General features: G+C 39.7%; 5 protein-coding genes and 1 pseudogene across 5 annotated transcripts; 2 read left to right on the top strand and 4 right to left on the bottom strand.

The window, feature by feature from the left end:
* Nucleotides 1-26,972: 26,972 nt before the first annotated feature.
* LOC117321887 (zinc finger protein Noc-like) lies at nt 26,973-29,659 on the bottom strand. Its single transcript, XM_033876507.1, has 2 exons — nt 29,297-29,659; nt 26,973-28,964 (listed from the first exon to the last, which is right to left on the bottom strand). Exons 1-2 carry the CDS (start codon nt 29,360-29,362, stop codon nt 27,495-27,497), a joined length of 1,536 nt encoding a protein of 511 aa, XP_033732398.1. The 5' UTR covers nt 29,363-29,659; the 3' UTR covers nt 26,973-27,494.
* A 17,710-nt stretch (nt 29,660-47,369) lies between these two features.
* Nucleotides 47,370-48,497, bottom strand: LOC117339877 (coagulation factor V-like). Its single transcript, XM_033901591.1, has one exon. The coding sequence runs from the start codon at nt 48,495-48,497 to the stop codon at nt 47,370-47,372; it is 1,128 nt and encodes a 375-aa protein (XP_033757482.1).
* Nucleotides 48,498-66,130: 17,633 nt separating this feature from the next.
* LOC117339867 (GATA zinc finger domain-containing protein 14-like) lies at nt 66,131-68,635 on the top strand. The gene is made up of 2 exons (XM_033901579.1): nt 66,131-66,183; nt 66,625-68,635. Exons 1-2 carry the CDS (start codon nt 66,131-66,133, stop codon nt 68,633-68,635), a joined length of 2,064 nt encoding a protein of 687 aa, XP_033757470.1.
* A 14,622-nt stretch (nt 68,636-83,257) lies between these two features.
* On the top strand, nt 83,258-95,498 carry LOC117339857 (annotated as a pseudogene).
* Nucleotides 95,499-99,809: 4,311 nt separating this feature from the next.
* On the bottom strand, nt 99,810-125,359 carry LOC117321818. The gene is made up of 39 exons (XM_033876401.1): nt 125,215-125,359; nt 122,535-122,615; nt 121,577-121,690; nt 121,278-121,407; nt 120,919-121,058; nt 120,389-120,598; nt 119,287-119,520; nt 118,880-119,013; nt 118,542-118,747; nt 118,292-118,422; nt 118,024-118,143; nt 117,589-117,729; nt 117,164-117,323; nt 116,087-116,329; nt 115,566-115,834; nt 114,890-115,018; nt 114,153-114,248; nt 111,865-112,077; nt 111,431-111,665; nt 111,198-111,288; nt 110,958-111,054; nt 110,266-110,430; nt 109,649-109,810; nt 109,158-109,319; nt 108,679-108,840; nt 108,292-108,456; nt 107,901-108,053; nt 107,603-107,767; nt 107,274-107,435; nt 106,982-107,140; nt 106,347-106,502; nt 105,340-105,513; nt 104,353-104,517; nt 103,914-104,063; nt 103,613-103,774; nt 103,199-103,315; nt 102,901-103,020; nt 102,030-102,144; nt 99,810-101,363 (listed from the first exon to the last, which is right to left on the bottom strand). Exons 1-39 carry the CDS (start codon nt 125,291-125,293, stop codon nt 101,117-101,119), a joined length of 6,114 nt encoding a protein of 2,037 aa, XP_033732292.1. The 5' UTR covers nt 125,294-125,359; the 3' UTR covers nt 99,810-101,116.
* Nucleotides 125,360-127,058: 1,699 nt separating this feature from the next.
* LOC117339847 (sushi, von Willebrand factor type A, EGF and pentraxin domain-containing protein 1-like) lies at nt 127,059-143,623 on the bottom strand. The gene is made up of 9 exons (XM_033901558.1): nt 143,442-143,623; nt 142,853-143,089; nt 137,144-137,386; nt 136,556-136,762; nt 128,697-128,917; nt 128,166-128,403; nt 127,845-128,003; nt 127,480-127,638; nt 127,059-127,357 (listed from the first exon to the last, which is right to left on the bottom strand). The coding sequence occupies exons 2-9, from the start codon at nt 143,019-143,021 to the stop codon at nt 127,059-127,061; spliced, it is 1,695 nt and encodes a 564-aa protein (XP_033757449.1). The 5' UTR covers nt 143,022-143,089; nt 143,442-143,623.
* Between the last annotated feature and the right edge of the window lie 556 nt (nt 143,624-144,179).

Raw genomic sequence — 144,179 nt, 5'->3', positions numbered from 1 at the left:
GGCTAGGTAGTGGGAACCAAGTATGTCATACAAACACGGGGGCTAGGTAATGGGAACCAGGTATGACATACAAACACTGGGGCTAGGTAATGGGAAACAGGTATAGCATACAAACACTGGGGCTAGGTAATGTTGAAGTTAGGAGTAGGGTTTGACGACATGTTAACGTTAGGGGTATGGTTTGACGACATGTTAACGATAGGAGTAGGGTTTGACTACATGTTGACGTTAGGAGTAGGGTTTGATAACATGTTGACGTTAGGAGTCGGGTTTGATGACATGTTGACGTTAGGAGTCGGGTTTGATGACATGTTGACGTTAGGAGTAGGGTTTGATGACATTCAGCGTTTTGAGTAGGGTTTGATGATTTGTTTGATGGAGGTGTGAGTGATAGAGGGAGATTTGCCACTATCAGGCTGCAATATTTTCCAATGTCAACCGTAACTAGGATGCTCATGATTTCCCCAGAAAATCAATCAATTCAAAAGTTTATTGTTCAATTTTGATTAAATAAGTAATATGAAGGCAATATATTAACAAACAGTGGTAACGGTTCAACATCACAAGTGAGAATTAGATTATACTTCAATAGTTATTCGTATAACTTCAAAGTTATTAGCAGGCAAAGTGGTTACAAGATTTTCGTCTTCCGTCATATTCAATTTCATTGATCGAGTTACATTTCTTTTGCTTCACATAAACGTTGATGTGACATTGGAACATTGACTGACGTGATGTTTGATCAAATGGTTTAGGCACAAACCTCTTCATACACAAGCATTATTTTGCACGTGGTGTACCCGTCAGAACATGACACGGGAACTTCGTCGTCAGACCACATACTGTGTCAGGACTATATTACCCCAGTAATGGCTATAACGAGGCCGCCCGCACACAACTCCAGCCTTAGTGAGTTGGTATAAATGTGAATGTTATCTGTTTTATATGTAGTTATGTTGTGTCGGTCCACTGCCGCTCGCCCCGCCTCGTTTGTAGTTATATCTTCTTATGTCCACGTTACATTAATTAATACAGGCTAGCAGGCCTGCTCTGGAATCGAGTGACAATATAAAACAGATGAATCTTCAGTTTTATGTCTCCAACTGGCAGCAGGGCATTTTAAGATCCCGGAATACTACGGCAAAGACGAAACTTTAGCAATTAATGAGGGAATTACATTGATTATAATGATGCGTCTTTGATAACATGATCAACTTTCATTTGGCTGTGTGACCTCTACATCAGGTAAGGTCAGATATACAGCTCTTAGAAGACAGAGCTGCATCCCGGGTTCACCAACACACGAGCGTAAACGTCACCACAATGGGGGAAAATACATCCTTGACCTTAAAACTAATACTGTACATTGAAGTACAAATGTATCCATGGTGATACAGATAGTACCATTGTATCCATGGTGATGGAACACAGATAGTACCAATGTATCCATGGTGATACAGATAGTACCAATGTATCCATGGTGATACAGATAGTACCATTGTATCCATGGTGATGGAACACAGATAGTACCAATGTATCCATGGTGATACAGATAGTACCAATGTATCCATGGTGATACAGATAGTACCATTGTATCCATGGTGATGGAACAAAGATAGTACCAATGTATCCATGATGATACAGATAGTACCAATGTATCCATGGTGATACAGATAGTACCAATGTATCCATGGTGATACAGATAGTACCAATGTATCCATGGTGATACAGACAGTACCAATGTATCCATGGTGATATCAGACAGATAGTACCAATGTATCCATGGTGATACAGATAGTACCAATGTATCCATGGTGATACAGAAAGTACCAATGTATCCATGGTGATGTCAGACAGATAGTACCATTGTATCCATGGTGATGGAACACAGATAGTACCAATGTATCCATGGTGATACAGATATTATCAATGTATCCATGGTGATACAGATAGTACCAATGTATCCATAGTCATGTCAGACAGATAGTACTATTGTATCCATGGTGATGGAACACAGATAGTACCAATGTACCCATGGTGATGGAACACAGATGGTACCATTGTATCCATGGTGATATCAGACAGATAGTACCAATGTATCCATGGTGATGGAACACAGATAGTACCAATGTATCCATGGTGATACAGATAGTACCAATGTATCCATGGTGATACAGATAGTACCAATGTATCCATGGTGATGGAACACAGATAGTACCAATGTATCCATGGTGATGGAACACAGATAGTACCAATGTATCCATGGTGATGGAACACAGATAGCACCATTGTATCCATGGTGATGGAACACAGATAGTACCAATGTATCCATGATGATACAGATAGTACCAATGTATCGATGGTGATGGAACACAGATAGTACCAATGTATCCATGGTGATGGAACACAGATAGTACCAATGTATCCATGGTGATGGAACACAGATAGTACCATTGTATCCATGGTGATAACACAGATAGTACCAATGTATCCATGGTGATGGAACACAGATAGTACCAATGTATCCATGGTGATGGAACACAGATAGTACCAATGTATCCATGGTGATGGAACACTGATAGTACCAATGTATCCATGGTGATGGAACACAGATAGTACCAATGTATCCATGGTGATGGAACACAGATAGTACCAATGTATCCATGGTGATGGAACACAGATAGTACCAATGTATCCATGGTGATGGAACACAGATAGTACCAATGTATCCATGGTGATGGAACACAGATAGTACCAATGTATCCATGGTGATCGAACACAGATAGTACCAATGTCTCCTTGAATGATGGCGACTATTCTAGCTTGTCATCCGTTTTTTGTTTGGATGTTGACGTGCTATTACCATATCATCTTAATGCATACTTCTAATATGATTTGATGAAATGTTTTACTGCTATTCAGTAATAAAACTGAATAGAGAGATTACATACTTAAAGATAATCATGGTACTGGTAAAAGGTATGATTCCACAGAAACCTTGTTATCATTGAAATATCGTCGTTATAGCGGCCAGTATAATCACCCTACGTTTCCCGGGTGTCAGTATTGAACTACATATTAACCTCGAGTGACGCGTCACCACCCTATAAACAAAGTCCGACTCTTTCAAACAAGAAATTACAGAAACTCGTAAAAATGCTATAATGTGTGACGGCGGGACTGGGTGCCGGACTTGAAAGTTGGCTTTGATGCCAACAGTGGACAATAGATTTATTTGTTTTGATTAAATACGGTTTGAGGTTGGCGGTTCCTGGGGTATCACCGGTACTCTTTGTACGGACAGACTGTGACACTGAGATATGTAATTGTGTATATAACTCCCTGTTGTCCATCCTCGACTTGTAATAAAGGGCGCCGTCAATAGTCCGTGTTACTACGATTACAGATGACCTACGTATTATTACTACCTGGCCGATTAGTTTGACCTTAACTGACTTTCAACAGCGACCTTTGATTAGTACCGAGGGAGTGCTGATGAGCCCTGTTTTGTTAGGGGAACTCCAGACAGGGAGGCGGAGGGGGAGGTCCTCACCCTTAAACTCGTAACTTGACCTCCGCCATCAACGTCAATCTCACTAGTGTCATACACATGCGTTGTCTACATTGAGTCACAAAAACCTCGTCCAATTTAAAATCATTTCACAATCTGGGAAAACACGCCATCATGACATATACAAAACCTCCGTTGTCCCTGTAATCAGTTTGGACAGTTTACAGATTAATTAGCGTCCATAGTCAGTGTCCTTCCTTATCACACAGTCAAAGGTACATATGGCCTTGTCGTCAATATTTCCTCCCTGGTTACGCAGCTTTCACCAATCGGCACTGCTTTTTCAAACAGAATTCAGTACTCTGTCCAAGCATTGCGTTAGCATGACATTGGCACCACATGACTGATACAATCACAAACTGTTTCTGTCAAACGAGATCTGAACGAAGAACATACAGCATAATGTAACCTTATATAACCATGGTTGTTTATGTTCCTCGATATTCTCTTTATTAAGGCCCTCTGACAGGAAAATCCATGCAAACTTACCGAGTTAGAATTACAACGGTACCTCGTTTAGACATATACCCAAAGGCTCACTGTTCTAAGAATACCTTCCCAAGCAATGATCCATGAGGATATGTAAGGATATCCCAAAGACTACTTTTATTGAAATTTCATCAGAAACAATTAACGACGAAGAATTTTAGGTCAGAAAAAAAGGTCATTTTCTTATAGAAACATCACATAGCAATGAACCCTGTTGTTCTATTCTACGAACAATATCAAGAACAATGTGAACCTATTTACGAAGAACGTAAACATGCAGTGTAATTTCCTGGTTATCTACCAGCATATGACAGTTGACAATGCATGTTATGGTTAAACCCTTGTAACATAATCATTGTGCCGTCCCGGATGTCTCCGTCTTCAAAAATAACGTGGAAACCTTGACCTGAATATCACCTGGTCGCACAGGAAACTGTCCGACTTTCGGAACGCCTGTTCCAATCGGAAACAATCCTACGTCCGAAGTAATTCCTTACACAAGGAGCGTATAAATGTTCTATAGATATATTTTACAGGCGTATTTACACAGGGACATACAACAATGTTTGTAGGGGAGGAGTATTGTATAGTGTACTGTGTAGTATATGTAAGCCCCCTCCCAGAAACATAGTTACATGCCCCCGTGGTTTATAGCACCTGGGCTGACGTTTGGAAACCATGGTACACAGATTGAGTCGAATGAAGTCACATGAGTGCGAGTGAGGAGTAGGCACAGCGATCTGTTTACCAACGACACTAAATTGAACTTCAAGCAACAGCAACTTATATTCGTCTCTCTTGTCGGCCCGGATATAAGGGCCCGATGAGTCTTACTGTGATAGTAAACCGCAGTACCCGTAAAACTGAATATATTATACCTTTTATATTCAAGTACCATGTCTGTGAGAAGATTGTCCAGTACCATGTTTGTGAGAAGACTGTCCAGTACCATGTCTGTGAGAAGACTGTCCAGTACCATGTTTGTGAGAAGACTGTCCAGTACCATGTCTGTGAGAAGACTGTCCAGTACCATGTTTGTGAGAAGACTGTCCAGTACCATGTTTGTGAGAATACTGTCCAGTACCATGTCTGTGAGAAGACTGTCCAGTACCATGTCTGTGAGAAGACTGTCCAGTACCTTGTTTGTGAGAAGACTGTACCTGACACATACTGTTTTCTTCTTCACTTCTATTTAATTCCTTGATAACATCATCGAATATTTTCCAATTTAGTATATTGATTAATTGTTTGTTTGGTAGACGCTTCACCACATCTAAGAGAAACTAAAGAAGTAAAATAATAATGATAACGTTATTCGGCTTTGAGTATTTTTTTAAGAAACCAACTTGATTTTGATTGGAGTCATTCAAATAGTATTCAATCAATAATTTCATCAGACCAATAGTCATCGTAGTCGGTTTTAAATTTAGTTTTTTACTCATTTAATGAACTATTGTGTCCCTAAATCAAATAAAAAAAACCACAACTGGCTTGAGGTAAACATCAAGACACTAACAGAATTAAAACCGCACACAGAAATGATTCATACTGAAGTTAAATGTCGGGATAATGCAATAATAATAACAAACATCTACACTTTCGGTAAGTGTCGGGATGATAAAATAATAAAAACAAACATCCATACTGTAGGTAAATGTCGGGATATTAAAATAATAAAAACAAACATCTACATTGTAGGTAAATGTTGGGATGATAAAATAATAAAAACAAACATTCATACTGTAGGTAAATGTCGGGATGATAAAATAATAAAAACAAACATCTACATTGTAGGTAAATGTCGGGATGATAAAATAATAAAAACAAACATCCATACTGTAGGTAAATGTCGGGATAACAAAATAATAAAAACAAACATTCATACTGTAGGTAAATGTCGGGATAACAAAATAATAAAAACAAACATCTACACTGTAGGTAATTGTCGGGATGATAAAATAATAAAAACAAACATCCATACTGTAGGTAAATGTCGGGATGATAAAATAATAAAAACAAACATCTACATTGTAGGTAAATGTCGGGATATTAAAATAATAAAAACAAACATTCACATTGAAGGTAAATGTCGGGATATTAAAATAATAAAAACAAACATCTACATTGTAGGTAAATGTCGGGATGATAAAATAACAAAAACAAACATTCATACTGTAGGTAAATGTCGGGATGATAAAATAATAAAAACAAACATCTACATTGTAGGTAAATGTCGGGATGATAAAATAACAAAAACAAACATTCATACTGTAGGTAAATGTCGGGATGATAAAATAATAAAAACAAACATCTACATTGTAGGTAAATGTCGGGATGATAAAATAATAAAAACAAACATCTACATTGAAGGTAAATGTCGGGATGATAAAATAATAAAAACAAACATCTACATTGTAGGTAAATGTCGGGATAATAAAATGATAAAAACAAGCATCCACATTGTAGGTAAATGTCGGGATGATAAAATAATAAAAACAAACATCTACATTGTAGGTAAATGTCGGGATAATAAAAAGATAAAAACAAACATCCACATTGTAGGTAAATGTCGGGATGATAGAGTGACGAACACAAACATCTACATTGTAGGTAAATGTCGGGATGATGAAATAATAAAAACAAACATCTACATTGTAGGTAAATGTCGGGATGATAAAATAATAAAAACAAACATTCATTCTGTAGGTAAATGTCGGGATGATAAAATAATAAAAACAAACATCCACACTGTAGGTAAATGTCGGGACAATAAAATAATAATATCAAACATCTACATTGCAGGTAAATGTCGGGATAATAAAATAATAAAAACAAACATTCACATTGTAGGTAAATGTCGGGATGATAAAATAATAAAAACAAACATCCACACTGTAGGTAAATGTCGGGACAATAAAATAATAAAAACAAACATCTACATTGTAGGTAAATGTCGGGATATTAAAATAATAAAAACAAACATCCATACTGTAGGTAAATGTCGGGATGATAAAATAATAAAAACAAACATCTAGACTGTAGGTAAATGTCGGGATGATGAAATGATAAAAACAAACATTCATACTGTAGGTAAATGTCGGGATAACAAAATAATAAAAACAAACATCTACACTGTAGGTAAATGTCGGGATAATAAAATAATAAATACAAACATCCACATTGTAGGTAAATGTCGGGATAATAAAATAATAAAAACAAACATCCATACTGTAGGTAAATGTCGGGATGATAAAATAATAAAAACAAACATCTATATTGTAGGTAAATGTTGGGATGATAAAATAATAAAAACAAACATCCACATTGTAGGTAAATGTCGGGATGATAAAATAATAAAAACAAACATTTACATTGTAGGTAAATGTCGGGATGATAAAATAATAAAAACAAACATCTACATTGTAGGTAAATGTCGGGATGATAAAATAATAAAAACAAACATCCATACTGTAGGTAAATGTCGGGATGATAAAATAATAAAAACAAACATCCATACTGTAGGTAAATGTCGGGATGATAAAATAATAAAAACAAACATTCATACTGTAGGTAAATGTCGGGATGATAAAATAATAAAAACAAACATCTACATTGTAGGTAAATGTCGGGATGATAAAATAATAAAAACAAACATCTACATTGAAGGTAAATGTCGGGATAATAAAATAATAAAAACAAACATCTACATTGTAGGTAAATGTCGGGATGATAAAATAATAAAAACAAACATTCATAATGTAGGTAAATGTCGGGATGATAAAATAATAAAAACAAACATCCACACTGTAGGTAAATGTCGGGATGATAAAATAATAAAAACAAACATCCATACTGTAGGTAAATGTCGGGATGATAAAATAATAAAAACAAACATCTACATTGTAAGTAAATGTCGGGATGATAAAATAATAAAAACAAACATTCATAATGTAGGTAAATGTCGGGATGATAAAATAATAAAAACAAACATCCACACTGTAGGTAAATGTCGGGATGATAAAATAATAAAAACAAACATCCATACTGTAGGTAAATGTCGGGATGATAAAATAATAAAAACAAACATTCATACTGTAGGTAAATGTCGGGATAATAAAATAATAAAAAAACAAACATCTACAGTGTAGGTAAATGTCGGGATGATAAAATAATAAAAATAAACATCTACATTGTAGGTAAATGTCGGGATGATAAAATAATAAAAACAAACATCTACATTGTAGGTAAATGTCGGGATGATAAAATAATAAAAACAAACATCCATACTGTAGGTAAATGTCCGGATGATAAAATAATAAAAACAAACATCCATACTGTAGGTAAATGTCGGGATGATAAAATAATAAAAACAAACATCCATACTGTAGGTAAATGTCGGGATGATAAAATAATAAAAACAAACATCCATACTGTAGGTAAATGTCGGGATAATAAAATAATAAAAACAAACATTTACATTGTAGGTAAATGTCGGGATGATAAAATATTAAAAACAAACATCCATACTGCAGGTAAATGTCGGGATAATAAAATAATAAAAACAAACATCTACATTGTAGGTAAATGTCGGGATGATAAAATAATAAAAACAAACATCTAGACTGTAGGTAAATGTCGGGATGATAAAATAATAAAAACAAACATCTACATTGTAAGTAAATGTCGGGATGATAAAATAATAAAAACAAACATCTACATTGTAAGTAAATGTCGGGATGATAAAATAATAATAAAAAACATCCACATTGTAGGTAAATGTCGGGATAATAAAATAATAAAAACAAACATCTAGACTATAAAATGACAAGTTATAGGGTAGGACAATGTCACAGTATACAATGACAAGTTATAGGGTAGGACAATGTCACAGTATACAATGACAAGTTATAGGGTAGGACAATGTCACAGTGTAAAAAGACAAATTATAGGGTAGGACAATGTCACAGTATAAAATGACAAGTTATAGGGTAGGACAATGTCACAGTGTAAAATGACAAGTTATAGGGTAGGACAATGTCACAGTATAAAATGACAAGTTATATGGTAGGACAATGTCACAGTATACAATGACAAGTTATAGAGTAGGACAATGTCGCCGTATAAAATGACAAGTTATAGGGTAGGACAATGTCACAATATAAAATGACAAGTTATAGGGTAGGACAATGTCACAGTATAAAATGACAAGTTATAGGGTAGGACAATGTCACAGTATAAAATGACAAGTTATAGGGTAGGACAATGTCACAATATACAATGACAAGTTATAGGGTAGGTTTGGTTTGGTTTGGTTTATTTTGTTTAACGTTCTATTAACATCTAAGGTCATTTAAGGACGGCCTCCCGTGTGTGCGACATGCATGCGTGTGGTGAGTGCGTATGTGTGTTTTGGGAGGCTGCGGTATGTTCGTGTTATGTCTGCTTGTGATAGGCCGGAACTTTTGCCGATTTATAGTGCTACCTCACTGAAGCATACTGCCGAAGACACCCAGCAACACACCCCACCCGGTCACATTATACTGACAACGGGCGAACGCTCAACTAAAGGCCAAAAGTGAGGCATTGTCAAGGGAGACATTAGGAAGAAGAAAGTTTTTAAGAAAGAAGAGAAAAGATAAGATCCCAAATTTAGTCGCCTCTTACGATCATGCAATGGGGGCAGGAGGTACAATTTTTACGCCCTACCTGCAGGGCAGTATAGGGTAGGACAATGTCACAGTATAAAATGACAAGTTATAGGGTAGGACAATGTCACAGTATACAATGACAAGTTATAGGGTAGGACAATGTCACAGTATAAAATGACAAGTTATAGGGTAGGACAATGTCACAGTATAAAATGACAAGTTATAGGGTAGGACAATGTCACAGTATAAAATGACAAGTTATAGGGTAGGACAATGTCACAGTATAAAACGACAAGTTATATGGTAGGACAATGTCACAGAATAAAACGACAAGTTATATGGTAGGACAATGTCACAGTATAAAACGACAAGTTATAGGGAAGGACAATGTCACAATGTTAACTGACAAGTCATAGAGTAGGACAATGTCACAGTATAAAACGACAAGTTATAGGGTAGGACAATGTCACAATGTAAACTGACAAGTCATAGAGTAGGACAACGTCGCCGTGTTGTATGCGAGTGTGAATGTAAGGTGGGTTGGATCTTACATAAGTATTAGTGTGATCAGTTAAACTGTTCAAATGAGAAAATGAAGAAAATCTGTGAGCGAGTAATTATATATTTGTACTTGTGAAATGTAACCTGTTTGTTGTTTATCATGCAAAATGTTTAAAAGATAAAAGAAACATAAAAAAAATGTCGCCGTATAAAATGACAAGTTATAAGGTAGGACAATGTCACAGAATAAAATGACAAGTTATAAGGTAGGACAATGTCATAGTATACAATGACAAGTTATAGGGTAGGACAATGTCATAGTATAAAACGACAAGTTACAGGTTAGGACAATGTCACAGTATAAAATGACAAGTTATATAAGGATAAGGTCGAGATAATGAAGTTATATAATGGTCAGGTCGAGATGATTAGGTAATATACGCTTCATGTCGAGATAATGAAGTTTTTTTAAGTGCCATGTCGAGATAATAAAGTTATATAAGGGTCAGGTTGGGATAATGAAGTTATATAAGGGTCAAGTCAAGATAATGAAGTTATATAAGGGTCAAGTCAAGATAATGAAGTTATATCAGGGTCAAGTCAAGATAATGAAGTTATATAAGGGTCAAGTCAAGATAATGAGGTTATATAAGGGTCAAGTCAAGATAATGAGGTTATATAAGGGTCAAGTCAAGATAATGAAGTTATATAAGGGTCAAGTCAAGATAATGAGGTTATATAAGGGTCAAGTCAAGATAATGAGGTTATATAAGTGTCATGTCAAGATAACGAAGTCATACAAGGGTCAAGTCGAGATAATGAAGTTATATGAGTGTCAGATATAGATAATGAAGTTATAGAAGGGTCAGGTCGAGATAGTTAAGTTATATAAGCTGCATGTCGAGATAATGGAGTTATATAATGGTCAGGTCGAGATAATTAGGTAATATACGCTTCATGTCGAGATGATAAAGTTATTTAAGTGCCATGTCGAGATAATAAAGTTATATAAGGGTCAGGTCGGGATAATGAAGTTATATAAGGGTCAAGTTAAGATAATGAGGTTATATAAGGGTCAAGTCAAGATAATGAAGTTATATGAGGGTCAAGTCAAGATAATGAGGTTATATAAGGGTCAAGTCAAGATAATGAGGTTATATAAGGGTCAAGTCAAAATAATGAAGTTATATAAGGGTCAAGTCAAGATAATGAAGTTATATAAGGGTCAAGTCAAGATAATGAGGTTATATAAGGGTCTAGTCAAGATAATGAGGTTATATAAGGGTCAAGTCAAGATAATGAGGTTATATAAGGGTCAAGATAATGAAGTTATATAAGGGTCAAGTCAAGATAATGAAGTTATATAAGGGTCAAGTCAAGAGAATGAGGTTATATAAGGGTCAAGTCAAGATAATGAGGTTATATAAGGGTCAAGTCAAGATAATGAAGTTATATAAGGGTCAAGTCAAGATAATGAGGTTATATAAGGGTCAAGTCAAGATAATGAAGTTATATCAGGGTCAAGTCAAGATAATGAGGTTATATAAGGGTCAAGTCAAGATAATGAAGTTATATAAGGGTCAAGTCAAGATAATGAGGTTATATAAGGGTCAAGTCAAGATAATGAAGTTATATAAGGGTCAAGTCAAGATAATGAAGTTATATAAGGGTCAAGTCAAGATAATGAGGTTATATAAGGGTCATGTCGAGATAACGAAGTCATACAAGGGTCAAGTCGAGATAATGGAGTTATATAAGGGTAAAGTCGAGATAATTAAGTTATATAAGGGTCAGGTCGAGATAATGAAGTTATATAAGGGTCAAGTCAAGATAATGAGGTTATATAAGGGTCAAGTCAAGATAATGAAGACATACAAGGTTAGGTCGAAATAATGAAGTTATATGAGTGTCAGATAGAGATAATGAGGTTATATAAGGGTCAAGTCGAGATAATGAAATTATATAAGGGTCAGGTCGAAATAATGAAGTTATATTATATAAGTGTCATGTCGAGATAACGAAGTCATACAAGGGTCAAGTCGAGATAATGAAGTTATATGAGTGTCAGATAGAGATAATGAAGTTATATAAGGGTCAGGTCGAAATAATTAAGTTATATAAGTGTCATGTCGAGTTAATCAAATTATATGCAGGGGATCAGGTCGAGATAAAGATGTAAAAATATAGAGTATAGATGTTGAGATAATGGAGTAACATAAACAGGTCATGTCGAGATATTGAAATAATATAAAGAGGTCAGGTCGAAATAATGAAATAATATAAAGGGGTCAGGTTTGGTTTGGTTTGGTTTATTTTGTTTAACGTCCTATTTACAAATAAGGTCATTTAAGGACGGCCTCCCATGCGTGCGACATGCATGCGTGTGGTGAGTGCGTGTGTGTGTTTCGGGAGGCTGCGGTATGTGTCGAAATAATGAAATAATATAAAGGGGTCAGGTCGAGATAATGAAATAATATAAAGGGGTCAGGTCCAGATAAAGAAATAATATAAAGGGGTCAGGTCGAGATAATGAAATAATATAAAGGAGTCAGGTCGAGATATTGAAATAATATAAAGCAGTCAGGTCGAGATAATGAAAAAATATAAAGGGGTCTGGTCGAGATAATGAAGTAATATAAAGGGGTCAGGTCGAGATAATGAAAAAATATAAAGGAGTCAGGTCGAGATAATGAAGTAATATAAAGGGGTCTGGTCGAGATAATGAAGTAATATAAAGGGGTCAGGTCGAGATAATGAAGTAATATATAGGGGTCAGGTCGAGATATTGAAATAATATAAAGGGGTCAGGTCAAGATAATGAAGTAATATATAGGGGTCAGGTCGAGATAATAAAGTAATATATAGGGGAATAAAACGATACAAAGTCAATTTTGTTGTTAACCATTGAGATAGTGCCTGGCTACTTTGATATTACGTGTATAAATATTATCGGTATAAAGTGATAGGTTTACATGTTTGTATAATTTTTAATATGTTCACTGAGCAATTACTAGTTTGTTTAATCACACGTAGCATGTTACATATGATACGTTTGTAAATATTTTCTTTCGTGCTCTTAGCTTGGGCCTTGTTGACAAAGCTTGTCAAAAACCTAAGATCGGGTTTCCATTACAAACTTTTACCGTGGACACCCTGTAAGTAATATGCATGCAATCAAACTTGACAGCACGAATGCTGACAAAACAAGTTAGGTATTGTCACGTGACAACACAAAAAAAGGTAGGTATTGTCACGTGACAACACAACACAAGGTAGGTATTGTCACGTGACAACACAGGGTACTAGACCCGGCGATGTTTGATGTAATATGTAGATACTTTCAGAGTGGTGTCCTACAGACCGGTCTTGGCTCCACACCTGTCACCTACAAACAGGCGCTATCTTATGTCAATCGGAGCAGGTTTTTGTAATGAATATTGGTGTCAGAATATTCTTTGTAACATTACAAGCTTTGTAATCGTATAGATTACCATACGAATACCGATAAAATGATTACAGGCGTGACATATGGTATGCTTGCAACGTTTGTACATATTGGAAATAAAACAACCTTTTTAATCAACGCTCCATAACGTGACAGGCTTTCTACTATCAACACCAACAATTTCATATATTTTTTAAGTGCTTATAAAACACAAATCATGAATAATAGAATGTGTGATCCTTGTTTTAAAGTGTTAAGTGTCAGTTTAATATCATAATTCATATTCATACATATTATACAAAGTGTTTTTGTTATGTTTCTTAAAATGTATTTTCTTATTCACATGTACAACAAACAGTAAGGTGACCTTAGAGTTCATGAATATGGAAATTGTTAAATGGTGAGTGACAATCACAATATAAGGCAATTTATCTGAGGGCCATTTCCCTTGCCAGGCACCAGGTGGGGATATTAATTCTACAGACGTGCCATATACGTGTAAATAACACTATAGCTCCATTATTCCGCCTCTAAATCGTCCCTGTACGATAAGTATGTAACATATTTTATAGTGACAAATTCTAGTAAAAGTGTTATTTTTCACTTGTAAAATAATTTATATCGAGTCTCGGACGACACACGCTTGACATAGGCTTTACTTTCACCAAAGAATGCAGGCACAGGTAAAATAGCTGGATTTACTCTCCGCGTCAAGTATTGTATAATACGGGGCCAAGATTAAATAGCTGTCGTAAATTTAAACTCATAAAATATTTGGTGTTCTAAATCATCAGTTTGAGAGCCATTGACAAAGGAGTGGGTTTGATCGTGTTATATATTTTACAGGGAGCGTTTAAACCTTTCCTATAGTTGATATTAGGCAATAAATTCCCAAGCTTAACACTCGTCCTGTTGTATTTTTATCTTAATGGCCAAACAAAGGTTAATATCTCAAAATTCCCATCAATTCTGTCGGGTACATAAAGGGTCTCAATCACGGGGAGACCCGGCTCGGGAAGCTAGGCTCAAGTATGTCGACTACTCAAGATCAGCTTTTGATGTCCGGCCACATCTCGTCCTCTCTCAATGCTTAATTTTGATCAAAAATTCTCTCCTTCAAATATGCACGTTTCAGATTATACAATAAACTGTTTCGTAAAGAAAGCACCAGTTGTGCGTGTTATTAATAGATTACAACATCAATGCGAGCTATGCAGACAAAGGAATGGATGATGGACTTATTTAAGTCCGAGTAGTTGTAGTCTATGTGTGTAACTGTCAATACATTGTTAGTTATACCAGAGACTTGTATACAAGTATACAACAAGTATACAAGTCTCTTGTTATACCAGGCTCACGTTTCTTCTCACACTATGTAAATTCCGTTAGAGTATGTAAGTAGCTTCTATCAAAAACAACTGGTACATGGGAATACTACGTAATAAATAATATTGATCAGTGTCATACATGGGAATACTAATAAATAATATTGATCATTGTCATACATGCATTGTTAATATAAAAAATACCATCTACCATTGATCAAAATAAAAAAAAATAACAACAAATGGTCCTTGGGTTAAATAACAAATACCATTGGTCCTTTTGTTAAATAACAAATATCATTGTTCCTTTGGTTGAATAACAAATATCATTGTTCCTTTGGTTGAATAACAAATATCACTGGTCCTTGGGTTAAATAACAAATATCATTGGTCCTTTTGTTAAATAACAAATATCATTGGTCCTTTTGTTAAATAACAAATACCATTGGTCCTTTTGTTAAATAACAAATATCATTGGTCCTTTGGTTAAATAACAAATATCATTGGTTCTTTGGTTAAAAAACAAATATCATTGGTTCTTTGGTTAAATAACAAATATCACTGATCCTTGGTTAAATAACAAATATCACTGATCCTTGGTTAAATAACAAATATCATTGGTCCTTTTGTTAAATAACAAATATCATTGGTCCTTTTGTTAAATAACAAATATCACTGATCCTTTGGTTAAATAACAAATATCATTGGTCCTTTTGTTAAATAACAAATATCATTGATCCTTTGGTTAAATAACAAATATCATTGGTCCTTTTGTTAAATAACAAATATCATTGGTCCTTTTGTTAAATAACACATATCATTGGTCCTTTGGTTAAATAACAAATATCATTGACCTTTTGTTAAATGACAAATATCACTGATCCTTTTGTTAAATGACAAATATCATTGGTCCTTTGGTTAAATGACATATATCATTGGTCCTTTGGTTAAATTACAAACATTGTTGGTCAGGTGATTTAATAACTAAAAATGTTGGTCAACGTTGTTTAAAACGGCTAAAACTGCAGCTTTCATACTCATTAAAAGGCGATTTCTTCTGATGAATAGTGAAATGGGTTTAAGATATCGCGATGCACGAGCCCATACTGTAAAAAATATCTATAAATATATGATGACGAGTTTTATAACATGGTTAACCTCGTAAAATAATAGTCACGCGGGTACGAGTGGCATGTCTGCTTACTGACGATCTATACCCAATTGCAATGTTATTATTTCAAACAGATTGAAATATTTACAATATGTATATATAATAAAAAAATATATAAAAAATAAATAAATGTGGAAACTTTAATTTTAAGCAACTTAGCGAAAGTCTCAATTTGGTTTTATATTCTTTTCCCATTTTTATAGTTTAATTGATGTTTGTTGATTTCTACGTTTATAGCCCCAATCAACTGAGATACCAGTTTGTCGGGTATTAAAGAAGACATTTCTTTGTTGATATATTTATAAATAAGCTTGACGGTATATATCTTAATAAATCTGCCGATATATTTATGAACAATATTGTCGATATATTTATAAATAAGTTTACCGATATTCTACATTGTTATCTATTTTATTTTCCGGTGTCTATAGACCGACGATTACAGACGAACCTGATCATGTACGTGTAACAAAAACATCAACAAACGTCTGTACGAGGTCTGTACGTCAGATTCACTGTGTAGACGACACATTCACCGGAAATATAGTTTAAAACCAATCAAATCGACGTGAAAAATCAAGTGTATCGAGACAATCTTCGGTTTGTTGGGAACTAAGAAAATGTAAATGTGTCCTACTGTAGAGGGAGGTGTGTTGATCATGTAAATGTGTCCTACTGTAGTGGGAGGTGTGTTGATCATGTAAATGTGCCCTACTGTAGTGGGAGGTGTGTTGATCATGTAAATGTGCCCTACTGTAGAGGGAGGTGTGTTGATCATGTAAATGTGTCCTACTGTAGAGGGAGGTGTGTTGATCATGTAAATGTGTCCTACTGTAGTGGGAGGTGTGTTGATCATGTAAATGTGCCCTACTGTAGAGGGAGGTGTGTTGATCATGTAAATACGTCCTACTGTAGTGGGAGGTGTGTTGATCATGTAAATGTGTCCTACTGTAGTGGGAGGTGTGTTGATACTGTAAATGTGTCCTACTGTAGAGGGAGGTGTGTTGATCATGTAAATGTGTCCTACTGTAGTGGGAGGTGTGTTGATCATGTAAATGTGTCCTACTGTAGAGGGAGGTGTGTTGATCATGTAAATGTGTCCTACTGTAGTGGGAGGTGTGTTGATCATGTAAATGTGTCCTACTGTAGAGGGAGGTGTGTTGATCATGTAAATGTGTCCCTACTGTAGAGGGAGGTGTGTTGATCATGTAAATGTGCCCTACTGTAGTGGGAGGTGTGTTGATCATGTAAATGTGTCCTACTGTAGAGGGAGGTGTGTTGATCATGTAAATGTGTCCTACTGTAGAGGGAGGTGTGTTGATCATGTAAATGTGCCCTACTGTAGAGGGAGGTGTGTTGATCATGTAAATGTGCCCTACTGTAGAGGGAGGTGTGTTGATCATGTAAATGTGCCCTACTGTAGAGGGAGGTGTGTTGATCATGTAAATGTGCCCTACTGTAGTGGGAGGTGTGTTGATCATGTAAATGTGTCCTACTGTAGTGGGAGGTGTGTTGATCATGTAAATGTGTCCTACTGTAGAGGGAGGTGTGTTGATCATGTAAATGTGCCCTACTGTAGTGGGAGGTGTGTTGATCATGTAAATGTGTCCTACTGTAGAGGGAGGTGTGTTGATCATGTAAATGTGTCCTACTGTAGTGGGAGGTGTGTTGATCATGTAAATGTGTCCTACTGTAGTGGGAGGTGTGTTGATCATGTAAATGTGTCCTACTGTAGTGGGAGGTGTGTTGATCATGTAAATGTGTCCTACTGTAGTGGAGGTGTGTTGATCATGTAAATGTGTCCCTACTGTAGTGGGAGGTGTGTTGATCATGTAAATGTGTCCTACTGTAGAGGGAGGTGTGTTGATCATGTAAATGTGTCCTACTGTAGAGGGAGGTGTGTTGATCATGTAAATGTGCCCTACTGTAGAGGGAGGTGTGTTGATCATGTAAATGTGTCCCTACTGTAGAGGGAGGTGTGTTGATCATGTAAATGTGTCCTACTATAGAGGGAGGTGTGTTGATCATGTAAATGTGCCCTACTGTAGAGGGAGGTGTGTTGATCATGTAAATGTGCCCTACTGTAGAGGGAGGTGTGTTGATCATGTAAATGTGTCCCTACTGTAGTGGGAGGTGTGTTGATCATGTAAATGTGTCCTAATGTAGTGGGAGGTGTGGTGATCATGTAAATGTGTCCTACTGTAGAGGGAGGTGTGTTGATCATGTAAATGTGTCCTACTGTAGTGGGAGGTGTGTTGATCATGTAAATGTGCCCTACTGTAGTGGGGTGTGTGTTGATCATGTAAATGTGCCCTACTATCATGGGAGGTGTGTTGATCATGTAAATGTGTCCTACTGTAGAGGGAGGTGTGTTGATCATGTAAATGTGTCCTACTGTAGTGGGAGGTGTGTTGATCATGTAAATGTGTCCTACTGTAGAGGGAGGTGTGTTGATCATGTAAATGTGTCCTACTGTAGAGGGAGGTGTGTTGATCATGTAAATGTGACCTACTGTAGAGGGAGGTGTGTTGATCATGTAAATGTGACCTACTGTAGTGGGAGGTGTGTTGATCATGTAAATGTGTCCTACTGTAGAGGGAGGTGTGTTGATCATGTAAATGTACCCTACTGTAGTGGGAGGTGTGTTGATACTGTAAATGTGTCCTACTGTAGTGGGAGGTGTGTTGATCATGTAAATGTACCCTACTGTAGTGGGAGGTGTGTTGATCATGTAAATGTGTCCTACTGTAGTGGGAGGTGTGTTGATCATGTAAATGTGTCCTACTGTAGTGGGAGATGTGTTGATCATGTAAATGTGTCCTACTGTAGAGGGAGGTGTGTTGATCATGTAAATGTGTCCTACTGTAGAGGGAGGTGTGTTGATCATGTAAATGTGACCTACTGTAGTGGGAGGTGTGTTGATCATGTAAATGTGTCCTACTGTAGTGGGAGGTGTGTTGATCATGTAAATGTCCCCTACTGTAGTGGGAGGTGTGTTGATCATGTAAATGTGTCCTACTGTAGAGGGATGTGTGTTGATCATGTAAATGTGCCCTACTGTAGTGGGAGGTGTGTTGATCATGTAAATGTGTCCTACTGTAGTGGGAGGTGTGTTGATCATGTAAATGTGTCCTACTGTAGTGGGAGGTGTGTTGATCATGTAAATGTGTCCTACTGTAGAGGGATGTGTGTTGATCATGTAAATGTGCCCTACTGTAGTGGGAGGTGTGTTGATCATGTAAATGTGTCCTACTGTAGTGGGAGGTGTGTTGATCATGTAAATGTGACCTACTGTAGAGGGAGTTGTGTTGATCATGTAAATGTGTCCTACTGTAGTGGGAGGTGTGTTGATCATGTAAATGTGACCTACTGTAGTGGGAGGTGTGTTGATCATGTAAATGTGTCCTACTGTAGAGGGAGGTGTGTTGATCATGTAAATGTACCCTACTGTAGTGGGAGGTGTGTTGATACTGTAAATGTGTCCTACTGTAGTGGGAGGTGTGTTGATCATGTAAATGTACCCTACTGTAGTGGGAGGTGTGTTGATCATGTAAATGTGTCCTACTGTAGAGGGAGGTGTGTTGATCATGTAAATGTGACCTACTGTAGTGGGAGGTGTGTTGATCATGTAAATGTGTCCTACTGTAGTGGGAGGTGTGTTGATCATGTAAATGTGTCCTACTGTAGTGGGAGGTGTGTTGATCATGTAAATGTGTCCTACTGTAGTGGGAGGTGTGTTGATCATGTAAATGTGTCCTACTGTAGTGGGAGATGTGTTGATCATGTAAATGTGTCCTACTGTAGAGGGAGGTGTGTTGATCATGTAAATGTGTCCTACTGTAGAGGGAGGTGTGTTGATCATGTAAATGTGACCTACTGTAGTGGGAGGTGTGTTGATCATGTAAATGTGTCCTACTGTAGTGGGAGGTGTGTTGATCATGTAAATGTCCCTACTGTAGTGGGAGGTGTGTTGATCATGTAAATGTGCCCTACTGTAGTGGGAGGTGTGTTGATCATGTAAATGTGTCCTACTGTAGTGGGAGGTGTGTTGATCATGTAAATGTGTCCTACTGTAGAGGGAGGTGTGTTGATCATGTAAATGTGACCTACTGTAGTGGGAGGTGTGTTGATCATGTAAATGTGTCCTACTGTAGTGGGAGGTGTGTTGATCATGTAAATGTGCCCTACTGTAGAGGGAGGTGTGTTGATCATGTAAATGTGTCCTACTGTAGTGGGAGGTGTGTTGATCATGTAAATGTGTCCTACTGTAGTGGGAGGTGTGTTGATCATGTAAATGTGTCCTACTGTAGAGGGAGGTGTGTTGATCATGTAAATGTGTCCTACTGTAGTGGGAGGTGTGTTGATCATGTAAATGTGCCCTACTGTAGAGGGAGGTGTGTTGATCATGTAAATGTGTCCTACTGTAGAGGGAGGTGTGTTGATCATGTAAATGTGTCCTACTGTAGTGGGAGGTGTGTTGATCATGTAAATGTGTCCTACTGTAGTGGGAGGTGTGTTGATCATGTAAATGTGCCCTACTGTAGAGGGAGGTGTGTTGATCATGTAAATGTGTCCTACTGTAGTGGGAGGTGTGTTGAGCATGTAAATGTGTCCTACTGTAGTGGGAGGTGTGTTGATCATGTAAATGTGCCCTACTGTAGAGGGGTGTGTTGATCATGTAAATGTGCCCTACTGTAGTGGGAGGTGTGTTGATCATGTAAATGTGTCCTACTGTAGAGGGAGGTGTGTTGATCATGTAAATGTGACCTACTGTAGTGGGAGGTGTGTTGATCATGTAAATGTGTCCTACTGTAGTGGGAGGTGTGTTGATCATGTAAATGTCCCTACTGTAGTGGGAGGTGTGTTGATCATGTAAATGTGCCCTACTGTAGTGGGAGGTGTGTTGATCATGTAAATGTGTCCTACTGTAGTGGGAGGTGTGTTGATCATGTAAATGTGACCTACTGTAGAGGGAGGTGTGTTGATCATGTAAATGTGACCTACTGTAGTGGGAGGTGTGTTGATCATGTAAATGTGTCCTACTGTAGTGGGAGGTGTGTTGATCATGTAAATGTCCCCTACTGTAGTGGGAGGTGTGTTGATCATGTAAATGTGCCCTACTGTAGTGGGAGGTGTGTTGATCATGTAAATGTGTCCTACTGTAGTGGGAGGTGTGTTGATCATGTAAATGTGACCTACTGTAGAGGGAGGTGTGTTGATCATGTAAATGTGACCTACTGTAGTGGGAGGTGTGTTGATCATGTAAATGTGTCCTACTGTAGTGGGAGGTGTGTTGATCATGTAAATGTGCCCTACTGTAGAGGGAGGTGTGTTGATCATGTAAATGTGTCCTACTGTAGTGGGAGGTGTGTTGATCATGTAAATGTGTCCTACTGTAGTGGGAGGTGTGTTGATCATGTAAATGTGCCCTACTGTAGAGGGAGGTGTGTTGATCATGTAAATGTGTCCTACTGTAGAGGGAGGTGTGTTGATCATGTAAATGTGTCCTACTGTAGTGGGAGGTGTGTTGATCATGTAAATGTGTCCTACTGTAGTGGAAGGTGTGTTGATCATGTAAATGTGCCCTACTGTAGAGGGGTGTGTTGATCATGTAAATGTGTCCTACTGTAGTGGGAGGTGTGTTGAGCATGTAAATGTGTCCTACTGTAGAGGGGTGTGTTGATCATGTAAATGTGCCCTACTGTAGTGGGAGGTGTGTTGATCATGTAAATGTGTCCTACTGTAGTGGGAGGTGTGTTGATCATGTAAATGTGCCCTACTGTAGAGGGGTGTGTTGATCATGTAAATGTGTCCTACTGTAGTGGGAGGTGTGTTGATCATGTAAATGTGTCCTACTGTAGTGGGAGGTGTGTTGATCATGTAAATGTGCCCTACTGTAGTGGGAGGTGTGTTGATCATGTAAATGTGTCCTACTGTAGTGGGAGGTGTGTTGATCATGTAAATGTGCCCTACTGTAGTGGGAGGTGTGTTGATCATGTAAATGTGTCCTACTGTAGTGGGAGGTGTGTTGATCATGTAAATGTGTCCTATTGTAGTGGGAGGTGTGTTGATCATGTAAATGTGTCCTACTGTAGAGGGAGGTGTGTTGATCATGTAAATGTGTCCTACTGTAGAGGGGTGTGTGTTGATCATGTAAATGTGTCCTACTGTAGTGGGAGGTGTGTTGATCATGTAAATGTGCCCTACTGTAGAGGGAGGTGTGTTGATCATGTAAATGTGCCCTACTGTAGAGGGGTGTGTTGATCATGTAAATGTGGCCTACTGTAGAGGGAGGTGTGTTGATCATGTAAATGTGTCCTACTGTAGTGGGAGGTGTGTTGATCATGTAAATGTGCCCTACTGTAGTGGGAGGTGTGTTGATCATGTAAATATGCCCTACTGTAGAGGGAGGTGTGTTGATCATGTAAATGTGCCCTGCTGTAGTGGGGTGTGTGTTGATCATGTAAATGTGCCCTACTATCATGGGAGGTGTGTTGATCATGTAAATGTGTCCTACTGTAGAGGGAGGAGTGTTGATCATGTAAATGTGCCCTACTGTAGAGGGAGGTGTGTTGATCATGTAAATGTGCCCTACTGTAGAGGGGTGTGTTGATCATGTAAATGTGCCCTACTGTAGAGGGGTGTGTTGATCATGTAAATGTGTCCTACTGTAGTGGGAGGTGTGTTGATCATGTAAATGTGTCCTACTGTAGAGGGATGTGTGTTGATCATGTAAATGTGCCTTACTGTAGTGGGAGGTGTGTTGATCATGTAAATGTGTCCTACTGTAGTGGGAGGTGTGTTGATCATGTAAATGTGTCCTACTGTAGTGGGAGGTGTGTTGATCATGTAAATGTGTCCTACTGTAGTGGGAGGTGTGTTGATCATGTAAATGTGTCCTACTGTAGTGGAGGTGTGTTGATCATGTAAATGTACCCTACTGTAGTGGGAGGTGTGTTGATCATGTAAATGTGCCCTACTGTAGTGGGAGGTGTGTTGATCATGTAAATGTGACCTACTGTAGTGGGAGGTGTGTTGATCATGTAAATGTGTCCTACTGTAGTGGGAGGTGTGTTGATCATGTAAATGTGTCCTACTGTAGTGGAGGTGTGTTGATCATGTAAATGTGCCCTACTGTAGTGGGAGGTGTGTTGATCATGTAAATGTGCCCTACTGTAGTGGGAGGTGTGTTGATACTGTAAATGTGTCCTACTGTAGAGGGAGGTGTGTTGATCGTGTAAATGTGCCCTACTGTAGTGGGAGGTGTGGTGATCATGTAAATGTGCCCTACTGTAGAGGGAGGTATGTTGATCATGTAAATGTGCCCTACTGTAGTGGGAGGTGTGTTGATCATGTAGATGTGTCCTACTGTAGTGGGAGGTGTGTTGATACTGTAAATGTGTCCTACTGTAGTGGGAGGTGTGTTGATCATGTAAATGTGTCCTACTGTAGTGGGAGGTGTGTTGATCATGTAAATGTGTCCTACTGTAGTGGGAGGTGTGTTGATCATGTAAATGTGTCCTACTGTAGAGGGAGGTGTGTTGATACGTCACTGATAACAGATAGGTAATTCATTAGTTAACAATTTAATATACATATTGGTGTCTTCCCAATAATTTATATTGTATTCTGTTGTTAAAGTTACCAGTAAATTAGTTAATTTTTTCATATTTTTTGGGGGATAAACGTGTTTTTTAACACACTTGTTTCCTAAGATTAAAGCTGTTTATTGTACATATTTATTTCTAGACTGCCATCTGTCTCTAAGATATTAAAATCATAAATTAAATAAAGGTTCATGATTTTGGTCTCGAGTATATGTCTGAATCTAGAAGTTTCAAACTAGGGGGAGATAATCTAGCATTAGAATTTAAAGCAATTCTAACAAAAAACGTAAGGACTGGTGGCCAGTCTAGCCTATTTCACAATACGAAATTAATTAGTTATTTGGTACGTACAGAACTATATTCTAATAATAAATAATTTGTTAATCCGTACGTACATAACTATTTTCTAATAATAAACTAATTTGTTTATCCATACGTACATAACTATTTTCTAATAATAAACTAATTTGTTTATCCATACGTACAGAACTATGTTTTAATAATAAAATAATTTGTTTATCCATACGTACAGAACTATGTTTTAATAATAAAATAATTTGTTTATCCATACGTACAGAACTATTTTCTAATAATAAACTAATTTGTTTATCCATACGTACATAACTATTTTCTAATAATAAACTAATTTGTTGATCCATACGTACATAACTATTTTCTAATAATAAATAAATTTGTCTATCCCTACGTACATAACTATTTCCCCATAATAAACTAATCTGTTAATCCGTACATAATTAATTCCTAATAATAAACTAATTTGTTAATCCGTACGTACATAATAATTTCCTTATAAATTAATTTCTTTCCTTGTACATAAAAACCTATATCCTAAATATAAACTACATGTAATTTGTTATCCGTACCACATACCTATTTCTTAATGATTAACTAATTTGTTAATCCGTAGTACATAATTATAACAATTTCCTTATAAATTAATTTCTTTCTTAGTACATAAAAACCTATATCCTAAATATAAACTACATGTAATTTGTTATCCGTACCACATACCTATTTCTTAATGATAAACTAATTTGTTAATCCGTAGTACATAATTATAACAATTTCCTTATAATAAATTAATTTCTTTCCTAGTACATAAAAACCTATATCCTAAATATAAACTACCTGTAATTTGTTATCGGTACCACATACCTATTTCTTAATATAAACTACATTATGTACCTGTAATTTGTTATCCGTACCACATACTTAGTTCTTAATGATTAACTAATGATGCCCTCTTAAAGTAGTTAAAACCAAAAATTATTTTGGAAAGAGTGTCAAATTTTGTTGTTAAATCTATCCAAGGCTTGGAAAAAAAGAACCTGAGCGGACAGGTTTGTAGCATTGCTTGGCCAGACAAGCATGGAATAAAATATCAAGAAATTATTATTTCTAGGGCGAATTTATGGTATGGATAATAGTATGCTAGTACACAGAGTATCTCTGTAGATTTCTGATATTATAGGTATCTTGAGGAAATATTCATTACGTGACATTTTTGTTGGTTTATAAAAATTTACAGGAAAGGTACAATGCAAAAAAACTTATTTATAAAAGAATTGAGTACCTTGTATTTTTGAACGTATGTCAAAAGATTACGATTTTTCAGATTTAAGTCAATTTATAGTAAGCTTGAATCATATTACTTATGGAAACTTTAGCTGTGAAATATCCCATTCATTGTAATCTTAGAGTATGTTATGTCATTACTGTGGTCTGTTATACAGTTATAACACATCATTATACACTGGGATCAGTTATACCACACCAATTGTAATGCTACTTAATCATTAATATTGGTATACTTTTTATATATATATATATCCACATGATTCATCAGACTTTGATTTATATGATATTTTGTTGTGAATTTCACTTAATTATGAATTATCAAATGAAGATATTGAATATTTCAGACTCACAAAAAGTAAATAATTATGTGTTCGAACATGTGCAGGCTTTCATCAAATCCAGCAAGATATTTTAAACATGCAAGTTGTCTATCTTTATATCACTATTTGCATAATTATGTAAAATTGACTTATTTAAACTTTGACTTTGTAAATGTATATGTCATCAATTGTGTAAAATGTTTTGTTGAGATGGCTTCATAAGTTGTCATAACTTGTGTCAAATCCTTTGTGCCTATTTTGGACAATAAATGTTTAAAGTCAAGTGACAAATCTAAGATTTGTGCATCAAATGTTTAAAATATATGAACCACTTAATTACAAATAATTATCCAATGCCTTTTTCACATGTAAAATAACCATATATATTTATATGATTCTCGTCTGAATGTTGTTTGTACTTTAAATATTCTGTTTATGAAATCCTCATCATATTGAGGAAATATAGAGAATGATAATAAAGTTGTTTTTGTTTTATGCTTCATCTTTAGTGTCTCTGGTACTATATATAGTTAAACAGTTCATATAATTTGGAAGTTTAATTTACACATATCTAAGTAATTAAATAGGCAATACCGTTTTCTCATTAAACAACAATCTATTTCATTATAATTAATGAAATATACATTTAAAGAAACAGATAGATATTTCCGGAATCGTTGGGAACAGCAGTACGGGTTTCTATTTATATATACACAGATCACTTTAATGTCGTTTGTGTACAAACATGATCTATGCTTATTGTTGATGACTTTTTTTATACATTGGTCGTTATTAATCAGTTGGCAGTTAATAACCTGTTTTAAATCCTAGTATTATTATTCTATAAATGTAGAAAACATTACTGGGAACTAAATAAACACTGCTACATGAAACTACACTCTAGTTATATTATTAACACTGCTACATAAAACTACACTCTAGTTATATTGTTAAAACTCCTTACGTACCCAGCCATGATTTAGTTATTTTTCAGCAAATTTAACGTGAATGCTGTTTCCTGGAGACCGATAACGCGGCCTTTTAAAATAGACTGAATTACAGGTAGATCATGTATATATTGTGGCAGCTGTGTTAGACTCAAATAAACACGAGATATAACCTCAGAGCTGGATAAAAACGATATTAAACTGTAAATAAAGACAGTGTTTATTAAGGACCCCGCGAGGATTGCTGGTTACCATACGTATTTTTATCCTGAAATATCGTGTTTTTAAATTTGTGTTCAAGCTTTTTTACTTGCCTGGTCCGTTCTAACAATAATGATATAAGATTAAATAATGTTATGTAATATTTTAATAAAATAATATTTCTGTATCAAACATACAAATATTTCAACACCTGTCGTTCATTCCACACAGCACTTTTTCCACTACCACACCGATATAGCACTCCTGTGATTTAGTGGCGGGCGTTACACCGTCCATCCAATTTTATTGGCACATCAATAGTGTAACATTATCCTGTTATCTGGACTTACAATCTAGACTTAGTTTTTAATAAATTATATATATCTATGTCTCACGTATCGGGGAATAAATAATCTGTGTATTATAACCGGGACAAAAAAGTACTTGTCGTAATGAAATACGCGAATTTGAATAATTATTACTTGATATTTTTGATTGATCCAGTCCTAGCAGACATATAGACACACCAATCCATTCACACTTGTCATCCTCACGTATGGAAACGGCGTAATGAGCATTGTCAAGTTAATGGACTTCGTGTATATATCCAGGATTTCCTTAGGAAAGATTCGTCACATTTGTAAAGTTCCGTGAAATATTGGAGACTTTATTATGGAACAGCCGCCGCCCCTAATCGTTGACCATATATGGAATATGGTGAATAGTAAGGTCCGAGGTTTGGGAGGGGTTGCCCAGGGGGCAGGGCCCCGGGAGCCACTGGTAGATGTGATTTATAAGGATGATATCTGCTGGCCCCTAAAAGTCCACTGACAGGACTGAGACTTGTAGGGTATGACCGTCGGAGGGAGTTTGGACTGATACTCCCAGGGGCGGTCAAGTGTCCGTGTAGGCCCGTCAATCCCCCGAGACCACCGAGACTACCATAGGCGGCGGCCAGGGAAGATGTGTCCGTGGCCGTCGTATGTGTCCGTAAGTGTTGTAATAGTTCCTCTGATGTGGTGTAACGTTTACCACAGTATTCATTGCCTGCTGATACCCAGTTACACACGAAGGGAAGTCCCTGGTGGCCACTGTGGGGGTACAGGGACGACATGGAGGGGAAAGTCGTAAGTCCGGCAGCACTGGACGACAGAGCACTGGCTGCTGAAAATCCGGGTAGCATGGACAGCGACGCGCTCGGAGGAATCCCTCCTAGAGCCCCCAGGCCACTGAGGCTCTGGAGGGACTTTTCGTGAGCACATTGGGAACATCCAGGAGCTGTACAATTAGATGATAGATGGGAAGTTTGCAATGTCAGTTGGCAGTTAGAGCAGTAAGGGTCCCGACACACGGGTACGAGAGTCGTCGCACCTGCTGGCGTCCTCACACGGGCATATGCAACACAAGGCGACATTGCTGACGCCGCCGACGCATGCTTTAGGGAGGCGGCACTTTGAGCTGCTGCAACAGCGGCAGCGTTGGCGGCTGCGGCGTACCCGTGAGCAGTTAGGGAAGATGGGTATCCCATAGCAGACGCCGCAGATTCCACGGGTAGTCCATGAGGAGACATAAGTTGATAGCCCGGGTAGGTAGGGCCGAATGGAGAGAACCCTGCATAGCTGGCGGCTGATGGGTGACTGGAGGGTTTGTAAGAGACGTGATCAGGGGATGGCCGACTGCCGGGTTTAGGGGCTGACGTGGGCACACTTTCACGACTGTCCGACTCCTTATGAGGACCTGTGTTTGTCCGTGTAGAACTAACACTCGTCGTTGTTGTTGACACTGATGAAGGGATCGATCCTGGACGAGAAGACACAACTGATGTAGCCACATTTTCGTTGGATTTTGATTCACGAGAAATTGATGGAGACCTGGCTTTGTCACTAGAAGTGGAAATGGGAACTAATGGGGGAATATCCTTTGAGGGAATAGTCCTAAATCCAGGTTTTTCTACAGAGTCCCGACCTTTACTGCTGCTAGAATCCGGTCGTTTGACGTCCGGAGACTCAGACTTGTCGCGGGATTTTTCATTGTCTTTTTTCCCCAAAGAAGGTATAATAGATTTGGATGGTGTCGGATCCTTTCCTATTGAACTGCATGTCTGTGCAAGTAATGCCAAAGGACTCTTCTTAGCATCCAACTGTAAAATAAAATAAATGATATTCTTTATAACTAATAACATGTACACATTCTGTAGTTTGTACTAGCGTATACAGGTACACACCCTATATTACTACACTATCTCACGGCGTGGCGTGCTGTTAAAGGAGTGGTGGTGCGATAAACAGGAAGCAATTCATGGTTTAAAGAGAAATGAAGTTAATTCCCCGTATTTATTTCTTATTCTTAACGAGTTAATCACCATTTCGTCTTTTCTTTGACTTAGTCGCGTTAAGATACATATTCTGAGATGTTGTGGTAGGTAAACTATACAGATTGAAGTGATCACACTATATAAGTATGTATACGTACCGTGGTAGGTAATGGTTGTAGGTAGTCTGGGTGCAGATACTCATACTGAGAATTTGAAGTTAACATTTTCACAAATATTTACGAATAAAATCCAAGAGAAATTTTCAAAACATATAATCCATTCGTGTAATGTTTCCAGTTGGTTTCACATGTATAGTTAGATGGTCTGTGTACTGTGGCGGTGAGCACGGCCTCTACTGTAGTACTACAACAGTCTCTCACGACGCTACGGGCTCAGCTGCCAATCACTTTATGAACCTGAGAAACCGTATCACACTGACTTAATGAAACATACCGCCCCACAAGACATAATACAAAACGTCCGACAACACTTGCTTGTAAATTAATCAGAGATGAAAGAGCCTTGCCGCCTTCCAATGAAATAATAAATTACTACTGATAACCTGCTGCGATTGGTCGAGAGACGCCACATGACGTCAGAGACGATAAAAAGCACGAGATGATGGATTGCACGCACTGCACTTAACCAATCAACGTCAAGTTTATTAATTCCTCCAGGAGAAGCCGAGGGGAACCATTATGGCTAGCCATCAATCATTTTGATGGGTTAACTGTCAATGTTGACTGATTTATATCATTCCTTGCTGTTAATACATACAACGTCCCAGGCAAACGAGAGGGCGACGAATAAAACCCGCTCGAGTACTGCTACTTATAACACAATCATATCTATTTGCTTTTACTCAGAGCTTCTTTACATTGGTTAAACATGATTTACCGCCCGTATTTCCTTGCCACTAAGTCCTAATTTTAAAAAGATCCTTTCCGAATGGTTTTGTTAAATTCTTTCAAAACCTAGGAAGCAAAGAATTCCCTGTGACATTAATGATTTTGAATGGCCCTGCGGCGGAGATCAAAGCGCGGAGCTATTATTACGTCGCTTATCAATCAATCTTTTACAAGTAGGGGTGTTTCAAAACAGATTGAAACTGGCGTGTTGAAAGACGTGGTATCTTCCGAAATGACAGTTTGGACATTTTATGACTGACTTCAAAGGCAAACGAAACAGATACCTATCAAGTACAATAAACACATCGCACAAAACAATGTGTAGAGAGACGAGGGGAATTATCGCTATACCTAGGAAACGCTCACGGGCGCCAGTGTTGGAGCATGACAAACCGTATTATTATCATAACTTGTAAAACCAGCAAGGGTTCACAAAAGTTACCTTGAATCAGCAGGTAAAATACCTCAAGAAATATTTTCTTGTCAAGTATGCAAACATGAACTTTAACCAGCATTTGCGAGTCGATGTTTACAATATGTAAGAACAAAAAGCCGAGGGATATAAGTCAGACAAGTGCAGGGCATAGATTGATCCCGTCCGTCGGTGGAACATACTGATGTCATAGTGTTTCTCTTGTCAACAGGATCAGCAGGGACAGTATTTCACTTAACATGTTTAGGGAACTATCGATCAAACTTAAAACAATTGATAGACAGTATAAATAAGTATGATAAATGGCCGTATGATAAATGTACAGGCCTGTTACGAATATCAATTCTTCCTAAAATAGTTATGGGATGATGCCATGCTCATTATGACGATTGAATTTTAAATGTTTTAGATGTGAAGTATATACGTACAAATTACAAAGGTAAGCTGTTTAGACGGATACATGTAATTACAAAGGTAAGCTGTTTAGACCGTGGGCCGGGGGTGTCGAGAACAAAGTGCCGATTTCAATGCATTGCCTCCTAATTCGTTCTAAATGCATTCAAAATACCTCATTACGGCATACAACTGGCATAAAATTAATACGCATAGACTGTAAATGATTTAACCCTGGACATAAACCAGGCTGTCCATGTGATATTAGCTTCAATCCAAGTTGACGTTTGTGCGCTGACGAGGTAAAAATATTATGCACCCAAAGTTGGTCTGAATATAACACGACACAATCCGTAAACTTGATAGCATTGAGAAATGAGTTAATTGATATTTAAGAGATGTTTTGTGTGGATCTTACAGGTGACAAGGGTCGGGTGGAACTATTCAGATAAATATTAAACTCCAGCTTAAAAATACGAGCTTCTTTCATGCCTTTGTAAACCCTGTCAAGAATTAAAGCTCCGAGAATAAGAGAACACCCCAAGTTGGCGACAAGCTCAGTGTCTCCCATTGTACGGGTGATTATTAGGTTTGGATGCGCTCAGGCAAGTCCACGCCCCCTATACAACACGGCTAATACCTGTGTGCAGTACGACCCGCCCACTGTATCTAATGGGCTGCCCCCAGTCTAACGAGATTGACACTCTAACAGGGACACGGCGAGATCAAACAGAATAATGGAATGTGTCAATCAAGCGAGGTCTCCGATAAGTCGTGACTGACAGCTACGTTGTTTACCTGCGGGCGGTGATGACGGTTGTCGGATAGCTTTAATACCCGAAACTGTTTGCTCTTGCACACCCTGTCAAAGGTGTAATTCTCCAGGTAATTCTACAAATAAATCACCCGAGGTGCTGGTTACCTGTGGCCATTAGGGAATCACAAAGGCTGTTTGACGACCGAACATGACAAATTGTACCTTGGTGTCACAGACAGGCGCTCACGGTGTGATGTTTGTTGTAAAGCCACCCGCGTTTTGTCACATGTTAGCAACTCCATATTGATTCTTTCGCTAAAGTGGCGAATTTCTTCTCGCTATGTTTGTTTCCTGTACGACGGGCCGACAATGGAACTGGCCCAGTCTCCATTTCATATCATATAATTGGCAAGTTTATGTCAATCTGATCACGTTTCTGATTAAACAAACGTTATGATTTACAAATTACAGGGATGTTAATGTGTTATAGTGTGAGTGGCATTGTCTGATTGATCAGCTCACCAACTCGTCCACACCGATACTCGTCCACACCGATACTCGTCCACACCGATACTCGTACAGTGTGTCGGTTATAATGTATACAGGTACCAAGTGTTTGGAGTGTATAGCTGCGGGTATTTCGGGTGAACTGGTACTGTAGAGGATTGCCAGTCGGGTTATGGATGACTGACATGCTTGTCCGTCACAGTGACAGTAGACTAACAGTTGACAGAATGGTCTTGTCATGTTGTAAACCGCCATGTTCTTCAATCAGCCTTGGGTAGAAAGGTGTGGGCAGGTGTACCCACACGACTTCCGGCTGTCTCAGCCAGACACCTCCGAGTCGTTTATGGACGGACAGTGTGATGATGGATAGACAGATCGAGTGAAGTATGGACAGACTGCGGTAATGGATGAATGGGTTACATGATGGATAGATAACCATACTGTATTACTTCCGGTTCCAAGAGAGATTACGTGTTTGGTAGTACCGTAGCCATGTACGAGTTACCCTAACAGTATAGCTACACCCCAAGGAACACACCCATCCCCGACGATATTGACAGCACCTCCGTTACACCCCTGTCGTGTACGGGTAATTACGGTATATTAATAGGACCACGGACTTAGCTATACCTCTGTCGTGTACGGGTAATTACGGTATATTAATAGGACCACGGACTTAGATATACCTCTGTCGTGTACGGGTAATTATGGTATGTTAATAAGACCAAGGACTTAGATATGCCTCTGTCGTGTACGGGTAATTATGGTATATTAATAGGACCACGGACTTAGATATGCCTCTGTCGTGTACGGGTAATTATGGTATATTAATAGGACCACGGACTTAGATATACCTCTGTCATGTACGGGTAATTACGGTATATTAATAGGACCACGGAGTTAGCTATACCTCTGTCGTGTACGGGTAATTATGGTATATTAATAGGACCACGGACTTAGATATGCCACTGTCGTGTACGGGTAATTACGGTATATTAATAGGACCACGGACTTAGATATACCTGTGTCGTGTAAGGGTTACGGTATATTAATAGGACCACGGACTTAGATATACCTGTGTCGTGTAAGGGTACTGCCCTGCAGGTAGGGCGTAAGAATTGTACCTGCTGCCCCCATTGCATGATCGTAAGAGGCAACTAAATTTGGGATCTTATCTTTTCTCTTCTTTCTTAACAACTTTCTTCTTCCTAACGTCTCCATTGACACTGCCTCACTTTTGGCCTTTAGTTGAGCGTTCGCCCCTGTGAGGAAGGCTTTGGGTTCTGTCCCCTAGCCGAGACATACCAGAGTCTTTAAAAATGGTAGTTGCTGCTCCTGCTTAGCGCTCAGTGTACACGGAGTGGGACGGCTGTTCGCCCGTTGTCAGTATAATGTGACCGGGTGGGGTGTGCTGCTGGGTGTCTTCGGCAGTATCCTTCAGTGAGGTAGCACTATAAATCGTCAAAAGTTCCCGCCTATCACAAGGAGACATTACACGAACATACCGCAGCCTCCCAAAACACACATACGCACTGAACACACGCATGCATGTCGCACGCACGGGAGGCCGTCCTTAAATGACCTTAGCTGTTAATAGGACGTTAAACAAATTAAACCAAACCAAGTCGTGTAAGGGTAATTACGGTCCCACTCGGAAACTACCAAGTCCCAGTGATAAACTACCAAGTCCCGGTGATAAACTACCAAGTCCCAGTGATAAACTACCAAGTCCCAGTGATAAACTAACAAGTCCCAGTGATAAACTACCAAGTCCCAGTGATAAACTACCAAGTCCCAGTGATAAACTACCAAGTCCCGGTGATAAACTAACAAGTCCCAGTGATAAACTACCAAGTCCCGGTGATAAACTACCAAGTCCCAGTGATAAACTACCAAGTCCAAGTGATAAACTACCAAGTCCCGGTGATAAACTACCAAGTCCCAGTGATAAACTACCAAGTCCCAGTGATAAACTACCAAGTCCCGGTGATAAACTACCAAGTCCCAGTGATAAACTACCAAGTCCCAGTGATAAACTACCAAGTCCCGGTGATAAACTACCAAGTCCCAGTGATAAACTAACAAGTCCCAGTGATAAACTAACAAGTCCCAGTGATAAACTACCAAGTCCCAGTGATAAACTACCAAGTCCCAGTGATAAACTACCAAGTACCGGTCATAAACAAGAGACGTGATATACACGTCTCTGCCGAAACGGAGAAATAATGCGGTCTAAATTTGCATTATTTTCGGGGAAATGGACCCAAACATAATTATTTCAGTATACAGTTGTTTCATACCTTATCAGTCAATAGTCCAAACTTTTCCCCGAGGTGTTGGAACCAACCCGATGAACCGTTTCCCGAGGCCGCCGGCCAACTGTTTTGTTACCTGAATCATTTTTCACATATAGGCTATTTTATTTGGCCGAGGAACGCGTAAAAATCTTCAATAAACTGTTAATTTTGCTATACTCGACTATAACAAAAGTTAGGGAATGAAAACAATTAATTTAATTCTCCATTGTTTACTCTGTATTGTAATACATGTATAAGCTTTACCTATGTTACATACGTGTGACTGAAATCAGTCTTGAAATCTGTAAACCACACCTCGGTACCATATTTGTCTCACCCTGGCCTTGTTGTGATGATGACCGCTGACAAATCGCGTGGCCATAAATCGAGCAGCTCCTCGGGCCAAACTTCAGTGATGTGCCGTGGGTGCTTCAAAATGATCAAGACCTACACATGTCCGATAAAAATCAAAATCGCATTACTGTATGGTCTGATTGTATCTACTGCCCGTCACAAATCAAACACGAAACAAATGTCATTTGGCTGCAAGCAAGACGCCATTACCACAACAAGTGATCGCACAGATCGCCGCCAACCCGATATTACCACAATGGCACCAATCAAACTGATGGGGAGATTGACAGATAGCTAGTGCTTTTACCGAGCTAGCCATTTGTCTGCCTACAAGACATAAGTGTGCCGACATACCCGCGTGTGATACAAGTATGTTTGTACACAATGGAATCACCGCACGTGAACTATGTTATCACAGTTTCCCTGAAGACGATAAAGATCTATTACAACATTGATTTAACTGAACCTCGCCGTACATATGATCACCAGGGCCTTTCTCCACTGATGTAAACTGGTAGATATTCACTGTGTGTGCAACGTAAAATAGCAGTAATGAGATATTGGCTGAAATTATTAAAAACTAATAATTGTGTTTTAAAATCATGTTATGATGGACTTGTCGAATTGAATAACAAAAAAAGTAATTGGGTTTATTATCTCTTTTATGGCCCACCCCTCGATCCCCGGGGGGTCACACCAGCCTCATTTATCAAAACAAATATGATTGCCCTCCCCAAAGGATGTTTCACACCAAATTTTTATGTAATTCACCAAAGGGTTAAGATGGAGTAGGGTTTTAAGAGCAAGAATTCACCAAAGTTCCCCTTTTTAGGGCCCCGCCCCTCCGGCCCCAGGGGTCAAACCAGCCTCATTTACATAGGATATGATTGCCCTCCCCCAATGATGCTTCAAACCATATTTGGAAGTAATCCACCCAAGGGTTAAGGGGGCAGGGGGTGTGTAGCGTTTTGAAATGAAAAGTCTTACGCATGGCGGACGACGACGAACGGATGGCTATAGGTCATCCTAACCCTTTGGGTCAGATGACCTTATAAAAGTTAACATACAAGCCCACCCACAATTGTTTTTAAAATCATTGAATATTTGCATTAATATCATTTACTACATAAAAAGTTTCATTAAAATCATTGATTGCATCACAGTTTTCATGACAATAATTGATGACATTAATTTTCATTACAATCATTTATTAAATAACAATTTTCATTACAATATTTTATTGCATAATAATTTCCATTGCAATCATTTATTTCATAACAATTTTCATTAAAAAATCCCACTTTATTATCTTATCGGTTACAAATCATGAAGCGTTAATCAAGTCTTGTTTGAAAACATTATCTTACAGTTCTTTTTTCTACACGAAATATGATGTATTCTCTTGTATTCTATACCCGTAATGTCAATTTAACCACGGTTATCACTAGAAATATTATATAGCGGCTTTCACTAAAAGTGATACATCATACAATAGTTGTCACAAAAAAAAGAAAGATATATCATACATAGTTATCACAAAAATATCATATCATGCAATAGTTGTCACAAAAATATCATATCATGCAATAGTTGTCACAAAAAAATATATAACATACAACAGTCGTCACAAAAAATGAAATATCATACAATAGTTGTCACAAAAAAGGAAATATCATACAATAGTTGTCACAAAAAGTATTATATCATACAATAGTTGTCACAAAAAGTATTATATCATACAATAGTTGTCACAAAAAGTATTATATCATACAATAGTTGTCACAAAAAATGATATATCATACAATAGTTGTAAGAAAAAAATATCATATCATACAATAGTTGTAACAAAAATGAAATATCATACAAAAAATGTAACAAAAAATGATATAACATACAACAGTCGTCACAAAAAATGATATATCATACACTAGATATCACAAAAAAATGATATAACATACAACAGTCGTCACAAAAAATGATATATCATACACTAGATATCACAAAAAAAATGATATAACATACAATAATTGTAACAAAAAAATACATCACATACAACAGTCGTCACAAAAAATGAAATATCATACAATAGTTGTAACAAAAATGAAATATCATACAATAGTTGTAACAAAAATGAAAGATCATACAATAGTTGTCACAAAAAAATGAAATATCATACAATAGTTGTCACAAAAAAGGAAATATCATACAATAGTTGTCACAAAAAGTATCATATCATACAATAGTTGTCACAAAAAGTATTATATCATACAATAGTTGTCACAAAAAGTATTATATCATACAATAGTTGTCACAAAAAATGATATATCATACAATAATTGTAAGAAAAAAATATCATATCATACAATAGTTGTAACAAAAATGAAATATCATACAATAAATGTAACAAAAAATGATATAACATACAACAGTCGTCACAAAAAATGATATATCATACACTAGATATCACAAAAAAATGATATAACATACAACAGTCGTCACAAAAAATGATATATCATACACTAGATATCACAAAAAAAATGATATAACATACAATAATTGTAACAAAAAAATACATCACATACAACAGTCGTCACAAAAAATGAAATATCATACAATAGTTGTAACAAAAATGAAATATCATACAATAGTTGTAACAAAAATGAAATATCATACAATAGTTGTCACAAAAAATGAAATATCATACAATAGTTGTCACAAAAAATGAAATAACATACAAGAGTTGTCACAAAAGATGAAACATTAATTTAATCAATTAATAGTGACTAAAAAATATACCATATATGTAGAGTCACTTACAATATCATAACTCGTAATCAAAATAAACTGTTATATTGTCATTATCATTAAAATGTTATTGAGCAGTTATCGTTATTAATAAGTTAATACATATTATAACAGTTGTTACAATTAATAAAATGTTATATAACAGTTGTTACAATTAATAAAATGTTATATAACAGCTGTCACAATTAATAAAATGTTATATAACAGCTGTCACAATTAATAAAATGTTATATAACAGTTGTCACAATTAATAAAATGTTATATAACAGTTGTCACAATTAATAAAATGTTATATAACAGTTGTCACAATTAATAAAATGTTATATAACAGTTGTCACAATTAATAAAATATTGTATAACAGTTGTCACAATTAATGAAATGTTATATAACAGTTGTAACGATTCATAAAATATTGTATAACAGTTGTCACAATTAAGAAAATGTTATATAACAGTTGCCACAATTAATAAAATGTTTTATTACAGTTGTCACAATTAATAAAATGTTATATAACAGTTGTAACGATTCATAAAATATTGTATAACAGTTGTCACAATTAATAAAATGTTATATAACAGTTGTCACAATTAATAAAATGTTATATAACAGTTGTCACAATTAATAAAATGTTATATAACAGTTGTCACGATTAATAAAATGCTATATAACAGTTGTCACGATTAATAAAATGCTATATAACAGTTGTCACAATTAATATTTATAATTATCATAACAGTTGTCACAATTAATAAAATGTTATATGACAGTTATCACAATGAACAAAATGTTATATAACAGTGGTCACAATTAATATTTATAATTATCATAACAGTTGTCACAATTAATAAAATGTTATATAACAGTTATCACAATGAACAAAATGTTATATAACAGTTGCCATATTTAATAAAATATTGTATAACAGTTGACACAATTAATGAAATGTTATATATTAGTTGTTACAATTAATAACATATTATGTAACCGTTTTCTCAATTTATAAAAGGTCATAAACCTTGGTAATAATTATCACAAATAAAACAGTTCTCACTATCAATTAATTGATATGTAACAGTTACCACCATTAATTGGTGTTATATAACAGTTGTCAATATCAATAAAATACTGTTTTTAGATAACGGACTTGATTTGAGAGTGCGGACGAACCAACTCACAACACACGATTGCGACATGTCGATGAAAGTCACGGGAAAGATTTATAGTTGACACCATGATCTGGTAAAGATTTATAGTTGACACCACGATCTGGTGAGGATTTATAGTTGACACCATGATCTGGTAAAGATTTATAGTTGACACCACGATCCGATCGTGAGTTGTGTCACGTGAAGTAAGACGTGTACGGATCCTGATGGTTCTTTTGAGAAATCACTGCACAAACCAAATAAATGAAATTGACAGGAATCGCCAATGAAGCCGATAACGCTTACTACTCTGGATCGCCTGGTCTTGATATCCGTGTTCACGGTCGTTAACATGTCCAGGGTAATAATGTTTGCATCATTTACATATTTTCATTTGTACTGTTCTTGTGAAACAAATTATGCAATAAAACATTCTGTATGAAACATTTAGCATGGATCGGTAACACATTGGCATGCATATTTACAATGATCGGTAACACATTGGCATGCATAATTACAAACGTTGAACTCATATATTGATGACGGCTCTTGTTAAACAATGTCTGTGTAATGTATAAATATTCCTTATTCAGATCAACAACTCAGTTTGAGACATTTACGAGCACATCAGCCTATCCATCAATTATTATTTAGTGACAGCAACGTATGGCCCTACATAACATAGCCACAACGCACCGGGTAACATGTCATAGAAATATATTTCTGGAACACAAAATACATTATATCTTAGGACTGACTGACTTTCATCGCCATAATAGTGGGAACTCAATTCAAAATTTGTCACAGCCTGTCATTGTGGTGACGCATTGATAAATATGCTGCATAAAGCTCCGACTACAATAAGTCATTTATACCATAGTGAATCATGTCTAATAGCTGATGGATGTTACTATTGTTGTATATTATATACCCGACATGTCACTCAATTCTCGACATTCATTGTATTAATCATACAGGCTACGTATGACAAAAGAAAATGATAGATGATAATTATTATTGCCAATCTTGTGACAAGTAAATCATAGGTACGACAAGGGGCACGGAGTATAAGTGACGAAAATGGATATGTTGTATCAGTGATGACAAGGGGTGTGTTGTATCAGTGATGACAAGGGATGTGTTGTATCAGTGATGACAAGGGGTGTGTTGTATCAATGATGACAAGGGATGTGTTGTATCAGTGATGACAAGAGGGTGTGTTGTATCAGTGATGACAAGGGGTGTGTTGTATCAGTGATGACAAGAGGGTGTGTTGTATCAGTGATGACAAGGGATGTGTTGTATCAGTGATGACAAGAGGTGTGTTGTATCAGTGATGACAAGGGATGTGTTGTATCAGTGATGACAAGAGGGTGTGTTGTATCAGTGATGACAAGGGGTGTGTTGTATCAGTGATGACAAGGGGTGTGTTGTATCAGTGATGACAAGAGGTGTGTTGTATCAGTGATGACAAGGGGTGTGTTGTATCAGTGATGACAAGGGGTGTGTTGTATCAGTGATGACAAGAGGTGTGTTGTATCAGTGATGACAAGGGGTGTGTTGTATCAGTGATGGACAAGGGAGTGTGTTGTATCAGTGATGACAAGAGGGTGTGTTGTATCAGTGATGACAAGGGATGTATTGTATCAGTGATGACAAGAGGTGTGTTGTATCAGTGATGACAAGGGGTGTGTTGTATCAGTGATGACAAGAGGTGTGTTGTATCAGTGATGACAAGAGGTGTGTTGTATCAGTGATGACAAGGGGTGTGTTGTATCAATGATGACAAGAGGTGTGTTGTATCAGTGATGACAAGGGGTGTGTTGTATCAGTGATGGCAAGGAGTGTGTTGTATCAGTGACAACAAGGGGTGTGTTGTATCAGTGATGACAAGGGGTGTGTTGTATCAGTGATGACAAGAGGTGTGTTGTATCAGTGATGACAAGAGGTGTGTTGTATCAGTGATGACAAGAGGTGTGTTGTATCAGTGATGACAAGAGGTGTGTTGTATCAGTGATGACAAGGGGTGTGTTGTATCAGTGATGACAAGAGGTGTGTTGTATCAGTGATGACAAGGGGTGTATTGTATCAGTGATGACAAGGGGTGTATTGTATCAATGATGACAAGGGATGTGTTGTATCAGTGATGACAAGAGGTGTGTTGTATCAGTGATGACAAGAGGTGTGTTGTATCAGTGATGACAAGGGATGTATTGTATCAGTGATGACAAGAGGTGTGTTGTGTCAGTGATGGCAGGGGTGTGTTGTATCAGTGATGACAAGAGGTGTGTTGTGTCAGTGATGACAAGAGGTGTGTTGTATCAGTGATGATAAGAGGTGTGTTGTATCAGTGATGACAAGAGGTGTGTTGTATCAGTGATGACAAGAGGTGTGTTGTATCAGAGATGACAAGGGATTTGTTGTATCAGTGATGACAAGAGGTGTGTTGTATCAGTGATGACAAGGGGTGTGTTGTATCAGTGATGACAAGAGGTGTGTTGTATCAGTGATGACAAGGGGTGTGTTGTATCAATGATGACAGGGGTGTGTTGTATCAGTGATGACAAGGGGTGTGTTGTATCAGTGATGACAAGGAGTGTGTTGTATCAGTGATGACAAGGAGTGTGTTGTATCAATGACGACAGGGTGTGTGTTGTATCAGTGATGACAAGGAGTGTGTTGTATCAGTGATGACAAGGGGTGTGTTGTATCAGTGATGATAAGAGGTGTGTTGTATCAGTGATGACAAGGGATGTATTGTATCAGTGATGACAAGAGGTGTGTTGTGTCAGTGATGACAAGGGATGTATTGTATCAGTGATGACAAGGGATGTATTGTATCAGTGATGACAAGAGGTGTGTTGTGTCAGTGATGACAAGGGATGTATTGTATCAGTGATGACAAGGGATGTATTGTGTCAGTGATGACAAGGGGTGTTTTGTATCAGTGATGACAAGGGATGTATTGTATCAGTGATGACAAGAGGTGTGTTGTGTCAGTGATGGCAGGGGGTGTGTTGTATCAGTGATGACAAGAGGTGTGTTGTGTCAGTGATGACAGAGGTGTGTTGTATCAGTGATGATAAGAGGTGTGTTGTATCAGTGATGACAAGAGGTGTGTTGTATCAGTGATGACAAGAGGTGTGTTGTATCAGAGATGACAAGGGATTTGTTGTATCAGTGATGACAAGAGGTGTGTTGTATCAGTGATGACAAGGGGTGTATTGTATCAGTGATGACAAGGGGTGTATTGTATCAATGATGACAAGGGATGTGTTGTATCAGTGATGACAAGAGGTGTGTTGTATCAGTGATGACAAGAGGTGTGTTGTATCAGTGATGACAAGAGGTGTGTTGTATCAGTGATGACAAGAGGTGTGTTGTATCAGTGATGACAAGAGGTGTGTTGTATCAGTGATGACAAGCGGTGTGTTGTATCAGTGATGACAAGAGGTGTGTTGTATCAGTGACGACAGGATCACTGGACTCTCCTCGGACAATCATTGGACCATCCTCGGACAATCACTGGATCATCCTCGGACAATTGGACCCACCTCGGACAATTATTGGACCATCCTCAGACAATCACTGGACCATCCCCGGACAATCACTGGACCATCCTCGGACAATCATTGGGCCATCGGATAATCCTCGGACAATCATTGGACCATCACTGGACAATCATTGGACCATCCTCGGACAATCCTCGGACAATCCTTGGACCATCCTCGGACAATCATTGGACCAACACTGGACAATCATTGGACCATCCTCGGACAATCCACGGACAACCCTTGGACCATCACTGGACAAGTGTCTGTAATCATTGGTTAATATTACGTCACAGAGCGACCGTTCTCGTTCTCAATTACTGATAATTCAAACGTCACGAGACAGAGCTGGGCTACATCACAAAAGCAGAAATATAAGGTCTGCTATCTATTTTTCATAAATTAAGATTCTGAACGCTAGTTGGTGCCTTTGTTACATCTGTCAGCGACATAACATTATGAGACATCCGTCAAGAAACCAACAGACCCATTACTCTGTACCACTAATGTCAGTCAGACAAGGTTTGGTGCAATATACATGATGATATATGTCAGCATAACAAGTGACGAGGTGTGATGGCTCTCCACACGACCTGTCGGCGGTCCTCATCACACGTCAAAGTAACAGACACTTATGTAGGGAGCATACTAAAACACGCACCTGTCAGACATACACATCCTCACACAGTGTGGGGCCAATCTACACCTAAAGCTACGTTCAGGTGATCACTAATTTAAAATATTGAAGGTAAGCAGTCCATCAAACGTCTCTTTTGTAAAATTTTGATTTGCTAAATGTTTCATGGCAGAGACTTGTATATCATGGTAACCCAACTATTTGTCTTCTAAATATCAAAGTAGAAATATCATCAATGTCCAGAATATTTGACACGAGGTACAGGTAATCGACCGAGTGTGCTCGGCCGTCAGCCTCGTGTAATAGAGCAACAGTCGATTACCGGTACCGAGGGTGAAATATTCTGGACTATTACACCAGAGACATATATATATCTGTATATATCAGTGGCGTAGGAAGTCGTCAAAAAGTGGGGGGGCAAAATTTTTTTTAACCTTAAATTTTACGCACTAAACAAATCGTATGCCATCTCCGCAAAATTAGGCAATAATTATCATTTCAACATCCCATGATAATTTTGATAATTAATGTAGTACAAAATAAGTTATTTACGCAAATCAGGATATATTATTTATGGCAAAACATGAATCACCAGGCCCGGCCAGGATTTTCGAAAGGGCGGGTGGTCCAGTAATTTAGTAATAATGCGAGCGCCTTAGGCGCGAGCCGATTTTTGTTTGTTTTTTTTTTTTGCTTTTTTTTTACGAGGGGTCTGAGGGGCCGCCCAGCGGGTCCAGGGCAGCGCCCTGATAGGGGGTTCAAGGGGGTCTAAGCCCTCCGCGGAAAATGAATATAGCACATTTCCAATAATTCGGGATCAGGCGCGGATCCAGGAGTTTTCGAAAGGGGAGTCCAGTAATTAAGTGATCATGCGAGCGCCGTAGGCGCGAGTCGATTTTTTTCCCTGTTTGCGAGAGGTCTGGGGGCCGCCCAGCGGGTCCCAGGGTGGCGAAGCCCCCCTGTGGATCTGCAATCGAAAGGGGGGGGGGGGGGGGGGGGCAATAATTTAGTGATAAAGCGAGCGCCGTAGGCGCGAGCCGAATTTTTTTTTGTATTTCCTCGTACCTGTCGGTAATTAGTATCACTCTATTCACGTTAAAACCGCGCATTCTTATTCATGTTGTGTTTCTGATTTATTCTCATTATGAACTCAATTAACTTCACAAATTATCATCAACTTATTGAATCTATGTGATGAAGTTAAGCAAAATTTCGTATTAAGATATAAATATTGACTTACCAGGCTATTGCAGACGACCGACACACAGGTCTGAGGATTGATATACTAGTATAAAAGTCGGAATGTTCCGGATGTACAAGATACAGTTTTTATCGTTGCCTTCAAGAAAACATTATCGGTTCGAAAATATACAGATATTTATCGAAATGAATATATAAATTCGTGTTTTTTCCCCTTTTTTAGATTTTGGATGTCAAAAAGTGGGGGGGCAAAAAGATATGTTTGCCCCCCCACTGAAAAAAGTGGGGGGGCAATTGCCCCCCCTGCCCCCCCGCTTCCTACGCCACTGTATATGTCTCTGATTACAGACACCCGTGATATACTTGTTGTATTACATAATCACTAAAACACATTTAGAATCACTGAAATCTCGACTTCCCTGTAGACATTGAAGTCGCCTGGCAGTAGTCACACCTGAGTGACGCAGACGCTTGGAAGGGTAGGACTAATTTCGAAACGTCCCAGGTGTTCAATAGTTCGCACTTGATCGTACAATAGTCACTTTAGCCGTGATATAGATCAAAATATAGGTAATGTATTTAGTTAAGGAAAATCAAACGCATTATGTAATAAATATATATAGCTATCAGTTTCACTTACTTCCTTAACGTTCCCGGACATAAACGCTGTAGATATAACCTTTAGCTATTCATTCGAAGTGACTTATAATATCATACGTGTTATTACTTATAACATCATACTTATAACATCATACGTGTTATTACTTATAACATCATACATGTTATTACTTATAACATCATACCTGTTATTACTAATAACATCATACATGTTATTACTTATAACATCATACCTGTTATTACTTATAACATCATACATGTTATAACTTATAACATCATACCTGTTATTACTTATAACATCATACCTGTTATTACTAATAACATCATACATGTTATTACTTATAACATCATACGTGTTATTACTTATAAACATCATACATGATATTACTTATAACATCATACTTATAACATCATACATGTTATTACTTATAACATCATACTTATAACATCATACATGTTATTACGTATAACAACATACATGTTATTACTTATAACATCATACGTGTTATTACTTATAACATCATACTTATAACATCATACATGTTATTACGTATAACAACATACATGTTATTACGTATAACAACATACATGTTATTACTTATAACATCATACGTGTTATTACTTATAACATCATACGTGTTATTACTTATAACATCATACGTGTTATTACTTATAACATCATACCTGTTATTACTTATAACATCATACATGCTATTACTTATAACATCATACGTGTTATAACTTATAACAGTATACTTATAACATCATAAGTGTTATTACTTATAACACCATACATGTTCCTTATTGAAGAAGCAATTATTATATCTAGATCATTAAAAAAAAGTATATGTTGCCAGGCCAGTGGATTTTAAGGATGGGCTGAAAAATAACAGACGGTTTTTAAAATCATGCTTCATCTATTTAAGACATAAAGACAGAATTTTAGAAAGATACAAGTTGTATTTGGTAAAAATAAGGAATATCTTTCATATTATTTTTTAAAGTTAGATAAAAAAAATATATAGATTTAATTGATTACAATTATTACACGGTTTCAATTAAAATTTAAAAAAAAGATGAAAAAATTACAACTGAATTTTCTAATTGTTATCATCAATTAATATTTATGGAAACATAGGAAGGTAAGTTCATTTGAATTAATGTTTTTGTAAAATGCCTATATTTTATTTGATACCAGTATACGTTTGAAAACGAGTAATCGGTGACCGTCAAGTTTTTGTGCATTTTATATTTTGACTCTCAGGTTTTTTATTTGACTTTCAGGATTTCACAGCTGATCACGAGAGCCACTGACTCTTGAGATTTAAATCCTACTGGATGACCTGTTAAATTATCAAACCATGCAAGACTGTGCGCACGTACATTGTTTACATACAATCCGAAAACCACTCTGGCCTTTCTGGTGATGAAACAAAAACAAAGTAACATGTACTTTGTTGGTTACATCAGCTGTTGATGTAACAATGACATCTGTATTATAATGGCCAGTTGTATTAGTTGTTGATGAAACAAAGTAACATGCATGTGCGTGTACTTTGTCGGTTACATTATCTCTTGACGTGAAGATAAAAGCTGTACTAAAGTCCCAGTTTAATTAGTTGTGGATGTACCGAAGTAATGTGTACCAAAGTAACGTGTACTATGTCAGTTACGATGATGACCAATAAATCTTAAACTTATTCTTTGTCATTACTTTTTTCGTATTCCTGTTCATGTGATTGTCAGTTTTCTCGAAATCGACTATTCCCAGAGATTTCCATCAAACTTGGTAACAGGTTGACATGCCTTAACAGTTCGGCCTTGTTCGATTTCCACTTTTGCAATAGGTGGATGTATGGCCCGTTTACAGGAGATACCTTCTACGCTTTCCATTCAATAGCTGAATCAGAATACGGCGGGTTTCCTTTAAACTTAGTAGAGTTTGGCCAAATCCATCATTCTTTCAGATTCAACTAATCTTACAGAGTTGAGAGTAGGAAGAGTCTTATCACTAAACCTTCTCAATACAATGACCCTGGTAAAACGCTTCAAAATGTTGCAGTGTTCGTCTGACATTCATTTCTTACCTTGTAACTTCTTCACAAAATCAAAAGGACTGGTGCGTTCCTGTAATCGGAAATCAACAAAGTTTGCTGGAACAAGTTAACATCACCCACATTCAAACGGCTTTTGACTAAATAAAACGAATACAATGGATATGTGGGGTTGGTTAGGTCCAAACAAGTGATGTAAAAGTAGGACAATGAACCAATTTAAGAACTGAATATTGACTTGCTCAAAAATAACGGAAATCCTGTTTTTGATACAATTCTACGGAAAAAAACAAATGTGTAAAACATTGTCAACTGATAAAATTGCGCAAGAGTTTTAGTGTTACAGTACTTCCAGTACTTTGATTGTTTATGGCTGTAAAAACAACAACAACATAAAACTTACTTTATGTTCATGTTATCCTTACCATGTGACTACCTAGGGTTGTAACTGACAAAATAATTCAAACAATTCAAAAATGAAAAATTAACAGTTATGACATGTTTAAATGATACGATAAATTTGCCGTTTGGCAGTCAGGTGATGCCATTTAAATTAACTATAACACAAGCTTTAAAACTGAACATCACGTCCGAGGAGACCGCGTGACGGGACATCAGGTCCGGGGAGACCGCGTGATAGGACATCACGCCCGGAGACATCGTCTGATTGGGGCATCATGTCGGGAGACATCGCCTGACGGGACATCAGGTCCGGAGACATCGCCTGACGGGACATCAGGTCCGGAGACATCGCCTGACGGGACATCAGGTCCGGAGACATCGCCTGACGGGACATCAGGTCCGGAGAGATCGCCTGAGGGAGCATCAGGTCCGGAGAGATCGCCTGACGGGACATCACGTCCGGAGACATCGCCTGACGGGACATCAGGTCCGGAGAGATCGCCTGACGGGACATCAGGTCCGGAGACATCGCCTGACGGGACATCAGGACCGGAGACATCGCCTGACGGGACATCATGTCGGGAAACATCGCCTGACGGAACATCAGGTCCGGAGACATCGCCTGAGGGAGCATCAGGTCCGGAGACATCGCCTGAGGGAGCATCATGTCGGCAGACATCGCCTGACGGGACACCAGGTCCGGAGACATCGCCTGAGGGAGCATCAGGTCCGGAGACATCGCCTGACGGGACATCAGGTCCGGAGACATCGCCTGACGGGACATCAGGTCCGGAGACATCGCCTGACGGGACATCATGTCGGGAGACATCGCCTGAGGGAGCATCATGTCGGCAGACATCGCCTGACGGGACATCAGGTCCGGAGAGATCGCCTGAGGGAGCATTAGGTCCGGAGACATCGCCTGACGGGACACCAGGCCCGGAGACATCGCCTGACGGGACATCAGGTCCGGAGACATCGCCTGACGGGACATGTCTGGAGAGATCGCCTGACGGGACATCATGTCCGGAGACATCGCCTGACGGGACACCAGGTCCGGAGACATCGCCTGAGGGAGTATCAGGTCCGGAGACATCGCCTGAGGGGACATGTCGGGAGAGATCGCCTGACGGGACATCATGTCCGGAGACATCGCCTGACGGGACATGTCGGGAGACATCGCCTGAGGGAGTATCAGGTCCGGAGACATCGCCTGAGGGAGCATCAGGTCCGGAGACATCGCCTGACGGGACATCAGGTCCAGAGACATCGCCTGACGGGACATGTCGGGAGACATCGCCTAACGGGACATCAGGTCCGGAGAGATCGCCTGACGGGACATCATGTCGGGAGACATCGCCTGACGGGACATCAGGTCCGGAGACATCGCCTGACGGGACATCAGGTCCGGAGACATCGCCTGACGGGACATCAGGTCCGGAGACATCGCCTGACGGGACATCAGGTCCGGAGAGATCGCCTGAGGGAGCATCAGGTCCGGAGACATCGCCTGACGGATAACAGGCCCGAAGATATCACTAGACTGGGCATCAGGTTCGGAGGTATCGCTTTACGGACAACATTTCCAGAGACATAGCCTGGCGAAAATTTCGTATGACGGGGCGTTAGGTACGAAGTTATCACCTTACGAGACATAAGGTTGGCAGACATCGCATGGCAGGACAGTAAGTCTAGAAATATCGCCTGACTGGGCATCATGTCCAGAGAGACCGACCGACGGGACATTAGGTCCAGAGAGACCGAATGACGGGGTATCAGATCAGGAGAGACCGAATGTCGAGGTATCATGTCCAGAGAGACCAACTGACGGGGTACCATGTATGACCGAGTCAGAGTTGAGAAGTCCTAATGAGTCAGGGTTGAGAAGTCCCTGTCACACACAGGATAACAGAGTCAGGGTTGAGAAGTCCCTGTCACACACAGGATGGCCGAGTCAGGGCTGGGAAGTCCCTGTCACACACAGGATGGCCGAGTCGGGGTTGAGAAGTCCCTGTCACACACAGGATAACAGAGTCAGGGTTGAGAAGTCCCTGTCACACACAGGATAACAGAGTCAGGGTTGAGAAGTTTCTGTCACACACAGGATGGCCGAGTCAGGGCTGAGAAGTTTCTGTCACACACAGGATGGCAGAGTCAGGGTTGAGAAGTCCCTGTCACACACAGGATAACAGAGTCAGGATTGAGAATTCTCTGTCACACACAGGCTGGCCGAGTCAGGGTTGAGAAGTCCCTGTCACACACAGGCTGGCAGAGTCAGGATTGAGAATTCTCTGTCACACACAGGATAACAGAGTCAGGGCTGAGAAGTCCCTGTCACACACAGGCTGGCAGAGTCAGTGTTGAGAAGTCCCTGTCACACACAGGATAACAGAGTCAGGGTTGAGAAGTCCCTGTCACACACAGGATGGCCGAGTCAGGGCTGGGAAGTCCCTGTCACACACAGGATGGCCGAGTCGGGGTTGAGAAGTCCCTGTCACACACAGGATAACAGAGTCAGGGTTGAGAAGTCCCTGTCACACACAGGATAACAGAGTCAGGGTTGAGAAGTTTCTGTCACACACAGGATGGCCGAATCAGGGCTGAGAAGTTTCTGTCACACACAGGATGGCAGAGTCAGGGTTGAGAAGTCCCTGTCACACACAGGATAACAGAGTCAGGATTGAGAAGTCCCTGTCACACACAGGCTGGCAGAGTCAGGGTTGAGAAGTCCCTGTCACACACAGGATAACAGAGTCAGGATTGAGAATTCTCTGTCACACACAGGCTGGCAGAGTCAGGGTTGAGAAGTCCCTGTCACACACAGGATAACAGAGTCAGGATTGAGAATTCTCTGTCACACACAGGCTGGCCGAGTCAGGGTTGAGAAGTCCCTGTCACACACAGGCTGGCAGAGTCAGGATTGAGAATTCTCTGTCACACACAGGATAACAGAGTCAGGGTTGAGAAGTTTCTGTCACACACAGGATGGCCGAGTCAGGGCTGAGAAGTTTCTGTCACACACAGGATGGCAGAGTCAGGGTTGAGAAGTCCCTGTCACACACAGGATAACAGAGTCAGGGCTGGGAAGTCCCTGTCACACACAGGATGGCCGAGTCAGGGTTGAGAAGTCCCTGTCACACACAGGATGGCCGAGTCAGGGTTGAGAAGTCCCTGTCACACACAGGATAACAGAGTCAGGGTTGAGAAGTCCCTGTCACACACAGGATAACAGAGTCAGGGCTGGGAAGTCCCTGTCACACACAGGATGGCAGAGTCAGGGTTGAGAAGTTCCTGTCACACACAGGATGGCCGAGTCAGGACTGAGAAGTCCCTGTCACACACAGGATGGCCGAGTCAGGGTTGGGAAGTCTCTGTCACACACAGGATAACAGAGTCAGGGCTGGGAAGTCCCTGTCACACACAGGATGGCCGAGTCAGGGCTGGGAAGTCCCTGTCACACACAGGATGGCCGAGTCAGGGCTGGGAAGTCCCTGTCACACACAGGATAACAGAGTCAGGGCTGATAAGTCCCTGTCACACACAGGATGGCAGAGTCAGGGTTGAGAAGTTCCTGTCACACACAGGATAACAGAGTCAGGGTTGAGAAGTTCCTGTCACACACAGGATAACAGAGTCAGGGTTGAGAAGTCCCTGTCACACACAGGATGGCAGAGTCAGGGTTGAGAAGTTCCTGTCACACACAGGATGGCCGAGTCAGGGTTGAGAAGTCCCTGTCACACACAGGATGGCCGAGTCAGGGCTGAGAAGTCCCTGTCACACACAGGGTGGCCGAGTCAGGGTTGAGAAGTCCCTGTCACACACAGGATGGCAGAGTCAGGGCTGAGATGTCCCTGTCACACACAGGATGGCAGAGTCAGGGCTGAGATGTCCCTGTCACACACAGGATGGCCGAGTCAGGATCGAGAAGTCCTTGTCACACACAGGCTGGCATTCATTATTCCTTACCACTTTCGTGTAATGCGTATGTTAGCTCTGTTTCGACACCGGTTGCTATTTCATACGAAAAAAACAAAAACAAAAAGAACAATAAAAACGGGAGAATAATACACGAATAGGAACGCACACAATGGCATTATATTTCAGAACATGTTATTGTTTAGATCTTAGATACAATATGATTTAGGCAACAAAGCCCATAAAAACACCTTAAACAAAATCATATAGCATATGTTACACCCACTCTAACACCATTAGTGTTATATTAAATAGAACTTTCTGATATAGAGCCTTTGATGTTTGTGTTGTCATTGTTGATATGACCTTGAAGACTGCCACATGATCTGGAATGCTGTTTTGAACAGTTTGCCAAATCGCATATCTACATGTGAAGAAGCCTACGAAATGGTGTTGTATCACCTAAGGGTCGTGTGCAGCTAAAACAGAAAACATGTACGTTATGGCGATAATGGCCGCGTGAATTTGACGGGACATGGTGACCGTGTAGGCATGACGATACCTCCAAGGTGCAAACAAGTCTGCAGTTGTTAGTCTTTACGGCTGCTGTGGTACATGAGATGGATTTGTTAACATCGCTATTTCCTTTTCTGTAAGTGTTCTCGGTTATCGAAGTCACCAAACAGTAACCACTTACTGCTACTCAACGTCTATCACGGAAAGACTTACAACTCAGAACCGAGGACAAGTGGACGTGAGTTTGAAGGCAGGCAGAGAAGGCACAAACAGAGAGAGAAGCACAAACTGAGAGAGAAGGCACAAACAGAGAGAGAAGGCACAAACTGAGAGAGAAGGTACAAACAGAGAGAGAAGGCACAAACAGAGAGAAAAGGCACCAACCCAGAGAGAAGGCACAAACCGAGAGAAAAGGCACAAACCCAGAGAGAAGGCACAAACCGAGAGAGAAGGCATAAAACAAGAGAGAAGGCATAAAACGAGAGAGAAGGTACAAACAGAGAGAGAAGGCACAAATAGAGAGAGAAGACACAAACCGAGAGAGAAGGCATAAAACAAGAGAGAAGGCATAAAACGAGAGAGAAGGCACAAACAGAGAGAGAAGGCACAAACAGAGAGAGAAGGCACAAACCAAGAGAGAAGGCATACAACGAGAGAGAAGGCACAAACCGAGAGAGAAGGCAAAAACCGAGAGATAAGGTATAAACCGAGAGAGAAGGCATAAAACGAGAGAGAAGGCACAAACCGAGAGAGAAGGCAAAAACCGAGAGATAAGGTATAAACCGAGAGAGAAGGCATAAAACGAGAGAGAAGGCACAAACAGAAAGAGAAGGCACAAATCGAGAGAGAAGGCACAGGCTGAGAGAGAAGCACAAACAGAGACAGAAGACACAAACAGAGAGAGAAGGCACAAACCGTGAGAGAAGGTACAGGCTGAGAGAGAAGCACAAACAGAGAGAGAAGATACACACTGAGTGAGAAGGCAGGAACTGAGAGAGAAGGCACAAACTGAGAGAGAAGGCACAAACTGAGAGGGAAGGCACAAACTGAGAGAGAAGGCACAAACTGAGAGGGAAGGCACACAAACAGAGGGAAGGCACAAACAGAGAGAAGGCATCAAACAGAGAGAGAAGGCATAAACAGAGAAAGAAGGCACAAACAGAGAAAGAAGACACAAACCGAGAGAGAAGGCATAAAACGAGAGAGAAGGCATAAAACGAGAGAGAAGGCACAGACAGAGAGAGAAGGTACAAACCGAGAGAGAAGGTACAAACCGAAAGAGAAGGCACAGACAGAGAGAAGGCATCACATGAGAGAGAGAAGGCACAAACTGAGAGAGAAGGTACAAACCGAGAGAGAAGGCATAAAACGAGAGAGAAGGCACAGACAGAGAGAGAAGGCACGAACAGAGAGAGAAGGTACAAACCGAAAGAGAAGGCACAGACAGAGAGAGAAGGCACAAACAGAGAGAGAAGGCACAAACAGAGAGAGAAGGCCCAAACAGAGAGGGAAGGCACACACACAGAGGGAAGGCACAAACAGAGAGAGAAGGCACCAACCCAGAGAGAAGGCACCAACCCAGAGAGAAGGCACAAACCGAGAGAGAAGGCATACACTGAGAGAGAAGGCACAAACAGAGAGAGAAGGCACCAACCCAGAGAGAAGGCATACACTGAGAGAGAAGGCACAAACAGAGAGGGAAGGCACAGGCTGAGAGAGAAGGCATCAAACAGAGAGGGAAGGCACAAACAGAGAGAGAAGGCACAAACAGAGAGAGAAGGCATACACTGAGAGAGAAGGCACAAACAGAGAGGGAAGGCACAAACAGAGAGAGAAGCCACAAACAGAGAGAGAAGCACAAACAGAGAGAAGGCATAAAACGAGAGAGAAGGCAATTATTGTCTCTGACCTTTAGTCCCTGTTATCTAACTTGACCACTATTATAGAATTGTCTCTGACCTTTAGTCCCTGTTATCTAACTTGACCACTATTATAGAATTGTCTCTGACCTTTAGTCCCTGTTATCTAACTTGACCACTATTATAGAATTGTCTCTGACCTTTAGTCTGTTATCTGACTTGACCACTATTATAGAATTGTCTCTGACCTTTAGTCCTTGTTATCTTACTTGACCACTATTATAGAATTGTCTCTGACCTTTAGTCCCTGTTATCTGACTTGACCACTATTATAGAATTGTCTCTGACCTTTAGTGCCTGTTATCTAACTTGACCACTATTATAGAATTGTCTCTGACCTTTAGTCCGTTATCTAACTTGACCACTATTATAGAATTGTCTCTGACCTTTAGTCCCTGTTATCTAACTTGACCACTATTATAGAATTGTCTCTGACCTTTAGTCACTGTTATCTGACTTGACCACTATTATAGAATTGTCTCTGACCTTTAGTCCCTGTTATCTGACTTGACCACTGTTATAGAATTGTCTCTGACCTTTAGTCCCTGTTATCTAACTTGACCACTGTTATAGAATTGTCTCTGACCTTTAGTCCCTGTTATCTAACTTGACCACTATTATAGAATTGTCTCTGACCTTGAGTCACTGTTATCTGACTTAACCACTACTTTGAAACGGCAGCTGAGAAAATTTCTCTCTGAATGGATTATAAGTTGATCTGCTGATTTTCTTCAATTTGGATTTATTCATCGAATTGATATCAAAATATTGATTAATCTAAAATATTTCACCGTGATACTTTCTCTTTTACATTCACATTTTTACAGGTGGCAGTTCTCTTCCTTTCTTTCTAGATTAGTTCAGAAGAGTCTGACTTGGCCACTATATGTAATACCATCTGTTCCTGGTATGGAATTAGGCTGTCCTTAGACCGACTGAAACAAACCAGGGTTTGGTTCGGACTGAATGGAGTGCCGCTATATCTAATACAAAGGGACGCAAGTCCTGCGCCCTCCAAGTCCCATAACCTTCTCCATATTATGAATTTGGACGACATCAAGTTGGCACATTCACGTTGGCAACTCAATTTGATCTTGATATGGAATGAAATTATCCTACCCTGGTTAAAGACTGAATCAGGATGAGCGCGGTGTCGACTGAAATAATTAAGACTGAATTGAAAATTTCTGGGCTTTTTGCGGATTGAAACGATTCGGCCTTGTGATGGACAGTAACTCATTGGCCTTGGCGTAGCCATGAGATAGTTGTCCGTGGGCCGAGTCTAATCGATAGGGAGCAGACGTGCACATGGACGTCAATCAACATGTGCTGACGACACTGTCACATCAAACTGTCTCTTGTTGAAATTTATTGCTCAACAACCGACATAAACTATCCAATAATCACGGACTAAAGGCTTTTTACTTCTTAACACTAATTTACAGCCCCGCTTCAATGTGTATTAATATCGATTTTGGGTTCGCAACACAGAAAAGATTACCCAGAGTGCATCAATATTGCATGTCTGGGTTACTTATCAGTCAACATGTACAAACACGTTCTTATCCCTCCGTAAGGAACCATTAGGGACACTGGGCACCAGGCCTAACACTCTCCAAATTATACAGCACATCGTCATTGGAGGAATAAACATCGAACGTATTAGTGAAGCCTATGTATTTCATGTGTATAGCCTACCCAACGGAATTGAAATATATAATAAAATGTATGGGATGCGTGGTAAGTAGAAAATAGCATGTAGACCAACCTAGAAATTCCTGGAAATGAAACATATCAATCAGCATATATATTACAACCACTGACGTACACAATACCAACGCGATGTTTTACTGGGAAGGGGGGCAGCTGTTAACTACAGGTAATGTTATACTGGGGAGGGGGGGGGGGGGGACATCTGTTAACTACAGGTAATGTTATACTGGGGAGGGGGGGACAGCTGTTAACTACAGGTAATGTTATACTGGGGAGGGGGGGGGGGGGACATCTGTTAACTACATGTAATGTTATACTGGGGAGGGGGACATCTGTTAACTACAGGTAATGTTATACTGGGGAGGGGGGCATCTGTTAACTACAGGTAATGTTATACTGGGGAGGGGACATCTGTTAACTACGAGTAATGTTATACTGGGGAGGAGGACATCTGTTAACTACAGGTAATGTTATACTGGGGAGAGGGACATCTGTTAACAACAGGTAATGTTATACTGGGGAGGGGGACATCTGATAACAACAGGTAATGTTATACTGGGGAGGGGGACATCTGTTAACTACAGGTAATGTTATACGGGGAGGGGGACATCTGTTAACTACAGGTAAGTTATACTGGGGAGGGGGACATCTGTTAACTACAGGTAATGTTATACTGGGAGGGGGACATCTGTTAACTACAGGTAATGTTATACTGGGGAGAGGACATCTGTTAACACGGGTAATGTTTACTGGGGAGGGGACATCTGTTAACTACAGGTAATGATATTACTGGGGAGGGGGACATCTGTTAACTACAGGTAATGGTTATCCTGGGGAGGGGGACATCTGTTAACTACAGGTAATGTTATACTGGGGAGGGGACATCTGTTAACTACAGGTAATGTTATACTGGGGAGGGTGACATCTGTTAACTACAGGTAATGTTATATTGGGGAGGGGGGCATCTGTTAACTACAGGTAATGTTATACTGGGGAGGGGGACATCTGTTAACTACAGGTAATGTTATACTGGGAGGGGGACATCTGTTAACTACAGGTAATGTTAAACTGGGGAGGGGGACATCTGTTAACTACAGGTAATGTTATACTGGGGAGGGGGACATCTGTTAACTACAGGTAATGTTTACTGGGGAGGGGGGCAGCTGTTAACTACAGGTAATGTTATACTGGGGAGGGGGGACATCTGTTAACTACAGGTAATGTTATACTGGGGAGGGGGACATCTGTTAACTACAGGTAATGTTATACTGGGGAGGGGGACATCTGTTAACTACAGGTAATGTTATACTGGGGAGGGGGACATCTGTTAACTACAGGTAATGTTATACTGGGGAGGGGGACATCTGATAACAACAGGTAATGTTATACTGGGGAGGTGGTATCTGTTAACTACAGGTAATGTTATACTGGGGAGGGAGACATCTGTTAACTACAGGTAATGTTATACTGGGGAGGGGGACATCTGTTAACTACAGGTAATGTTATACTGGGGAGGGGGACATCTGTTAACAACAGGTAATGTTATACTGGGGAGGGGGACATCTGTTAACTACAGGTAATGTTATACTGGGGAGGGGGACATCTGTTAACTACAGGTAATGTTATACTGGGGAGGGGGACATCTGTTAACTTCAGGTAATGTTATACTGGGGAGGGGGACATCTGTTAACTTCAGGTAATGTTATACTGGGGAGGGGGACATCTGTTAACTACAGGTAATGTTATACTGGGGAGGGGACATCTGTTAACTACAGGTAATGTTATACTGGGAGGGGGACATCTGTTAACTACAGGTAATGTTATACTGGGGAGGGGGACATCTGTTAACAACAGGTAATGTTATACTGGGGAGGGGGACATCTGTTAACTACAGGTAATGTTATACTGGGGAGGGGGACATCTGTTAACTACAGGTAATGTTATACTGGGGAGGGGGACATCTGTTAACTACAGGTAATGTTATACTGGGGAGGGGGACATCTGTTAACTTCAGGTAATGTCATACTGGGGAGGGGGACATCTGTTAACTACAGGTAATGTTATACTGGGGAGGGGACATCTGTTAACTACAGGTAATGTTATACTGGGGAGGGGGACATCTGTTAACTACAGGTAATGTTATACTGGGGAGGGGGACATCTGTTAACTACAGGTAATGTTATACTGGGGAGGGGGACATCTGTTAACTACAGGTAATGTTATACTGGGGAGGGGGACATCTGTTAACTACAGGTAATGTTATACTGGGGAGGGGGACATCTGTTAACTACGGGTAATGTTATACTGGGAGGGGGACATCTGTTAACTACAGGGTAATGTTATACTGGGGAGGGGGACATCTGTTAACTACAGGTAATGTTATACTGGGGAGGGGGACATCTGTTAACTACAGGTAATGTTATACTGGGGAGGGGGACATCTGTTAACTACAGGTAATGTTATACTGGGGAGGGGGACATCTGTTAACTACAGGTAATGTTATACTGGGGAGAGGGACATCTGTTAACTACGGGTAATGTTATACTGGGGAGGGGGACATCTGTTAACTACAGGTAATGTTATACTGGGGAGGGGACATCTGTTACAATCAGGTAATGTTATACTGGGGAGGGGGCATCTGTTAACTACAGGTAATGTTATACTGGGGAGGGGACATCTGTTAACTACAGGTAATGTTATACTGGGGAGGGGACATCTGTTAACTACAGGTAATGTTATACTGGGGAGGGGGACATCTGTTAACTACAGGTAATGTTATACTGGGGAGGGGGACATCTGTTAACTACAGGTAATGTTATACTGGGGAGGGGACATCTGTTAACTACAGGTAATGTTATACTGGGGAGGGGGACATCTGTTAACTACAGGTAATGTTATACTGGGGAGGGGGACATCTGTTAACTACAGGTAATGTTATACTGGGGAGGGGGACATCTGTTAACTACAGGTAATGTTATACTGGGGAGGGGGACATCTGTTAACTACAGGTAATGTTATACTGGGGAGGGGGACATCTGTTAACTACAGGTAATGTTATACTGGGGAGGGGGACATCTGTTAACTACAGGTAATGTTATACTGGGGAGGGGGACATCTGTTAACTACAGGTAATGTTATACTGGGGAGGGGACATCTGATAACAACAGGTAATGTTATACTGGGGAGGTGGTATCTGTTAACTACAGGTAATGTTATACTGGGGAGGGAGACATCTGTTAACTACAGGTAATGTTATACTGGGGAGGGGGACATCTGTTAACTACAGGTAATGTTATACTGGGGAGGGGGACATCTGTTAACAACAGGTAATGTTATACTGGGGAGGGGGACATCTGTTAACTACAGGTAATGTTATACTGGGGAGGGGGACATCTGTTAACTACAGGTAATGTTATACTGGGGAGGGGGACATCTGTTAACTTCAGGTAATGTTATACTGGGGAGGGGGACATCTGTTAACTTCAGGTAATGTTATACTGGGGAGGGGGACATCTGTTAACTACAGGTAATGTTATACTGGGGAGGGGACATCTGTTAACTACAGGTAATGTTATACTGGGAGGGGGACATCTGTTAACTACAGGTAATGTTATACTGGGGAGGGGGACATCTGTTAACAACAGGTAATGTTATACTGGGGAGGGGGACATCTGTTAACTACAGGTAATGTTATACTGGGGAGGGGGGACATCTGTTAACTACAGGTAATGTTATACTGGGGAGGGGGACATCTGTTAACTACAGGTAATGTTATACTGGGAGGGGGACATCTGTTAACTTCAGGTAATGTCATACTGGGGAGGGGGACATCTGTTAACTACAGGTAATGTTATACTGGGGAGGGGACATCTGTTAACTACAGGTAATGTTATACTGGGAGGGGGACATCTGTTAACTACAGCTAATGTTATACTGGGGAGGGGGACATCTGTTAACTACAGGTAATGTTATACTGGGGAGGGGGACATCTGTTAACTACAGGTAATGTTATACTGGGGAGGGGGACATCTGTTAACTACAGGTAATGTTATACTGGGGAGGGGGACATCTGTTAACTACAGGTAAGGTTATACTGGGGAGGTGGTATCTGTTAACAACAGGTAATGTTATACTGGGAGGGGGACATCTGTTAACTACAGGTAATGTTATACTGGGGAGGGGGACATCTGTTAACTACAGGTAATGTTATACTGGGAGGGGGACATCTGTTAACTACGGGTAATGTTATACTGGGGAGGGGGACATCTGTTAACAACAGTTAATGTTATACTGGGGAGGAGTGACATCTGTTAACTACAGGTAATGTTATACTGGGGAGGGGGACATCTGTTAACTACAGGTAATGTTATACTGGGGAGGGGGACATCTGTTAACTACAGGTAATGTTATACTGGGGAGGTGGGACATCTGTTAACTACAGGTAATGTTATACTGGGGAGGGGGGCAGCTGTTAACTACAGGTAATGTTATACTGGGGAGGGGGACATCTGTTAACAACAGGTAATGTTATACTGGGGAGGAGTGACATCTGTTAACTACAGGTAATGTTATAATGGGGAGGGGGACATCTGTTAACTACAGGTAATGTTATACTGGGGAGGGGGACATCTGTTAACAACAGGTAATGTTATAATGGGGAGGGGGACATCTGTTAACAACAGGTAATGTTATACTGGGGAGGGGGACATCTGTTAACTACAGGTAATGTTATACTGGGGAGGGGGACATCTGTTAACAACAGGTAATGTTATAATGGGGAGGGGGACATCTGTTAACTACAGGTAATGTTATACTGGGGAGGGGGACATCTGTTAACTACAGGTAATGTCATACTGGGGAAGGGGACATCTGTTAACTACAGGTAATGTTATACTGGGGAGGGGGACATCTGTTAACAACAGGTAATGTTATACTGGGGAGGGGGACATCTGTTAACTACAGGTAATGTTATACTGGGGAGGGGGACATCTGTTAACTACAGGTAATGTTATACTGGGGAGGGGGACATCTGTTAACAACAGGTAATGTTATACTGGGGAGGGGGACATCTGTTAACTACAGGTAATGTTATACTGGGGAGGGGGGCCATCTGTTAACTACAGGTAATGTTATACTGGGAGGGGCATCTGTAAGGTAATGTATGCTGGGGAGGGGGACATCTGTTAACTACAGGTAATGTTATACTGGGGAGGGGGACATCTGTTAACTACAGGTAATGTTATACTGGGGAGGGGGGACATCTGTTAACTACAGGTAATGTTATACTGGGGAGGGGGACATCTGTTAACTACAGGTAATGTTTATACTGGGGAGGGGGACATCTGTTAACTACAGGTAATGTTATACTGGGGAGGGGGACATCTGTTAACTACAGGTAATGTTATACTGGGGAGGGGACATCTGTTAACTACAGGTAATGTTATAACTGGGGGGGGGGGACATCTGTTAACTACAGGTAATGTTATACTGGGGAGGGGGACATCTGTTAACAACAGGTAATGTTATAACTGGGGAGGGGGACATCTGTTAACTACAGGTAATGTTATACTGGGGAGGGGGCCTCTGTTAACACAGGTAATGTTATACTGGGGAGGGGGACATCTGTTAACTACAGGTAATGTTATACTGGGGAGGGGGACATCTGTTAACTACAGGTAATGTTATACTGGGGAGGGGGACATCTGTTAACTACAGGTAATGTTATACTGGGGAGGGGGCATCTGTTAACAACAGGTAATGTTATACTGGGAGGGGGACATCTGTTAACTACAGGTAATGTTATACTGGGGAGGGGGACATCTGTTAACTACAGATAATGTTATACTGGGGAGGGGGACATCTGTTAACAACAGGTAATGTTATACTGGGGAGGGGGACATCTGTTAACTACAGGTAATGTTATACTGGGGAGGGGACATCTGTTAACTACAGGTAATGTGATACTGGGGAGGGGGACATCTGTTTACTACAGGTAATGTTATACTGGGAGGGGGACATCTGTTAACTACAGGTAATGTTATACTGGGAGGGGGACATCTGTTAACTACAGGTAATGTTAACTGGGGAGGGGGACATCTGTTAACTACAGGTAATGTTATACTGGGGAGGGGGACATCCGTTAACAACAGGTATTATTATACCTCAGACTTGTATCACAGCTTCTGATTAGTGAAAACCATGTCACGTGATTAAAAACATTCGTTATGTCACCCTCTCGTGAGCCCTCCAAAATCGTTATGTCACCCTCTCGTGAGCCCCAACTCGGAACTCTCTTCCGTAACGTCTTCAAAAGTAGTCGAATCAGAGAAGTTCCGAGTATTCTGCTTGACAACAACAATGGCTGCCGGCGGACGCTATCGTCTGCCAACAGAGGAGGAATTGGCGAAATTATTGCAAGAAAAGGATTCTAAAAACACCAAAAGGGTCATCAATGTGGCCGTGGATTCCTTTAGACATTTCCTATCTGCAACAGGTAGGCCTAGACCAAAGGATTGTGAAAACTTCGACGTCCATACATTGAAAGTTCAACTGGGAGAATTTTATGCCGGGTCCAGAAAGACGATGGGGTACCTCTTAAAAACTTTTCTTAAAAACTGTTGATAGTAATAAATAAACTTATTGATACCAAAATTAATTCACTTATGTTTTTTTCGGTATAATAAAACAATTACTGCCCTTGTTCCGAGTTGACATGAATATTTGCCCACCCTTGAGGTGTCATGTCACCCTCGGGCTACGCCCTCGGGTGACATGACACCTCTCGGGTGGTCAAATATTCATGTCAACCCGGAACAAGGGCAATAATTGTATAATGTTATAATGGGGAGGGGGACATCTGTTAACTACAGGTAATGTTATACTGGGGAGGGGGACATCTGTTAACAACAGGTAATGTTATACTGGGGAGGGGGACATCTGTTAACTACAGGTAATGTTATACTGGGGAGGGGGGCATCTGTTAACTACAGGTAATGTTATACTGGGGAGGGGGACATCTGTTAACTCAGGTAATGTTATACTGGGGAGGGGACATCTGTTAACTACAGGTAATGTTATACTGGGGAGGGGGACATCTGTTAACTACAGGTAATGTTATACTGGGGAGGGGACATCTGTTAACAACATGTAATGTTATACTGGGGAGGGGGACATCTGTTAACTACAGGTGTTAACTACAGGTTATGTTATACTGGGGAGGGGGGGGGGGCATCTGTTAACTACAGTTACTATGTTAGTCGATATACAAAGGTTAATAGTTATAATACACCACCAACCACGGTAATAAATATAATACCGTCTATATAAAAACCTACACACCACCAACCACGATGATAGTTATAATACCGTCTATATACAAAGGTCCACACCACCAACCAAGATAATAGTTATAATACCGTCTATATACAAAGGTCCACACCACCAACCACGATAATAGTTACAATACCGTCTATATACAAACCTACACACCACCAACCACGATAATAGTTATAATACCGTCTATATACAAACCTACACACCACCAACCACTATAATAGTTATAATACCGTCTATATACAAACCTACACACCACCACCCACGATAATAGTTATAATACCGTCTATATACAAACCTACACACCACCAACCACGATGATAGTTATAATACCGTCTATATACAAACCTACACACCACCACCAACGATAATAGTTATAATACCGTCTATATACAAACCTACACACCACCAACCACTATAATAGTTATAATACCGTCTATATACAAACCTACACACCACCAACAACGATAATAGTTATAATACCGTCTATATACAAACCTACACACCACCAACAACGATAATAGTTATAATACCGTCTATATACAAAGGTCCACACCACCAACCACGATAATAATTATAATACCGTCTATATACAAAGGTTCTAACCACCAACCACGATAATAGTTATAATACCGTCTATATACAAAAGTACACACCACCAACCACGATAATAGTTACAATACCGTCTATATACAAAAGTACACACCACCAACCACGATAATAGTTATAATACCGTCTATATACAAAGATACACACCACCAACCACGATTATAGTTATAATACCGTCTATATACAAACCTACACACCACCAACCACGATAATAGTTATAATACCGTCTATATACAAACCTACACACCACCAACCACGATAATAGTTATAATACCGTATATATACAAACCTACACACCACCAACCACGATAATAGTTATAATACCGTCTATATACAAACCTACACACCACCAACCACGATAATAGTTATAATACCGTATATATACAAACCTACACACCACCAACCACGATAATAGTTATAATACCGTCTATATACAAACCTACACACCACCAACCACGATAATAGTTATAATACCGTCTAGATACAAACCTACACACCACCACCCACGATAATAGTTATAATACCGTCTATATACAAAGGTCCACACCACCAACCACTATAATAGTTATAATACCGTCTATATACAAAGGTCCACACCACCAACCACGATAATAGTCATAATACCGTCTATATACAAACCTAAACACAACCAACCACGATAATAGTTATAATACCGTCTATATACAAAGGTCCACACCACCAACCACGATAATAGTTACAATACCGTCTTTATAGAAAGATACACACCACTAACCACGATGATAGTTATAATACCGTCTATATACAAAGGTTATCACCACCAACCACGATAATAGTTATATTACCGTCTATATACAAACCTACACACCACCAACCACGATAATAGTTATAATACCGTCTATATACAAAGGTAGACACCACCAACCACGATAATAGTCATAATACCGTCTATATACAAACCTAAACACAACCAACCACGATAATAGTTATAATACCGTCTATATACAAAGGTAGACACCACCAACCACGATAATAGTTATAATACCGTCTATATACAAAGGTCCACACCACCAACCACGATAATAGTCATAATACCGTCTATATACAAACCTAAACACAACCAACCACGATAATAGTTATAATACCGTCTATATACAAAGGTTCTCACCACCAACCACGATAATAGTTATAATACCGTCTATATACAAACCTACACACCACCAACCACTATAATAGTTATAATACCGTCTATATACAAAGGTAGACACCACCAACCACGATAATAGTTATAATACCGTCTATATACATAGGTAACATCGCCAACAACAATTATTATTAGAAAACTAGAATTACCATGTTTCCTCGGTCGTAAATGATTCATAAACTTCCATCTGCTTTTGAGTATGTCAACTTCCAAATAAAACATTTAATTAACTTCCATAGCTTTATTAACGAAGTGTTTAATCTGATAAGTTCCTTCGGGTATAATAGCAGTACACAGCTTGTGTGTGTATACCCCCCACCCGATCTCAGTTTTAGATGGCGATGCATGAATTATTCAGACAGACACATACGTACCATAAAGCAGAGTTCCAATATTCACTGTCGTGTCGTTTACATAAATATTACATTTCAGAGATTTACGATACACTTATTGGGTGGACGGTGTTACAGCTGCCAGATCACACCCTGGTAGGTATGGGTAGGTATGGGTAGGGGCTGTGTAGGGAGAGTAAAGACAGACTGCCAGATCACACCCTGGTAGGTATGGGTTGGGGCTGTGTAGGGAGAGTAGGGACAGACTGCCAGATCACACCCTGGTAGGTATGGGTAGGGGCTGTGTAGGGAGAGTAGGGACAGACCGCCAGATCACACCCTGGTAGGTATGGGTAGGCGCTGTGTAGGGAGAGTAGGGACAGACCGCCAGATCACACCCTGGTAGGTATGGGTAGGGGCTGTGTAGGGAGAGTAGGGACAGACCGCCAGATCACACCCTGGTAGGTATGGGTAGGGGCTGTGTAGGGAGAGTAGGGACAGACTGCCAGATCACACCCTGGTAGGTATGGGTAGGGGCTGTGTAGGGAGAGTAGGGACAGACTGCCAGATCACACCCTGGTAGGTATGGGTAGGGGCTGTGTAGGGAGAGTAGGGACAGACTGCCAGATCACACCCTGGTAGGTATGGGTAGGGGCTGTGTAGGGAGAGTAGGGACAGACTGCCAGATCACACCCTGGTAGGTATGGGTAGGCGCTGTGTAGGGAGAGTAAGGACAGACTGCCAGATCACACCCTGGTAGGTATGGGTAGGGGCTGTGTAGGGAGAGTAGGGACAGACCGCCAGATCACACCCTGGTAGGTATGGGTAGGCGCTGTGTAGGGAGAGTAGGGACAGACTGTCAGATCACACCCTGGTAGGTATGGGTAGGGGCTGTGTAGGGAGAGTAGGGACAGACTGCCAGATCACACCCTGGTAGGTATGGGTAGGGGCTGTGTAGGGAGAGTAGGGACAGACCGCCAGATCACACCCTGGTAGGTATGGGTAGGGGCTGTGTAGGGAGAGTAGGGACAGACCGCCAGATCACACCCTGGTAGGTATGGGTAGGGGCTGTGTAGGGAGAGTAGGGACAGACTGCCAGATCACACCCTGGTAGGTATGGGTAGGGGCTGTGTAGGGAGAGTAGGGACAGACCGCCAGATCACACCCTGGTAGGTATGGGTAGGGGCTGTGTAGGGAGAGTAGGGACAGACTGTCAGATCACACCCTGGTAGGTATGGGTAGGGGCTGTGTAGGGAGAGTAGGGACAGACTGCCAGATCACACCCTGGTAGGTATGGGTAGGGGCTGTGTAGGGAGAGTAGGGACAGACTGCCAGATCACACCCTGGTAGGTATGGGTAGGGGCTGTGTAGGGAGAGTAGGGACAGACTGCCAGATCACACCCTGGTAGGTATGGGTAGGCGCTGTGTAGGGAGAGTAGGGACAGACCGCCAGATCACACCCTGGTAGGTATGGGTAGGCGCTGTGTAGGCAGAGTAGGGACAGACCTCTCCTACAGGTGTTTGGTAATTACTATGTGATAGTGTTAACATCCGACATGTAATATCACATCTTACAGATGGACTATTTCCAACTAATTGGCGGATATGATGCTCTATCGTTGCATGTACTGGCCATATTTTATTCTGAATTATTCCCCAAGGCGAGATAATATATTAAACACTTTCTTTAGCATACACTCCCCTGCCCAGAGGTTGCTCTAGGCTTGAGATGACGAAGGACCACCAATGCTGTTTTTGTTAAACATTCTACAATTTTCTAACACCAGTAAAGGAGCTCTCACAATAATGTAATACTACTTCAAATATTTAAGCTGGCTTAGACCAAGCAGTCATCGCCGAACACACAACTAATTAGAGACCAATAGCAACGTGCTGACAGAACAGGTTGTATAACCAAATCATCATCACTACCAACACCATTGGCGGTTACAACAACGCAATCGCCATTACCAACAACACCATCACATCTTATAACAATACCATCGCAATTAACAACATCACCATCACATCTCATAACAACACCATCGCCATAAACAACATCACCATCACATCTCATAACAATACCATCACATCTCATAACAATACCATCGCCATTAACAACAATACCATCACATCTTATAACAATACCATCGCCATTAACAACATCACCATCACATGTCATAACAATACCATCGCCATTAACAACATCACATCTTATAACAATGCCATCGCCATTAACAACATCACCATCACATCTCATAACAACACCATCGCCATAAACAACATCACCATCACATCTCATAACAACACCATCGCATCTCATAACAATACCATCGCCATTAACAACATCACCATCACATCTCATAACAATACCATCGCCATTAACAACATCACCATCACATCTTATAACAATGCCATCGCCATTAACAACATCACCATCACATCTTATAACAATACCATCGCCATTAACAACACCATCACATCTCATAACAATACCATCGCCATTAACAACATCACCATCACATCTTACAACATCACCATCACATCTCATAACAACACCATCGCCATTACCAACATCACCATCACATCTTACAACATCACCATCACATCTGATAACAATACCATCGCCATAAACAACATCACCATCACATCTTATAACAATACCATCGCCATTAACAACATCACCATCACATCTCATAACAATACCATCGCCATAAACAACATCACCATCACATCTCATAACAATACCATCGCCATTAACAACATCACCATCACATCTCATAACAATACCATCGCCATAAACAACATCACCATCACATCTCATAACAATACCATCGCCATTAACAACATCACCATCACATCTTACAACATCACCATCGCCATAAACAACAACACCATTACATCTCATAACAATGGCATCGCCATTAACAACATCACCATCACATCTGATAACAATACCATCACATCTCATAACAATGGCATCGCCATTACCAACAACACCATCACATCTTATAACAATACCATCGCCATTAACAACATCACCATCACATCTCATAACAACACCATCTCCATAAACAACATCACCATCACATCTCATAACAACGCCATCGCCATTAACAACATCACATCTCATAACAATACCATCGCCATTAACAACATCACCATCACATCTCATAACAACGCCATCGCCATTAACAACATCACATCTCATAACAATACCATCGCCATAAACAACAACACCATCACATCTCATAACAATACCATCGCCATTACCAACAACACCATCACATCTTACAACAATACCATCGCCATTACCAACAACACCATCACATCTCATAACAATACCATCGCCATTACCAACAACACCATCACATCTCATAACAACACCATCGCCATTAACAACATCACCATCACATCTCATAACAACGTCATCGCCATAAACAACATCACCATCACATCTCATAACAACACCATCACATCTTATAACAATACCATCGCCATAAACAACAACACCATCACATCTCATAACAATACCATCGCCATTAACAACAACACCATCACATCTCATAACAATACCATCGCCATAAACACCATCACATCTTATAACAACACCATCACATCTCACAACAATGCCATCGCCATTAACAACATCACTATCACATCTCATAACAATACCATCGCCATAAACAACATCACCATCACATCTCATAACAATACCATCGCCATTAACAACATCACCATCACATCTCATAACAATACCATCGCCATTAACAACATCACCATCACATCTCATAACAATGCCATCGCCATTAACAACATCACCATCACATCTCATAACAATACCATCACATCTCATAACAATACCATCGCCATAACAACATCACCACCACATCTCATAACAATACCATCGCCATAAACAACATCACCATCACAACTTATAACAATACCATCGCCATTAACAACATCACCATCACATCTCATAACAATACCATCGCCATTAACAACATCACCATCACATCTCATAACAATACCATCACATCTCATAACAATGCCATCGCCATTAACAACATCACCATCACATTTTATAACAATATCATCGCTATTAACAACATCACCATCACATCTCATAACAATACCATCACATCTCATAACAATGCCATCGCCATTAACAACATCACCATCACATCTCATAACAATGCCATCGCCATTAACAACACCATCACATCTTATAACAATACCATCGCCATTAACAACAACAACAACAACAACAACATCGCATTAACAAAAACACCGTCGTTACAAACATCCAAACCATCTTCTTTAGTAGCTATACCGTCGCTAACACACACACACACACACACACACACACACACACACACAAAAAGGGGGGGGGGGGGGGGGGGGGGGGGTAGTCATTCACAACAAAACACGGCCAACAACAACAAAACTGCTGTCATTAACGATTTTTGAAATGTCGTCATAGTGACGATATATTATGTACTATGCTATACATGTGTGTAGTTATCGATCTTTGTGTTGAAAAATACAGCCATCCACATGACCAGCTTAAGTACTTATGGTAAATTCTGATAGGCTAATGTTAGTCAATCAGGCATTGGACCTGTAGAAAGAAGAATCGTCCTGTGGAAGCCATCTTCAATTGACAAATGTCCATTGGGTATGACGGCGCCATCACGCCCATCAAAATATCATTATCACACCAAACTGCCATAGATCTCACTTATACAGAAAACGTTTTGTTTCAAAGATAATATATAACAAGTGACCTGAATCACTATAATGAACGACTGTTGATGTACGGCCTCATTAGTGCCGTCAACACAGGTGGAATTATTCAGGCCAAGATCGGATGCAGTCATTGTCTGTGTTTGAATTATTAATTTATAACATATACTGCGTTTTATGTTTATCTAATTAGTAATATTCCTACTATATCAGTAGAAGGTGATAAGTTATTGACAAGCAAATATCAAACTGATTCCTTATCTTATTGCCTGAATACGTTTACAATATAATAGACACAAAGCGTCTGGTTCTGTAGTGACCTACGTCATCATTATAGGGGACACATAGTGTCTGTTTCCGTAGTGACCTACGCCATCAGTATAGGGGACACATGACGTCTGTTTACGTAGTGACCTACGTCATCAGTATAGGGGACACATAGCGTCTGTTTCCGTAGTGACCTACGTCATCATTATAGGGGACACATCGCGCCTGGTTCTGAAGTGACCTACGTCATCATTATAGGGGACACATGGCGCATGTTTCTGTAGTGACCTACGTCACCATTATAGGGGACACATGGCGTCTGTTTCCGTAGTGACCTACGTCATCATTATAGGGGACACACAGCGTATGTTTCCGTAGTGACCTACGTCATCATTATAGGGGACACATGGCGCCTGGTTCTGAAGTGACCTACGTCATCATTATAGGGGACACATGGCGCATGTTTCTGTAGTGACCTACGTCACCATTATAGGGGACACATGGCGTCTGTTTCCGTAGTGACCTACGTCATCATTATATGGGACATATGGCGTCTGTTTCCGTAGTGACCTACGTCACCATTATAGGGGACACATGGCGCCTGGTTCTGAAGTGACCTACGTCATCATTATAGGGGACACATAGCGTCTGTTTCCGTAGTGACCTACGTCATCATTATAGGGGACATATGGCGTCTGTTTGCGTAGTTACCTACGTCATCATTATAAGAGACACATGGCGTCTGTTTCCGTAGTGACTTAAGTTTAAATCATAGGGGCCAGATATATCAGGTAGATAAAATAAATAATTAATCATATGTAAGGCAGGTAAGACAACTATTTAATGTTATGAAAGGTATGTAGGACAACTATTTTAATGATATGTAAGGTAGGTAAGATAACTATTTAATGGTATGTAAGGTAGGAAAGACAACTATTTTAATGATATGTAAGGTAGGTAAGACAACTATTTAATGATATGTTAGGTAGGTAACACAACTATTTAATGGTATGTAAGGTAGGTAACACAACTATTTAATGATATGTAAGGTAGGTAAGACAACTATTTAATGATATGTAAGGTAGGTAAGACAACTATTTAATGGTATGTTAGGTAGGTAAGACAACTATTTAATAGTATGTAAGGTAGGCAAGACAACTAGTTAATGATATGTAAGGTAGGTAAGACAACTATTTAATAGTATGTAAGGTAGGTAACACAACTATTTAATGATATGTAAGGTAGGTAAGACAACTATTTAATGATATGTAAGGTAGGTAAGATAACTATTTAATAGTATGTAAGGTAGGTAAGACAACTATTTAATAGTATGTAAGGTAGATAAGACAACGATGTAATAGTATGTAAGGTAGGTAAGACAACTATTCAATGGTATGTAAGGTAGATAAGACAACGATGTAATAGTATGTAAGGTAGGTAAGACAACTATTTAATGGTATGTAAGGTAGGTAAGACAATTATTTAATAGTATGTAAGGTAGGTAAGATAACTATATAATGGTATGTAAGGTAGGTAAGACAACTATTTAATAGTATGTAAGGTAGGTAAGACAACGATGTAATAGTATGTAAGGTAGGTAAGACAACTATTCAATGGTATGTAAGGTAGGTAAGACAACGATGTAATAGTATGTAAGGTAGGTAAGACAACTATTTAATGATATGTAAGGTAGGTAAGACAACTATTTAATAGTATGTAAGGTAGGTAAGACAACTATTTAATGGTATGTAAGGTAGGCAAGACAACTAGTTAATGATATGTGAGGTAGGTAAGACAACTATTTAATGATATGTAAGGTAGGTAAGATAACTATTTAATGATATGTAAGGTAGGTAAGACAACTATTTAATAGTATGTAAGGTAGGTAAGACAACTATTTAATAGTATGTAAGGTAGGTAAGACAACTATTTAATGATATGTGAGGTAGGTAAGACAACTATTTAATAGTATGTAAGGTAGGTAAGACAACTATTTAATGGTATGTAAGGTAGGCAAGACAACTAGTTAATGATATGTGAGGTAGGTAAGACAACTATTTAATGATATGTAAGATAGGTAAGATAACTATTTAATGATATGTAAGGTAGGTAAGACAACTATTTAATAGTATGTAAGGTAGGTAAGACAACTATTTAATAGTATGTAAGGTAGGTAAGACAACTATTTAATGATATGTGAGGTAGGTAAGACAACTATTTAATGATATGTAAGGTAGGTAAGATAACTATTTAATGATATGTAAGGTAGGTAAGACAACTATTTAATGATATGTAAGGTAGGTAAGATAACTATTTAATGATATGTAAGGTAGGTAAGACAACTATTTAATGATATGTAAGGTAGGTAAGATAACTATTTAATGATATGTAAGGTAAGTAAGACAACTATTTAATAGTATGTAAGGTAGGTAGGACAACTATTTTAATGATATGTAAGGTAGGTAAGACAACTATTTTAATGGTATGTAAGGTAGGTAAGACAACTAGTTAATGATATGTGAGGTAGGCAAGACAACTAGTTAATGATATGTGAGGTAGGTAAGACAACTATTTAATGATATGTAAGGTAGGTAAGATAACTATATATTGATATGTGAGGTAGGTAAGACAACTATTTAATGATATGTAAGTTAGGTAAGACAACTATTTAATAGTATGTAAGACAACTATTCAATGACATGTAAGTTAGGTAAGACAACTATTTAATAGTATGTAAGACAACTATTCAATGACATGTAAGGTAGGTAAGACAACTATTTTAATGGTATTTAAGGTAGGTAAGACAACTATTTCATAGTATGTAAGGTAGGTAAGACAACTATCCATGGTATGTAAGGTAGTAGAAATATTAATGTATGTAATTAGTAAGAAATATTCAATGTATGTAGGTATTAAGAATAATTTTGATGATAGTAAGGAGAAGTAATGATGGTATATAACAGATGATACAAGGAGAAGTAATGATGGTATATAACAGATGATACAAGGAGAAGTAATGATGGTATATAACAGATGATATAAGGAGAAGTAATGATGGTATATAACAGATGATACAAGGAGAAGTAATGATGGTATATAACAGATGATATAAGGAGAAGTGATGATGGTATATAACAGATGATACAAGGAGAAGTGATGATGGTATATAACAGATGATACAAGGAGAAGTGATGATGGTATATAACAGATGATACAAGGAGAAGTGATGATGGTATATAACAGATGATACAAGGAGAAGTAATGATGGTATATAACAGATGATATAAGGAGAAGTAATGATGGTATATAACAGATGATACAAGGAGAAGTAATGATGGTATATAACAGATGATACAAGGAGAAGTAATGATGGTATATAACAGATGATACAAGAAGAAGTGATGATGGTATATAACAGATGATATAAGGAGAAGTGATGATGGTATATAACAGATGATATAAGGAGAAGTAATGATGGTATATAAGGAGAAGTATGATATATACAATGATACAGGAGTAGTGATGATGGTATATAACAGATGATATAAGGAGAAGTGATGATGGTATATAACAGATGATACAAGGAGAAGTGATGATGGTATATAACAGATGATACAAGGAGAAGTAATGATGGTATATAACAGATGATACAAGGAGAAGTGATGATGGTATATAACAGATGATACAAGGAGAAGTTATGATGGTATATAACAGATGATACAAGGAGAAGTGATGATGTTATATATAGGTATAATAAGATCTACCAGTATAATGTCGGCATTGTTTTAGGTATAAGTCTTTGGTATTTACTTGTGGAATACATTACTATTAAGAATTTAGTCTTCGGTTTGTCCAACTATGATGATCTTCTGCACAATTAATTTTGCGTTCTAATTATCAACTTTGTCTTTTAATAATTAATTTCGTTTTACTGCCGATATTCAAGATTTTCATAAGAAATGTTTGAAATATGACCTTTTACTGAAGAACAATGCTTATTTGTATTACCCTGACTAAAACCAGAGAGCTGCTCATACCTCTGTTATCCATTTTCTATATGCAAATTTGCCAGTAGTAAACCGACCAACCGTCAAAAATGATTTGATAATGGTGGAAAAATAATTTAAATTCGAAATGTGTCGGAAATGTCACCAAAATCAATTAATATAGCTCCTCAAAAATAAATTGTTTTTAAAGTGGTAGTTACTGAATAGGTAATGAGTATATAATACTAGGATATAGTGTACTTTGCGAATTCGTGTATGACCCCTGACCTCTGACGAACGCACAACCGGAAGAACTGCCACATCTTTCTCACCAAGACAACACGCAGATGTGCAGTAATTACGAATGTAAACGATGTTCACATATTGAAAATATGATGATAATTAGACAGTTATTGTACATTTTCATATAAAGTACATATTTACTGCCTGTATAATTAACCTATATATAGACCGCACCACGTATAACTGTCCGGCACTTCCTGAAACTAACAAAAAGAATAATTATCGCTTCTTGACGAAAAGTGATATATGACGTTAAACATTTAAAACGAATGCGTTAAAAATGCTAATAAGGTGTGAAGGTGGTTGCTGGTCCGTACAGCGATGCGTGGGAGAGGCGCCTTAATGTACCCCGTGCTCTCCCCGTGCCCTCCCCGTGCTCCACGTGTCTCTGTTAATTCAAGGCTGGGATTTACTTATGAACACAATATTAACACAGGTCAACAACTATTAACATTTATTATGATCAACCTACTCGTTCTCCATCATTTTGTGCGACTAATTGAAATGAAAAACACTTCAATAAATAACAAGTCCACCAGCGTTGACTGCTTCATGTAAATGGTTTTGTGTTTTGTGATATATTGGACAGCACTGACCTGGGTCAGGTCTAGTGTTATCACACTCACCAGGTTTCACCGTGATGTATGTGCTTTCATCTGTCTCTGGTGTGTTGGCCGTTGACGGATCTAAAATGGGTAAATATGTGTCAAATACAAGTCGTTACGGTGTAAAATAAAGATATATTATCATAACAGCATACTGCACCTCCATATATCATAGGAAGATCCAATTATCTAGAGACAAGATTTCGGTGTTATTTCCGTGTTATATAGCAATAACTAAAATAAGGTAAACAAAAGGAAAAACTGAATATATACCATCGCAAATAAAATGTGACGAACATCATCAAAAATAAAAAAGATATACCGCGGCGTCAGCACGAACAAAAATTCAAATAAAACACCGTGGCGTCAACTCGTACTGCAGCGTAAACACAAGTACACACACACACACACACACCCACCCTCACCCTTACCCACACCCATACCCACCCACACATACACAAAAAAAATTAAATAGATATACAGAAAAAAAAAAAAACAATTACCACAGTGTCAACACGAACCGAAAAATGAAATAAAATATACCATAGCGTCAACACGAACCACAAAATAAAAATAAAAAATATATCGCAGTGTCGCCACGAACAAAAACATTAATTAGAATATACCACAGTATCACCACGAACAAAAATAAAACCAAATCAAATAAACCACTTTATCAATACAAAATAATGAATATAAAAAAATAAATAAAAATAAATATGCTACAGTATCAACACGAGCTATATGATAAAATAGAGTAAACCATAGCATCGATACGATCTAACAAATTATTAAAATATATAAATAAAATATACCACGGTGTCAAAAAGAACCAAAAAATAAATAAAATATACAGCAATTTCAACACAACCAAAAATTAAAATAAAATATACCACAGCAACAACAACAATAACAACAACAAAAATACAAATACGTTAGCGTCAACACGAACTGAAAATAAAAATAAATATAACACGAACAAAAAAATCAAATAAAAAATAACAAAGTGTAAAAAATACCAACAACAAAACAAAACAATCCAAAATCAAATATACTACAGCGTCAACACGAGAAAACAAATTCCACACCGTTAACACTAACTAAAAAGTTCATTCAAATATACCAAAACGTCAACAATAAAAAAAAAGGGGGGGGGGGGGGGGGGGGGGGGGGGGGGGGGGGGGGGGGGGGGGTGGGAATGAAATATACCAGCGTCAACACAAACAAGAACATAAACTAAAATATACCACAGTGTCACCACGAACAAAAATATAATCAAAATATACCACTGTCAACACAAACAAAAACATCAATTAAAATATACCACAGTATACCCAAGTACAAAAATATAATTAAAATATACCACTGTCAACACAAACAAAAACATAAACTTAAATATACCACAGTGTCACCACGAACAAAAACATAAACTAAAATATACCACAGTGTCACCATGAACAAAAACATTAATTAGAATATACCACTGTCAACACAAACAAAAACATCAATTAAAATATACCACAGTATCACCACGAACAAACACATCAATTAAAATATACCACAGTATCAACACGTACAAAAATATAATCAAAATATACCACTGTCAACATAAACAAAAACATCAATTAAAATATACAACAGTATCACCAAGTACAAAATATAATTAAAATATACTAGTCAACACGAACAAAAACATCAATTAAAATATACCACAGTATCACCACGTACAAAAATATAATTAAAATATACCACTGTCAACACAAACAAAAACATCAATTAAAGTATACCACAGTATCACCAAGTACAAAAATATAATTAAAATATACCACTGTCAACACAAAGAAAAACATCAATTAAAATATACAACAGTATCACCAAGTACAAAAATATAATCAAAATATACCAGTCAACACGAACAAAAACATCAATTAAATTATACCACAGTATCACCACGTACAAAAATATAATCAAAATATACCACTGTCAACACAAACAAAAACATTAATTAAATTATACCGCAGTATCACCAAGTACAAAAATATAATTAAAATATACCAGTCAACACGAACAAAAACATCAATTAAAATATACCACAGTATCACCACGTACAAAAATATAATCAAAATATACCACTGTCAACACAAACAAAAACATCAATTAAAATATACCACAGTATCACCAAGTACAAAAATATAATTAAAATATACCAGTGTCAACACGAACAAAAACATCAATTAAAATATACCACAGTATCACCACGTACAAAAATATAATCAAAATATACCACTGTCAACACGGAAAAAAAAATAGATAATATAAAATATACGACAGCGTCAAAAAGAACAAAAACATACATTAAAATATACCAGTGTCAACACGAAAAACACACACACACAAAAACAACACAAAACAAATAAAATATACCACAGTGTCAACAGCAACCTAAATAAGATAATATAAAATATACCATAGTGTCAACAGGAACCTAAAAAGATAATAGAAAATATACCATAGTGTCAACAGGAACCTAAAAAGATAATATAAAATATACCACAGTGTCAACAGGAACCTAAAAAGATAATATAAAATATACCACAGTGTCAACAGGAACATAAATAAGATAATATAAAATATACCACAGTGTCAACAGGAACCTAAATAAGATAATATAAAATATACCACAGTGTCAACAGGAACCTAAATAAGATAATATAAAATATACCACAGTGTCAACAGGAACCTAAATAAGATAATATAAAATATACCACAGTGTCAACAGGAACATAAATAAGATAATATAAAATATACCACAGTGTCAACAGGAACCTAAATAAGATAATATAAAATATACCGCAGTGTCAACAGGAACCTAAATAAGATAATATAAAATATACCACAGTGTCAACAGGAACCTAAATAAGATAATATAAAATATACCACAGTGTCAACAGGAACCTAAATAAGATAATATAAAATATACCATAGTGTCAACAGGAACCTAAATAAGATAAAATATACCACAGTGTCAACAGGAACCTAAATAAGATAAAATATACCACAGTGTCAACAGGAACCTAAATAAGATAAAATATACCACAGTGTCAACAGGAACCTAAATAAGATAAAATATACCACAGTATCAACAGGAACCTAAATAAGATAATATAAAATATACCACAGTGTCAACACTAACGAAAAAAAAAAGGATATCGCAGAGTGAACACCACGCGTGAAGATTCCGAATTGTCAACAGACGTTTCGTAAAAAAATATAATTGTATTTGGAAACACCGTAAACTAGGGGGATAAATATATCACATTCTCCATAGGAATCAAGATTTAATATAGAAAATACCACAGCGCCAACACGAATAAAAAATAAAATAAGCTATTCCACAATGTCGACACGAACACAAATAACCAAATAGAAAATACCACAGCGTCAACAAGAACGAAAAAAATATACCAAAGCGACAAAAAAATAAAATAAAATAAAATGCAATATATATCACAGCACCAATGACACGAACAAAAAAAGCAAAAGAAAATATACCGCAGCGTCAACACGAAACAGAAGTAAATATACCACAGTGTCAACACGAAACAGAAGTAAATATACCACAGTGTCACCACGAAACAGGAGTAAATATACCACAGTGTCAACACGAAACAGAAGAAAATATACCACAGTGTCAACACGAAACAGAAGTAAATATACCACAGTGTCAACACGAAACAGAAGTAAATATACCACAGTGTCAACACGAAACAGAAGTAAATATACCACAGTGTCAACACGAAACAGAAGTAAATATACCACAGTGTCAACACGAAACAGAAGTAAATACACCACAGTGTCAACACGAAACAGAAGTAAATATACCACAGTGTCAACACGAAACAAAAGTAAATACACCACAGTGTCAACACGAAACAGAAGTAAATATACCACAGTGTCAACACGAAACAGAAGTAAATACACCACAGTGTCAACACGAAACAGAAGTAAATATACCACAGTGTCAACACGAAACAGAAGTAAATATACCACAACGTCAACACGAAACAGAAGTAAATATACCACAGTGTCAGCACGAAACAGAAGTAAATATACCACAGTGTCAACACGAAACAGAAGTGAATATACCACAGTGTCAACACGAAACAGAAGTGAATATACCACAGTGTCAACACGAAACAGAAGTAAACACACCACAGTGTCAACACGAAACAGAAGTGAATATACCACAGTGTCAACACGAAACAGGAGTAAATATACCACAGTGTCAACACGAAACAGAAGTAAATATACCACAGTGTCAACACGAAACAGAAGTAAATATACCACAGTGTCAACACGAAACAGAAGTAAATATACCACAGTGTCAACACGAAACAGAAGTAAATATACCACAGTGTCAACACGAAACAGAAGTAAATATACCACAGTGTCAACACGAAACAGAAGTAAATATACCACAGTGTCAACACGAAACAGAAGTAAATATACCACAGTGTCAACACGAAACAGAAATAAAGTATACCAAGGTATCAACCCGAAACAGAAATATTCCACACGAAACACACGATGCAAAATGAAAAAGCTAAGATTTCTAAAATGGGGGTACGTAATTTCGTACACTTTCGGTATTTGTTTAAACACATTTCCATCAAAATAATTTTAAATAGAGAAAGGAAACCTCTGTACAAATACTTCGTAGCATAGTAGTGTGTTATCTGATATTGGCACACGTGTCACTGGGCTTGGGAGCTGTTGTTAACTTAGTTCTGGGTTTGAAGACGATCGGGAACGCAATTTCGCACACCCATCTAACTTCTTTAATTTTGGTGGTAAAAATAGTTTTCAGCCAACTAAGATTAAGCCCAACGCCATAATTGAATTAATCTTTAAAGAAAAATGTAAAATTGGAAGGTGTCAATTTACCTCCTGTTTTCCCCCTTTAAATAATGACCGCTCCCTACAGAGGTAATGTAAACAAGGCGGCGAAAGTTTGGCATTAGTCACCATGTAAACAAAAAAGCACAGTGCTCGACCACTTGGAGAAAAAAAACGCAAAAAATCGCCAGGTACCCTCGCTCTGTATACGCCCGAAATGGTTCGCGGAACCGACACATTCTGGTGACGATGACCATATAGAATGTCATACCACGTGTCGGACGAGTACAAGTTAACACGTGGGATATCTGCCCGAAAAAGTTGCTCCCTTTTTTCGAATCTTTCTCACACCAGAATGTACGGGGACACAAAGGATAATAATCGCGTAAGCTAAATGTCAATTAGTAACATTGGTGCACAATGTGGGCAATAACTAGAAGAGGTTGCAAGGGGGTGGACGTGTTATTTTGCCTCTTATTTTCGTCTTTTGATAACAAGAACCCTTGTGAAAACGTGCATGCAGCATTTCTATACCACCACAAACTATACATGTAAAGGGAGGATGTGATTCAAAGGCAAATAACAATAGCCAAACACAATTCACAAAGCCATTACCTAAGCGGAACGCCTATCGGTACGACTGACATCCGAAAGGGTTAATGCTATTCATCCTTCAGCAATCCACTCTTTCTTTCAACATCTGGTAGTTAAAAAGGTTTAATCAAACACGAAAATTGCCTGTAAATGTGTTTTTATAATCAACAATTCTTGCTGTTAACTATCGCCATTACTTGCTAACAGCACTTTAGAAATCTGCCTCTGACGTTCAGATCGCCCATTCGACTTCCGACCAAATAGAAGCGTTGTGTGAATTTGTAAATTATTTATGCAACATATGTTTTTCGTTTGTCAGTTCAAAGCAATGTAAAACGCTTTAAAAGAAAATAATGCCGTTTATTCATTTCATCGCCGAGAAATGAGGCGGTACATTAGGGACAATGTCGAACGCAATTTTCCGCTGTTCTGAGAGAGGTACGCAATAGAAATACCAACATATTGTGGACTCGAGCTCTGGATCACAGACAGGAAGGTGGCCGGGTTAGCCAACAGACATTACCACACAGACATTTCCACAATTAAAAACCGTTTTACTTACAAATTACGACATGTCTTGTATGTAATATAGCTAGGTTTAGTGTGGGTGTATCGGTGATTATACTAACATACACCTGTCACGTTTACTTAAGATCATAGTTGTAATATTTACAGACATTAAATTATATCAACTGATGTGGCGTGTTCGACGTACACAGATGTACATTTGGTGTATAGTTATTGAAACCACACCAGCCAATGGTATACATGTGATAGAGTACGGCTTGTCTGTAAAGTGAAATGTTATTAACACGTAGAAAATCTTAATCATGGTATTACAAAAACACTTCATGTCGCTAGAAAGATATATCAACTTATTTCACATAAGTCTGGGATAATTGCCCAATTTGTGGGCTATCATCTTATATTACATTAATACATGTTAAAACTGCTATCGCTAAACCTCAGTTGGAGACACAAATAACATTTGATTAAATTAACTGCAAAAACGATCGGTATGCAATCACCGCCTGTCGTTTAAAATTTAACTTAGCGAACTTTGTAATAATCGATACAGCGTCAGTCAATTTATGTCTTAACACTCTTCAATATGTTTCTCTGTCAGATCAGATCAAATTTAATCAAAACTTTTCTACACATGAATTAATTTGTTATGATTATTGAACGTAAAAGTGTGTACATCACCCGTTTGTGGTGTTTTAACCATCCATGACTCGTACTGCTAAACATTGAACATCACTAATCACACGTACTGCTAAACATTGAACATCACTAATCACACGTACTGCTAAACATTGAACATCATTAACACACGTACCGCTAAACATTGAACATCACTAGTCACATGTACTGCTAAACATTGAACATCATTAGTCACATCTACTGCTAAACATTGAACATCACTAGTCACATATACCGCTAAACATTGAACATCATTTGTCAAATATACCGCTAAACATTGAACATCACAAGTCACATGTACTGCTAAAAATTGAACATCACTAGTCATATGTACTGCTAAACATTGAACATCACTAGTCACATGTACTGCTAAACATTGAACATCATTAGTCACATGTACTGCTAAACATTGAACATCATTAGTCACATATACTGCTAAACATTGAACATCACTAGTCACATATACCGCTAAACATTGAACATCATTAGTCACATATACCGCTTAACATTGAACATCACTTGTCCCATGCACTGTTAAACATTGAACATCACTAGTCACATGTACTGCTAAACATTGAACATCACTAGTCACATGTACTGCTAAACATTGAACATCATTAGTCACATGTACTGCTAAACATTGAACATCATTAGTCACACGTACTGCTAAACATTGAACATCACTAGTCGCATGCACTGTTAAACATTGAACATCACTTGTCACATGAACCGCTAAACATTGAACATCATTAGTCACATATACCGCTAAACATTGAACATCACTAGTCACATGTACTGCTAAACATTGAACATCACTAGTCACATATACCGCTAAACATTGAACATCACTAGTCACATGTACTGCTAAACATTGAACATCACTAGTCACATGTACTGCTAAACATTGAACATCATTAGTCACATGTACTGCTAAACATTGAACATCACTAGTCACATATACCGCTAAACATTGAACATCACTAGTCACATGTACTGCTAAACATTGAACATCACTAGTCACATGTACTGCTAAACATTGAACATCATTAGTCACATGTACTGCTAAACATTGAACATCACTAGTCACATATACCGCTAAACATTGAACATCACTAGTCACATGTACTGCTAAACATTGAACATCACTAGTCACATGTACTGCTAAACATTGAACATCACTAGTCACATGTACTGCTAAACATTGAACATCATTAGTCACACATACTGCTAAACATTGAACATCACAAGTCACATATACTGCTAAACATTGAACATCACAAGTCACATGTACCGCTAAACATTGAACATCACAAGTCGCATGTACTGCTAAACATTGGACATCATTAGTCGCATGTACCGCTAAACATTGAGCATCACAAGTCACATGTACCGCTAAACATTGAACATCACAAGTCGCATGTACTGCTAAACATTGAACATCATTAGTCGCATGTACCGCTAAACATTGAGCATCACTAGTCACATGTACTGCTAAACATTGAACATCACAAGTCACATGTACCGCTAAACATTTAACATCACAAGTCACATGTACAGTTTGATACTTAGTATATTATTGGGTAAATCTACTAATTTCGTCAACATATGTGTTACTTACTACAAAAAAGTTATTAAAGCACGCCCCAAGCAAGGAATTGGACACTTATTATCATATTGGTTTTGACGACCAAGATCATTAATCATGTTTTAATACATTAGTGAACACTGAATTGGACACTTATTATCACATTGGTTTTGACGACCAAGATTATTAATCATGTTTTATAAAGTAGTGAACACTAAATGGACGCTCTTTTTGTTACCCTGGTTTGTGATGCAGTACAAAGTGGTGAACCTTGTTCTGACTTAACAGGATGTACACCACCCGGCCTCTAACTATCGTGGTCGTCATTCCACGGGGATTACATAACATAAACAATGACCGAGAATAACCCGTCCCACATAAACAACGAGCAAATCATTACCACAAACAAAGGTAAGCTACGTGTGATGTTTCAAAGTGTATTTACATAAATATTTCTGTTGATATCACTACTAAAGAATAATGTCCAAACCATGACAATGTTGATTCTGTAGTTATTAGTACCTTAATCACCGCAGGTTTCTGTCAAATATGGAATCCAACAGGTCACACTGGCTGACAAATGGAATGATGGGGCAGCAAAGGCGAACATAATAATGTCTTTATAATCTGTCTGGGCTAACAGTGGGAACAGGAGTCATGATGAAGAAACCATAACAGCTGAAGGTGTTTTTAACACAAAATAACGGGACTGTGTTCCGAATCTAGACATTTTAAAACAAGTATGCCTCGTTCATTAGCCCAGTAATCAAAAGCATAATTTCGACTACACATTATATCGTACATACACTTTATATTCCATCTCCATGTACATTGTACATAAACGTTTTATTCGTCGAATATTTCACATACACGTTATATTATTCCTACATTGTACATACACGTTATATCATTCCTACATTGTACATACACGTTATATTATTCCTACATTGTACATACACGTTATATTATTCCTACATTATACATAATTATACAATATACATTCCTACATTGTAACCTAGACATAAGAAAAAACTTTTTCAGCTTCAGGGTAGTAGATGTTTGGAACAATTTGCCACAACATGTTATAGATGCCGAGGAGGTTAAACAGTTTGAAATTGCACTGGACAATCACTGGGATAATACCAACAAATAACTTGTGTATATATATGAAAAAGGACAAATTAACTCATTGCACACCAGATGTATATCACATTGTAAACATGTAATATCAATTGATATGGACATAGAGGCTTACAGCCTGCGTCCATTATTTATCGTATTATCGTATTATCATACACGTTATATTATTCCTACATTGTACATACACGTTATATTCGTCCTACATTGTATATACACGTTATATTATTCCTACTTTGTATATACACGTTATATTCGTTCTACATTGTACATACACGTTATATTATTCCTACATTGTACATACACGTTATATTATTCCTACATTATACATACACGTTATATTATTCCTACATTGTACATACACGTTATATTATTCCTACATTGTACATACACGTTATATCATTCCTACATTGTACATACACTTTATATTATTTCTACATTGTAATTACACGTTATATTATTCCTACACTGTACATACACGTTATATTCGTCCTACATTGTAAAAACACTTAAATTTCCAGGTTACATTGTGCATATACTTTATGTTCCATCCTGTATTGAACAAAACTGATAACAAGAATTAATTTGATATAATTGGCATGTGAAGGTACGTTATAGTCCATTGTGATACAGTGGCTGATGTATCTGATTCGAATCTGGCTCATGAAGCACGTAACTCGGAAACTGCGCTTTAATCGATAGTGTCTGTAGATAAACAGAACACACAATCGACCAAATTAAATTCACATATAAGTGTATATTTTAATTAATTACTTATAAATGGGAGACTGACAGAACAAATATATTCTATGTCAGGTTTCAGTATAAAGATATCGCTTCCCTGTATTTTAATGGCTATTTTCCCAATAGACTGTTGAGTATAATGGTTTCAATATCCCCGATACAATCTTAATCGAACAGGAATTTAATTCCCAAAGTCACCACAGTTTTAAGCGTGAATACGTACAGATTTATACATACTTTGTAAAAACAGCGTTAAAGTCAAGACAAGATTTCAGAGCATCGTGCTCCAGTTTCATCTACATTCATTTACGTAACAACTTAAAACTTTTCATACGTTAGTATTATTAGGTTTACAAAAATCATAGTTAAAGAGTTTTTCTGAACTTTTGTATTGTTTCCGATAGGACATTATATATACGGATTTCCTACAGGAATATTGATGGATAGCCTCTCCGGGTACCGACCTGCTGCAGTCTCTGTCTAGATTTCAGTGACAACTAAACATTTATCTGAAGATTTCATTATTGAACTGACACTGTACTTGTTTACTAGTAAAAGGATTGTGATATCAGGATGTCATTGATAATTAAAACTATATACTCATCAAACTGTATGTTCAGTCGACACAACTGTACGGTATCAGTCATGGCGAAATTAAAAACAAATTTCGGGACTCTCCATTTTAGTTGAACATGAGGATAACAGATACTTTAATGGTTTATGTCAGATATTAACACTTTATAGTCACAGAAAGGTGTGATAGGAGCTCGAATGTTTTATATTACTGCTTCAGTACTAAGGGTAGCAAACATGCGCACACAAAGAAACAGCGCACGCGATGAAAACAGCGCACACAAGCAAACAGCGCACACAAGCAACAGCGCACACAAGCAAACAGCGCAGACAAGCAAACAGCGCAGACGAGCAAACAGCGCACACAAAACAGCGCAGACAAGCAAAGAGCGCACACAAGCAAACAGCGCAAACAAGCAAACAGCGCACACAAACAAACAGCGCACGCAAGAAAACATGCGCACACAAGCAAACAGCGCACACAAACAAACAGCGCAAACAAGCAAACAGCGCACACAAGCAAACAGCGCAGACAAGCAAACAGCGCACACAAGCAAACAGCGCAGACAAACAAACACCGCACACAAGCAAACAGCTCACACAAGCAAACAGCTCGAACAAACAAACAGCTCACTCTATCAAACATGCGCATACAAACAAACACCGCACACAAGCAAACAGCGCACAAGCAACAGCGCACACAAGCAAACAGCGCACACAAGCAAACAGCGCACACAACCAAACAGCGCACACAAGCAACAGCGCACACAACCAACAGCGCACACAAGCAAACAGCGCACACAAGCAAACAGCGCAGACAAGCAAACATATCATACAATCAAACATCTCACACAAACAAAACATCTCATACTAGCAAACAGCGCACACAAACAGCGCAGACGAGCAAACAGCGCACACAAGCAAACAGCGCAGACGAGCAACAGCGCACACAAGCAAACAGCGCAAGCAAGCAAACAGCGCACACAAGCAAAACAGCGCACACAAGCAAACAGCGCAGACGAGCAAACAGGCGCACACAAACAAACAGCGCAGACGAGCAAACAGCGCACACAAGCAAACAGCGCACACGAGCAAACAGCGCACACAAGCAAACAGCGCACACAAGCAAACAGCGCACACAAGCAAAGAGCGCACACCAGGAAACAGCGCACACAAGCAAACAGCGCAGACAAGCAAACAGCCAACACAAACAAACAGCGCACACAAGCAAACAGCGCACACAACCAAACAGCGCACACAAGCAAACAGCGCAGACAAGCAAACAGCGCAGACAAACAAACAGCGCAGACAAGCAAACAGCGCACACAAACAAACAGCGCACACAAGCAACAGCGCAAGCAAGCAACAGCGCACACAAGCAAACAGCGCACACAAGCAAACAGCGCATGACGAGCAACACAGCGCACACAACCAAACAGCGAACACAACCAAACAGCGCACACAAGCAAACAGCGCACACAAGCAAACAGCGCACACAAGCAAACACCGCACACAAGCAAACAGCGCACACGAGCAAACAGCGCACACAACCAAACAGCGCAAGCAAACAGCGCACACAAGCAAACAGCGCACACAAACAAACAGCGCACACAACCAAACAGCGAACACAACCAAACAGCGCACACAAGCAAACAGCGCACACAAGCAAACAGCGCAGACAAGCAAACAGCGCAGACAAACAAACAGCGCACACAAACAAACAGCGCACACAAGCAAACAGCGCACACAAGCAAACAGCTGCACACAAGCAAACAGCGCACACAAGCAAACACCGCACACAAGCAAACAGCGCACACGAGCAAACAGCGCACACGAGCAAACAGCGCACACAACCAAACAGCGCACACAAGCAAACAGCGCACACAGGCAAACAGCGCACACAAGCAAAGAGCGCAGACGAGCAAACAGCGCAGACAAACAAACAGCGCACACAAACAACAGCGCACACAAGCAAACAGCGCACACAAGCAAACAGCGCAGACAAACAAACAGCGCACACAACCAAACAGCGCACACAAACAAACAGCGCAGACGAGCAAACAGCGCAGACAAGCAAACAGCGCACACAAGCAAACAGCGCACACACCCAAACAGCGCACACAACCAAACAGCGCACACAAGCAAACAGCGCACACAAGCAAACAGCGCACACAAGCAAACAGCGCACACAAACAAACAGCGCACACAAAAAGCGCACACAAGCAAACAGCGCACACAAGCAAACAGCGCACACAAACAAACAGCGCACACAAGCAAACAGCGCACACAAGCAAACAGCGCAGACAAGCAAAAGCGCACACAAGCAAACAGCGCACACAAGCAAACAGCGCAGACAAGCAAACAGCGCACACAAGCAAACAGCGCAGACGAGCAAACAGCGCACACAAGCAAACAGCGCAGACGAGCAAACAGCGCAAACAATGCAAACAGCGCAGACGAGCAAACAGCGCACACAAACAAACAGCGCACACAAGCAAACAGCGCACACAAACAAACAGCGCACACGAGCAAACAGCGCAGACAAGCAACAGCGCACACAAGCAAACAAGCGCAAGCAAACAGCGCACAAGCAAACAGCGCAGACAAGCAAACAGCGCACACAAGCAAACAGCGCACACAAGCAAAGAGCGCAGACGAGCAAACAGGGCACACAAGGCAAACAGCGCAGACAAACAAACAGCGCAGACGAGCAAACAGCGCAGACAAGCAAACAGCGCAGACAAGCAAACAGCGCACACAAGCAAACAGCGCAGACAAGCCAAAAGCCAGACAAAAAAACACCACAAAAAAACAAAAAAGCGCAAGGGAAAAAACGAAAACAACAAAACAGCCAAAACAAGCCCAAAAAACCCACAAACAAACAGCCAGACAAGCAAAACCCCGCACACAACAAACGGGGGGAAAAAAACACCAAAGCACCCCAAAAACCCAAAACAAACACCACACAAAACAAAAAAACCCACACAAGAAAAACCCCCAACAAAAACCATCCAACAAACACCACAACAACAAAGAAACGCAACAAGCAAAACAGCGCACAAAAAGCAAAAGCGCCACAAGAAAAAACGCACACAAAAAAAGCGCACACAGCAAACAGCGCACACAAAAAACCAGGGGCCCAAACAAGCAAAAAAGGTCAACAACAAAAACCCCCGCAAACCCAAACCCAAAAAACACGCAAACCCCAAAAACCCAAACAATCAAACAGCGAAAACAAGCAAACAGCGCACCAAGAAACAGCGCACACAAGGGGAAACCCCCCGCAAAACAAGCAAACAGCGAACAAGCAAACCCGCGGCCCCACGAGCCCAAAAAGGGACACAACCAAAAGGGGCCACAAGCAAAAAGCGCCCCACAGGAAAAAAAGGCGCACACCCGGGAAAAGCGCAGACGAGGGAAACAGCGCAGAAAACAAAAAAGGGACCCCAAACAAACAGCGCACACAAGAAAAAAACGCACACAAGCAAAAAGGCAGGCAAAAAAAAACGCACAAACCCAAACAGGCCACACAAACAAAAAGCGCAGGGAGCAAAACAGCGGAGACAAGGGGAAAAGCGGGGACACAACCAAAAGCGCACACAAAACCCAAACAGGCAACAACAACAGGACACAACCCAAAAAACCACACCAAACAAAAAGGCGCACACAAACAAACAGCCAAAACAAAAAAAGGGAAAAAAACAAACGCCACAAAACAAAAAGGCACCAAACAAAAAGCCCACACCAAAAACAGCCCCACAACAAAAAGCCGACAAGCAAACAGCGCCACACAGCAAACAGCGCACACAAGCAAACAGCGCACACAAGCAAACATCGCCACACGAGCAAACAGGCTCAACAAGCAAACAGCTCAAGCAAGCAAACAGCTCACACAAGCAAACAGCGCACGCAAACCCAACAGCGCACGCAACCAAACAGCGCACACAAGCAAAACAGCGCACACAAGCAAACAGCGCACACAAGCAAACAGCGCACACAAGCAAACACCGCACACAAGCAAACAGCGCACACGAGCAAACAGCGCCACGAGCCAAACAGCGCACACAACCCAAAGCGCACACAAGCAAACAGCGCACCACAGGCAACAGCGCACACAAGCAAAGAGCGCAGACGAGCAAACAGCGCAGACAAACAAACAGCGCACACAAACAAACAGCGCACACAAGCAAACAGCGCACACAAGCACAACAGCGCAGACAAACAAAACTAGTCGCCACAACCCAAACAGCGCACACAAACAAACAGCGCAGACGAGCAAACAGCGCAGACAAGCAAACAGCGCACACAACCAAACAGCGCACACAACCAAACAGCGCACACAAGCAAACAGCGCACACAAGCAAACAGCGCACACAAGCAAACAGCGCACACAAGCAAACAGCGCACACAAACAAACAGCGCACACAAAAAGCGCACTACAAGCAAACAGCGCACACAAGCAAACAGCGCACACAAACAAACAGCGCACACAAGCAAACAGCGCACACAAGCAAACAGCGAAGACAAGCAAACAGCGCACACAAGCAAACAGCGCACCACAAGCAAAAGCGCAGACAAGCAAACAGCGCACACAAGCAAACAGCGCAGAGAGCAAACAGCGCACACAAGCAAACAGCGCAGACGAGCAAACAGCGCAAACAAGCAAACAGCGCAGGACGAGCAACACAGCGCACACAAACCAAACAGCGCACACAAGCAAACAGCGCACACAAACCAAACAGCGCACACGAGCAAACAGCGCAGACAAGCAAACAGCGCACACAAGGCAAACAGCTGCAAGCAAACAGCTGCACACAAGTCAAACAGCGCAGACAAGCAAACAGCGCACACAAGCAAACAGCGCACACAAGCAAGATGCGCAGGACGAGCAAACAGGTGCACACAAGCAAACAGCGCAGACAAACAAACAGCGCAGACGAGCAAACAGCGCAATGACAAGTCAAACAGCGCCAGACAAGCAAAACAGCGCACCACAAGCAAACAGCGCAGACAAGCAAACAGTCGCAGACCAAGCAAACAGCGCAGACAAACAAACAGCGCAAAGCAAACTAGCGCACACAAGCAAACAGCGCACACAAGCAAACAGCGCACACAAGCAAACCGCGCAGACAAGCAAAACCGCGCACACAAGCAAACAGGGCAGACGAGCAAAAAGCGCACGCAACTCAACAGCGCAGACAAGCAAACAGGCACACAACCAAACAGCGCACACAAGCAAAAGAGCGCACACAAGCAAACAGCGCATCCAAAAAAAACAGGCCACACAAGAAAAAAGGCCACAAAGCAAACAGCGCAAACAAGAAAAAGCGCACACCAACAAACCCCACAACCCAAAAAACCAAAAACAGCAAACGCGCACACCCAACAAAAAGCCAAGAAAAGCAAAAAGGCACCAAGCCCAAAAAGCGCACGCAAACCCCCAAAAGCGCCCGGGAACCCAAAAAAAACAGACAAACAAAGGGGGGAGACGAGCAAACAGGGGCAGAAAAGCCCAAAAAAAGGGGGGGCACAAGCAAAACCAGGGGCAAACAAAGGGGAAAAAAGCGCACACAAGGGAAACAGCGCAGACAAGCAAAAAACGCACACAAGCAAACAAGGGGGAGGGGAGCAAACAGGGAACAAGCAAACAAACGAAGGAAAGCAAACAGCGCAAACCCAAGGGAAAAGCCAGACGAGCAAACCCGGGGGCACACAAAAAAAAAGCGGAAAACAAGGGAAAAAGGCCCCAAAACAAACAAAAAAGGGCCACACGAGCAAACAGCGCAGACAAGCAACAGCGCACACAAGCAAACAGCGCAAGCAAACAGCGCACACAAGCAAACTAGCGCAGACAAGCAAACAGCGCACACAAGCAAACAGCGCACACAAGCAAAGAGCGCAGACGAGCAAACAGGGCACACAAGCAAACAGCGCAGACAAACAAACAGGCAGAACAAGCAAACAGCGCACCACAAGCAAACAGCGCAGACAAGCAAACAGCGCAGACAAGCAAACAGCGCACACAAACAAACAGCGCAAGCAACAGCGGACACAAGCAAACAGCGCACACAAGCAAACAGCGCACACAAGGCAAACAGCGCAGACAAGCAAACCGCGCACACAAGCAAATCAGGGCAGACGAGTCAAACAGCGCACGCAAGCAAACAGCGCAGACAAGCAAAGCGCAACAACAAACAGCGCACACAAGCAAACAGCGCACACAAGCAAACAAGCGCAGCCAAGCAAACAGCGCACACAAGGCACAGAGCGCACACAAGCAAACAGCGCACACAAGCAAACAGCTGCACACAAGCAAACAGCGCACACAAGCAAACAGCGCACACGATCAAACATCGCACACAAGTCAAACATCTCAAGCAATCAAAACATCTCACACAAGCAAACATCTCACGCAACCAAACATCGCACGCAACCAAACATGCGCACACAAGCAAACAGCGCACACAAGCAAACAGCTCACACAAGCAAACAGCGCACACAAGCAAACACCGCACACAAGCAAACAGCGCACACGAGCAAACAGCGCACACGAGCAAACAGCGCACACAACCCAAACAGCGCACACAAGCAAACAGCGCACACAGGCAAACAGCGCACACAAGCAAAGAGCGCAGACGAGCAAACAGCGCAGACAAACAAACAGCGCACACAAACAAACAGCGCACACAAGCAAACAGCGCACACAAGCAAACAGCGCAGACAAACAAACAGCGCAAACAACCAAACAGCGCCACACAAACAAACAGCGCAGACGAGCAAACAGCGCAGACAAGCAAACAGCGCACACAAGCAAACAGCGCACACAACCCAAACAGCGCACACAACCAAACATGGCACACAAGCAAACAGCGCACACAAGCAAACAGCGCACACAAGCAAACAGCGCACACCAAACAAACAGCGCACACAAAAAGCGCACACAAGCAAACAGCGCACACAAGCAAACAGCGCACACAAACAACAGCGCACACAAGCAAACAGCGACACAAGCAAACAGCGCAGACAAGCAAACAGCGCACACAAGCAAACAGCGCACACAAGCAAACAGCGCAGACAAGCAAACAGCGCACACAAGGCAAACAGCGCAGACGAGCAACAGCGCACACAAGCAAACAGCGCAGGACGAGCAAACAGCGCTAAACAAGCAAACAGCGCAGACGAGCAAACAGCGCACACAAACAAACAGCGCACACAAGCAAACAGCGCACACAAACCAAACAGCGCACACGATGCAAACAGCGCAGACAAGCAAACAGCGCACACAAGCAAACAGCGCAAGCAAACAGCGCACACAAGCAAACAGCGCAGACAAGCAAACAGCGCACACAAGCAAACAGCGCACACAAGCAAAGAGCGCAGACGAGCAACAGGCACACAAGCAAACAGCGCAGACAAACAAACAGCGCAGACGAGCAAACAGCGCAGACAAGCAAACAGCGCAGACAATGCAAACAGCGCACACAAGCAAACAGAGCAGACAAGCAAACAGCGCAGACAAGCAAACAGCGCACACAAACAAACAGCGCAATGCAAACAGCGCACACAAGCAAACAGCGCACACAAGCAAACAGTCGCACACAAGCAAAACAGCGCAGACAATCAAACCGCGCACACAAGCAAACAGGTCAGACTAGCAAACATGCTCACGCAAGCAAACATCTCATACAAGCAAACATCTGCACACAAACAAACATCGCACACAAGCAAACAGCGCACACAAGCAAACAGCGCAGCCAAGCAAACAGCGCACACCAACAAAAACGCACAAAAAAACAGCCACACAAGCAAAACGCCCCCCAAGAAAAACTCACACAACAAAACGCACACTATTTTAAAAAAATTCACACAACAAAAAATCTAACAAACAAAAAATCTCACACAAAACAAAAAATCTCACCCCCAACCAAAAATTTTCCCCGCAAAACCCAAAAATTTAAAACAAACCCCAAAATTTCCCATAAAAATTCATACTACAAACATTCCCCACAATCAAAAATCTCGGGGCAAAACAAACCTCCCCACAACAAACATCCCCACGCAACCAAAAAATCTACACAAACAAAACCCACACAAAAAAACAGCCACCCAACAAAAAACCCCACAAGCAAACACTCACACAAAACAAAAAAGCGCAACAATCAAACATCTCCCACAATTTAACATCCAAAAATCCCAAAAATGATTTAAGGGATTTAAAAAAAAAAAAAGGGAAGGGCAAAAAAAAAACACAACCCAATATATGTCAATAAAACACACCAAATATATGTCAATAAACACACCAAATCAATGTCAATAAACACCCCAAATATATGTCAATAAACACACCAAATATATGTCAATAAACACACCAAATCAATGTCAATAAACACACCAAATGTGTGTCAATAAACACACCAAATATATGTCAATAAACACACCAAATCAATGTCAATAAACATACCAAATCAATGTCAATAAACATACCAAATATATGTCAATAAACACACCAAGTCAATGTTAATAAACATACCAAATATATGTCAATAAATATACCAAATATATGTCAATAAACATACCAAATCAATATCAATAAACATACCAAATATATGTCAATAAACACACCAAATAAATGTCAATAAACATACCAAATATATGTCAATAAACATACCAAATATATGTCAATAAACATACCAAATAAATGTCAATAAATATACCAAATATATGTCAATAAACATACCAAATAAATGTCAATAAATATACCAAATATATGTCAATAAACATACCAAATCAATGTCAATAAAAATACCAAATGAATGTCAATACAAGCTACGTATATCAGTATTAGATTGATATCTTCACCACAATAATGGTATATATTTTTTTTGCTTGATGCAATTTTTTTAAAAAAAACCCAAAAATTTGAACTTTTTTTAAAAACCGGAAAAAAAGGTTTTTTTTTGGGGGGGGGGGGGGGGCGCGAGAGGGGGGGAGGACGACGGGGAGATGGCAGGGGAAGAAGGAGAAAGGGGAGGGGGGGGGGGGGGGGGGGGGGGGGGGGGGGGGAAAAGGGGGGGGGGGGGCGGGGGGGGTGGGGGGGGGGGGGAAAAAAAAGGGAAAAACAAAACGAAAGAAAAAAAAAAAAAAAAAAAAATTGGGGGGGGGGGGGGGGGGGGGGGTGGGGGGGGGGGGGGGGGAAAATAAAAAAAAAAAAAAGGGAGGGGGGGCCCTTTTTTTTCCCCCCCTTTTCCCCCCCCCTTTTCCTTTACCTTTTTGGGGGTTTGGGGGCCCCAAAAAAAAAACCCCCCAAAACCCCCCCGAAAAAAAAAAGAACCCAAAAAAAACCCAAAAAAAGATCAAAAAAAAAAAAAACTTTCCCAAATAACCCCGAACTTCAGAAAAAAAAAAAAAAAACAAAAAAAAAAAGGGGAAACTAAAAAAAAAAAAAAAAAAAAAAAAACAAAAAAAACACCCCCCAAATTTAAAAAAAAGAAAAAACAAAAAGCAAAAACCCAAAAAAAGAAAAAGGGGGGAAAATTTAAAAAAAAAAAAAACCAAAAAACAAAAAAAAAAAATAAACCCCGGAAAAAAAACAACAAAAACATAAAGAAAAACTAAAGACCCCAAAACACCCCAAATCTTTTTTTTGGGGGGAAACCACCCAAAAACAAGGGGGGGGGGGGGTAACAAAAGAAAAAAAAAAATCAAAACCCCCCAAAAAAACAAAAAACAAAAAAAAAAAAAAAAAAAAAAAAAAAAAAACCAAAAAAAAAAAAACAAAAAAACAACCCAAAAAAACAAAAAAAACCCAAAAAAAAACAAAAAAAAAAAAAGCAAATTTTTTTAAAAAAAAAAAAGAAAAAAAAAAAAAAAAAACCAAAAAAAAAAAAAAAAAAAACAAAATCACCAAAAAAAAAAAAAAAATTTTAAACCCCCCTATTAAAAAAATTTTTTTTAAACTTAAAAAGTGCTCGGGTAGAAAATGTGACGATTTCTAAGACTGACTCATAAACACAACAATAACGGTTCATAACCTCTAGTTTAAATCATACATATGATGTCTACATCACCAAAGTTGGTATCATGAACATAACCAACACAGTCGAACAGCATAGAATAGAGCATGTTAGAAAAGTGGTCTAAGGGGAGGTAATGCTGGCGCAAAATACATACTTTTGTGGTCAAAGGGGACGTAACTGCTGATAAAAATAATATAAGGTGTTGTAGCCGCAGTTTCGCACCCGTGATTTTATCCAAAGTTGAGGGCATTTTTGTTATCTAACCATCGTCTGATGACATATACGAATATCTAATTAGCATCCATTTATTACTACCATCGAAATCATGATATATTCTTCTTAAGATGAACTCATTTCAATCTTGACATTAGACTTACTCAAGTTCGTATGCGATGTATATTATGTATTTTGTTACGTGTAGCATCAGTATACAAAATGTACACGCATCAATGCAACACTATTCTTATAATGCTACAAATGTGCCAAATGCATTATGGTAATGTTTATGCAAGATAATGTGTGCACAGCTGGCTTTCGTTATAAAACATAATTAAAGAGTAATATTTTATTTGTAATATTGTATACGTTCAAAATTAAAATTATGTATGTAACATTGAATGTGTGAATATCTTACTACCAGTACTAGTCACAATTGTAATATCTTACTGCCAGTAATAGATACATTTGTATTTGACATATTTTATTTTATCACTTTAAAAAGTCATTTGTTATATTTTATTTGTGAACAAATCTTTATTAGGTTTATTTGTTATATTTTATTTGTGCATTTATAACGATATCATTTTTTTTTTTTTTTTTATATATTTTATATTACTTGTATTCAACCAGTCACCTGTTTTATTATTTTGCTTACAATCAGAGTTTTTAATTCTCCAACTATTCAACTTCATTTTTTCTCAAAATCTCAAAACCTGAGTTACGGCTTTGTACTTCTAAGCCGTCCATGACAAAGATACGTCCATGTCAAAGACACGTCCATATTCCTCTAAACAATGTGTACATCTCATTAAAATAAATATTTGTAATATTTGTATGTACGCATCTCGTTAAAATAATAATTTGTAACACTTAATATATGAACACTACAATATGATAATTTTCTTTGATATTTCATGCGTACAGTAACTATTAAGCTGATAGTTGTCAGAGTGATAGATTATAAAATCATATATCGAACAAAATGAAACACATGTGAAACAAAATCAAAACGATTTACATGTGAAAAAAAAAATACATTCGAAGCAAAAACAAAATGGTTCACATGTGGAAAAAAAATTACATGCGAAGCAAAAACAAAATGATTCAGATATGAGAAGAAAGAAAAAACAAATAAAAACAAACAAAAAACAAAAAACAAAAACAAAAACAAGCAAGCAAACAAACATGTGAAACAAAAACAAAATGATTCACATGGTGAAACAAAATCAAGTGATGCACACATTGCAATTACATATAAAAGAAAATGGTGCGAAAATCGCGATGAAAGATTTGTACCATCTGTCCCATTGTATGATTAGTGATAGGCCACTAAATCCCCCCGTATTACTGCTGTTTTCATGTTTGAACTGTTACAATCTATTGTACTGCTTCCCAAGTTTAATTCTAGGATTGTGTTTGACCCATTTTCCTATTATTCTCTTCATTGCGGAAGCTGTTATAGTTTTCAACCGCAGTCGATTCACATTGGAAGCCATTTTTGTTTCCGTATATGTCACAACATTTGCATATTCAGAGTGATAACCTTTCAATAATTGATGTTTTTATGTATATACATCATCAAATTCGAATGGTCATTGTTCAGAAGGTTATTTTCTTTAAAGATATACCCAATAATATGATAAAAAATACAAAATAGATATTGATTTACCGTGAGGTCCCGTTAACTTTGTTTCGTTTTTAACTGTATATCTGCATTTTGCATTGACCGCTACATTGACCAGTCACATACTTCATCTTGACCAGAACGCCACCTGTCGCGTCACATCCGGGGCCAAAAGAAAATTAGACGGCTATGCCGAAAAAAATAAATGAAATAAATAAAATAAAGAATAAAAAACGCCTCGTCTTATTCGTTGAGTTGAGTTGGACCATCTGAGAAAATTAATGACTGCCTCGTTAGGTTGAACGTTCGCCCCTGTGATACAAACTTTGGTTCCTAACTCCTGGTTATAACATCCATTATTGTTAAAGGTATTAACGTTCAAAATGTAAGGAGAGGGACGACTGGTTCCCCCATTGTCAGTATAACTTGTGGGACGTCTCGTTCGCCCGTTGTCAGTATAACTTGTGGGACGACTGGTTCCACCATTGTCAGTATAACTTGTGGGACGACTGGTTCCCCCATTGTCAGTATAACTTGTGGGACGACTGGTTCCCCCATTGTCAGTATAACTTGTGGGACGACTGGTTCGCCCATTGTCAGTATAACTTGTGGGACGACTGGTTCGCCCATTGTCAGTATAACTTGTGGGACGACTGGTTCCCCCATTGTCAGTATAACTTGTGGGACTACTGGTTCCCCCATTGTCAGTATAACTTGTGGGACGACTGGTTCCCCCATTGTCAGTATAAAGTGTGTGGGACGAATGGGTTGCCCATTGTCAGTATAACTTGTTGGACGACTGGTTCCCCCATTGTCAGTATAACTTGTGGGACGTCTGGTTCGCCCATTGTCAGTATAACTTGGTGGACGACTGGTTCCCCCATTGTCAGTATAACTTGTGGGACGACTGGTTCCCCCATTGTCAGTATAACTTGTTGGACGACTGGTTCCCTCATTGTCAGTATAACTTGTGGGACGACTGGTTCCCCCATTGTCAGTATAACTTGTGGGACGACTGGTTCGCCCATTGTCAGTATAACTTGTGGGACGACTGGTTCGCCCATTGTCAGTATAACTTGTGGGACGACTGGTTCCCTCATTGTCAGTATAACTTGTGGGACGACTGGTTCCCCCATTGTCAGTATAACTTGTGGGACGACTGGTTCCCCCATTGTCAGTATAACTTGTGGGACGACTCGTTCGCCCGTTGTCAGTATAAAGTGTGTGGGACGAATGGGTTGCCCATTGTCAGTATCACTTGAGTTAGACAACTGGTGCGCCCACTGTCGGTATGCTTGGTACGTCTTGTTTGCCCGTTTTCAGTATAACGTATGGGGGCCGACTGGTTTGCTCATTTGTCAGTATAACGTGAGAGAAGACTAGTTCGTCAATTGTCAGTATAATATTTCGGATACATGGCTCGCCCGTTGTCAGTGTTATATTTTGGACGTCTGGCTCGCTAATTGTCAGTATGTGAGGGACGTTTTGTTGCCATTGTCAATATAACGGCTGGTTCGGCGGTTATCATTATAACGTTTTAGACGTCTCGTTCGCCCGTAGTCAGAACATTGTCATTATAACTTGTGTCAGGCGACTGGTTCGTCCGTTTTCAGTGTAATTTGTAGGGCGACTGGTTTGCCTGTTTTCAGTATAATATATGGGACCTCCGTTTTGCCACCTGTCAGTATAACATGTAGGACGACTGGTTCGCCCATTGTCAATATAATGTGTTGGACGACCTCTTCGCCCGTTGTCGGTATATTGTGTGGGACGACTGTTAAGCCCGTTGTCAGAAACATATTTGAGACGACTCGTCCACCCGTTGTCAGTATAAGGTGTGGGACGTATGGTTCGCCCTTTGTCAGTGTAACGTGTGGGACGTATATAACTTCACTGAAGTAACATTATAAAGGCGACATTTTACTTCAGTCAGATAGCCTTTTAAATTTGGCAAATCACTTCAGCGAGATAGCACAATAAATTCGGAGTATTACTTCAGCGATGTAGCACTATAAGTCAGCATATAACGTCTGCAAGGTAACGCTATAAAGTCGGCATACTATTTCCATGAGTTAGCACTATGAAGTCTTTTCCTCATAACTGGAGTCAAACACTTAGATATCACTGCTCTCGAAAATATGCGCTGTCATTAAATGATCAATTGTGTTGATAGGGCGTTTAAAATAAAGCCGAGGGAAGGGAATGCTATTATTTAGGTGACACCAAGGATTCTGATATTTTGAGCATAGACGAAAGCGGTGCACGACTTTGTGAGATACGTTATACACAAGCCACGTGTACCCAGTATGACGAAATTAGAGCTGTATCGATCTTGGCTGATGGTCAACAACCAGGGATTTAAAAAGCTTTGCGTATTAAACATAAACAAGAATAACGCCTTATGCCAAAGAATGTAACCACTTTAATTAGAGTTACCTCCCCTGTCTCATACCAAGTGGATTGCTCCTAATATAATCTATATTTCAGGGAAACTACTGTCTACCATAAATGTAATAAAGGAAATATTGACTATCCTACATTTTCATTACACATAAAACATTTCGATGTACACAAACAACCAAGGAAACAAAAGAAATGTAAGATTTTATTCTATAAATTATGAAAAACAATATAACTTATCAGTAAGTAAATATCCAAAGATCGTCATGCTCATCATGTTATGTAAATTCCAGTACGTTAATATGATTACGGATCGAAAATTACAAAAAAACAAACAAACAAACACTTATTGTCCGAGGAACATAGAAAAATATGTACCAATACAAATGATACTTACAAAAATTACAATTAATTGATAATTACAAGAACAACAAAGAATACCAACATGAGCAGGGAGCAATAAATCAAACTCAAATCAATTAAACGAGGGCAGGGTATAAATTTAAAAAAAAAAAGAAGATTTACACGGAGACTCATGTACAGGAATAAGACCAGGTGATCCTGAATAGTAAGCGTCTTCAACTTCACAAACAATACTCGTCATACAAATCTAGGTCACTACGACACCCACCATACAAATCTAGGTCACTACGACACCCTCCATATAAATTTAGGTCACTACGACACTCGCCAGGCTTAACTTGTTGTAAAAGTTAAATTGGTGATCTAGAATCAGTACAGACAATCTATATATCATTAACCGGGAATATATTACACTAAGTTACATAGAACGATAATGATTCAACGCTGTTTATTAAAGTGTCACGTATTGATACATACATTATACATAAAATACATAGGTTCATTAAAACATTAAAATACATCAATACCCAGCCATATTTGGCTTATGAGACACTATTACTGTACATGTAATATTTTCTTATGATAATCATTTTAATAAACATTTGATAAAATGTTCTGTCTTCGCTGATGCATATAAAACAATGATTTTGCGACATCTTTTTGTAAATGATCTTCTTTCATAAGAACTATCAGCTTATCTTTACTATTCAAAAAGTTTAAAAAAAATTGTGATATCACTTCTGCCTTATCGAAAACCATAAGTCTAATATCAGAATGAAAATCGCAGTCAATAAAAAAGTGAGTTTCATCCTCAACACAATTTGATTTACAATATTTACATTTCCTTTCTTGTAAAGGATGTATGAACCTGTTTTAATAGCAAATGACAGAGAACCACTTAGTTAGACAAAACTTTCTCCGGGAGTTCGCAATTTGTTAATAAGCAATATATGTATGTTTAGTTAAGCGGGATCCTAGACGAAGACCATTACTTTAATACATTGTTTGTGTTGTGTCGACACGAATCCCATATCGCCACGACGCGCTGTATTTGAGTTCGATGATCCTAGAAATAATCAACATGCTTTAATTGTATACTTTTTACATGTGTCCATTATAAATACATTCCTCATGGCTCATGGCTGATCTCCTGGCGGCTCGTACACGGCATCGTCATAATCTGTATCGATATATTTGGCGTCAGCTCTGTTCCCTTCTATTGGACTCCATGTGAATTTGTTTGTCTTCTCTACAGATAAGCTGAATGGCGAACCTGTGGAATTGCTGTAGTTTCCTAGAGTTGCTCTTGTGGCGAACGGTCTGGACTTGTGTCTGCTTTCCATAGATTTACGAGGAAGCTTTGCCTTGTTTGATAGATAGCGCCTAAAATTGGACATTTTTTAATGAGCATACTAAATGAAAGAAACCTTAATAAAATTGTGTTTGAGGTAACATATCAATGATCACCTATAGTGGGTTTAACTTTCATATAGACATTTTATTTTTCAGTATAATATAGAAACAACAGAGCGACCATTGGGGAAATTAGAACACTTACAAGTCAGAAAGGGACCGCTAAGGGACCCTTAATGGGAAATGTAACAATTATGGTGTAACGAAGACATTGACATGTAGATTTACGTTCCTGAAAGATTTTCGTTTATGTATCATTAATGTCAACATTAATTAGGGCACGGATGATACTACTTTATCACCATTCTTTGAAAAAGCGAGCTAAAAATATATCAGCATTTGACATTGATCTTTGACCAAACAATCTTTAGCATGGTTATTTGGGTCGTTGTTTTATTCTGGCCAACTTTGTTGTATTGTGTTGTTTGCTTCATAATTTCATAGCAAAATATTTACTGGTTAAAAAGCAAAAGTCTTTGATACGGGGCCCTAACAAGTTTGTCAACATCATCTTAAAACACTACTATCGACTGATTATGAATTCTGCGTATTTTTTGGCAGTGCAATGTCTAGTTTCTGTTATACTTCACAAGCTTTGAATACTTTTGTGAAAGAGTTTCAAATTCTAAGATTCACCTGTAAGTGACGCCGACTAACACGCTCACTATGATGAAAGTAGTGAGGAAAGCCACGCCTCCGACCACGGATCCTACAATGATGGTCCATGTCTGTGGGGCAATAGAATCTACGTCTGAAACAGAAAACATCACAAATCAATCACTATTCATCTAATTTTCCTATTGTTATGTTAATTACCTTACCATCAATACAACGACTTATATGAATTTGTCTTGACCAAATTGAAAAAAAAGGAATTTGTACTAGATTTGCGACCAACTTAGAAACAAGGGAAATTTGTATCAAATTTGCTTGCTGATATGTATGCAATTTATTTCCAACTGTAGCCGGCTGGCAGCTCCCAGTCGACATGTAATGTATTGGCAATACCGGTATTGGCGCAGTTTCCAATCTTCTAAACGATCATACCCCGATGTTTGGTGAATTTTATATCGATTGTTAACTACATTTTTTCTGTATCACTTAAATGAATTTATTTAAAAACTGGTTTATTTTCCCCATCAATCAGGGCTTTTTAAGTTTGTAACATATATAATTTTATTAGTTAGTTAAACTACAGAGGAGCCGTGTGAATAGAACGATGAACTACCAATGTGTTTGGGTTCTCATATTTACAGGATGTAGTTTACCTTAGCGGGATGATATTAACTCTAGCGGTAGGATATTTACTCTAGCGGGAGGATATTTACTCTAGCGGGAGGATATTTACTCTAGCGGGAGGATATTTACTCGAGCGGTAGGATATTTACTCGAGCGGTAGGATATTTACTCGAGCGGTAGGATATTTACTCTAGCGGGAGAATGTTTATTATGGCGTTGGTTTATTACATTTACGGGACGTCATCTACCTTTGTCGAAGGGTATTTACCTTGGCGGAACTGACATCTGTCCCCTGTATACTTGAAGTTACATTGACACCCAATACTCTGAGAGACGTCGAGCAAACACGTTCCACCGTTCAAACAATAGTCCATAGTGTCACAGCGATCTGCAATGATTTTAAATAAATGGGGGATTCAGAGCTGAATAACGTGAAACACCTTTTTGTAAATAATTTTGCTGTCAAATGTTGTTTTACGAGGTATGATGCATGATACTATCGTCAATATCACGATTTTACTCCATTGTTCAGGAAGACTTATTATCAAAAATATATATTTACTTACGAAGACAAACATATCCGTCACCCAGGTAACCAGCATGACACATGCATGTAAAGCTTTTGCCATACACCTCACAATGGGCATGATCAGAGCAGTTGTGGATGAGATTGTGACAAAATGCTACAAAAATTCGAGTGAAACAAATTTACTTGGTAATAATGATGCAGCAGATAAGAACATTTTTCTTTGCAATAATGTTCCCAAAATTAAGAACATTTTACTTCATAATTATCTTCCAGTAGATAAGAACATTTTACTTAATAATTATCTTCACGAAGAAAAATTCTAAAGAGTTGTTTTTTATTTTTCATTGTATTCATATTTTAAGATTAAAAGTTTTTCTTTTAACAGTCATATTGCCCTTTTGCAAATAAATAGTGTCAATAAGAGATTGGCATGCCTGGATGTTATACGTACACAGACAATGGTCGCTGGTCGTAGCTCCGGCTGTCCTTGTTGTGGTTCCCAATCCACACTGTGTACAATTTGTCTGATACGGCTCATCCTGGTACGTCCCACGACCACACAACTCACACGTTCCACTCACCTCTGAATAGTATTGTCCTAGTGTGCAGTTTGCTGAAATATATAATCTTGCGGTAATAATAATGATGGAGACGGCCCAAACGATGCTTCATATATGAAAACAAAGGGATATATAGTTTGAAATCGAGACCAACATTATCGTCCTGTGTTCCTAGACTTTCTGATAACTTACGCACGCACTGGTTGACGTCTGTCGCTGCCCTGGATGACGTTGTCCTGCCGACGGAGCAGTTCTGACACCATTGGCCATCCTGTCTGTAGGTACCTACAGGGCACGGCGCGCATGCGTTGTTGTCCTCCTGGTAACCGAGTTCGCAAACCACTACAAAACGGGTATCAAGATCAAAATAATGATGGTATTCTTAAAACAGGGTACAAGATTCGATGTGACTGATGCTAACAGCAGGTGCCTTTCATATTCACTCATCTCATGCTAAATATGGTAGCCATCGTATGTTAACAATGACCTTGAATTTAATTGTATGCAACTTACGCATAATGTTGGAATACATATTGGTGTTAAAAGGTTTGGTTTAGGTTCTACGTCTTACACAACACTGTATCCTTTGTAAACCAACGATTGTACGTTCACAATGACTCTTTCCACTTACATTGACAATGGTTTCTGGAAGATGCTCCTTCTATAAAGGTGGTATAGTTGTCTGGACACTTCTCACACTTATCCTGCCACCTTTGGTCCTGATACTGGCCTATTGGACAGGGCCGACATCTATTCTCACCAGGGTGACGGTATTCACCCGCAATAGTACAATTAGCTAGACACAGAAGTTAACACGACACATCAGTCAAATTCACGGACAGTAGTACATGTACACGACGTATCAGACAAATTCACAGACACCAGTATTTAGGCTAGCTAGAAGATTTTACAAGACGTATGAGAAAAGTTCACGGACATAAGTCATCAGGCAAGATTGGTGAAAAAAAAAAAAATCACTTTTTCTGATGTTTTCAATATTGAAAAAAAACCCACTTTTTTTCTAATATGACCAAACAGAACACTGCTTACAAAGGACAATGAGGAAAATTGAGATTTGCATAAAGCTCTGTCATGTTATATAACGTCATAATGAAAGACAGAATACATAACGTCACGATTTGGCGTACATTTGTTAACCGTTGACAGGGTACCACAATGAATTTCGGGAGAGATAAAGCTGCCTCGATATATATATTTTGCTGTGAAATGTAATAAACAGAATATCTAACAGTTCCTTCAATAATACGAGTGCGGACTCGTGAAAAATATCAAGATATTAGCCACACTCGTGAAATATATTTGGTATTACTGAAGATACTGCTATATATCCTCTATGTAATTTTGTTGTTGCTTTCGTATCTTATTCACGTGTCTTCCGATATTTTGTCACAACAGTAACAGGAAAGGAAGACTCCAAAATACACGAATAATTTAGTAATGGTGTGTGTCGAAGAAGGAATATAAAGCTGTGAACAGTTGTTCCGCCATTCCAGGGCTAGTCAGCTATGTGAGTTTACCGTGATTAAGGTATGTATCTATAATGAAATGTAAACATCGACAGAAGACACATAAAATTGCTCATGATCATGTTACTTACCCATAAAACAGAAGAGGATGCTGGTACTGATTTGTCCCATGGCGGTTATTGTGTCTGTAGGACAGGGCTGACATCGGTCCTGGCTAGGGTCACCATTGTCTCTGTAGTAGCCCCGGTCACACATTTCACACAGACTACTGGTGTAGTTGTATTCAAACCCACCATCACATTCCACTGTAAAACACAACCAATATATATATAATATAAATACTCCACTCCCTCAAGAATTTTATCCTATATATTTTACCAAAGCTTATTTAAAACATGTTCAAGTGTGATTTTCCAAATTGAAAATTAAAATTATGACATCCAAAATCTAATCGAGTGAAGATCTTTATGGTTTTATTTCAATAGATGTCAAGAGGAGTGATTGCGATAGCATGTGCACAAGTCTTGAACGGACATACGCATGCAAGGACAGATGGACAAAGCGTTTAAAAAACCATCAGCTCCAAGGTATGAGAGTGTAACGAATACATCACAGGTATGAGAGAGTGTAACGAACATTGGAGGTAAGTAGAAAGTAAGATGGACTAGAATACCCACGGACAAAACACCGATAGTAAGGGCAAACTTTGCTGTACATGACTATATATATTGTGACAAGCATTGTTATCAAATACATCAAGCCTTTCCATTGCAAGAGTTTAATTAAATCTCAACCCTGGCCCATTATACTTTACATAACATTCACCGTGCAAAGTTATAATGAAATTCCACATAGTGTAAGAAAAGATGTGTTTTCAAGATTTTAAGTGCCAAAGGCCATTAGAAGCATTACTTGAGTAAAAATTGTTCGAATTCAACTCCAGTATATAATGTGATATGCTTTCACGGTGCCAAGTTAAACATATGGTGGAATTGAGTTATATTTTCTGGGTATACGGACAGATAGCTACCATAACTACCTGCTCACTGTCTAGTTTTAGCGGTTATTACTCGCACCTTCCTGTAGTCGACTGTCAGCTTCCGATCATATAGTACTTACCGATACATTTAGTACTTACCGATACAATCGGACACTAGTGCTGCCCCAAGTCTGTATGTCGTGGTCTGGGAGGGACATGGGACACAATCATCCTGCCATCGATCAGTCTGATATTGACCATAGGGACATAATTCACAGGAATTGTTCAGTAAGTAGGTACCAGGCTTACACGCCGCTGTTTAGAACAAGTGTCATATACGTATGCACGTGAATAACACAGTCATAGTATAATCAATACTATATAATTACAATATAAAAATATATCAATGGCGTGTGTGTGTTTCGTGCAATATTTTGTTTACTTCTAGAAACTAGTCAAAGTTCTAACTATTATTAGGCCTAAGCCATGCAAAGAAAACTCCTGATTTCAAAGTGATTTTTGAGATCTGTTTAAAAAGGAACTAACAATTCTTATTACATTGTACTAGACATTTTATTAACAGTGGTTATTATTTACATGTATCGTTAACTTTCTATCCGATCAAGACCTCTCCCTTCTCAGTAACATTAATGAAACTGAAAGTTACAGTTATGTTTTAGTTTGACCAAAAAGTACTGTAAGCGATCCATAGAGGTTGTGACATAAATAGCTTAATTAGTGATCATATATATCCATATTCTTTAACTATTATTATTAGGTTAGACGATACAGACCCACACGACACTCCGACTCGTCCGTAGCACCAGTACCCTGTGTTCTGTTGCCCGAGGGACAGACCGAGCAGGGTATAGCACCTGCCATGGACTTGTAGTATCCCACGGGACAAGGGTCACATGTTGCATTGTCTCCTGAATATCCTGCATCGCAAAACACTGCAAAATATATAAAGCATCAACATTCAACGTTAATCGTTAATACCTGCTGTTCACAAGTACAATATTCTATTATGATAGGTTTGATGTTAAGCAAACAGTGATAACAAACACATATATAACTCTAACTTACAGAAACATTGTGACCGTTGGGTTGTCCCTTCCCCCTGCGTGGTGGTGTCGGCAGGGCAGGGAATACACTCCATCTGCCACTTTCCCGGTTGGTATGTCCCTACAGGACAGTCCTTACAGTTCAGGGTGGTGTTCACTAGGTATTGGCCGGACGTACAGTTACCTGATACATATAGATAATAAATAGATGATAATTTATACTGCAGTATTTCAGTCATAGACTTGAAGATACATGTTTATTCCTTCATTGTCATATTCACCATCGATTGGGAACAAAGTAATACCTTGTCATCAGTCTAAGGAACATGCTTAGTCTAGAGGAAACCTCACCTACAACACACATATCCTCGCTGGTCGCTCCCTTGTTAGCAGTGATGTAGTCAACAGGACATGGCTTACAGTCCTCAAACAGTCCCGCGGAATTGTTCTTATAATGACCTATATCACAAGGTTGACACTGGCCATCATTCAGCTGCTGACCGGAAGGACAGAATACTGGAATAAACAACCCCATGTAATTATATTCTCTAGATGAGAGGAGATGCCATATCATAAATGAAACCATTCCGTCATTTCAAATAAAGAGGAACTACTGCATTATGTCTGATCATGCCGGTCATAAACCTACCGTCGCATTTTGATGCTCCCATGTGTGGAGTACTAGTCCCGTTAGCACAGGGGAGACAATCTGTTTGATATTTCCTGGGTTGGTATTCTCCTAAGGGACATAACTCACATCCAGAAATGTTTGCATTTATCTTTGATCCTTCTGTACAATTATCTGTAGAGTAAATAAATTCAGAGTACATGCACCCGGAGTAAATACATCCAAAAACAAGTAAAACATTTAATCACCTGTATATCTTACACACGCCTATCACTTTACATCTTAATCATAATGCATCGCATCGTTATGTAGAAATGAGTGAACTTATATTTACTATATTTTTATTATTATTTTTATGAATATAAATAAAATCCTAATCGTTTATAAATGATTTGACAGTGGTAGTACTTACATATGTTACAATCTGCGGATGACATGGAAGCGACTCTTGGTGTGACGTACCCAACGGGACATGTCAAACAGCGACTCAGCAAGCCGTGACTATTGTTTTTGTATTGTCCTACAGGGCAGGCTGTACAACCCGTACCTGCCCACTCATAGCCAGATTCACAGAACCCTGGGGTAAGCAAGAAGAGGTATCAGGGCAGCATAACGTATAACATATTGGATGACATGTAGTTTATGGAATAACTACCAGTACATGACGCATTCCAAGTGAAGATATCCTATCTAAGTACATTATTACATAGTAAGATATAGAAATGAAAATGCAACAGGCAACAGAATTGACATAGGCCCATGCTTTAAAATACTGTCAAACGAAGAAGAAAAAACCTACTTTCACACATTGTCTCGTTTTCTGCTCCATTCATCTCTGTTGTTGTGTTCTCAGGACAGGGGAGACAATTCAGTTGGTTCCATTTAGGTTGGTATTGTCCAATTGGACATCGCTCACATTGTGTGTTAGTGCTGTCTGCTCTAAACCCGGGGGGACATACAACTAAAGCATATAGTTTGATAAGAGAACAATAGGAAAAGGCAACAGGAGAACGCATTTGGAAATAATGATATGAAGTAATATCAGACACTGAACGTGGCTAAACATAACCTTTAAAATATAACACCATGACTGGCTTATTGAAAGCGAGGTTCCTCAAATGGTATTATTAATCCTGATAATACCAAACAGTGTGTGTCACACCATTCTCCGATAAATAGCTTCTGTTAAATATCAGATAAGCTGTTTGTCTATAGAATGTGTAACTACATACCTAACACGTTGATAACTTACCTACTGTACAATTAAGGATAACTTACCTACTGTACAATTAAGGATTGTCTGTGAGCCGTTGCCAAGTGTAGAGAACCCATGGGGACAGGAAATACACAGAGGTCCGTTCCCGTCCCCACGATAGGTCCCCACCTTACACTTACTGCATGATCCCTGGGGAATGATCTCAAACCCATATGCACACATATCTAAAACAAAGCAGAAGAAAATTATATAACACCGGTTTCAAATGATTTCTTCCCAACTTCCATTTGTCTTCCGTAGCTGTGAATAACTTTAAATCTCCACGTTTCAAGATTTTGGCACTTTCCACCACTATTTACAGAAACATGACATGACATTTGGCTTTCAAGATGCATATGTATATTGCATTTAGATGAACAATAAATCATACAATATGACAAATGTGGAAGCGAGGAGAAGGCTTCCACCTTATCCCAGGGGTTATTTTTCCGAACAATACAATTTTGTCACCAACGATCACTTTATGTGTTGATCCACTTAAAAATTGACTCACCTAAACACAGTTTGATGTCCATAGTGCCGTTCTGAAGAGTTGTTTGGCCGTAAGGACAGGCTAAGCATCGGACCTGTCCAGTTTCGTTTTGGTATGTACCAAGGGGACACAACTCACAGGAACCAGAAGTCAGATTGAAGAACGATCCACTCTCACATACAGCTGTCAGCATATCAGGTATAATGTGTTATTATATACAAAAGATGTTGTAACATAACTGTTTGTAAAATATAATTTGAAAACGACTTTTAGTCTTATCAAGGCCACTGAGGCATAAAATATGCTTGGCATTGAGATGAAATTATATTAATTGTTTTCTTGTATGAGAAAATAAGATATTTCATATATATATAATATGGATTGTTTCTTTACCTAGTTGGAATATATAATATATAATATATATATTATATACATGGATTGTTTCATTACCTAGTAATGTGCCTGCGATGCAATTCATCTATAGGAAAGGCTTACCATATATGGAGAAAACAACATAAAAGAACAACCGGCAAAATTCATAGATTATGCTATTGTTACATTAGTAATGATCAATCCTAAATGAAGGAAATAATCTGTTAGACTAGGTTGATCTATTTTATCGTCTATAATAAACCAACCATGACACTGGTCCAAAGACACTGCTGCTGGACACTGAGTTGTGGTTCCTTCTGGGCATGCCCTACAGGAAGTGTTTCCATAGAAACCGTCATAATAGTATCCTTTAGTACATTGTTGACATGACTTAGTGGTCATGTTCAGGTACATCCCTAACCCACATGTAACTGGAATACAATAACACCAATGTTTACGGTTACACACCATACGATGTCAGAAAGAGTGGAATTGATGTCGTTTCTAACGTTATCATAGATACAAAAGGTATAAAATAATACGACATAGCAAACGCTCGTGTACTGTGGTAACGTTAAGGAATAACCATGTATACACGTACCAGTTGATGTGGATCATATTTTCAAACGCAAGTGTTATACGTTATTATGTGTTGTCCGTCCCGCTTTTTATGTATAGTAAGTTTTAAGCAAACTCCAAAATTTAATAAAATTTAAGTTTTTATTCCAAGAAAAAATATGGAACACATGCTAGAAGACCACAATAAGACGTATCTAACTTCAATTGTGTAAAATCAGATTGGCTTATCATCTTGAACATCTTTATTTTCTTAACCAGCAAATAAATCTCCCTTTTTATCACATATTTCGCTAAATAAAAGCCCAATATATTGTTTTATCGCCCCTAATGGAAACCGTCGTATGATATATAAGACAAGGACAGAAGCCTTCGGCCTTACCACACATAGAGTCTACAAGTAGGTGTTCATCAGGGCAGATGGGTACAGATTCTATCGTGGACTGTTCTATCACAGGGTTAGTGTTTGGAATCAGACTCTACAACAGAAATACACTTTAGGGGTTAGACAGTGTGGTATTGAATATAACAGTCTCTGTAGCCATGTTGTTTACAGGCATATATTACAATATGGCGTAGCGTGTTTACTTTGTTGACAAAAGTTGTATATGAATTTACAAACCTGGAAGTGGAATCTGTTCTGGTCGAGAAGTGCTTGAGTAAAAATCTCCTCAGGACTTTTAGAATCTCCATCCAGTGATGTTAAATTCATTCTAGAATACACAAACGTCTCACTAAATCATAATACTAAAACTCACATGTCAGTACTATCGCAATCTTAAAATTCCAAATGGAGATGGGATGCATTTATCGAAATACATCCGTGGTCGAAAGTATTCGATAGTTGACACGTACCCGACATTACTGATGGCAAACTCCACTACAGGAGCTGGTGAGTCACATGTAACGACAAGGACAACATCCTGACACTGGTTCTCGGTACACAGCATGTTGTTCCATTTCTTGTCTAGGGTACGGATATCCTCGCGTATATACGTCTCCAAACTATTCTTGACCAGGTTACATGTTGTTAGGGTGGTAGGGTACACCAACCTCACTTTCACATTCACTTGGGCTGTTAAGGTGATATCTGTTGATATATTAAGTACGATGAACATGATGACAAAATAGTACCAAACTGACATACAAATTGATTTTGAATTTGCTTATTTTGCTGTTGTTGTTATCGCATTTTTTCAGGGGTGGGGTTATGTTTTCCAATAAAGCTTGCAGCTATTGATGTTTACAATAATGACTTATTATATATATATATGTATGATAACCCTTACTTGTACATGTGGGGACGGTAGGGCTGCACGTCTGGTCTGTCTCTGTATCCCACCACCCGAGAGGTCCACAGGTGTAGAAGGGCGTGGCCTGACTCAGTGTGTGAAGGCGAGCAGGACAAGACAAGGAACAGCCAGTGTATCGATTGTCAGCACCATCTATCTGGCAGGTCTTAGTAACACCTCCAACTAAATCGGGGAACTCACAATTGTTTTCTGAAACAGAATAATCGATAAAAAATTAAAACGACAGATGAAGTAATCGTTTGCTTTACATATAATCTTAGTAAGAGGAAGCCCTAATGTCGATCATGATGGTCTAACAACTTACCACTTATCCCTGAAATAGATCCTAGATGTCTAACAACTAAACATTCAGCCCGATACATACACTGGAGATTTAAATAACTAACCATTCATTGCTGATGTAGACCCTGAGGGTGTAACAACAAACAACTCACTCTTGATTCAGACCCTGAATGTCTAGCGACTTATCACTCATCACTGATACAGACCCTGGATGTCCAACAATAATCACTCATCCCTGATACAGACCCTGAACGATTAACAACTAAACATCCATGCCTTGATACAGACCATGAATGTCTAGTGACTAAACACTAACCCGTGATGTAAATCCTGAATGTCTAGCAACTGACCACTCACCTCTGATATAGACCCTGAAGGTGTAACAATTGACCACTCACCTCTGATATAGACCCTGAAGGTATAACAACTGACCACTCACCTCTGATATAGACCCTGAAGGTGTAACAATTGACCACTCACCTCTGATATAGACCCTGAAGGTATAACAACTGACCACTCACCTATGATATAGACCCTGAAGGTGTAACAACTGACCACTCACCTCTGATATAGACCCTGAAGGTGCAACAACTGACCACTCACCTCTGATATAGACCCTGAAAGGTATAACAACTGACCACTCACCTCTGATATAGACCCTGAAGGTATAACAACTGACCACTCACCTCTGATATAGACCCTGAAGGTATAACAAATGACCACTCACCTCTGATATAGACCCTGAAGGTATAACAACTGACCACTCACCTCTGATATAGACCCTGAAGGTGTAACAACTGACCACTCACCTCTGATATAGACCCTGAAGGTATAACAACTGACCACTCACCTCTGATATAGACCCTGAAGGTATAACAACTGACCACTCACCTCTGATATAGACCCTGAAGGTATAACAACTGACCACTCACTTCTGATATAGACCCTGAAGGTGTAACAACTGACCACTCACCTCTGATATAGACCCTGAAGGTATAACAACTGACCACTCACCTCTGATATAGACCCTGAAGGTATAATAATTGACCACTCACCTCTGATATAGACCCTGAAGGTATAACAACTGACCACTCACCTCTGATATAGACCCTGAAGGTATAACAATTGACCACTCACCTCTGATATAGACCCTGAAGGTATAACTGACCACTCACCTCTGATATAGACCCTGAAGGTATAACTGACCACTCACCTCTGATATAGACCCTGAATGTATAACAACTGACCACTCACCTCTGATATAGACCCTGAAGGTATAACTGACCACTCACCTCTGATATAGACCCTGAAGGTATAACAACTGACCACTCACCTCTGATATAGACCCTGAATGTATAACAACTGACCACTCGCCTCTGATATAGACCCTGAAGGTATAACTGACCACTCACCTCTGATATAGACCCTGAATGTGTAACAACTGACTACTCACCTCTGATATAGACCCTGAAGGTGTAACAAATGACCACTCACCTCTGATATAGACCCTGAGGGTATAACAACTGACCACTCACCTCTGATATAGACCCTGAAGGTATAACAACTGACCACTCACCTCTGATATAGACCCTGATAGGTATAACAACTGACCACTCACCTCTGATATAGACCCTGAAAGGTGTAACAACTGACCACTCACCTCTGATATAGACCCTGAAGGTATAACTGACCACTCACCTCTGATATAGACCCTGAAGGTATAACAACTGACCACTCACCTCTGATATAGACCCTGAAGGTATAACAACTGACCACTCACCTCTGATATAGACCCTGAAGGTATAACAACTGACCACTCACCTCTGATATAGACCCTGAAGGTATAACTGACCACTCACCTCTGATATAGACCCTGAAGGTGTAACAAATGACCACTCACCTCTGATATAGACCCTGAAGGTATAACAACTGACCACTCACCTCTGATATAGACCCTGAAGGTATAACAACTGACCACTCACCTCTGATATAGACCCTGAATGAACAGACGGCTGTGTTGTTGTTGGTATCTGATGTCGCGTATATCACAGTGTGTCTGCCAGAAGACAGTGCTGCTCCTGCAATTATCAAATATATTTTCTTATCAAAAATATATAATGCCATTATCTGACATGATCTGTACTTTCCATTGTACCAGGAAGTAGACGAAGACTTCGTGTCTTGCCTGCGTTTCCTTACCAATACACATGCTACTGATAAATTAGATAAGGGTGATGGCTACACGAATAACAACTGTATATATAATCGTTGGTTAAACATCCTTTATACCATACATAGATCCACACTGTATATCTCCTTTGTGAATGATGTCGACGATTCAGAAGACGCTAACCCTTCCGGAGTACTTATTCCCCTCGTACGTTGTCAGGAGTCCATGTAATTGTTTTGTTGAGATTTTGCCCTTGTTCAATCAATTTTTAGTTTGAATTATGGTTTCGTTATTATGTCGGTATTTTCTGTTTTTGTCGTCTGGATATAAACGGTAAACGTTTTTATTACAAATGCGATCTAATTTAATGGTGTGTCCAGTCTTTACTTAAACTATATTTCCCCGTAGAAATTACATCATGAAATCACGGGCATCCCAACTTTTGCTCCAATCTACAATGACCTTACTGGACCTTTCACAAAAGGTAGTTGTTTTCCCCATATATTGTGACGATGACAAGGGGAGATCTCAGAGATATCTAAGACTTACCCGACAGCAGGTTTGTCGTCAGTGTGACGCCCTCCTCGTGTTGAGGTGAACTCCATGTTATAGTGTTATATGGGAGTGTAGACTCTAGATATACATCCGGGGGACAGGTGAGATTTAGGTTGGTCCTGTCTGTAACACAATGACACACGAGATTAACCATATATACAACTGACATCATTGTTTACAAGTTAAAAGGAAACATAATAATATCAAACAAAAATGTAGTACATGGTCAATATCATCAAACCTGGAACAACGGAGAGTATTTGCGCATCAATAGGTTTGCCGTATTTTGATTATGGTCGGGAATATATTTCTTTCAGTGTTATGGCTCTCACTTTAGGTACATGACATATTTCACTTGTTTGGTAATAAAAACTATTTTACCGTTAAACGACAGAAGTTTACCCATAACATAAACTCGCATCTACATATTTTGCATTTTTGATTATTCAACTGTTCAGTTAACGAGTGTTTTACCTAGAACAGAACAGCTAGTACACACAGGCTCCAATCTAGAGTGTTTTACCTAGAACAGAACAGCTAGTACATACAGGCTCCAATCTAGAGTGTTTTACCTAGAACAGAACAGCTAGTACACACAGGCTCCAATCTAGAGTGTTTTACCTAGAACAGAACAACTGGTACACATAGGCTCCAATCTAGAGTGTTTTACCTAGAACTGAACAGCTAGTACACACAGGCTCCAATCTAGTAGACGGTCTAACTCTCCTGACAAGTCCCCAAAGTTCAAACTCGGCCCATTGTAAGATGTCTCCGTGGGTACCATCAGCGAAAGTGTTAAACATCATGCTTGGAAGCTCTGTGTTGGTGTCCAGTATACGACTGAATATGTTCACTTGAGATATACAGCCCTCGAACCCTTCTCCCGGAACTGACGTCAGACTGGCCGGCGAAAACTCGTCCCCTAGTGTGATCCAATAACTGTGAACGAAGGGCTGTTCAGATGAAACTTGCGTTCAGGTTTAGTAAAATTTTCTTTTATTACAGCATTTAAAAACGTGAAGGATGAAACAGATGTATGATTAATGTCAATATCGATTATTTAGAATGTATTTATCTACTACTAAATTCGTACATAATGGTACTATTCAACCGCGTCTTTTGCAGATTTCTTTGGTTTGGATTACCATTTTTGATAGCAATGGTTTTCCATCTGATTCTATACAAACTTACAATTGATTGAGAAGTTTGCCCCGGTGATAGTCTGTCAGGTGAACCACACGTACAGTGTTAGCTCTAACTTCGATCTCTCCAACTGTTGTGTCCCACGTGATCAACACGAAATGCCATTCCCCGCTGTTTATGGCATACGAACCAAAGGTGAGTATGTCCTCTTCGGTGGTATTAAGCGAGGTGTGAAGACCGTCGTGGGCTAGACGGAAAAGTAGCGTACGGTCAGTTAGAGGATCGGGGTCGCTAGGAAAAAGAAAGTGTCAACACAAACCATAAGCATACTTCCAGTGAGGGGTTATGGTCTCTAGGAAAAAGATCGTGTAAACAACTAAATTAGTATATGTCTAGTGACGGGTCATTGTTGGAAGGAAACAGAAATTATCGTCAGCATCATTAGTATCCATCCGTTGAGGGGGTCATTGTAGCTAGAAAAGATAAAGTGTCAACTGCATAATTAGTATACGTCTTGTGAGGAACCATTGTCGCTAGGAAACAGAAAGTGTCAACGGCATAAATAGTATGTACTTCCATTGAGGGGTCATTGTCGCTAGGAAACAGAAAGCGTTATAGCATCATTAGTATACGTCTAGAGAGGGGTCATGATCGATAGGACACAGAAAGTGTCAAATACGTAATTAATATGCGTCCAATGTGAGTATATGTTCCCCAAGTAGATGTCATCAACATAATTAGGTTTCTATCATCACGATATGTTTCTAAGGACTTGATAACCTGTGATGATACCTGCAGTGTCACAAAACCATGACTGGCTGAAATCAGGTCACATGGATCCCCATTCAAAATCGACCTCTTTTGCTAAAACTGTGTGTATTTCCAAAAATTGTTTTAAATGGGTTTTTTTTCTTTGCAGTCTGCTTTAGTGAATATTTTCGCATATTGTAGTCTCTCTCAGTGACTATTTGATTGCAATAGATATTTTCATTGTCATTTTAATATTAATCACGTTTAGTATACATCAATGCCTTTTGTTAGGCAATTCAAATACAATAAAATTGTGCCCAATAATAACATTGAATTATTTCCTGTAAAGTAATTCGATAGGAAGCACAGACATACGATTGTTCGAACATGGAGTAGAAGGTTCCCGTTCCAGATTTAGATGAAAATTTCACCCAAAAACTGATCGACATGAACCGATTGTTCACTGGTATACCAAAAGGTAAAGAAGCACTTCCAAGGGGCGAGTCAAAACACAAGTCGTATGTAAGTGTGGCATCTGGAAATACAAAAACCATCGTGGCTGATTGAAATAGTCAAAACAGAATATAATCTTCGGTAAATCAAAAATTGATGCTATACTCGAATATGCTTCAAGATAGGTTATTTTCTGTTATCCTTTTCATGTAATTAGCAATGTTTATCCACAATATATGTCCGTAGATAGGAGCGAGTTTGCCGGCATTTGTTTCTGCCTTCTGTAAAGTTAGGAGAGTATGCAGGGGCAGGATGCCGTGAACTCACCCTGTCGCTTATATACTTACCTTCTATACAGTCCGGAGGGAATTTACCCAGGGGGCAGCGACAGAAGTACCGATTTATGCCATCAATGCATGTCCCTAGGCCTGGACACGTGACGTTCTCGCACTCATCTACATCATACTGGCAGTTGTGTCCATAGTAACCTGGATAGGAGAAGTTTGTTATGATTACACGAGATCTATATATTATAACATGGGTATGGTCCGTGGTCAGGGATATCTCAACCTGTCTGTAAGTGTTTAACCAGTCAGTACGAGGTCTGTCGAATGCTGATCAACAAAACTCTTAAACGAGAGCCGAGATAGCATTGTTCGCGGAACAAGCCCATGTTTGATTATTTTTCTCATATACTTGCAAGCAAATGCTGACTTTGAGTTATTGTAAGAAACGTCATATAGCGCGTGTAAGCTGTCTTTAACCCCACTGAAAAGCAGTACCTTCTACACAGTTACACAAAATATAACCGTTAGGATCCAGTGAGCACGTGGCTCCATTACGACAAGGATTGCTGGTACAATCTTGGTTTTCTATGAGCTGGCAACCGTTGCCAAGGAACCCTGAAAGAGTAACATTCATAAATCACAAAAAGAAAATAACTTGAGGAATAATGATATAAGTAAGGACAAGCGAACCGCTTATTTGACGATTGTGTAGAAAACACGTCTGGTAGACCATTATGTTATATAGCAATACTTAGTTTCCTACCTGAAGGACAAGAACATCCTGCAAAGACTCCCCCCTCTGCCGTACAGTTGGCATGGATTAAGCACGGGTCAAGGCGGAAACACAAGTCGGGGAGTCTATCACAATATCGACCAAAGGTACCAATCGTACATCTGCAAAAGCAACAATTGTTGCACACATGAATCATTTTAGACTAGCCATAATGGACGGACAGGGAACTCCCTAAAACTACATACCTGCCACAATGTTGGGGCTTTAGTAAATTGCTTACCTGCAGAAGAAGTCATTTTGCAGACTGATACAGGAGGCATTATTGAGGCAAGGGTTGCCGATATCTACACAGTAATCAACCAATGTTTCACATTGCTGCCCTGTCCAGCCATCCATACACTCACAGACGAACCCTGTATTCTGCCTTCGGCAGGTACCTCCGTGAAGACAGGGGTTGGTGAGACAGGGATCCGTGTCTGTATTTACCTTCAATAAAACGCATACGTGTATAACATCGACAGACGGCAGAAATACACCAGAATCCTGTTGTTGGTAAACTATTAACAGAGTAACTTTCTTCAAAATTCTTTAGTGTACGTTGAAGTAAGTATCACTTACTGAGCAGTTGAAGCCAGAATAGCCCTCGTTACACCAGCAGATGAAGCCTCCATAGGTGTTATTACAGAATCGTGTTCCAGCGGGATGACAAGGATTACTCAGACACTCGTCTATGTCTGATGAACAATCGTTACCTGTATCAACAGCAACCAGACTAGAGATGTATTCATATTAATTTATAGCACATGTTTCACTGACCAGGTAAGAAAATATAAGATGATATTTTTCAATCACTTTCTTTACTGAAATGATGGCCAAGAGTAGATATTTTACTTAACATTCCAACAAAACAACTAGGGTTTGATCCGCCGATGAGACATTACAAATTGCATAACTTAGTTGTACTATAATGCCATGGAGGTTTACGGATAATCTGGGTTACCTACCTACAAACAATCCTGACTTACCCGAGTATCCAACAGAACAGTGACATGTGAAGTTGTTGAATCTGTCCTCACACGTTCCGTTATTGACGCAGGGTTGGGAGGAACAGTCGTCAAGGTCATGTTGACAGAGTGATCCTCCGTACCCATCGGGACATTGGCAGATATAACCCATGGGGACGTTAATACACGTCCCGCCCCTCTGACAGGGTGAAGATGCACAAACATCCAAAAGAGAACAGTCACTCTGGCCTTGCTCTTAAATGAGTCAAAACATAAATGTGCGAGAATGTTCCTATGGACAGAGGTGTATTGATAGTATGTTCCTATGGGCAGTGGTGTATTGATAGTATGTTCCTATGGGCAGTGGTATATTGATAGTATATTCCCATGGACAGTGGTGTATTGATAGTATGTTCCTATGGACAGTGGTGTATTGATAGTATGTTCCTATGGGCAGTGGTGTATTGATAGTATGTTCCTATGGACAGTGGTGTATTGATAGTATGTTCTATGGACAGTGGTGTATTGATAGTATGTTCCTATGGACAGTGGTGTATTGATAGTATGTTCCTATGGACAGAGGTGTATTTATAGTATGTTCCTATGGACAGAGGTGTATTGATATTATGTTCCTATGGGCAGTGGTGTATTGATAGTATGTTCCTATGGGCAGTGTTGTATTGATATTATTTTCTTTTGGCAGTAGTACATTGCTAGTCTGTACAATGAAATAGTACTTCTTCCAATATTGAAACCGGAATTATTTAAACACCAACACGTATTTTATAAATGTTTTTTCTTTTCAAAATTAGAAAATTAACTAACTCGAGTTGGATAGAAATGATAAACAATCTCTACTCGTTGGGGAACCTCTATATATCCACAATTAAAAAAGGAATCTGGGGTAACTTAGAAACCTACCAATATCATATTACGTCCAAACTTAACAAAGACATCTCCTAATATTCTATCTATGAGTAAAAGGACCGGGAAATACAAAGACTTCATTCCATGATAACAAAGATACCTACTTACAGGATACACAGTATTACAAAAGACAAACATATCGTGTTCCCGGAAAGACACCTGCCCGTAGTTTACCGACCATTTCATAGACACCTACCTAAAGTATAGCCGGGGTTACAAAGACATTGAGGAAGTCCCGTCCTGTAGTCATTATAGCACTCATCAGCATTTCCACAGGTAAGACTGTCACAGGTGATCTTAGGGGTCTGACACCTATCTCCCTGGTACAGTGGACAGGTACACGTGTAGGAATAATCCCCGTCGTCACACAGTCCTCCATTTAGACATGGCGAGGAGGCGCATTCATCTACAGAAAAAAACTTATAATGTTTAAATTAGGACTTGGTTTAACATTTATGACAAGTCAGTGCTGACCATCACAACACTTACCGATGGTGACCAGTCAGTGCTGACCATCCCAACACTTACAGATGTTGACCAATCAGCGCTAACCGCCCAACACTTACCGATTTTTACCAGTCAGTACCGACCATCTCAACACGTGCCGATGGTAACCAGTCAGTGCTGACTATCCCAACACTTACCAGCTTTGGCCAGTAAGTGCTTATACCATCCCGACACTTACCAGCTTTGGCCAGTAAGTGCTTATACCATCCCGACACTTACCAATGTTGACCTCGCAATCCAGTCCCCGGAAGCCTGGAGGACAGTCACATTTCCTCCGCAGGTTGTTTACAGCAATACAGGAACCGCTATTGTCACACGGCATAGATACACATATATCGGTAGAATTATCGAACTCGCAACTACAAATACATACAAAGTAGATACGTAAGTGGAGTGATCAAACAAAGGTAAACACAGATTATCAAATGTTTAGGAAATGGTCCATGATACGGCAGGAAATTAGTAATTTTTATCTAGGTTTCCTTCATTTTCACCCACAATACTAAATGTGTCGGCATTAATTATTGTCATGTCATGAAAATACGCATATATAATATTGTGGTATATAGACTACTTACTTGTTGCCATAGTATGGTTTGAGACAGACACAGGTATAATTGGCCAGTCCGTCGACACATATTCCACCATTTTGACAAGGTAAATTGCCACAGTCATCAAGATCCACCTCGCAATAATCTCCACTCACACCTATACAGACGTTAACAGTACCATGAACATCACAATGAGTGCATTCATGATAAAAATAATAAAATCGTGTTTTACTCTTCAAACAGAAAATAGTTAACTTACTATTTATAATATCATATACCAAAGTCTAAATAGTAATTCATGTCTTTAACATTTACAGGATACTTACCTGGAGGACATATACATGTATATGTCCCATTGAAGCTGTTACAGGTTGCTCCGTTGTAACAAGGCTTGGAGAAACACAGATCCTGTATCTGGTCACAGTCTCGGCCATGGAAGCCTATAACCGACGTGCTCATTAGTGGTTAAACATAATGGTGTTGGTAAACAGATAGGAGGAACCTGGGCCCAGTTGTTCAAAAGGTGATTAGCTTAATCACTTGATTAGTGAAAATTTCATTTCTCATTTGTTGCAAAACCAGTGAGTATATCATGTTTAAATTATGCCAGTTGGAAGAGAATTACGAATTACAGAATTTCATATAGTTTTGACAAGGAAGATCTACCAGAAATTATTATATCAAGATTTGAAAAATGTTGTTAAAATGTGATTAGCCTAATCACCTTTTGAACAACTGGGCCCAGGTTCCTCCTATCTGTTTACCAACATTATTATGTTATGTCATTCCAGTCTTTGTAAACCCATACTATATCAGGCAATGCCAGGCCTAGAACCATGATATGTCAGACAATGCTAGGCTGTGTAACATGAAATGGCAGACAATGCTAGCCTGTGAACCATGCTAAATCAGGCAATGTCGGCTGTGAACCATGATATATATGTATCAGACAATGTAAGGCTGTGAACCATGATATACATGTATCAGACAATGTAAGGCTGTGAACCATGAAATGGTAGACAAAGCTAGACTATGAACTAAGAGATGGCAGGCGATGCTAGGCTGTGAACCATGAAATGGCAAACAATGCTAGACTTTGAACCTTATGGAATGTCGGGCAATGCTAGGTTGTGAACCATTTGGGGTGAGGTTCTTCACATTCCGTATAGAGGTAAACATCCGGTGCCTGGTACTGGTAAGGTATCAAAACACCTACTACTGTAACCAATGAACTTGATGTTATTAGAGTAAAATTAACGAAATAAAAATTGCTGTTATACGTACCCAAAGGGCAGTCGCACACATAATCATGTTTGATTATTCTACAAGTGGCTCCATTTAGACATCTTGGGCAAAGAATTTGTTCTGGCACAAACAAAAAGACAACACAAACATACATTATAATGTAGACATGAGGCTTAAGTATGCAAGGTCATATCTATATCAGGCTTATATCACTTTTAAAGATACTAGGAAAGGATGATGGTCGTCCCTGCACCTACACAGCTTATCACCAATATATACATACATCACAAAGTTATCGGCACAATACATCAGCTCCAGAACTGCTATATATACTAGCGGAAAAAAGAAAGTTTGTTTTGATAGTTATTATTTTACACGAGTCTTTGATGATGTGTTCATAGTGTGGATTTCTCGATTATCTCATCATAACTAAATACATTTTGATGATTTTTGTTGCCCTATCACAGACGTGTTTGCGTGAATACCGCTTTAAAGGACTCACACAACTAAATCAGCCAATCAGCTGGTGTTTCACCTGAACCAAGTCCCTGAGGAGAATGTGTTTCTTAGGTTTGTAGCTCTTTTCCTGAGTAAATAACATATGGAATGGGTACTTTCTATATACGAGAATGAAGGTGTAGGGTCTTGAGGATTGGAAAATCAAAAATATACACTCCTGCTGAAAATAGAATGGCGTAGGATTCGAGGTGTAAAAAGGCGGGAATTCCCCAGGTGGGGGTACCCCAGCGTACTGTTAATGTCAGGGTTACTGTCTTTCGAGTACCCGTGTGCTCTAATATGCCATTAAACATGCATTTATCCGATAGAAAAAACTTCAAACTTTAATTTGATATAAGTTTCACATCATTTGAACTTCAAACGAGCAAATAAAGGGATGAGGTCACTAGTAATAACATATAGTAAATTATTTAGTCGTGTGAGTCCTAAAACAATGGTATCCTATGCCGTTTCCTGATACCAATCCGCGTATGTGCGCAACCCTGGCATCACTCGCTTACTATCCTTAACACTGACCTCATCAATGTATTTATTGCCCTGTGAGGGATATCATTCCACTCCTGAATAAGGGCTTATTTGAGTTCAGTGACGTTGACGCGCTTCCTAACCCTCCTGTCTAACTAATGCCAAAATGCTCGATCGGGAACATATCTGGACTCTATGGTGGCCAATCAAGAACCGGAAGGTTTGTTTTGAACCAGAAAGTCACAACGAACCTTAGCAATACTGGTTATCGCGTTATCCTGCCGTGTCACAGGTTACATTGATGGATAAAAGGAAGAATATGTGGTCTCAAGATATGAGTGAACTACACGCATGTCCAACGGGCCAAACGAAACCGATAAGGTGCATGTACAAGCAGCCACTGCATTCGACGTTGGCTTCGCCTCTGCGTCAGTAGCGGACCAACATAGGGACGTCATGGCCTTAAATGAAATTACCGCAACCGATTCCTAACCCATTCTTGGACACACTGGCCGACCGCGAGTCCCGACAACATGACGTGCCGTCTCCGTGTGCCTCTATTTTGACGTCGCGACGTAATGTCCATGTAGCTCTGAAACGCCCATCGTCATGGAATACTGTTGTCTCATATATACCATATTGCTGGGCTACTTGACGTTACGAATGCCCGTTCATTATCAGAGCAATGTCCATAGCCGCTATCGACTTCACTTAAACCCTGCATTTAGCTGTACAATCGTTTCGAAAAGAAATATTGTGTAACTGATTTTGTACTGTTCCTATGTTCGAGTTGTAAAGATCAGCACATATGGTGCAAGGGTACCCCGGATCTACTGAAAGCATACAGCTTCAAGAGGGGTCACGGTCGACTAAATTTAAACTAAAGAGCATTTCCCAGTGCACGAAGGTTATTCACTGTGAATTTAATTGAATGGAGACCACGTTTCTAAGAGTTGTAGAAAAACCGATTTTTTCCGCTAGTATATATAACAGCGTATTTACCTGCATCCACATACCTAAGGGCGTATCTCACTGGCGGAGACGTCGCCGCGATTGCCGCGACTGTCTGTGCGGCGACTCGGGAGAAAAAAATGTCGTGTACTCTCACCAAGACGACATCAAGGCGACTTCCGAGAAGTTGACGATCAATTTGCACGAAAAGTCGCCGGGATGTCGCGGAAACGTCGCTGAGACGTCTCCTTAGTCGTGGCAGTATCGGCGATGTGAGCTTGAGGTGTGTCACGTGGTCTCTGAAATACGTCAAGCAGCGTCGCGGACACGTTGCGGAGACGTCGCGGCAACGTCGCCGCAACGTCTCCTCAGTCTTATTAGTCTTTATTAGGTCTCGGAGACGTCGCGGAGACGTCTCCGCAACGTCGCGAAAACGTCTCTCTAGTCGCGGACAAAATCAGTCTCCATCAGTTGCGGCGACGTTGCAGGGACGTCTCGGAGACGTCGCCGAGACTTGCTGGAGACCTACTGGAGACTAAAAAAAAAGTCTCCTAAAAAATCGAACATGTTCGATTCTCCCGCGACTCCACGGAGACTCGGTTAGTCTCCAGGAGACGTCGCAGCGACGACGCCGCGACTAGCGGAGACTCGAGTCGCCAGTAGGTCGCCAGTTAGTCTCCAGGCCAGTGAGATACGCCCTTAACACCAATCTATACCTACATCACAAAGTTATCGGCACAATACACCAGCAACACAACTGTTATAAATGTAATAGCGGTCTTACCTGCATCCACACAGCTGGAATTATTATTACTTCCTGTTCCCAAGGTCATAGTTTTTGAAGGACATTCTAAACAATCCATGGACTGTTTTTTGTCAGAAAAATAATTCTTAGGACATTCTGTACAAGGTTGGAATCCATCAAACGACCGATTTCCGGGGAGGCATGGCGACACGCAGTAACACTCTGGAAATATCCAATCAAATCACTTAAACGGAACTCACATTGATAAGGAAAACGACACAGTGTGAACAGTATTTACATAACCACTATTGGACGAACCATATTATGTGTAAGTAACCGGTAGGTGTTGCTTGTATAGTGTTAAATACGGTCTCTGCCACTCAGCTGACGGAGGTGGTCGGTGTGGCGTGCATAAAGTGTTAGATACGGTCTCTGTCACTCAGTTGACGGAGCATGCTTCTATGGCTCAGGAGGTAGAGCCGTGGCTTATCACACCGAAGACCCGGGTTCGATTCCTGTCGGGGCACTCGGCAGGAATGTCTTCTTTCCCTGTTCTTTCACACTATGCACTGTATGTTGTTTCTAGAATGGTGAATAACTCATTCGCTGTTGTATGCTATTTTGTAAGTGTGGAGGCAAGGTCGTTGTATCTACACAACTTAACACACTTGCATAATCATTTTAATTGACGTACGTGATGTCACCTAGACTACCAACGGCCCCTAGACTCATCACACCTACGGGTTCATTTATAGTGGTCTTGAGTGATGTCACCTAGACAACCCATGCCCCCATAGACTGACCAAACCTACGGGTTCATTTATAGTGGTCTTGAGTGATGTCACCTAGACAACCCACGCCCCCCAAGACTCACCAAACCTACGGGTTCATTTACAGTGGTCTTGAATGATGTCACCTAGACTACCCACGCCCCCATAGACTGACCAAACCTACGGGTTCATTTATAGTGGTCTTGAGTGATGTCACCTAGACAACCCACGCCCCCCAAGACTCACCAAACCTACGTGTTATTTTGTAGTGGTCTTACGTGTTGTCACCTAGACTACCTACGCCCCTCCCCTAAACTGCCCGAACACATTACCGGTATTTGTAGTGGTCTACGTGTTGTGCACCTAGACACTACCCAGCCCCCCACCCACTAAACTGACCACAATACCGGTTATTTGTAGTGGTCTTATGTGTTGTCACTTAGACTACCCACGCCCCTCCCCTAAACTACCTAACATACAGGTATTTTGTAGTGGTCTTACGTGATGTCACCTAGACTACCCACGCCCCCCCCCCCCCCCCCCCCCCACCCCCCCCCCCTAACTGACCACACATACAGGTATTTGTAGTGGTCTTACGTGTTGTCACCTAGACTACCCACGCCCCACCCCTAAACTGACCACACATACCGGTATTTTGTAGTGGTCTTATGTGTTGTCACTTAGACTACCCACGCCCCTCCCCTAAACTACCTAACATACAGGTATTTTGTAGTGGTCTTACGTGATGTCACCTAGACTACCCACGCCCCCAAGACTCACCACACCTACGGGCTCATTTAAAGTGGTCTTGAGTGATGTCACCTAGACTACCCACGCCCCCCCCCCCCCCCCCCCCCTAGACTCACCAAACCTACGGGTTCATTTATAGTGGTCTTGAGTGATGTCACCTAGACTACCCAAGCCTCTCCCCTAAACTGACCACACATACCGGTATTTTGTAGTGGTCTTACGTGTTGTCACCTAGACTACCCAAGCCCCACCCCTAAACTGACCACACATACAGGTATTTTGTAGTGGTCTTACGTGTTGTCACCTAGACTACCCAAGCCCCTCCCCTAAACTGACCACACATACAGGTATTTTGTAGTGGTCTTACGTGTTGTCACCTAGACCACCGCGATTATAGCACACTCCGTACTCACCACTGTCACTGAGCCTATTGCAAGTCCGGCTGTAGTGGTCAAACGTGGTGTTAGCCTTTAGACTGACCACATCTCCGTGGTGGAGAGTACACTGCTGGAGCAAGCTGTGATATGAGAAGCCCGTACATCGGACAGTGGTCATTCCTTCCAGTTCCTCACAGAACTGCTCGCACTGATCTAAAGTGCCCGAATAGGTCGGGCCATCCACGCTGTCAATCATATTTGGAGTCATTGTGTACCTACAGGGTTCTAGAACATAACAAGATGGTAAAATCATGATTTAACTCAAATATCTGTGCTGAAGGATGCAACATGAAAATGTTTAATATTTGAATTAACTGAAATAGTTGTCATATAATTTGTGTTCACACCTTGGAGACAGTTTCTAGTCAAGTAGGCTGCGGTTCCTATGTATTTTGTGCCCGTGGGGCAGGCCAGACATGCATGACTGGACACAGGGTATGAGTTTTCCGGACACTGACCACAAGGTGGTAGCCTGGTGTTGGAGTATAAACCATTTCTACACACATCTACAACAAAAGATGGTCATTTGATAACCTCTCTAGCACTTATATATACATATTCAAGTAAACTGCTATTATATCCGATTGATTAATTATTTTCATGAATTACTTGCAATTACTAAACTGCATTATAACACTGGTTAGGGTTAGCTTCAACTCCTAAAATATCAATGGTTTTCCTAGTAAACATAAGTGTGGTATTCATTATCTACCTTTACAATCGGAAGAGTTTGAGGCGCCAGCCTTCTCTGTCCATGTTCCAAGTGGACAGCCGCTGCAAGATGTCATCCCCTCTCTGTCATTGAATGTTCCAAGGGGACATAATTCACAACTATTGTCCTCATTTTTTAAGGTTCCTGGGGGACACACCACTAAAACGACACCAAACATTTATCATGATTCAAAACCATTGACAGATTATTTTTCGTTTGACATATCAAGATACTTTATCATTACATAAGTTTCGGAATCATATTTCCGTGGATAACCCGAGGATAACCCAATGTTATATTTTGAGTGGTTCAGTAACGTACAGCAAACCCTTGTTCCTGATTGGTCCCGTGTTTTAACGTTGTTGTCACACATCTGTTCGTTGGTGACTAGTGCCAGATAATCAGCGGTAATGTTAACGCAGTCAGTAATTCCAAGGATGTTCTTCATTTCCTCTATAACTGACGTGGTTTTTGTAAATATCCAAGCAGTAGCTTGTACACAGTCGTGAGAAGCATCTACAGTCGACGGATCAAACTCGAGCGTGAAAGTGCCGGTAAACTACAGAAGGAAAACAAACACTTTGGTCATTCAACCGTATAATTCAAGGGTACATTAATTACTGAAGTGCATAACCGAAATAAGAAGCATGGTGGTCAAGTTGCCATGTGGCTTAGACGGAGACCAAGGAGATACGGTTCTGACTCAAAGTCTGAAACGACGATAGCCTTATTGATACAGCTTGTATCCGGATGATCCAATTTCCTCACTCTAGTACAATTTAGTATCCAGTCGATGTTTAGAACCAAAACAACTTAGCGAGTAAGGATATAGTAAAATGCGGTAACTCTTACCGTGTTGTTAACGATGTCGGTAAACTGACCACCAGTGATGGTGACAGTACTGACCTCTCCGAGAAAGCCACATACATCGGTCACCCTGTCCGACACTGTGGGGTAGGCCTGCTGGATGCTGGTGAGGTATAGATTGAGACAGTCTACAGACAGGGCACTGCCATTGCTGAGAGGCTGATAGACCAGCTCGTGGACTTGTTTGAAGGATGTTGGCAAAGACGCTGGAAAACAAATTAAACGTTTGATAAGACAATCTTTATTTGGTAAAACATATAAACTTACACATTCTGGTGGGTATGTAGAGTAGAGGTATTTCCAGGGTCCTAGATATAACATATAAACTTACACACACAGGAGGGGATGTAGGGGTATGTCCAATGTCACAGATATAACATATAAACTTACACACACAGGACAGATGTAGGAGTATGTCCAATATCCCAGATATAACATATAAACTTACACACACAGGAGGGGATGTAGGGGTATGTCCAATGTCCCAGATATAACATATAAACTGACACAGGAGGGGATGTAGGGGTATGTCCAATGTCCCAGATATAACATATAAACTTACACACAGGAGGGGATGTAGGGGTATGTCCAATGTCCCAGATATAACATATATACTTACACACACAGGAGGGGATGTAGGGGTATGTCCAATGTCCCAGATATAACATATAAACTTACACACACAGGAGGGATGAAGGGGTGTGTCCAATGTCCCAGATATAACATATAAACTTACACACACAGGAGGGATGTAAGGGTATGTCCAGTGTCCCAGATATAACATATAAACTTACACAGGAGGGATGTAGGGGTATGTCTAATGTCCCATATATAACATATAAACTTACACAGGAGGGATGTAGGGGTATGTCCAATATCCCAGATATAACATATAAACTTACACACACAGGAGGGATGTAGGGGTATGTCCAATGTCCCAATATAATATATAAACTTACACACACAGGAGGGATGTAGGGGTATGTCCAATGTCCCAATATAACATATAAACTTACACACAGGAGGGATGTAGGGGTATGTCCAGTGTACCAGATATAACATATAAACTTACACACACAGGAGGGATGTAGGGGTATGTCCAGTGTACCAGATATAACATATAAACTTACACACACAGGAGGGATGTAGGGGTATGTCCAATGTCCCAATATAATATATAAACTTACACACACAGGAGGGATGTAGGGGTATGTCTAATGTCCAAGATATAACATATAAACTTACACACACAGGAGGGGATGTAGGGGTATGTCCAATGTCCCAGATATAACATATCAACTTACACACACAGGAGGGATGTAGGGGTATGTCCAATGTCCCAGATATAACATATAAACTTACACAGGAGGGATGTAGGGGTATGTCTAATGTCCCAGATATAACATATAAACTTACACACACAGGAGGGATGTAGGGTATTCCAATGTCCCAGATATAACATATAAACTTACACACACAGGAGGGATGTAGGGGTATGTCCAATGTCCCAGATATAACATATAAACTTACACACACAGGAGGGGATGTAGGGGTGTGTCCAGTATCCCAGATATAACATATAAACTTACACACAGGAGGGATGTAGGGGTATGTCCAATGTCCCAGATATAACATATAAACTTACACACACAGGAGGGATGTAGGGGTATGTCCACGGTCCCAGATATAACATATAAACTTACACACAGGAGAGATGTAGGGGTGTGTCCAGTATCCCAGATATAACATATAAACTTACACACACAGGAGGGATGTAGGGGTGTGTCCAATGTCCCAGATATAACATATAAACTTACACACACAGGAGGGGATGAAGGGGTATGTCCAATATCCCAGATATAACATATAAACTTACACACACAGGAGGGATGTAGGGATATTTCCAGTGCCCCAGATATAACATATAAACTTACACACACAGGAGGGGATGAAGGGGTATGTCCAATGTCCCAGATATAACATATAAACTTACACACACAGGAGGGATGTAGGGGTATGTCCAATGTCCCAATATAACATATAAACTTACACACACAGGAGGGGATGTAGGGGTATGTCCAATGTCCCAGATATAACATATAAACTTACACACACAGGAGGGGATGTAGGGGTATGTCCAATGTCCCAGATATAACATATAAACTTACACACACAGGAGGGGATGTAGGGGTATGTCCAATGTCCCAGATATAACATATAAACTAACACACACAGGAGGGATGTAGGGGTATGTCCAATGTCCCAATATAACATATACACTTACACAGGAGGGATGTAGGGGTATGTCCAATGTCCCAATATAACATATACACTTACACAGGAGGGATGTAGGGGTGTGTCCAATGTCCCAATACCACATATAAACTTACACACATAGGAGGGGATGTAGGGGTATGTCCAGTGTCCCAGATATAACATATAAACTTACACAGGAGGGATGTAGGGGTACGTCCAGTGTCCAAGATATAACATATAAACTTACACACACAGGAGGGATGTAGGTGTATGTCCAATGTCCCAATATAACATATAAACTTACACACACAGGAGGGGATGTAGGGATATGTCCAATGTCCCAGATATAACATATAAACTTACACACACAGGAGGGATGTAGGGGTGTGTCCAATGTCCCAGATATAACATATAAACTTACACAGGAGGGATGTAGGGGTGTGTCCAATGTCCCAGATATAACATATAAACTTACACAGGAGGGGATGTAGGGGTATGTCCAGTGTCCCAGATATAACATATAAACTTACACAGGAGGGATGTAGGGGTACGTCCAGTGTCCAAGATATAACATATAAACTTACACACACAGGAGGGATGTAGGTGTATGTCCAATGTCCCAATATAACATATAAACTTACACACACAGGAGGGGATGTAGGGATATGTCCAATGTCCCAGATATAACATATAAACGTACACACACAGGAGGGGATGTAGGGGTATGTCCAGTGTCCCAGATATAACATATAAACTTACACAGGAGGGATGTAGGATATGTCCAATGTCCCAGATATAACATATAATTTTACACAGGAGGGATGTAGGATATGTCCAATGTCCCAATATAACATATAAACTTACACACACAGGAGGGGATGTAGGGATATGTCCAATATCCCAGATATAACATATAAACTTACACACACAGGAGGGGATGTAGGATATGTCCAATGTCCCAGATATAACATATAAACCTACACACACAGGAGGGATGTAGGGGTATGTCCAATGTCCCAATATAACATATAAACTTACACACACAGGAGGGGATGTAGGGATATGTCCAATATCCCAGATATAACATATAAACTTACACACACAGGAGGGGATGTAGGATATGTCCAATGTCCCAGATATAACATATAAACTTACACACACAGGAGGGGATGTAGGGGTATGTCCAATGTCCCAGATATAACATATAAACTTACACACACAGGAGGGATGTAGGGGTATGTCCAGTGTCCCAGATATAACATATAAACTTACACACACAGGAGGGGATGTAGGGGTGTGTCCAATGTCCCAGATATAACATATAAACTTACACAGGAGGGATGTAGGGGTGTGTCCAATGTCCCAGATATAACATATAAACTTACACACAGGAGGGATGTAGGGGTATGTCCAGTGTCCCAGATATAACATATAAACTTACACACACAGGAGGGGATGTAGGGGTATGTCTAATGTCCCAGATATAACATATAAACTTACACACACAGGCGGGGTGTAGGGGTATGTCTAATGTCCCAGATATAACATATAAACTTACACACACAGGAGGGATGTAGGGTATGTCCTTGTATTGTCCCAGATATAACATATAAACTTACACACACAGGCGGGGTGTAGGGGTATGTCCAATGTCCCAGATATAACATATAAACTTACACACACAGGAGGGGATGTAGGGGTGTGTCCAATATCCCAGATATAACATATAAACTAACACACACAGGAGGGATGTAGGGGTATGTCCAATGTCCCAATATAACATATACACTTACACAGGAGGGATGTAGGGGTATGTCCAATGTCCCAATATAACATATACACTTACACAGGAGGGATGTAGGGGTGTGTCCAATGTCCCAATACCACATATAAACTTACACACATAGGAGGGGATGTAGGGGTATGTCCAGTGTCCCAGATATAACATATAAACTTACACAGGAGGGATGTAGGGGTACGTCCAGTGTCCAAGATATAACATATAAACTTACACACACAGGAGGGATGTAGGTGTATGTCCAATGTCCCAATATAACATATAAACTTACACACACAGGAGGGGATGTAGGGGTATGTCCAATGTCCCAGATATAACATATAAACTTACACACACAGGAGGGATGTAGGGGTGTGTCCAATGTCCCAGATATAACATATAAACTTACACAGGAGGGATGTAGGGGTGTGTCCAATGTCCCAGATATAACATATAAACTTACACAGGAGGGGATGTAGGGGTATGTCCAGTGTCCCAGATATAACATATAAACGTACACACACAGGAGGGGATGTAGGGGTATGTCCAGTGTCCCAGATATAACATATAAACTTACACAGGAGGGATGTAGGATATGTCCAATGTCCCAGATATAACATATAATTTTACACAGGAGGGATGTAGGATATGTCCAATGTCCCAATATAACATATAAACTTACACACACAGGAGGGGATGTAGGGATATGTCCAATATCCCAGATATAACATATAAACTTACACACACAGGAGGGGATGTAGGATATGTCCAATGTCCCAGATATAACATATAAACCTACACACACAGGAGGGATGTAGGGGTATGTCCAATGTCCCAATATAACATATAAACTTACACACACAGGAGGGGATGTAGGGATATGTCCAATATCCCAGATATAACATATAAACTTACACACACAGGAGGGGATGTAGGATATGTCCAATGTCCCAGATATAACATATAAACCTACACACACAGGAGGGGATGTAGGGGTATGTCCAATGTCCCAGATATAACATATAAACTTACACACACAGGAGGGATGTAGGGGTATGTCCAGTGTCCCAGATATAACATATAAACTTACACACACAGGAGGGGATGTAGGGGTGTGTCCAATGTCCCAGATATAACATATAAACTTACACAGGAGGGATGTAGGGGTATGTCCAATGTCCCAGATATAACATATAAACTTACACACAGGAGGGATGTAGGGGTATGTCCAGTGTCCCAGATATAACATATAAACTTACACACACAGGAGGGGATGTAGGGGTATGTCTAATGTCCCAGATATAACATATAAACTTACACACACAGGCGGGGTGTAGGGGTATGTCTAATGTCCCAGATATAACATATAAACTTACACACACAGGAGGGATGTAGGGTATGTCCTTGTATTGTCCCAGATATAACATATAAACTTACACACACAGGCGGGGTGTAGGGGTATGTCCAATGTCCCAGATATAACATATAAACTTACACACACAGGAGGGGATGTAGGGGTGTGTCCAATATCCCAGATATAACATATAAACGTACACACACAGGAGGGATGTAGGGGTATGTCCAATGTCCCAATATAACATATACACTTACACAGGAGGGATGTAGGGGTATGTCCAATGTCCCAATATAACATATACACTTACACAGGAGGGATGTAGGGGTGTGTCCAATGTCCCAATATAACATATAAACTTACACACATAGGAGGGGATGTAGGGGTATGTCCAGTGTCCCAGATATAACATATAAACTTACACAGGAGGGATGTAGGGGTACGTCCAGTGTCCAAGATATAACATATAAACTTACACACACAGGAGGGATGTAGGTGTATGTCCAATGTCCCAATATAACATATAAACTTACACACACAGGAGGGGATGTAGGGATATGTCCAATGTCCCAGATATAACATATAAACTTACACACACAGGAGGGATGTAGGGGTGTGTCCAATGTCCCAGATATAACATATAAACTTACACAGGAGGGATGTAGGGGTGTGTCCAATGTCCCAGATATAACATATAAACTTACACAGGAGGGGATGTAGGGGTATGTCCAGTGTCCCAGATATAACATATAAACTTACACACACAGGAGGGGATGTAGGGGTATGTCCAGTGTCCCAGATATAACATATAAACTTACACAGGAGGGATGCAGGATATGTCCAATGTCCCAGATATAACATATAAACTTACACAGGAGGGATGTAGGATATGTCCAATGTCCCAATATAACATATAAACTTACACACACAGGAGGGGATGTAGGGATATGTCCAATATCCCAGATATAACATATAAACTTACACACACAGGAGGGGATGTAGGATATGTCCAATGTCCCAGATATAACATATAAACTTACACACACAGGAGGGGATGTAGGGGTGTGTCCAATATCCCAGATATAACATATAAACGTACACACACAGGAGGGATGTAGGGGTATGTCCAATGTCCCAATATAACATATACACTTACACAGGAGGGATGTAGGGGTATGTCCAATGTCCCAATATAACATATACACTTACACAGGAGGGATGTAGGGGTGTGTCCAATGTCCCAATATAACATATAAACTTACACACATAGGAGGGGATGTAGGGGTATGTCCAGTGTCCCAGATATAACATATAAACTTACACAGGAGGGATGTAGGGGTACGTCCAGTGTCCAAGATATAACATATAAACTTACACACACAGGAGGGATGTAGGTGTATGTCCAATGTCCCAATATAACATATAAACTTACACACACAGGAGGGGATGTAGGGATATGTCCAATGTCCCAGATATAACATATAAACTTACACACACAGGAGGGATGTAGGGGTGTGTCCAATGTCCCAGATATAACATATAAACTTACACAGGAGGGATGTAGGGGTGTGTCCAATGTCCCAGATATAACATATAAACTTACACAGGAGGGGATGTAGGGGTATGTCCAGTGTCCCAGATATAACATATAAACTTACACACACAGGAGGGGATGTAGGGGTATGTCCAGTGTCCCAGATATAACATATAAACTTACACAGGAGGGATGCAGGATATGTCCAATGTCCCAGATATAACATATAAACTTACACAGGAGGGATGTAGGATATGTCCAATGTCCCAATATAACATATAAACTTACACACACAGGAGGGGATGTAGGGATATGTCCAATATCCCAGATATAACATATAAACTTACACACACAGGAGGGGATGTAGGATATGTCCAATGTCCCAGATATAACATATAAACTTACACACACAGGAGGGATGTAGGTGTGTGTCCAATATCCCAGATATAACATATAAACTTACAAACACAGGAGGGGATGTAGGAGTATGTCCAATGTCCCAGATATAACATATAAACTTACACACACAGGAGGGATGTAGGGGTATGTCCAATGTCCCAGATATAACATATAAACTTACACAGGAGGGGATTTAGGGGTGTGTCCAATGTCCCAATATAACATATAAACTTACACACACAGGAGGGATGTAGGGGTGTGTCCAATATCCCAGATATAACATATAAACGTACACACACAGGAGGGATGTAGGGGTGTGTCCAATGTCCCAGATATAACATAAACTTACACACACAGGAGGGATGTAGGGGTGTGTCCAATGTCCCAGATATAACATATAAACTTACACACACAGGAGGGGATGTAGGGGTGTGTCCAGTGTCCCAGATATAACATATAAACTTACACATACAGGAGGGATGTAGGGGTGTGTCCAGTGTCCCAGATATAACATATAAACTTACACACACAGGAGGGGATGTAAGGGTATGTCCAGTTTCCCCCTATATCACATTCCGTGATGAAAACATCGTAGGCTGGACTGTAGTCTTCGTAAAAGTAATAGCCTTGGTTGCATTCTCCTTCACACCTATACCCGGCATTGTCCAATGTCACACTACAGTTTAACTGACCATTTGTTGGAATGGTCAACGTAGCAGGATTGCAGGTGGCTGTTTGGATATGGAAATTTTAGTCAAAAGAACAGTGGTTAAATAGTACATGGTATATAAGGTGAGATTGTACATTAGACACATACTCATGTATCACTTTAGGATATGAATATACGAATGATACGATAGAGTAAGTTTCTTATTGGTGATGCTAAATGTTGAAATCAAAAAGGGAAGCTACGAATTAAAGGAGACGCACTCGTTCAATAATTCAATCAAACTTGTTAGTACCAAATACGAGTCTTCGTATGTCAATCGTTACATTCCTTTAACGCAGTAGTATTATCTATATACTTAGTGTAATTGTATGAAATATACAGTATATTCACTTAAGATAGATTAAACATCTTCAATAAGTGCCTAGTATCAAAGCCATCCTACCCTTTATTTTCACTTGGAACCAGCACGTATCAAAGTTTCCCTTCGTATCTGTGATGTTGCCATATATGGTAAAATCTTTGTCCAAGGTTTCTGCCGATACCTGCACTTGATCTGGTCCAAAGTCCAATGTTGCGGATGAAGGAAATACGGAGAAATTTGCGGATGAAATGATGATAGTGTAGGGTTGGTCCATTAGATAAGCGGTGAATGAATCAGGACAATGAATCTTTGGTAAACTCTCATCTGGAAATGTTAAGATTGTTGGGTCTGAAGCAGTTTAACAAAAACAATACGAATACCGATATATTTAGTAATTCAATATAAAACGAGGGATTTTAAAAGATCTTAATACTGAGCAATGGTTGGTCAGCAGTCCTGAAAAGACTGGTTTTAAAGCATGTATAGTTCTTTTAGAAAACAGGAATCGTTCTGGTAATAGTGCTTTCAGACAAGAATCATATTATTAGATGGCAAATATACATGCACAACAATAAAACTGCCATTTAAATCTTTAATATGGTTTTAAAATCCGGAACAAGAAATACAGAATGATGTATTTTATTCATTTTATCATTTTCTTTCTTTCTTTTTTTTTTTGTTTTTTGTTTTTGTTATCATGCTTTTCATGCTCTTACGGTTGATGAACATAATTTATTTAACACTGACAGTGAATCTAATGCAGTGTGTTCTCCTTTTACCCATTAACTATATTGGAATCGGACGTGTTCCAATGTCTTAAAGTTACCATAATCACACCAATACAAAGTTTGTTGAGACCTGTTTTAGAACCACGTGGCACCTTGACTACAGCAATATCATGCACAATAATTATACTGTGATTGTCAAGTAATCATAATTTCACACGTTCATAGGTAAGTTGAGGACACTACCCTGTGATGGTGATCGTTTATTGGTAGGTTTAGGACACTACCCTCTGATGCTGATCGTTCATTGGTAGGCTGTAGACAATACCTATCTGATACGATCGTGATGATGACCTTCATTGGTAGATTGTATACAATACATCCCTAATATGATCATGATGATTAAAATACCGTCCCGATACGATTGTGATGATGACAATACCTCCCTAATATGATCGTGATGATTAAAATACCGTCCCGATACGATTGTGATGATGACAATACCTACCCGATATAACCGTGATTATGACAATACCGTCCCGATACGACTGTGATGGTGACAATACCTACCCGATACGATTGTGTTAATGACAATACCGTCCTTATACGACTGTGATGGTGACAATACCGTCCCGATACGACTGTGATGATGACAATACCGTCCCGATACGACTGTGATGATGACAATACCGTCCCGATACGACTGTGATGATAACAATACCGTCCCGATACGATTGTGATGATGACAATACCGTCCCGATATGATTGTGATGATAACAATACTCTCCCGATACGATTGTGATTATGACAATACCGTCCCGATACGACTGTGATGGTGACAATGCCGTCCTGATACGACTCTGATTATGACAATATCGTCCCGATACGACTGTGATTATGACAATACCGTCCCGATACTACTGTAATGATGACAATACCGTCCCTATACGACTGTGATGATGACAATACCGTCCCGATACGACTGAGATGATGACAATACCGTCCCGATATGACTGTGATTATGACAATACCGTCCCGATACTACTGGGATGATGACAATACCGTCCCGATACGACTGTGATGATGACAATACCGTCCCTATACGACTGTGATGATGGTAATATCTAGCCGATACGACTGTGATGATGACAATACCGTCCCGATACGACTGTGATTATGACAATATGCCTGAACATCTATAGTGCTGCTGAATTTAAGGCTGGGTGCCAATCCTGTATCTAAGCAATAGCTATTAACTGAGAACAAAATCTTTTTATAACTCTGTAACATGATCATAATTTGACAAAGGATATACTAGAACCTTATTACCTCCCTTTCCCACTAATTGTTAGTTCTTTTTATAATTACCTCCCTTTGACCATATATAAAAATTAATATATTCATAAAAAAAAATTCCATCTCCATAGATATTTCATCTCCATTGACTTAATTTATATACATATTTCTTATACTTCTTCACTTTCAATTGTTTTAGTTTAATTCTACTATTGTTCTGTTTGTATTGGGGAAGACTTATATAGGCCAAGCCTGCTGTCTAACCCATTTGTATAAATGTTATACAATAAAATATGTTGAAATGAAATTATGACAATACCGTCCCGATACGACTGTGACTATGACAATACCGTCCCGATACGACTGTGATTATGACAATACCGTCCCGATACGACTGTGATGATGACAATACCGTCCCGATACGACTGTGATTATGACAATACCGTCCCGATACTACTGCAATGATGACAATACCGTCCCGATACGACTGTGATTATGACAATACCGTCCCGATATGATTGTGATGATAACAATACCGTCCCGATACGATTGTGATGTTGACAATACCGTCCCGATATGATTGTGATGATAACAATACCCTCCCGATACGATTGTGATTATGACAATACCGTCCCGATACGACTGTGATGGTGACAATACCGTCCTGATACGACTCTGATTATGACAATACCGTCCCAATACGACTGTGATGGTGACAATATCGTCCCGATACGACTGTGATTATGACAATACCGTCCCGATACTACTGTAATGATGACAATACCGTCCCTATACGACTGTGATGATGACAATACCGTCCCGATACGACTGAGATGATGACAATACCGTCCCGATATGACTGTGATTATGACAATACCGTCCCGATACTACTGGGATGATGACAATACCGTCCCGATACGACTGTGATGATGACAATACCGTCCCTATACGACTGTGATGATGGTAATATCTAGCCGATACGACTGTGATGATGACAATACCGTCCCGATACGACTGTGATTATGACAATATGCCTGAACATCTATAGTGCTGCTGAATTTAAGGCTGGGTGCCAATCCTGTATCTAAGCAATAGCTATTAACTGAGAACAAAATCTTTTTATAACTCTGTAACATGATCATAATTTGACAAAGGATATACTAGAACCTTATTACCTCCCTTTCCCACTAATTGTTAGTTCTTTTTATAATTACCTCCCTTTGACCATATATAAAAATTAATATATTCATAAAAAAAAATTCCATCTCCATAGATATTTCATCTCCATTGACTTAATTTATATACATATTTCTTATACTTCTTCACTTTCAATTGTTTTAGTTTAATTCTACTATTGTTCTGTTTGTATTGGGGAAGACTTATATAGGCCAAGCCTGCTGTCTAACCCATTTGTATAAATGTTATACAATAAAATATGTTGAAATGAAATTATGACAATACCGTCCCGATACGACTGTGACTATGACAATACCGTCCCGATACGACTGTGATTATGACAATACCGTCCCGATACGACTGTGATGATGACAATACCGTCCCGATACGACTGTGATTATGACAATACCGTCCCGATACTACTGTAATGATGACAATACCGTCCCGATACGACTGTGATTATGACAATACCGTCCCGATATGAATGTGATGATAACAATACCGTCCCGATACGATTGTGATGATGACAATACCGTCCCGATATGATTGTGATGATAACAATACCCTCCCGATACGATTGTGATTATGACAATACCGTCCCGATACGACTGTGATGGTGACAATACCGTCCTGATACGACTCTGATTATGACAATACCGTCCCAATACGACTGTGATGGTGACAATATCGTCCCGATACGACTGTGATTATGACAATACCGTCCCGATACTACTGTGATGATGACAATACCGTCCCTATACGACTGTGATGATGACAATACCGTCCCTATACAACTGTGATGGTGACAATACCGTCCCGATACGACTGTGATTATGACAAAACCGTCCCGATACGACTGTGATGATGACAATACCGTCCCGATACGACTGTGATTATGACAATACCGTCCCCATACTACTGTAATGATGACAATACCGTCCCTATACGACTGTGATGATGACAATACCGTCCCGATACGACTGTGATGGTGACAATACCGTCCCGATACGATTGTGATGATGTCAATACCGTCCCGATACGATTGTGATGGTGACAATACCGTCCCGATACGACTGTGATGATGATAATACCGACCAGATACGATAGTGATGATGACAATACTGTCCCGATACGATTGCAATGATGACAATACCGACCCGATATAACCGTGATTATGACAATACCGTCCCGATACGACTGTGATGGTGACAATACCTACCCGATACGATTGTGTTGATGACAATACCGTCCTTATACGACTGTGATGGTGACAATACCGTCCCGATACGACTGTGATGATGACAATACCGTCCCGATACGACTGTGATTGTGACAATACCGTCACGATACGACTGTGATTATGACAATACCGTCCCGATATGATTGTGATGATAACAATACCGTCCCGATACGATTGTGATGATGACAATACCGTCCCGATATGATTGTGATGATAACAATACCCTCCCGATACGATTGTGATTATGACAATACCTTCCCGATACGACTGTGACTATGACAATACCGTCCCGATATGATTGTGATGATAACAATACCCTCCCGATACGATTGTGATGGTGACAATGCCGTCCTGATACGACTCTGATTATGACAATACCGTCCCGATACGACTGTGATGGTGACATTATCGTCCCGATACGACTGTGATTATGACAATACCGTCCCGATACGATTGTGATGATGACAATACCGTCCCTATACGACTGTGACTATGACAATACCGTCCCTATACGACTGTGATGATGACAATACCGTCCCTATACGACTGTGATGATGACAATACCGTCCCGATACGATTGTGATGATGACAATACGTCCCTATACCACTGTGATGATGACAATACCGTCCCTATACGACTGTGATGATGACAATACGTCCCTATACAACTGTGATGATGACAATACCGTCCCTATACGACTGCGATGATGACAATACCGTCCCTATACGACTGTGATGATGACAATACCGTCCCTATACGACTGTGATGATGACAATACCGTCCCGATACGATTGTGATGGTGACAATACCGTCCCGATACTAATGTAATGATGACAATACCGTCCCGATACGATTGTGATGATGACAATACCGTCCCTATACGACTGTGATGATGACCATACCGTCCCGATACGATTGTGATGATGACAATACCGTCCCTATACGACTGTAATGATGACAATACCGTCCCGATACGACTGTGATTATGACAATACTGTCCCTATACGACTGTGATGATGACAATACCTTCCCAATACGATTGTGATGATGACAATACCTTCCCAATACGATTGTGATTATGACAATACCGTCCCGATACGACTGTGATTATGACAATACTGTCCCTATACGACTGTGATGATGACAATACTTTCCCAATACGATTGTGATGATGACAATACCTTCCCAATACGATTGTGATTATGACAATACCGTCCCGATACGACTATGATTATGACAATACCGTCCCGATACGACTGTGATGGTGAAAATACCGTCCCGATACGATTGTGATGGTGATAGTACATTGATAGGTCGAAGACAATACCCACTATGGGAGATTGTGTATTTACCCGATACAACGATGGCAATCCTACATTCTGCTGTGTTACCGGCGATGTCTGTAGCAGTGTAGACCACGGTTAGATTATCCAGTACCGGGTCAGAGGGGTCAAAGTTTGAAGGTGTCACTGTAAAGTTAGACAATGCTAAATTGTCGTTGGCTACAGGGAGGAGAAACATAGGCGATGCGTACTTATCCACACTCACAGTCCCCTCAGGACATCCTGAAATGGTTGGTCTGGTAACATCTACAAAGAAACGAAAGATCCTTGAGTGTCGCTAAGACTACGATGATATATAAAGTCAGTGTGTGGTATACCAAGGTCAGTGTGTGGTATACCAAGGTCAGTGTGTGGTATATCAAGGTCAGTGTGTGGTATACCAAGGTCAGTGTGTGGTATATCAAGGTCAGTGTGTGGTATACCAAGGTCAGTGTGTGGTATATCAAGGCCAATGTGTGGTATACCAAAGTCAGCGTCATGTTAAAACAAAGTCGTCGTGATACTATATCAAGGTCAGCGTGCTATTCTACCAAGGTCAGCGTTATGTTCCATATTTACTCCTACAGATACCGAAGTGAAGGCTATGCTGTTAACTCACCATTACAGGCAGGAACCGAACTGTTCCAAACTAAAGATGCATTATCTTGGGTTAAAACACACTCCAGCTGTTCGTGCCCCACAATCTCCAACTCAGGATCATCACAGCGGAATCTGATCAGTCCTCCTAGAGAGGGGTCTGTCCCCACAAACGATCCCCTCAATGGCCTGCCTGGGTCTGGACACGTGATCGCTAAAATGTACCCCGAAAGTCCAGTCCAATATTATATATATCAACGTATACCCCGACAGTTCAGGCCCAATATTATAAATATCAACATGTACCCCGACAGTTCAGGCCCAATATTATAAATATCAACATGTACTCCGACATTTCAGGCCCAATATTATAAATATCAACGTATACCTCGACAGTTCATGCCAAATAGTCAAGGCCCGATATCAGAGATAGCATTTATTATCAATATCTATATGAGGTGAAATTACTGATATTCATATTTCTTATTTTACTCTCAATAAATATAGTGATAACATATATACCACTGGACATTTAATGTAGTGATAACATATATACCACTGGACATTAAATGATAATGATAACATATATACCACTGGTCATTAATGATGACATATATACCACTGGACATTAATGATGACATATATACCACTGGACATTAAATAATAACATATATTCCACTTGACATTAAATGTAGTGATGACATATATACCACTGGACATTAAATGATAACATATATACCACTGGACATTAATGATAACA

This window comes from Pecten maximus, chromosome 1, assembly GCF_902652985.1.
Source record: "Pecten maximus chromosome 1, xPecMax1.1, whole genome shotgun sequence".
Classification (NCBI taxonomy): domain Eukaryota; kingdom Metazoa; phylum Mollusca; class Bivalvia; order Pectinida; family Pectinidae; genus Pecten; species Pecten maximus.
Note: the sequence above shows the minus strand (reverse complement) of the source record. Positions and strands in the feature narration are given on the sequence as shown.

What these genes read in the sequence shown, in the direction of transcription:
- LOC117321887 (XM_033876507.1), bottom strand. Translation starts at nt 29,362, where the DNA reads ATGTTAACTTCAAATTCTCAGTATGAGTATCTGCACCCAGACTACCTA. An exon ending in TACAACCATTACCTACCACG is followed by an intron (nt 28,965 to 29,296) that starts GTACGTATACAT and finishes TTTATTTTACAG; the next exon opens with TTGGATGCTAAGAAGAGTCC.
- LOC117339877 (XM_033901591.1), bottom strand. Translation starts at nt 48,497, where the DNA reads ATGTCTCCCGACATGTCCCGTCAGGCGATGTCTCTGGACCTGATGTCC.
- LOC117339867 (XM_033901579.1), top strand. Translation starts at nt 66,131, where the DNA reads ATGGGTAGGCGCTGTGTAGGGAGAGTAGGGACAGACCGCCAGATCACA. An exon ending in GACCGCCAGATCACACCCTG is followed by an intron (nt 66,184 to 66,624) that starts GTAGGTATGGGT and finishes CTGACAGAACAG; the next exon opens with GTTGTATAACCAAATCATCA.
- LOC117321818 (XM_033876401.1), bottom strand. Translation starts at nt 125,293, where the DNA reads ATGGATTGTTTAGAATGTCCTTCAAAAACTATGACCTTGGGAACAGGA. An exon ending in AATCCTTAATTGTACAGTAG is followed by an intron (nt 108,841 to 109,157) that starts GTAAGTTATCCT and finishes TATATGCTTTAG; the next exon opens with TTGTATGTCCCCCCGGGTTT. An exon ending in AAACGAGACAATGTGTGAAA is followed by an intron (nt 108,457 to 108,678) that starts GTAGGTTTTTTC and finishes TGCTTACCCCAG; the next exon opens with GGTTCTGTGAATCTGGCTAT.
- LOC117339847 (XM_033901558.1), bottom strand. Translation starts at nt 143,021, where the DNA reads ATGTTTCTCCTCCCTGTAGCCAACGACAATTTAGCATTGTCTAACTTT. An exon ending in GTTCCAAGTGAAAATAAAGG is followed by an intron (nt 136,763 to 137,143) that starts GTAGGATGGCTT and finishes ATATCCAAACAG; the next exon opens with CCACCTGCAATCCTGCTACG. An exon ending in GACTAGAAACTGTCTCCAAG is followed by an intron (nt 127,358 to 127,479) that starts GTGTGAACACAA and finishes GTTATGTTCTAG; the next exon opens with AACCCTGTAGGTACACAATG.